This window comes from Oncorhynchus keta, chromosome 24 (assembly GCF_023373465.1).
Source record: "Oncorhynchus keta strain PuntledgeMale-10-30-2019 chromosome 24, Oket_V2, whole genome shotgun sequence".
NCBI lineage: Eukaryota > Metazoa > Chordata > Actinopteri > Salmoniformes > Salmonidae > Oncorhynchus > Oncorhynchus keta.
Genome location: NC_068444.1, coordinates 38,978,118 through 39,122,296, shown reverse-complemented (window position 1 = coordinate 39,122,296; position 144,179 = coordinate 38,978,118). Strand labels below are relative to the sequence as shown.

The 144,179-nt window shown below is 44.0% G+C and overlaps 4 protein-coding genes across 10 annotated transcripts; 3 read left to right on the top strand and 1 right to left on the bottom strand.

Moving 5' to 3' along the window:
- Positions 1 to 1,715: 1,715 nt before the first annotated feature.
- Positions 1,716 to 3,591, top strand: LOC118402661 (leucine-rich repeat-containing protein 18-like). Its single transcript, XM_035800832.2, has 2 exons — positions 1,716 to 2,010; positions 2,553 to 3,591. The coding sequence occupies exons 1-2, from the start codon at positions 1,901 to 1,903 to the stop codon at positions 3,286 to 3,288; spliced, it is 846 nt and encodes a 281-aa protein (XP_035656725.1). The 5' UTR covers positions 1,716 to 1,900; the 3' UTR covers positions 3,289 to 3,591.
- A 33,868-nt stretch (positions 3,592 to 37,459) lies between these two features.
- On the top strand, positions 37,460 to 71,986 carry LOC118357529 (rho GTPase-activating protein 22-like). Of its 3 annotated transcripts, XM_035734714.2 has the most exons (10): positions 37,475 to 37,634; positions 47,526 to 47,725; positions 49,297 to 49,384; positions 63,801 to 63,932; positions 68,087 to 68,294; positions 68,563 to 68,695; positions 68,880 to 68,953; positions 69,071 to 69,192; positions 69,480 to 70,452; positions 70,565 to 71,986. In XM_035734714.2, exons 1-10 carry the CDS (start codon positions 37,592 to 37,594, stop codon positions 70,785 to 70,787), a joined length of 2,196 nt encoding a protein of 731 aa, XP_035590607.1. In that variant the 5' UTR covers positions 37,475 to 37,591; the 3' UTR covers positions 70,788 to 71,986. The 3 variants fall into 3 exon arrangements, 2 of the variants coding, with proteins under 2 accessions (XP_035590607.1, XP_035590609.1); XM_035734716.1 differs by lacking the exons at positions 37,475 to 37,634; positions 47,526 to 47,725; positions 49,297 to 49,384 and adding an exon at positions 57,779 to 57,897; XR_008078626.1 differs by lacking the exons at positions 69,071 to 69,192; positions 69,480 to 70,452; positions 70,565 to 71,986 and having other exon boundaries at positions 37,460 to 37,634; positions 68,087 to 68,241; positions 68,880 to 68,896.
- Positions 71,987 to 72,104: 118 nt separating this feature from the next.
- LOC118357754 (mitogen-activated protein kinase 8-like) lies at positions 72,105 to 87,641 on the bottom strand. Of its 5 annotated transcripts, none has more exons than XM_052478313.1 (12): positions 87,423 to 87,641; positions 82,122 to 82,302; positions 81,581 to 81,710; positions 81,164 to 81,222; positions 80,451 to 80,589; positions 80,182 to 80,347; positions 79,540 to 79,611; positions 77,600 to 77,782; positions 77,025 to 77,149; positions 76,385 to 76,448; positions 75,688 to 75,769; positions 72,105 to 75,368 (listed from the first exon to the last, which is right to left on the bottom strand). In XM_052478313.1, the coding sequence occupies exons 2-12, from the start codon at positions 82,241 to 82,243 to the stop codon at positions 75,215 to 75,217; spliced, it is 1,296 nt and encodes a 431-aa protein (XP_052334273.1). In that variant the 5' UTR covers positions 82,244 to 82,302; positions 87,423 to 87,641; the 3' UTR covers positions 72,105 to 75,214. The 5 variants fall into 5 exon arrangements, with proteins under 5 accessions (XP_052334273.1, XP_052334275.1, XP_052334272.1 ...); XM_052478315.1 differs by having other exon boundaries at positions 72,105 to 75,363; positions 75,692 to 75,769; XM_052478312.1 differs by lacking the exon at positions 79,540 to 79,611 and adding an exon at positions 78,686 to 78,757 and having other exon boundaries at positions 87,423 to 87,639.
- A 1,672-nt stretch (positions 87,642 to 89,313) lies between these two features.
- Positions 89,314 to 138,234, top strand: frmpd2 (FERM and PDZ domain containing 2). Its single transcript, XM_052478449.1, has 28 exons — positions 89,314 to 89,685; positions 97,733 to 97,854; positions 98,136 to 98,299; positions 98,849 to 99,094; positions 99,389 to 99,552; positions 99,739 to 99,898; positions 99,980 to 100,051; positions 100,376 to 100,550; positions 100,675 to 100,810; positions 100,954 to 101,092; positions 104,122 to 104,274; positions 107,981 to 108,166; positions 117,579 to 117,738; positions 118,712 to 118,925; positions 120,684 to 120,781; positions 121,047 to 121,124; positions 121,246 to 121,353; positions 121,741 to 121,857; positions 122,281 to 122,459; positions 122,727 to 122,828; positions 124,783 to 124,876; positions 125,834 to 125,919; positions 130,116 to 130,317; positions 130,554 to 130,771; positions 131,263 to 131,326; positions 134,722 to 134,892; positions 135,004 to 135,143; positions 137,867 to 138,234. Exons 2-26 carry the CDS (start codon positions 97,734 to 97,736, stop codon positions 134,757 to 134,759), a joined length of 3,474 nt encoding a protein of 1,157 aa, XP_052334409.1. The 5' UTR covers positions 89,314 to 89,685; position 97,733; the 3' UTR covers positions 134,760 to 134,892; positions 135,004 to 135,143; positions 137,867 to 138,234.
- Positions 138,235 to 144,179: the final 5,945 nt, after the last annotated feature.

The following is a 144,179-nucleotide window of genomic DNA, read 5'->3' as shown; positions in this document are numbered from 1 at the left end:
TTTAACATTGGCACATCCTTTGGCTCATCTTACCCTAAGGCACACATTTTGACTGTATTAGCCCACACAGCTACAAGGATGCGCCTTCATGCAAGGATTAGGACCTCATCAGGTTTTAAATACCTCAATATAGAACCATCTTAAAATGATAGAATAGAATAAGGTTTTATGATAGAGGCATCATAAAACCTTTAACATGATAAATTAATTTGACTTTGTGAAAAAGTCTAACTTGCTTACCACTTTTTCTTCCTTCAGAGACTGCATGAAATGGTGACCTCTTCCTAAATACACTACATAACCAGACGTATGTGGACACCTGCTCGTCGAACATCTCATTCCAAAATCATGGGCATTAATATGGTGTTGGCCCCCCCTTAGCTGTTATAACAGCCTCCACTCTTCTGGGAAGGCGTTCTACTAGATGTTGGAAGATTGCTGCGGGGACATGCTTCCATTCAGCCACAAGAGCAATCGTGAGGTCGGGCACTGATGTTGGGCGATTAGGCCTGGCTCGCAGTCGGCGTTCCAATTCTTCCCAAAGACATTCGATGGGGTTGAGGTCAGGGCTGTGTGTAGGTCAGTCAAGTTCTTCAACACCGATCTCGACAAACCATTTCTGTATGGACCTCGTTTTGTGCACGGGGGCATTGTCATGCTGAAACAGGAAATCCCCACAGTGTTGCCACAAAGTTGGAAGTACAGAATTGTCTAGAATGTCATTGTATGCTATAGCGTTAAGATTTCCCTTCACTTGAACAAAGGGGCCTTAGCCCGAACCGTGATAAACAGCCCTAGACCATTATTCCTCCTCCACCAAACTTTACAGTGGGCACAATGCGTTCGGGCAGGTAGTGTTCCCCTGGCATCCGCCAAACACAGAATCGTCCGTCGGTCTGCCAGATGGTGAAGCGTGTCCAACGGCGGCGAGCTTTACACCACTGGATCTGTCATTTAAAGACCCTCGCTCCCGTCGGTCTCAATGTAGACTTTGATCTGAAGCCTTTCTTGTGATTATTGTGATTTTGCTATTCATTGTAAATGTTTGATGGCCTACGTAGCCAATTTGTGGCTTTGATCGTATGCTATCCATTCATGTTTCTTGTATGTTCTTTTTATATCTGAGAATTAACCAATGATATCAGGCCACACCCAGCCATGAGTACAGACACCTGTGTGTGTCCTTTGACACTATATAAACTAGTGACCCGCACTGTTTGTCATTCCACCCTGATGAAGACAGCTTGTCTGTCAAAATGCTGGTTATTAGGTTATTCAATTACTGCATCTAGGAGCTCCTGGAGTGTTTTTTCCCCCAACTGTTCTAGTTTTTACTTGGACTATCTCTTTATGTTGAATGCCAATACTCTTGTACGGCTTCCAATAGCCAAAGATCTCTCTTTCTCTATCCAAGCATCCATTTTTATTCCTGTAGGATGAGGGCCCACTTCAGTAAACAAGGAGGTAAATGTTGCAGTAAATGACTGTAAATGTGATAATCATACATGAAAACAGTCAAAGATTTTCCACCATTTGTGTCTCAACATGACAGGTTTATTTGGTGTTTTGTTTATTTGTTCTGAGCTTCAACTGTATGCTAAATGTATACAGAATGTATACAGTAAGCAAGCAACAGCACAAACAGTGCAATAGCTTTTCCCCTGAAAAGCCTCAGACCTAGCCATAAACTACAAGGAACACATCATTCAGTTGCTTAGTAACAAGTAAAAACAAGAGAAGGCTAGCAGTACTCAGTTTATGCAGGCCAGGCTGACAGAAAAATGTAATAACACAGGTCCTTAGCTGTATCCACTTAAAAACGACAGAGCAGTGCCCTTCCTGGTTTTTATTTATTTACATGGCTCTTGGTGGCTCTTATGTATAATTCACAGCCAGGGAGATGGAAGGATCCTCGACAAACCTTGGGAGAGAGTTCCTGTGTCTTAGGTCGGGAGATTGCACCCTCTCCGTCTCTGCACTGATCTGGGTGGTGGACGAACTTCAATACTGGTAAGAAAACAAAACAGTTTTCTATAACCAAGTTCAGAATAAATGAAACTTGAATATTGCTAAGAAGTCATATAGTAGATTGAAGTTGTGATGTTAAAGTGTTTTAAAAGGTTAGGTTGAATAGGGTGAATGTGTTAATAGGTCCAACTGTTTTACGATTGGTATTTTAAAGACAAGTTATACAGTAAAACAATGACTATTCACTCTTTTCTTCATCTAAAGGTGGGATTGAGAGTTGTTATGGTCAAGGTACATGTTCATTCTCTGCTACAATGGCAAACAGTTGGCTGTCTCATGTCCTTTGTTGTAATATAATGAGTTATACAGTGAGACAAGTATTGTCATTTACACTAGGGACTATGACATGTAACACTATCTATTACATCATGTTCTAGTTCTACTGCCTACTTCATGTATAATGGAGAAACGAACTAATGAATCATTTATTGACGGAACAGGTTAAATCTTAACCAAGGAAACAACATTTAATCAAACTCATAACATGTTGAACAATAAACTCATAAACCTTTTATTTTTTAAAGCATGATGGCCAAGGGCAAGAAGCAGTCAAGCGAGCCCAAGGGCCGGAAGATCACCCTAAAGATGGCGAAGCTGGCCCTGAAGCTGACCGTGGATGGCAAGCGTCGGCTGGACCTCAGCAACATGGAGCTCACCACCTTTCCCAAGTGCATCCTGAAGCTTTGCGATGTGGACGAGCTGGACCTGAGCCGCAACCTGCTCAAGAAGATCCCAGACTCTATCGCCAAGTTTGTCAACCTCTGCTTTTTGGACCTCCACAGCAACCAGCTGGACCAGGTTCCGGAAGCTATCGGGCGCCTCCGTAACCTATACAGCCTCAACCTGTGTAACAACTGTCTGAGCACTGTAGGACTCCCCAACGAGATCGGTCTCCTGCGAAAGCTGAGGAGCCTCAACCTGGGCATGAACGTCCTGGAGAGCATCCCATCCTCTATTGCAGCCCTCAAGGAGCTGCGTCACCTTGGCCTGTTCAACAACCAACTGACCCGGGTACCTGAGTGCCTCCGCAACCTGCCCTACCTGGAGACCGTCAACCTGAAGTGCAATCCTATCCCCTTGGAGGATGACAAAGGAATTGACCCCATCCAGAGGGTGGAGTGCCTGTACCTGGTGAGGGAGAGCTCCCTGTGTGCCTGCTGCCTCCAGAAAGTCAAAGACAACAGGCAGAGGGTGAACAGCAGGCTGAGCAGAGGCCCCACCCACAGGAAGTCAATAGGTCATCAAGGACATATTATTTAGGATAAGAACAGTCCAGGTGCTCTATTGCAATAGCTACTTATTACTTGACAATGTATATTAGGCATATCAGGAATTCTGGAAGAAGAAACATTACAGGGGTTGCAGTCACACATAACCAGCCTTCTATAAGCTGCTCGGTCTGTGGTTTGTTGTACTCTATCGCCCTCTAGAGCTGGGAGTCCTGTAATGTTCTCCAACAGACACTGCACTGGAAATCTATCTTAGCTTTACTAATACTACTTTCATTTGCATATGTGTTTGCATATCAAATGTTTCTGATGATAAAATAAGCTTTCATTCTCATTGTTATGATTATTTGTCTCCTCTATTCCAGTGTCAGCAATCACACTAGGACAAAGGGACCAGGTTAGACGATTTAGCGAGGTTACTTTGGTAAACTGAGTTCAACTCAGGGTAACCGGTCACCTTTTAGCCAGGTTAAATTTCTATGGCAACAAATCCTCCAGAACTGACCTAGAAAACAAGACCTTGAGAACTAGAGAAACGGAAAACACACCGGTAAGACCTGACAAAACAAGATGAACTGGCAACATAAAAACACAAAGCATGGGTATAAATACACATGGGGATAATGGGGGAAAATAGGAGACAGGAGACAAAGGGCTGTAAAGACAAATGTTTGATCCTAGACAGATGGAAAGTGGGATGTATACGGAGGGTGCGGGGCAACAGAAGATGAACTGCAGCGGGGCTAAGGATTTTAGAGATGGGGAAAGGGACGATAAAGGGGGGGTAAAATTCTGAGACTCAAATCGGAGGGACAGATCCTGAGTGGAGAGCCATACCCTCTGCCCGAGACGATAGTGGTGAGCCGGGGGCTGGTGGCAGACTGCCTGTCGCCGATTCCTGGAAGTGGTCTTAAGAGTGGACCGAGCTCTCTTCCGGGTAAGCCGACAGTGATGGACAAACATCTAGGCCAAGGGTATGCTGACTTCTTCCTCTTGCTCAGGGAAGAGCGGAGGCTGGTAACCCAAGGACAGGAACCATGGTCAGGAACCATGGTGGGACACCAAAGTCATTGTCGGAGGAAAGCCAGTGTCCAGAGGGAGCCAGGATGGCAGGTGAGGTTAGAGGAATGAGCCCATTCTAAGAGCGGGGACCAGACAAACAAATGGTTAGCCAGCTGGGAATGCTGTGTCTTGAAGACAAGGCTCTCGATACTCCAGACGGGTGTGGTGGTTTGTTGCCTAGGAGATAGTCCGCAGAATTGTTCCGACAATGCATTGAAGGCATGGTCATGGTATTCTCCAAGGTATGGAGTCCCTCCACAAGGTTCTGCAGTAAGTCCTCATGGCTTCCAATGGTGTCTCCTTGGAGGGACACTGTGTTGCAGAGCTGGTCTGAGTCTGCTTCGTCAGTCATGGACAGTTGGTACTATCACGACTCGGGATATGACCCAAATACAGACACAGGACATCTGGTGGGGGGTGGAGACAAGCACAAGAAAGATGATTCAGATCATGATTCAGACGTTTCAGCATTGTCTCAAGGAAGAGTTGGCGTTCGACTACTCATTTGCACCATTTACGCGTAGTTACAAGCCTGATAGAGTTAGCGGGCAGGCAGACGAGCAATATCCACCTTTGCAATAAGGATGAAGCCTGAGCTGGAATGTGAGCTAACTGAAACTGGTTAGCTTTAGAAAACCCTGAATGATCTAGCGTATATACACCGTTGTAATACGGATGAAGCCTGAGCTGGAAAGGGAAGCTAACTGAAGATGGTTAGCTTTAAAAACGTTTTGGGAGACTAGTCAAGATTGAGGAAAAGATGAACGGAGCAACGTACAGTTAGATCCTTGAAGAAAACCTGCTCCAGAGTATTCAGGACCTCAGACTGGGGCGAAGCTTCACCTTCCAACAGGACAGCGACCCTAAGCACACAGCCAAGACAACACAGTAGTGGCTTTGGGACAAGTCTCTGAATGGCCCTGAATGGCCCAGCCAGAACCCCAATTTGACAGAGCTTGAGACGATCTGCAGAGAAGAATGGGAGAAATTCCCAAAATAAAGGTGTGCCATGCTTGTAGCGTCATACCCAAGAAGACACAAAGGCTATAATCGCTGCCAAAGGTGCTTCAACAAAGTACTGAGAAAAAGGTCTGAATACTTATGTTAATGTGATTTTAGTTTTAAATTATAATACATTTGCACAAAAAAAATTGTAATAGTTTTTGCTGTCATTATGTGGTATTGTGGGTAGATTCAATAAATTTTTATAAGGTTGTAACATAACAAAAATGTAGAAATAGGGAAGGGGTCTGAATACTTTCCAAATGCACTGTATATAACATGATTGGCACAACCATAATAATAATGAAACAGCCTTGGAGGTGTAATGAACACGAGGGGATACAAGAGAGCTGGTTTCAAGCGCAGGGCGCAGCCGGTGTTTAGTGCATTGGACCACAGGAGGAGGCAGGTAGATGGGTCCAGGGGCAGGCAGAAGGTCATACACAGGGGGTCCAAAAGGGCAACAGTACAGACAAGGAAAAGGCTGGTAACATAGTCCGGGAGAGCAGGCAATATGTAGTGAACAGGAAATCCTATTCCGGCAGGGAATAGGCAAAAGGCGTCGTTAGTGAGGCAGGCAGAAACTATCATACACAGCTCTCTGTGTCACGTGTGTCACAAAACAAACAATACCTCACAGGGATGCGGTGCAAAGAACTGAACTAAATAGTGTGTGATAATGACATACAAGTGTGTGAACAAGTGAATAGAATTCAGGTGATTGGGATCTGGAGAGTGTGCTGCGTTCAGGGGATCTAGGTGTTTGAGAGTGTGAGCTCTAAAGTGGGCTGGAAAGTGAGCTGCGTTCAGGAGATCTACGTGTTTGAGGGTGTGAGTTGGAAGCAGACGTTACAGGAAGTGCCATAATCATTTCACATGAACCTGTTTAATTTAGTCGATATGGCATAATTGATCATAGTCCAGACGTGTTACAGTTGCAAATACCATGCAGTTGCACCCGGGGAATTTAAACAAAACAGATGTTTTGGGGCAGGTGTTCTGTTTCCCCACATTTATTGAGTAATTCATTTCCCATCATGAAAATGTGTCACTATACCCCAATCAAATACATTCATCGACACCACAAAACAACTGACAAATATAACTTTTTACTCCCATCTGGCAACCCTCATAAAATCTGAAATAGCACCAGTATCCTAAAGCATTAAGCGGAAACAAGCATAGAAATCACAATTTTTAATACAAATATAAGGCTCGTATTATATTATAAGTAGTTTGGTGATAACCAGCCATCTGTAAATAGCCCACCCAACTTCCTCATCCCCATATTGTTGTTTATTTTTTGCTCCTTTGCACCCCAGTATCTCTACTTGCACATTCATCTTCTGCACATCTATCACTCCAGTGTTTAATTGCTAAAATGTAATTATTTCTCCACTATGGCCTATTTATTGCCTTACCTCCCTAATCTTACTACATTTGCACACTCTGTATGTAGATTTATCTATTGTGTTATTGACTGTACATTTGTTTATCCCATGTGTAACTCTGTGTTGCTTGTGTCACACTGCTTTGCTTTATCTTGGCCAGGTCACAGTTGTAAACTGGCCTACCTGGTTAAAGAAAGGTTAAATATTTTTATTTTAAATAACCTGGTTGATTCACAATATTGGGTTGTTAACATGTTTTATTCTTTCTAAATAGATGTGGGAATCAATAAAAGGCATTGTAGAACACCATTGCCCAAAATGCATTGCGCCAATAACTTTCAAAAGATTGTGCTGAAGTTTACCCCCCAAAAATGTATTTTCCTATGAATGAAGTCGCACAAAAATGGATGTATTTTCACACGGATTAAGCCACACAAAAACGCACAAAATCTGCTGAAATACTTTTTGTACATATTTGCACGATTTCAGAGTGAGATTGTGTTGCCAACAATACACAGTATTTTTTTCCCCAAACCACTACCTGGGGCTGATACTGACCAGAGAAGTGCTGAATCAACAAGAAGATGAAGACGCTAAATCAATAGATTCATTAGTAAGCTAACAGAGACAACACTGTATTGACCTGACCATTATTAGATCCGGTCACTATCCATGATGTTATGAGAAGGAATCTTGCTAGAATTCTGAGTCTCTTAATTAAAGCTTGCGGCTCCACTGATCAATTCCTTATCAATCCTCCTATCCGTGTTATGTCTAAAATAGCTTCCCCGTGCAGCATCGTCACAGGTGACCAGTCTAACACGCTCTATTTTACACACTACTCACCGCTGTGTCAGTGCTATAGGAAATCAATGCACCAGTGCACACACACACACTCCTCAGGCAGGCAGGCAGAATGCGGCGGAGCAGAAGCTGTAGTAGCCCTAAAAGCACTCTCTAGAGCAGGGATGGATCAATGAAAAAAAAATGGGTTTTTTTGGAACTCAGTCGGGGTCTCAAGATTATAATTAGTTGATTCGTTTTAACGAATTGTGTTGAGGCTTGACTGGAGGAAAATGGGTATACTGTTGGCTCTTTAGGAACGGTTGGCCAAAGATTTCAAGTTAGATTTAGTAGGTCCCAGTTTATGCTAGCTACATTGTTTGTTTATATAGCATTTATACAGGGCAGAAACATTGTTTCCTTGTTGAAAAATATACAGAATGCCAGTTTCAGAGAGATGCATAGCAACATCAGGGCAACTTTGTAACAGCCGACCACATTTTTCTAAGGCCAAACCCACCCATTAACCACTGTCTACCTGTTATTAAGATGCCAAAATATGAAACATTTTCAGTACTTGTTTTCAGTATCCTTATGTTGTTTTTGTTTTGTGTTTGGATTGTTTCAGTGCATGCATTTAACACATTTTGGACGGGCTTCAACAGGGCCACCATCTCCAAAGTTCTGAACTGGGTTTCATTGAGTTGTTGTTGTTTCAATTGTTTCAATTGTACATTAAATGCATATGGTGTATTTTTTTTGCTGGATCTTTGTAGACTTTTTACACACTTTGAATCAAACAAAACCGTGTGTTCTCTTCTCTGACAATTAATCCACAGATCAAAGGTGAAACCTAGTTCGTTTTTAGTTCATTGTTGATGAATCCCAGAAATGTTCCACATACACAATTTATTTATTTATTTCTCTCTAATTTGGTGCACAAATGTGTTAACATCCCCGTTAGTGAGCACTCCTTTGCCAAGATAATCCATCCACCTGACATGTGTGGCATATCAGGATCTGATTAAACGGCATGATCATTACACAGGTGCACCTTGTGCTGGGAACAACAAAAGGCCACTCTAAAATGGGCAGTTTTGTCACACAATGTCACAGATATCGCAAGTTTTAAGGGAGCATGCAATTGGCATTTTGACTGCAGGAATGTCCACCAGAGCTGTTGCCAGATAATGTCATATTCATTTCTCTATCATAAGCATCCGCCAAAGTCGTTTAGAGAATTTGGCAGTATGTCCAACCGACCTCACAACCGCAGACCATGTGTAAGCACACCAGCCTAGGACCTCCACATCTTGCTTCTTCACCTGTGCGATCGTCTGAGACCAGACAACCGAACAGCTGATGAAACTGAGGAGATTTCTGTCTGTAATAAAGCCCTTTTGTGTGGAAAAACACATTCTGATTGGCTGGGCCTGGCTCCCCAGTGAGTGGGCCTGGCTCCCAAGTGGATGGGCCTATGCCCACCCATGGCTGCACCCCTACCCAGTCATGCGAAATCCATAGATTAGGCCCTAATGAATTCATTTAAATTGACTGATTTCCTTATATGAACTCAGTATAATTGTTGGCATGTTGCGTTTATATTTTTGTTCAGTACAGATACAACATTTCAATGTGGTTAATACACAATGTAACCAGGATGGCAGGTAGCAAAGTGGTTAAGAGTGCTGGGCAAGTAACCGAAAGGTTGCTGGTTCTAATCCCTGAGTGAAAAATCTTTTGATGTGCCCCCTGAGCGAGGACCTTTACAGTGCCTTCATAAAGTATTCATACCCCTTGACTTATTCCACATTCTGTTGTGTTACAGCCTGAACTCTACATTTATTAAAACCCCCTAAGGTCGATGTCTGCGCCCCTGCGTCAATCGAAGTAGCGTCATTTTAAAAATCACCACCACAATCCATACATTTCAGCTAGAAATATCTGTTTTCTTGCATGGTTTGCATCTCAATCCACTGCATCCTCCTACGTCAGCCTTCCGCATCTGGAAGGTGGCCGTGCTACAGCAGTCTGTATCAGACCATGAGACATCCTGAAAATCTGTCTGTAGCGTCCAAACCATTTGACCTAAGAAATTTGACCCCACTATGGAAAGGGCAGACTTTCACGAATATGACGGGGTTCTTCCGGACTCGTCTGAATGTACGCCTTACAAATGAATTGAAGTATGGAGGACGTTTTGTGCCTACAAAAATAAGGGGTCGATGATGTGTCCCAAAAAATATATATTTCCTGAGCTTTCTTATATCTCCTAGATATAGGACAGACACTTCAACACGTTTATCCTTTTTTTGCCATTTCTGAATGTTTTATTCAATGTGTTATTGATGGGCTATAGTAGTAAAGGCAAAATTCTATATTTTAGCAAATCATTTTCAAATATATATATTTTTTGTACCAAAAAAAATCCAAATCAATCAGCTAAATGATCCATGATATGACCATCTTAAAACAATTCCATATGTTAGCTTAGTACCCCACCAACCCCCCAACAGATTAGACTTTTAGAGATGAAGTCAAAACTGTAAATCCAGAACATTCTTCTTGGAAAGCAACTAGATTTGGCCTTGTGTTCTAGGTCCTGCAGAAAGGTGAATACATCTCCCAGTGTCTGGTGGAAATCAGACTGAACCAGGTTTTCCTTGGGGATTATGCCTCAAGTTAATTTTAGTAAATGTTTTATCCTGAAAATTGTTAACGATTACAAGCATAGCCATAACATGATGCAGTCACAACTATGCTTGGAAATATGGAGAGTTGTACTCTGCAATGTATTGTATTGTATTTGCACTGAACAACACTTTTGTATTCAGGACATGAAGTTAATTTCTTTGCCACATTTTTTGCAGTTCTACTTTATTACCTTATTGCAAACAGGATGCATGTTTTCGATTTGTTACATTTGATTTCACTCTGTCAATTAGGTTAGTATTGTGAAGTAGCTACAATGTTGTTGATCCATCTTCAGTTTTCTCCTATCACAGCTATTAAACTCTGTAACTGTTTTAAAGTCAGCTTCCTCTTCCTCTCCGGCAACTGAGTTAGGAAAGACATCTGTATCTTTGTAGTGACTGGGTGTATTGAAAGCCCATCCAAAGTGCAATTATTAACTTCACCATGCTCAAAGGGCTATTCGATGTCTGGTCTTTGTGGTTGAATCTGTGTTTGAAATTCACTGCTCGACTGTGGGAACTTACAGATAATTGTATTAGTGGGGTACAGAGATAAGGTAGTCATTCAAAAATCATGTTAAACACTGTTATTGCACAGATAGTGAGTCCATGGCACTTATTATGTGATTTGCTATGCAAATTTTTACTCCTGAACTTATTTGGGCTTGCCATAACAAAGGGGTTGAATACTTACTGAGTCAAAGCATTTCAGCTTTTAGTTTTTTATTCATTTGTAAAAATGTCATAAAACATAATAACACTTTGATGTTATGGGTTATTGTGTCTAGGCCAGTGACACAACAATCAATACAATCTTTACTGTAGAAACAAATTATGTAGATTTGCAACAACTACCACACCTATCAACAGCTACCACACCTATCCATTCTAAAAATGTACTTGAGTTACTATTAATATTTAACAAGAGAGCAAAGCTCTGGATTCCCAATTCTAGACAGTCAGCAGTAGCACTTGTCACATATTCCAATTCAGTATAATGACATGCATTGACTGAAGAAAAGAGGCCACAAGCGCTGTTTTGAAGCAATGCCTGCAGGTTTTTCCACACAGATGGTGGTTAACCATGATTTTCCCAATTTGAAACAATCCATCCTAAAACACGAAACAACAACACAACGTATAACACACCTCAGAAATGTACATAGGAGCCCATATTTCATAGTGTATGTGTGTTAGCATTGCAAAGGGAGGGTATATTACTGCAAGCTTTGAAGTTTACCAGTGAACTACCAGAATTTTGGTATCTTTCAGTTATTGGGGGGAATTTATGAAATGTCATCTAGTGGCCTTTTTGGGTACTTCAGATTATCACAGCTGTCTGTAATTATCTCTGGCCTTCTGTGGGGATTTACTACATATAAAACAGATACAGTTATGAAATAACTTGATTTAAAAATGTGACAAAGCTGTAAAACATTGTTCTAAATATAAACCATGAAGTTAGTGAATACCATTGGTGTTTAATGTGAGGGTTTCAGCGTGAAATACCATTTACATTTGACTGTTTATTTATTTTACTATGTCAATATGTATTTGTTGTAAATGTAAATGTAAATTTGTTGTAATTGTACATTTTGTTGCCAAACTGGTGGCAGTTGTGAAAAAAGTAAATATTTGGAAGAGTTACTGTCACGACTTCCACCTAAGTCGGTCCCTCTCCTTGTTCGGGCGGTGTTCAGCGGTCGACATCACCGACCTTCTAACCATCAGTGATCCATTTTTCATTTTCCATTGGTTTTGTCTTGTCTTCCTTCACACCTAAATACACGTTGTGTATTTATCCCTCTGTTTCCCCTCATGTCCTTGTCGGAGAATGTTTTATTGTATGTTATGTGCAAGTCTTGTGTCAGTGTGCGACAGGTTTTGTACCCACTTACATTACTTTTTGTATATTTTAGTTTTTGGAGTTTTATGAGCACTTATTAAACGACTCCGTCTATACCAAGTTCGTTTTCCTGCGCCTAACTTCACGACCACCGACACGCACCCATTACAGAATCTCCGACCATAATTATGGAGTCAGCAGGAGAAGGTACCCCGGCCATTGAGGTGGAGGAGCGCATCCAGGAGCATGCAGTTATGCTCTACCATCTTGGCACCTCCATGGATCACGTTGTCCAGAAAATGGACCGCTGGGAGAGACAAGGAGTTCTTCCAGAGCCTCCACCAGCACAACCGGGGTCTCCCCTGAGCGCCCCTTTCCCGCCTGCACCCAGTGGGATCCGTCTCTCCTTGCCACGAGAGTACGATGGGAGGGCTGCGAACTGCCAGGGCTTCTTGTTACAATTAGACCTCTATCTGGCCACTGTCCACCCGGTTCCATCGGACCGTGAGAGGGTGTCCGCCCTCGTCTCATGCCTCACCGGGAGAGCCCTGGAGTGGGCCAACGCCGTGTGGAGAGAGGGAGATGTGGCGTTGAACCAGTTTGAGGAGTTCACCCGCCGTTTCCGGGCAGTCTTCGACCACCTGCCTGAGGGTTCCACCTCTACAATCTGAGGCAGGAGACGAGTAGCGCCCAGGAGTTCGCCCTGGAGTTTAGGACCCTGGCTGCCGGCGCGGGATGGAACAACAAGGCCCTGATCGCACATCCTCTGCGCGAGGATGTCCGTCGGGAGCTGGCCTGCAGAGACACCACCCTCACGTTTGACCAGCTGGTGGACCTGTCCATCCGGCTGGACAACCTGTGGCTACTCGCGGACGTCCAGATCGGGGTCTGGTGGTTCCATCCTCCCGCACTCCCTCTCCGATACCCATGGAGCTGGGAGGGGCGGTGCAAGGGAGACTGGAGGGGGTTCACGCTCGTGTACCATCTGTGGCCGCAGAGGTCACACTGCCGGTTGGTGCCGGGTTGGTTCCTCTGGAAAGCGAGGCAGCAGGCAGGGCCCTCTGGCGTCACCCCAGGTGAGCCGGCACCACTTTCACCCAGAGCCCTCTGTTGTTCATATGTTTGTGTCTGTCACATTCCCTGAATTTTCCCCGCATTCCCAGCATAAGGTGCTTGTTTTATTGATAGAGCCTTAGCCTATAATTTAGGGATCCCCATCCTTCCCATAGATGTGCCCTTCCCTGTTCATGCCTTAGATAGTCAACCATTAGGGTCAGGGTTGATTAGGGAGGTCACCGCGCCTTCGGGCATGGTGACACAGGGGGGGTCATACGGAGAGAATTAGTCTCTTCCTCATTGACTCTCCTGCGTTTCCTGTGGTGCTGGGCCTACTCTGGTTAGCTTGTCATAACCCCACTGTTTCTTGGCCACAGAGGTCTCTCACGGGGTGGTCGCGAGATTGCTCCGTTGATGCTACAATGGTGGAGAGTCCAGACCAGGTCTACACCGTGCGCATCCCCCCTGAATATGCCGATTTGGCTCTCGCCTTCTCCAAAAAGAAGGCAACCTTAATTACCACCTCATCCACGGGGTGATTGTGCGATAGACCTGCTGATAGACGCTGCACTTCCCAGGAGTCACGTGTAACCCCTCTTACAGGTGGAGACGGAGGCTATGGAAACATATGCCTCCGAATCCCTGCGTCAGGGGTACTCCACTTCACCCGCCTCCTAGAGTTTATTTTTTGTGAAGAAGATGGAGGGGGGTCTGCGTCCGTGTATTGACTATCGGGGTCTAAATCAGATCACTGAGGTACAGTAACCCACTACCGCTCATAGCCACAGCGATAGAGTCAATGCACGGGGCACGCTTCTTCACCAAACTAGATCTCAGGAGCGCTTACAACCTGGTGGTTATCCGAGAGGGAGACGAGTGGGAGACGGCTGTCAGTACCACCTCTGGGCACTATGAGTACCTCGTCATGCCGTACGGGTTGATGAATGCGCCATCATTCTTCCAAGCCTTTGTAGACGTGATTTTCAGGGACCTGCACAGGCAGGGTGTAGTGGTGTATATTGATGACATTTTGATGGTGCGCAGAGTGCTTGGTTGCCTGTTGGATAATGACCTGTACGTCAAGGCTGAGAAATGCCTGTTCTTCCAACAGTCCGTCTCCTTCCTAGGGTATCGCATTTCCACTTCAGGGGTGCGTAATTGGCTGACTCCCACCACGGTAAAGGAGGTGCAGCGGTTCTTAGGGTTTGCCAATTACTACCGGAGGTTTATCCGGCATTTTGGTCAGGTGGTGGCTCCCATTACCTCACTGCTAAAGGGTGCCTGGTGCGCTTGCAGTGATCAGCTGAGGCGGACAGGGATTTTAGTCACCTGAGTGCTCTGTTTACATCGTCTCCCGTGTTGGCCCATCCAGATCCCTCTTTGGCGTTCATAGTGGAGGTAGACGCATCCGAGGCTGGGATAGGAGTGATGCTCTCTCAGCGCTCGGGTATGCCACCGAAACTATGATGTGGGGGACCGGGAGCTGTTGGCTGTCGTCAAGGCCTGGAGACATTGGCTTGAGGGGCCTAAACACCCTTTTCTCATCTGGACTGACCACCGCAACCTGGAGTACATCTGGGCGGCGAGGAGACTGAACCCTCGTCAGGCAAGGTGGGCCATGTTTTTCACCCATTTTGTATTTACCCTTTCCTACAGACCAGGCTCTCAGAACGTTAAGACAGACGCATTGTCCCAGCTGTATGACACAGAGGAGCGGCCCATGGATCCCACTCCCATACTCCCGGCCTCTTGCTTGGTGGCACCGGTAGTGTGGGAGCTGGACATGGACATTAAGCAGGCATTGCGTACAGAACCCGCTCCCCTTCAGACGTCTGTACATTCCGTCTGCTATCCGCGCCCGGCTAATCTATTGGGCCCATATGTCACCCTTCTCTGGTCATCCTGGTATCGGTCAGACGGTGCGCTATCTTAGTGGGAAGTACTGGTGGCCCACTTTAGCTAAGAACGTGAGGGTTTATGTTAACTCCTGTCCGGTGTGCGCCCAGTGCAAGGCTCCTAGACACCTGCCCAGAGGTTAGTTACAACCCTTACCCGTTCCACAACGGCCATGGTTGCACCTGTCGGTGGATTTCCTGACTGATCTTCCTCCTTCACAGGATAACACCACGATCCTGGTCGTTGTAGATCGTTTTTCTAAGTCCTGTAATTGCCTCCCTTTGCCCGGTCTCCCTACCGCCCTACTGACTGCGTAGGCTCCATTTACACACGTCTTCCGGCACTACAGTGTGCCTGAGGATATAGTGTCTGATCGGGGTCCCCATTTCACGTCGAGGGTCTGGAGGGCGTTCATGGAACGTATGGGGGTCACGGTCAACCTTACCTCAGGTTTTCACCCCAAGAGTAACGGGCAGGTGGAGAGAGTTAACCAGGATGTGGGTAGGTTTCGGAGGTCTTATTGCCAGGACCGGCCGGGGGAGTGGGCAGCGTTCGTGCCCTGGGCAGAGATGGCCCAGAACTCTCTCTACCACTCCTCCACTAACCTTTCTCTCATCCAGTGTGTATTGGGGTATCAGCCGGTTCTGGCTCCTTGGCATCAGAGTCAGACCGAGGCTCCTGCGGAGGACGACTGTTTCCGGCTCGCGGAGGAAACATGGGGCGCCGCCCATGTCCATCTTCAGCACGCCGCTGGCGCAGACCGTCACTGCAGTGAGGCCCCGGTGTTCACACCAGCGGACCGGGTCTGGCCCTCAACCCGAAACCTGCCCAAATGCCTGCCCTGTCAGAAGCTGGGTCCGCAGTTTGTGGACCATTTAAAGTCCTGAGGAGAGTGAACGAGGTAATTTACAAGTTACAGCTTCCCCCCGATAACAGGATTAACCCCTCGTTCCATGTGTCTCTCCTCAGGCCGGTGGTGGCTGGCCCGCTCCAGGAGTCTGAGGTGCGGTAGGTTCCTCCGCCCCCTCTGGACATCGAGGGGGCCCCGGCATACTCTGTTCGTTTCGGGATTTACTGGATTTGAGATGTCGGGCGAGGGGCCTTCAGTACCTTGTGGACTGGGAGGGGTATGGTCGGGAGGAGAGATGCTGGGTTCCGGTGGAGGACGTGTTGGATCCTTCTATGCGGTGAGATTTCCACTGTCTCCATTCGGATCGCCCTGCGCCTCGCCCTCCGAGTTGTCCCCGAGGTCGGTGCCGATGCGCTGCTGGAGCCGCACGTCAGGGGGGGGGGGGGTACTGTTACAACTTCCCTCTTCTTTTTCGGCCGGTGTCCGGTGGTTGATGTCACCGACCTTCTAGCCATCGCTGATCCATTTTCCATTTTTCATTGGTTTTGTCTTCCTTCACACCTGCTTCCAATTCCATCAATTACATGTTGTGTATTTAACCCTCTGTTTCCCCTCATGTCCTTGTCGGAGATTGTATTATTGTATGTTATGTGCAAGTCTTGTGTCGGTGTGCGATGGGTGTTGTACCCGCTTATATTATTTTTTGTATATTTTGGTTTTTGTAGTTTTATGAGCACTTATTAAACGACTCCGTTTATACCAAGTTTGTTTTCCTGCGCCTGCCTTCCCTGCCACCGACACGCACCCAGTACAGTTACAGAGTTCATTGAAAATAATTCAATTTATTGATAATTAATTAGGCTATTTTCTCTTGAACCCTATGGTTCCATATTCAATAAAAGATTGGTGAGCAGCCTTTTCAAGAGTCCAAAAGCAAGCCGAGATCTACCATTCTGATTTTACTTTAAAAACATACCTATGCAACATTAAACAAGAACATACTTATGAAAGCAGCAGCTCTTTGCTGTATTCGTTGAGTCTCTCTTTAGTCATTGTTTTAAAAGTTTTGAAATCACAGCATCAAGACACTCAATGTGTCTTTTTACAGCCTATGGCTTGAGGAAACTGTGCAGACACAGTGATCTAAACGATCTGATTGGCCAGCGGTAGGCCTATAGGTGCACTTGATTGGCTCTCTGGGCCTGCTGGGGATGCAGGTGTTACTGTGGATGTATTTCAAGGCCTACCTTCAAAGTCAGTGCCTCTTTGCTTGACATCATGGGAAAACCAAAAGAAATCAGCCAAGACCTCAGAAAACAATTGTAGACCTCCACAAGTCTGATTCATCCTTGGGAGCAATTTCCAAATGCCTGAAGGTACTACGTTCATCTGTATAAACAATAGTATGCAAGTATAAATACCATGGGACCATGCAGCCATCATACTGTTCAGGAAGTAGACGCGTTCTGTTTCCTAGAGATTAACGTATTTTGGTGCACAAAGTGCAAATCAATCCCAGAACAACAGCAAAGGACCTTGTGAAGATGCTGAAGGAAACAAATTCAAAAGTATCTATGTCCACAGTAAAACGAGTCCTATATCAACATAACATGAAAGGCCTCTCAGCAAGGAAGAAGCCATTGCTCCAAAACCACAATAAAAAAGCCAGACTATGGTTTGCAACTGCACATGGGGACAAAGATCGTACTTTTTGGAGAAATGTCCTCTGTTGTGATGAAACAAAAATAGCATTGTTTGGCCATAATGACCATCATTATGTTTGGAGGAAACAGGGGGAGGCTTGCAAGCCGAAGAACACCATCCCATCCGTGAAGAACGGGGGTGGCAGCATCATGTTGTGGGGTACTTTGCTTGACCCCAAGCATACTTTTGAAGTTCTGGCAAAATGGGCTAAGGACAACAAAGTCAAAGTATTGGAGTGGCCATCAAAAAGCCCTGACCTCAATCCTATAGAAAATGTGTGGGCAGAACTGAAAAAGCGTATGCGAGCAAGGAGGCCTACAAACTTGATTTTGGGAAATTGTACTAGGATTAAATGTCAGGAATTGTCAAAAAACTGAGTTTAAATATATTTGGCTAAGGTGTATGTAAACCTCTGACTTCAACTGTAAATAAAGGTTACATTTAAAATGTGAACAAATAAATGACTAAAGTTACCATAGATTGCCATAGCTGACCTGTTAATACCCAAATTACCAAAGATTCTGGTAACCGTAGTGACAATGAGCAGCCCAGTTGTTATGACTGAACAAAAACAGCAGTGCCCAGCCAAACCCTACCCCTATCCACTACCCACGGCCATAAGGTTTTTATTGCTGTCTCATTTTGGCTTGTGCTGAGGTTTCTGTGGCCCTTCCCCCTCTGGTCTCTGTAGTAAGAGCAGCTGTGGTCTTCAGGGCAGCGCTGATTCAATTGCAGTGGGTGACTTAAAGCTTTTATACTCCATACGGGAGGAAGAGGAGGAAAGGAGGAGGATGCCTGGGATGCTGCTCCCACACTGATGCAATATCATTAGAGAAATGTAGGGAACGAGGAGGGAGGAGAGAGAGAGAGAGAGAGAGAGAGAGAGAGAGAGAGAGAGAGAGAGAGAGAGAGAGAGAGAGAGAGAGAGATGTAGAAGGGAGATCAAGTACAGGCTTAACTGAATTAACAACAGAGACAGAATGAAATATGGAATTGTACTAAATAGTTTGGGGTATGGCCTCGTTATTGAGGAATGCTCTTCAGAGCCAGATGCTGATGACAGGTAACATTTTGCTGGGAAGCTAGCATTGAACCCCCCCCGACCCCCCACAAAAGGAGAAGAATGAGACCCTATGCTGATGATGATAAGTTTGTATTCATTCCCACTATGCCTGTATAATAGGAAACAGAGTAGATTATGTTATGATGCTTGGTGAAGTTCACTGGGCATTCAGAGCAGCCTCCTGATTGAACTTTCAGAAACTACATTTCAATCGAGTACAGGCTTAACTGAATGAACAACATAGACTGAATGCAATAAGGAATTTTATGAAATAGTTTGGGGTATGGCTTCGTCTCCGAGGAACGCTCCTCGTAAGCCAGACGCTGATGACCAGTAGCCCTTTGCTGGGCAGCTGGCATCAAAACCACCCAAAATAAATAAGTTAGACAATAGTGATTAGAGTGAAAAGACTGGATCAGAAAAACCTAAATCACGTGAAGGAATAAAAAATGATAGGAGTTGTGAACTTGCAATTAGAAGGAAACAATGGAAAACCGGTAAGAAGACAGCCTCGCGAAAACGTCACTGCGGAGGGAAACCGCCTTGCCTGAGGGCTGCAAGCATATGCTGTAGAATAGGAAGTAGCAGGTAGCTTAGTATGGAGATCAAAACCGTTGTGTTTTGCGATGAAGAGAGTCGTGCTGATTGAAAAGATTGTACGAGACAAAGAAACAAGCCGTAACGGTTGCCTGAAATAATGTAACTCACCTAGTGTGTGATATGCTGTCGCTATGCTTACGAGTTGAGGCGCACTATAGAATGACCAATATTATACGTTATGTAGACCAATGAACTTCAGACCACTGAACATGAAAATCCCCCAGAAGTACACAGATGGGAGGCATCGGCAGTAAAAACCTGTCCTCGAGGGCTAACTGTCTAAAGCATGATGAGATCTTGAGATCGGACACTGTTGCAACAACCATAGTAAAAGTGTTATGAAAACGCAACCTTGCACAATTGCAATAAGGGAACCCACGTGGTGAAAACCATTGCTGGGTAGCCTTCATTTGCTAACAGAAGGTGGTTACTGTGGGACCAACCATTGTTAATTGGGTGGGATGTTAGAAGCTTGCATAGAGAAGCATTTCCTTGAATCACTTCAATGTGTTCAATGATTACATTTCTGCATTACAAATTGAAAAATATTCAATTCAATATGCTAACACAAATTCAAAATGATGGAATTCCAATACAATTTCTGTTGGCACTGAAATCACTCCATACATTGCATTGCTTGCCGAATCTAAGAATGAATTGGCAATGAGTAACGATGAATATCGTCAGATAAATTATAGGCTAATCATGAATTTGACTTGTGAGCTTCTAACAGCAGCATACTGTATATAGATATTTCTATGAACTAGGGTACCGTTGAGCATTTCTTGTCGTGGACAACTGCGTGGAGCTGTTACAAAGTCATTAATATTACGTTGCCTTTTTTTAATGTGAATACGTTAAGATATGTATTAAGAAGTTTCTCCTTCTTGGAGTCTTCGCAGATTTGGTAAACACTTTGTGACATAAAACACTACCTTTCTTTCCTTGCATTTCTGATACTGCTCATTATCATTATATCATATACTAAGAATTGAACAATTGATCCTGTAAAATTCATGGATATTGCTCAGACTCTTTTTTTAATGTATTGGAGATCTCGGAAGTACACCGTAACTTTGTAACATTTCGTATCTCCATATATTACAGTGGGCACACATATCCAAAACAATGTATGGGATTGACAAATTCAATGCTTCTAACAGAAAGAGTCAATTGAACAAGATGAATCAAACAAAAATCGATTGTCATTAACAGGGTTCTTCAATAATTTTGCATGATAGTTGTTTGCTACGCATGTGATGTCTACAGTAGCTGTTTAGTTACATGGGGAAATTGTTGCGGCTGGAAAGGATTTTCCGAATGACAGTCGAGTTATAAAGAGCTTTGTGTGATACTGCACGCGTTTGAACAACAGCGAAAGTGGGGGAATTAATGTTGATCTGGAGAATTGACGGAACATTTAGGTGTCTGTGTTGTTAGGGCCGTCAAGATAATTAGCCTACAGTATGTCATGGACAACATTATGTAAAGATTCCTGAGGTAAAATGATGGTCCATGTATGTTTATATCGTTTGTTTTCCAAGTTAAAATGGAGCAATCAGGAATGTGAAAACGACTTGATTATTTGTTTTTGTATAGAAATAGAAAAAACAAGAAATTACTTGTTCTTCGATTTTGCATATAAAACCCCCAAAAATTATTTCAGATTTTGATTTTCACATGTGGGTGGGGTTAAATGTGGAATGCCTGTCATTGGTTAAGTTCTAACCAACACTTCCTGTCCTTTCAAAGTAGGCGTTCACCCTTTTAACTCCATTCTATGAATCTATTATCTATTAGTTCATTGATTAGTAGCTGCCAATACCATGCCACAGGAGCCTAGTGGTTAGAGTGTTGGGCCAGTAACTGAAAGGTTGCTTTATCGAATCCCAGAGCTGACACGGTAAAACTCTGTCATTCTGCTCCTGAACAAGGCAATTAACCCACTGTTCCCCAGTAGGCCGTCATTGTAAATAAGAATTTGTTCTTTAACTGACTTTCCTAGTTAAATTTCCCAATTTCTGCATAATATTTAATGTGTATTGACTTATTAATGAACTACTGTTACTGTAAATGGTTAACTGACTGATATATCCAGCTACCTAACTAACCTTTTCAATGATGCCATACAGCCAAAAAAAAACAGAGTCTATTGCTAGACTAGAGATATTCCCCTTGCTATACTTAGTCAGTTGTTGCATATGTAACTAGTTGGGATGAAGCAAGGGAGTGAATAGTAGGTCTGCAAATATATCCTTTCACTGTTTACAGCATGACCTCAGCTACACAGAACTGTCTGATCAGCCTGATAAGGTGCCGTGGGTGTGTTCCGCTTACAACTGTGCAAATCCATGTGTGTATAGCAATGGAATGAAACATCCAACCAATGCCTTGAGTCATGCTGTAGGTCCACAACAAACCCAGAGGGTTGTGGAGTCCTGTCCAAAGGAAAGCCCTATCCCCTGCCCCTAGACACTTGTGGAGAACTGAGAGGATTGGACAAGTGTAAGCAATACCACCAAAATTGTGGAAGTCTCACCATGTCACCATTCATCAACCCCTCTCAGATCTCCACGTGTCTTGACTCTGGGCAGTATTGGGAATGTAAAAGCATGGCTATAAAATATAGCGAAGTTGACTAAAGCACAAAAAGACCTGGCAACTAGGCATGACAAAGAAATATGCTAGATGACATTAATATGTTTTTATTGTTGCTAGGTGAAGTTATGGTCTCATTGTGCTTACCTAGACTTTTCTTCTTGTAACTACACATGAAGCTGCAAGAAAATCATATTTAAATGTACAGTGGGGCAAAAAAAGTATTTAGTCAGCCACCAATTGTGCAAGTTCTCACACTTAAAAAGATGAGAGAGGCCTGTAATTTTCATCATAGGTACAATTCAACTATGACAGACAAAACGAGAAAAAAAATCCAGAAAATCACATTGTAGGATTTTTAATGAATTACTTATTTTCCACCATAATTTGCAAATAAATTCGCCATTTTGTTTAGCAAAGAGTCATAGTAAAATATTCATGATAGTGAATACGAATCTTTACATGGGATGTAAAGAAAGCCCATAGCTTGAATGTTCCCAATGAATACCTTCGAGAGACTATGAGTAAAAAAAGAGCTTTAACAATAAATCCAACCGGATCTGATAGCTGAAGTGAATGATATTGAATATCAACGTGGAATGGCGCTAAAACACACCTGCAAATCTTTGAGATATGATAATCAAGCTCTCTTCTCCTGGGGTTAAACATGGAGCAAAACATCATGGGGAGAGGCTAAATGCTACCACAAACTGCAATGAAAAGGAGCACAGGAAGAAGGCCCGGCCTAGTTGGAGAAGCCTATTGCCTCACGTCTTGGTGAAAACAATTTATTGAGCCTTTTCTTCCCTCTGGGAGAAACTACCTCTTCTCCCGAGAAAGGACTACTGTCATCTAGGAGTGCAGAGATAAGTCGAATACATTCGTAGCCAGGATAGCCAGAAGTTGAGAGTCGGAAAATGCCAACTTGCCTAATGGCGATTCTCTACAAGACTCGTTCACATTGCCAGTTTGAAGTGACTCAAATCCGTTATTGGTAACACTTTACTTGACACCTAGCATTATAACACGGTCATAAACAAGTCATCAAATGTCTTAACAGCTGACATGTATCGTCATAACCTGTCATCATATGGTCATAACTCTGTCATGACCCATACATTTACACCTGTTGCGATGTATATTGCGTTCTTTTATGGCTGGTTATGACACCTACATAAGAGTGTCAAAACCCACATTTTATTCAAATGTGTCTTTTTCCCTCTTGTTTGAAATCCTTTTGTTGTTGTGTGTCATTATTCATAGTCATGTTTGTACACTTTATGACACTGTCTAGAAGATTTATGACCGTCCTTTGTCACTTTACTTGGACTAAGAAAATAGACTTTATGAGACTGTCAAGAAGCATTATGACCATCTGTTACGGATACAGTTATCCTGTGTCTATCCTGTGTGTGTGTTTCTTTTCTCTCCTTCTCCCCTCACGGGTGAAAATCATCACTCCCCAATCAGTCAACAATCAATCATCAATCAGAAGACACACCTCCTCTTATTTCCTGACCTATCACAGTTCCTTCCCCATGGTTTAAAAACCCCATCATTTGTTTGTTCTGGAGCTCAGCTCAGCTCAATCTCTCTGTAATGCCATGTCTGTAGGTCTCTGTGTTTTACTCTCGCTTTGTGTCTTAACCTCTCTTTTGTTTAAAGCACTTCATAGCACTTTGTCATCACCTGTGAGTATTATTTTTGGTTATGGTATTTGTTTGTTGCTGGTGGGAAAAGCGGGAAACCAAGACAAATCGCCCATGGGCATACACTACCCATAGGTGAACTTTGTTAAATACACTAGTTAGAACTGGGCGGACCACCCACTGTATTTTTGGTTAGTTAGTTAGCTGTTGTTAAAGTAGGCTAGTCTAGCTTAGGGGTGTTTTTGAATACTTATTGTTTCTTTCCTTGGGTCCAGCTCAGCCCCTTTTCCTGCTCACCCCCAATACCGTGTGTTTATAAATAAACCTAGAGTTTGACGGTAGATTTCTGTTGTCGTGGTTATTTCGTTCTCACTTTTACTTTGTCACAATAATAATTTGCATGAGTTATGTTACGGGTCTCATTACCATCCCCCCTAGACTGTCGGGCCAAAAGGGATTCGTAACATAAGTGGGGGCTCATCCAGGATCTGTCATAACTGACACCCATGCCGCTCATGTAGATTGTTGTAGTGGTATAGTTCAGTGTTGAGCGTCATAGCTGAAGTAGCATTAGTGTTTGCTATTTTCTTTGGCACTTGTGAAGTAGTGTAAAATGACTACTTTTGATTTGAAATCCTTTTTGGATAACCTTTCGTGGGAGGTTTTTGACAAATGTCGTAGAGTTGATTTAATGACCTTGGCTGACCATTATTCAGTATCGATTCCGCAGAGTTTAGTTAAGGCGGAGGTTAAACGGCTAGTATTAAATGTATTTTTGGAAGAGCAGGTGCTTGTGTTACCGCTGCCTGAGCCTACTACCCCTGTAGCGGATGTTGCTGCTCCTGTAAGCCCATTGGTGTCTGATAATGAGGGAGAGGCTAAAACCCCAGCCACATTGTCCCGTTTTGATCCACTCTCCCCACTGTCAAATGGTGATGCCAGGAGGGATGTCCGTTTAGCACAGTTCCAACTGGAGGTGGAAGAGAGAGCCCAAATTAGGCGAGAGACTCTCCAGTTGGAGATGTGTAAAATAGAGGCAGAAAAAGAACGAGAACAACGGCATTTGGAGATGTGTAAAATTGAGGCAGACAGAGAACAAAGGCAGTTGGAGTTCAAAATGCGCCAGATGGAACTGGAGGCAGAGACAGCAAGGCTAGCCTCCGGTCCTGCTGTGCCTGTTTGTGAGCCGTCCTCACCTGCTGTGTCCTCAAACACGTTTGACATTAGTAGGCAGATTGCCTTAGTACCTTTGTTCAGAGAGTCAGAGGTTGACTCCTATTTTTGTGTATTTGAGCGTATAGCCGTAGCATTGAAATGGCCTGAAGAGGTATGGTGCCTATTACTTCAGTGTAAATTAACTGGTAAAGCCCAAGAGGTTTTGTCAGCGTTACCTCTGGAGGACAGTTTGAATTACAAAGTGGTCAAAGCTACTGTTCTTCGTGCCTATGAGCTTGTGCCTGAGGCATACCGACAGAGATTTAGGTCTCATAGAAAGTCTTCTAGTAAGACTTATGTGGAATTTGCTAGAGACAAGGGAAATCTGTTTGATAAATGGCATGCTGCTAGTAAGGTAACTGATTTCAACTCTCTCCGGGAGTTAATCTTGTTGGAAGAGTTTAAAAATTGCTTACCCGAACGCATTGTAGTTTACCTAAACGAACAGAAAGTATCCTGTCTGGCAGAAGCGTCTGTGTTGGCAGATGAGTTTGTGTTGACGCACAAGAGTGTGTTTTCGGCTCATACTGAGAGTAGAGCCACTGAGTTTCCTATCTTTAGCCCTAGTCGGCCAGCAGTAGTATATCAAGCACGCCAGAAGAATGAGCGTCCCTGTTTCTATTGTCATAAAGTAGGACATATGATTAATGATTGCTTCCTGCTTAAACGCAAACAAGGGATGCCTCTTCGTGCCAAGCCACCAACAGGTGTTGCTCTAATTCGTACGGTTAAGAGGTCGGCAACAAAACAGGTGCCTCAGGGTAACTGTAGTTTGAAAGTCTCAGTCCCCGACCGCCGTTATGAACCATTCATTTTCGAGGGGTTTGTGTCCCTAACGAATGACGAAGCGTCTCAGCGACCGATTAAAATCCTTAGATACTGGTGCGGCGCAGTCGTTTATATTGTCTGATGTTTTGCCCTTATCTGACGATACATACTGTGGTTCCAGTGTGTTAGTGCAGGGTATTGAAATGGGTTTTGTCCCAGTGCCATTGCACTTTGTGAAAGTACATTTACATTTACATTTAAGTCATTTAGCAGACGCTCTTATCCAGAGCGACTTACAAATTGGTGCATTCACCTTATGACATCCAGTGGAACAGCCACTTTACAATAGTGCATCTAAATCTTTTAAGGGGGGTGAGAAGGATTACTTTATCCTATCCTAGGTATTCCTTAAAGAGGTGGGGTTTCAGGTGTCTCCGGAAGGTGGTGATTGACTCCGCTGTCCTGGTGTCGTGAGGGAGTGTGTTCCACCATTGGGGAGCCAGAGCAACGAACAGTTTTGACTGGGCTGAGCGGGAACTGTACTTCCTCAGTGGTAGGGAGGCGAGCAGGCCAGAGGTGGATGAACGCAGTGCCCTTGTTTGGGTGTAGGGCCTGAATAGAGCCTGGAGGTACTGAGGTGCCGTTCCCCTCACAGCTCCGTAGGCAAGCACCATGGTCTTGTAGCGGATGCGAGCTTCAACTGGAAGCCAGTGGAGAGAGCGGAGGAGCGGGGTGACGTGAGAGAACTTGGGAAGGTTGAACACCAGACGGGCTGCGGCGTTCTGGATGAGTTGTAGGGGATTAATGGCACAGGCAGGGAGCCCAGCCAACAGCGAGTTGCAGTAATCCAGACGGGAGATGACAAGTGCCTGGATTAGGACCTGCGCCGCTTCCTGTGTGAGGCAGGGTCGTACTCTGCGGATGTTGTAGAGCATGAACCTACAGGAACGGGCCACCGCCTTAATGTTAGTTGAGAACGACAGGGTGTTGTCCAGGATCACGCCAAGGTTCTTAGCGCTCTGGGAGGAGGACACAATGGAGTTGTCAACCGTGATGGCGAGATCATGGAACGGGCAGTCCTTCCCGGGAGGAAGAGCAGCTCCGTCTTGCCGAGGTTCAGCTTGAGGTGGTGATCCGTCATCCACACTGATATGTCTGCCAGACATGCAGAGATGCGATTCACCACCTGGTCATCAGAAGGAGGAAAGGAGAAGATTAATTGTGTGTCGTCTGCATAGCAATGATAGGAGAGACCATGTGAGGTTATGACAGAGCCAAGTGACTTGGTGTATAGCGAGAATAGGAGAGGGCCTAGAACAGAGCCCTGGGGGACACCAGTGGTGAGAGCGCGTGGTGAGGAGACAGATTCTCGCCACGCCACCTGGTAGGAGCGACCTGTCAGGTAGGACGCAATCCAAGCATGGGCCGCGCCGGAGATGCCCAACTCGGAGAGGGTGGAGAGGAGGATCTGATGGTTCACAGTATCGAAGGCAGCCGATAGGTCTAGAAGGATGAGAGCAGAGGAGAGAGAGTTAGCTTTAGCGGTGCGGAGCGCCTCCGTGATACAGAGAAGAGCAGTCTCAGTTGAATGACTAGTCTTGAAACCTGACTGATTTGGATCAAGAAGGTCATTCTGAGAGATAGCGGGAGAGCTGGCCAAGGACGGCACGTTCAAGAGTTTTGGAGAGAAAAGAAAGAAGGGATACTGGTCTGTAGTTGTTGACATCGGAGGGATCGAGTGTAGGTTTTTTCAGAAGGGGTGCAACTCTCGCTCTCTTGAAGACGGAAGTGACGTAGCCAGCGGTCAGGGATGAGTTGATGAGCGAGGTGAGGTAAGGGAGAAGGTCTCCGGAAATGGTCTGGAGAAGAGAGGAGGGGATAGGGTCGAGCGTGCAGGTTGTTGGGCGGCCGGCCGTCACAAGACGCGAGATTTCATCTGGAGAGAGAGGGGAGAAAGAGGTCAGAGCACCGGGTAGGGCAGTGTGAGCAGAACCAGCGGTGTCGTTTGACTTAGCAAACGAGGATCGGATGTCGTCGACCTTCTTTTCAAAATGGTTGACGAAGTCATCTGCAGAGAGGGAGGAGGGGGAGGGGGAGGAGGATTCAGGAGGGAGGAGAAGGTGGCAAAGAGCTTCCTAGGGTTAGAGGCAGATGCTTGGAATTTAGAGTGGTAGAAAGTGGCTTTAGCAGCAGAGACAGAGGAGGAAAATGTAGAGAGGAGGGAGCGAAAGGATGCCAGGTCCGCAGGGAGGCGAGTTTTCCTCCATTTCCGCTCGGCTGCCCGGAGCCCTGTTCTGTGAGCTCGCAATGAGTCGTCGAGCCACGGAGCGGGAGGGGAGGACCGAGCCGGAAAGTACACTCTGAGTTAATCAGTGGAATATTCAGAGTGGGGGTACGCCCTATGTTGCCAGTGAAAGATGTGACCTTTATAATGGGTAACGATATTGCCGGAGGAAATACTTCCCTTATTCCCTTATTGGAAGTATTGGATAAAAGTGACCACTCTCTCTCGAATGAGCTGGCACAGAGTTATCCACATGTGTTCCCCGCTTGTGCTGTCACTCGTGCTCAGGCACGACAAGAGGGTGATGAGAGAGATTTGTCGAACACTGTTCTGTTCAAAGAGGTTGATCAAGAAGATGGATTGTGTGATACCTCTGAGAAGCTGATCACCTCTGACAAACAGCCCAGGAAAGAATCAAAGAACGTTGAACTTATTGCTGATGCAATACAGTTACCAGTCACTCGTGAGCAGCTGATTGCTAACCAAAAGGTTGACAACAAGCTTGCTAAATGTTTTTCTAGTGTTGTCTCATTGGAAGATGTGAAGAAGAAGAACGTGGCTTACTTCATTGATGGTAATCTCCTCTTGCGTAAATGGAAATCCCATGTTGACGCGGATGGAGATTGGAATGCTGTTTACCAAATAGTGATTCCTACAGCCTTTCGACAAAATGTGTTATCCCTTGCTCATGATCACCAGTGGTCTGGTCATTTAGGAATCACAAAAACTTATGATCGGATCCTTCGACATTTCTTTTGGCCTGGTTTAAAACAAGATGTGGCTCAGTTCTGTCGGACATGCCACACATGTCAGATAACAGGAAAACCAAATCAGGTTATTCCTTCCGCTCCTCTTTGTCCCATACCTGTCATAGGTGAACCATTCGAGCATGTGGTGGTTGATTGTGTCGGACCGTTACCGAAGACAAAATCGGGTAACCAGTTTTTGTTAACGATAATGTGTATGGCTACAAGATACCCCGAGGCCATTCCTCTGAGAAAGATTACAGCCCCGGTAGTGAGTAAAGCCTTAATAAAATTCTTCACGACATTCGGGTTACCTAGGGTGGTACAAAGCGATCAAGGTACCAATTTCCTATCCAAGCTCTTCAGGCAGGTGTTAAAATCCTTGTCAATTATGCACCGTGTGTCAAGCGCCTATCACCCAGAGTCTCAGGGTGCACTTGAAAGATGGCATCAGACACTGAAGTCTATGCTACGTAAATATTGTTTGGAATCTGAGAAAGATTGGGATGAGGGAGTTCCTCTAGTTTTGTTTGCTGCTCGTGAAACTGTGCAGGAGTCCCTAGGTTTCAGCCCGGCTGAACTGGTGTTTGGTCACACAGTGAGAGGACCAATGAAAGTCCTTAAAGAACAGTTCTTCTCCCAAGAGTTGTGTACCAGAGATGAGAATGTGTTGGACTACGTTAGTCGCTTTCGTGAGCGCCTACACCAAGCTTGTGCTCTCGCAAAGGAAGCTCTGTCTTCCTCACAGAGGAGCATGAAAAGACACTATGATAAAGAGGCTGTTTCTCGTCCACTACAGCCAGGTGACCAAGTACTGGTGTTATTACCTGTTCCAGGATCTTCACTGTCAGCTCGTTTCTTGGGTCCTTATTTAATTGAAAAGAAAATAAGTGAAACTGACTATGTGCTTCAAACTCCTGATAGAAAACGCCAATCTCGTGTGTGTCACATTAACATGTTGAAAGCTTACCACACCCGACCCAGCACACAGTTAGAGAGTTCAAAAACAGAGGAAGGTACTGCTGTCTCCTCTGCTACTACTGCTATGATAGTGGACTGTCATATTGATGATGTTGATGGCTTGGAGTTGCGCAATACTCAGCAGCAGTGTGTTAGATTGCCCAACTCAGAAATGCTGCTGTCTATCCAATCCGGTCTGGTTCATTTAACGGATGGACAGGCCAATGATATTGTGAGGCTACTACACAGTTTTCCAAGTCTCTTTAATGACGTTCCTACTCGCACAAATGTGTTGGAACATGACATTAATGTTGGAAATGCTACACCTATCAAGCAACACCCATATCGTATCAACACTTCCAAGAGGAAGATACTGAGGGATGAGGTGAGATATTTGTTGGAGAATGACCTGGCTAAGCCAAGTTCAAGCCCTTGGAGTTCTCCTTGCATTTTGGTTCCTAAACCTGATGGTACGTCCAGGTTATGTACGGATTATCAAAAGGTAAATTCTGTCACAATGCCAGATTCGTTCCCGTTACCCCGACTGGACGACTGTATCGACACTATTGGTGCTGCTAAGTATGTAACTAAGTTAGACCTCTTAAAAGGTTACTGGCAGGTTCCGTTAACTTCACGTGCTTCTGAGATTTCTGCCTTTGTGACCCCAGACAACTTCCTACAGTACTCAGTTATGGCTTTTGGGATGTGAAATGCACCAGCCACCTTCCAACGACTGGTTAACTCCGTATTAGCTGGCGTTCCTAATTGTAGTGCATACCTTGATGACCTAGTGATTTATTCGTCTGAGTGGTCAGATCATGTTGACTCGCTAAGGGTAGTATGTGAACAGTTGGCAGCTGCTTCTCTAACCCTGAACTTGACAAAGTGCGAGTTTGGGAAGGCTACTGTTACCTATCTCGGTAAAGAGGTTGGCCATGGACAGGTGCGCCCTGTTGGTGCCAAGGTCTTGGCTATAACTGCATTCCCTGCACCTACCACCAGACGAGAGCTACGCCGCTTTTTAGGGATGGTTGGCTACTACCGTAGCTTCTGTAAAAATGTCTCTGCGGTAGTTGCTCCATTGACCGATTTGCTTAGTCCGGCTAGATCATTTGTGGTCCCCTGATTGTAAGAGAGCTTTTGAATCAGCGAAAGCACTCTTATGTAGTACACCTGTACTTGCTGCTCCAGATTTTGAACAACCGTTCAAACTTGAGGTAGATGCTAGTGCCAGAGGTGCTGGTGCTGTTCTACTGCAGCAGGACAAGAGTGGAGTGGATCATCCCGTTTGTTATTTTTCACGTAAATTTACTAAATGTCAAACAAACTATGCGACAATAGAACAAGAAGCTCTTGCTTTGTTGTTGGCTCTGCAATACTTTGAAGTATATATTGGTTCCAGTGCCCTACCCGTAATTGTATATACTGACCATAACCCCTTAGTTTTTCTCCACCGAATGTACAACCAGAACCAGCGCCTTATGCGTTGGGCGCTGATTGTACAAAATTATAATTTGGAGATCCGCCACAAAAAGGGTTCTGATAATGTGTTGGCAGATGCATTGTCTCGTGTGTGAAAATGATTTCTGAATGTTTTGCAAGGTTGTTGCTTTGTTGTAAGTATTCATTGAAATACTGTAGTCGCAACCCCTAGGGTTGCTCTTTTAAGGGTGGGAGTGTTACGGATACAGTTATCCTGTGTCTGTGTGTATCCTGTGTGTGTGTTTCTTTTCTCTCCTTCTCCCCTCACAGGTGAAAATCATCACTCCCCAATCAATCATCAATCAGAAGACACACCTCCTATTTCCTGACCTATCACAGTTCCTTCCCCATGGTTTAAAAACCCCATCATTTGTTTGTTCTAGAGCTCAGCTCAGCTCAATCTCTCTGTAATGCCATGTCTGTAGGTCTCTGTGTTTCACTCTCGCTTTGTGTCTTAACCTCTCTTTTGTTTAAAGCACTTCATAGCACTTTGTCATCACCTGTGAGTATTATTTTTGGTTATGGTATTTGTTTGTTGCTGGTGGGAAAAGGGGGAAACCAAGACAAGTCGCCCATGGGCATACACTACCCGTAGGTGAACTTTGTTAAATACACTAGTTAGAACTGGGCGGACCACCCACTGTATTTTTGGTTAGTTAGTTAGCTGTTGTTAAAGTAGGCTAGTCTAGCTTAGGAGTGTTTTTGTATACTTATTGTTTCTTTCCTTGGGTCCAGCTCAGCCCCTTTTCCTGCTCCCCCATTACCGTGTGTTTATAAATAAACCCAGAGTTTGACGGTAGATTTCTGTTGTCGTGGTTATTTCGTTCACACTTTTACTTTGTCACAATAATAATTTGCATGAGTTATGTTACGGGTCTCATTACCATCCCCCTAGACTGGCGGGCCAAAAGGGATTCGTAACACCATCAGAACCATATGAGCCAGACAGGCCTATCACGTGCATGCCCTTATGTCAGTCATAGGTTTGAAAAGAGGATGTCTGCTCTTGCATTCATCCCAGTCATCAGCAACAGAGTATTGGGGGTAGGTACATTTCTGACATCAATGTGTGCACAATTACAATGATAATTCAATATGGAATATTTCAGAAGATTGCATATAGCTTAAAAATACTGTTGACATGTAAGTTATATTGTGTGGTAAGTTTTGTGGGTTTTGACACTCTTATATAGGTGTCATAACCAGCCATAAAATAATGCAATATATGTCACAACAGGTCGAAAGATATGTGCCATGATAGTGTTATGACCATATTATGACAGGTTATGTCAGCGCGTGTGACCATGTCATAACGTGTTATGATGCCAGGTGTCAAGTAAAATGCTACCACTTTTTTCCCCCTTTATCTGATTAAAATCTGTTACTTCTCCTGCAGTCTAAGCAAACGGAATCAGACACTTCAAGCCACACTTCCAACTACCTCCATAGGTGGTTTGAAATCAGGTACAAATCTGATTCCTGGCTATACAACCTTCGACTGTTATTTGGCGTGTAATTTTGCTATCTACAGTATCTACTCTGGTGATCGTTTTGACAAGAACATGTGGTAGTTAACTAGCTTGATAATATAGCTACAACTAGCTAGTTGACTGCTGTGGCTAGCCAAAAAAAGGTATTGTTTTGAAAGTTGGATCATCTTATCCTGTGTGACTTTAAAAGTGTTCTGAACATTCAAAGCAACTGGGGAAAAGTCCATGTCAGATGTTGTTGTCAGCTTGCTACATAACTGCTGATTAATAGGAAGCATGAGCACCTCCACCAATCAGCCTCCACCACTAAGCACACACCCGTCATCACTATGACAACTAGCGTAGCCATGTCAGCAAATGACTGCTGTCTGAACACACACATCCGATTTGGTCACTTGTAACTTGCAGTTTGGACAGTCGGTATTCCAAAACAGATTTGAAAAACAAAACTGATTTGAGCGTTAAGGCCTGCAGTGTGAACAAGGCTTAACATATTATCTGGAAAATAGTCATGGAGGAGTCACCTGTATCGCCTGGGAGTGGGTGGAGCTCTATCACTGGAACAAGGCATGTATCTTCTTCCTCAGGGGAAATTGTGGGGTCTGACTGCCATTTGAAAACAAGTGAGAGAACATGGGAACATGGGTAAGTTGACATAAATACATCCCAAGAACTTGTCTGTCGGCCCTGCATTATTAAAGAAAAAAAAATGTGATAAAGAAAAAAGTATACCAGTTTCATTTAAGGACCAAAAAATTGACAGCTGTGCCATATAGATTGAAAAATAGTTGAGAAGAGATTTTCAGTGTACCGATTCCATGGCACATGGTTTATGAACTGGTCTTCAAAACCATGTTTGTATAACCACAGCTGGGTGATAATAAAAAAAAGTAATCGTAAATCGATTAATAATATCATAATTCTCATAGCAAAAATGTTTATTTTTAATTGACGATATGTACTGTAGAATCTATGAGAATAGAAAGGATCAGAACTTCTGTGAAACATCACAATACAGTTGAAAAATATATGGGAAATAGAAATATAAACTGGATGGTGTTCCAAGATAGATGGGAGGGGTTGAGTGGAGCTGAAGGATGGGATAAAAAAAACTAATAAAATATAACTATAGTAAACTATACTGTGTCCTTAAACTGTATATAGTATGTATACACGGGAAGTAGAAGCCTAAGTGTTGTTGTTCATGAGTTTACTCCAATTAGGGGAGGGATGGTAGGGTTATATCAAAATATATACAGTTCCAGTCAAAAGTTTGGACACACCTACTCATTCAAGGTCTTTCTTTATTTTTACTATTATTCTACATTGTAGACCTACAAAACCACTGATAATCTCTCTCGATCTGGGGCTCCACGCAAGATCTCACCCCGTGGGGTCAAAATGATCACAAGAACGGTGAGCAAAAATCCCAGAACCACACAGGGGGACCTAGTGAATGACCTACAGAGAGCTGGGACCAAAGTAACAAAGCTTACCATCAGTAACACACTACGCCGCCAGGGACTCAAATCCCGCAGTGCCAGACGTGTCCCCCTGCTTAAGCCAGTACATGTCCAGGCTCGTCTGAAGTTTGCTAGAGAGCATTTGGATGATCCAGAAGAAGATTGGGAGAATGTCATATGGTCAGATGAAACCAAAATATAACTTTTTGGTAAAAACTCAACTCGTCGTGTTTGGAGGATAAAGAATCCTGAGGTGCATCCAAAGAACACCATACCTACTGTGAAGCATGGGGGTGGAAACAACATGCTTTGGGGCTGTTTTTCTGCAAAGGGACCAGGACGACTGATCCGTGTAAAGGAAAAAATGAATGGGGCCATGTATCGTGAGATTTTGAGTGAAAACCTCCTTCCATCAGCAAGGGCATTGAAGATGAAACATGGCTGGGTCTTTCAGCATGACAATGATCCCAAACACATCACCCGGGCAACGAAGGTGTGGCTTCGTAAGAAGCATTTCAAGGTCCTGGAGTGGCCTAGCCAGTCTCCAGATCTCAACCCCATAGAAAATCTTTGGAGGGAGTTGAAAGTCCGTGTTGCCCAGCAACAACCCCAAAACATCACTGCTCTAGAGGAGATCTGCATGGAGGAATGGGCCAAAATACCAGCAACAGTGTGTGAAAAACTTGTGAAGACTTACAGAAAACGTTTGACCTCTGTCATTGCCAACAAAGGGTATATAACAAAGTATTGAGATAAACTTTTGTTATTGACCAAATACTTATTTGATTTTCAGGATTTTCAGGATTTCTTTTCTAATTTTGTCTGTCATAGTTGAAGTGTACCTATGATGAAAATTACAGGCCTCTCTCATCTTTTTAAGTGGGAGAACTTGCACAATTGGTGGCTGACTAAATACTTTTGGCCCACTGTATTATATATATACACACACAAAAAAATGTATAAGGGATTATATTGATGGAAGCAACAATCTGTCTGCAATATTAAATCACCAATTTAAAAAAATCTAAATAATACATCCCATTGGTTAAGACAGAGGAAAGTGATAATTGCAAAGTGAGCCCATAGGTTAAACAGCAAGCGTGCGGAATGTGCGTTATTGTGCCGTGCTTATAGGCTAAATGTAATTTGGTGAACGGCATTCTACACATGGCTACTAGGAAAGAGGAGAAGAACGAAACGCTGTGATGTTGATTATACATTTGTATTCATTCCCACTTTGCCTGTACAATACAGGATTCAGATTGAATCCTATTACACCGGCTCTGATGCTCATAGGGTGTAGGCTTTAAAGCTATTACGGACTACAAAGGGAAATCCAGACACGAGCTGCCCAGTGACACTAGCCTACCAGGCAAGCAATACTGAAGCATGCACAAGAGCACCAGCTGTTCTGGATGCCTGTGTGATAACGCTCTCGGTAGCCGATGTGAGCAAGACCTTGAAACAGGTCAACATTCACAAAGCCGCGGGGCCAGATGGAATACCAGAAAGTGTACTCAAAGCATGCGCGGACCAACTTGCAAGTTTCTTCACTGACATTTTCAACCTCTCCCTGTCTGAGTCTGCAATACCTACAAGGAAGCGAAGGTAACCTACCTAAATGATTATTGGCCCGTAGCACTCACGTCGGTAACCATGAAGTGCTTTGAAAGGCTGGTCATGGCTCACATCAACAGCATCCTCCCGGATACCCTAGACTCACTCCAATTCGCATACCGCCCCAACAGATCCACAGATGATGCAATCTCTATCGCACACCACACTGCCCTTTCCCACCTGGACAAAAGGAACACCTATGTGAGAATGCTGTTCATTGACTACAGCTCAGCGTTCAACACCATAGTGCCCACAAAACTCATCATTAAGCTAAGGACCCTGGGTCTAAACACCTTCTTCAACTGGAACCTGGACTTCCGGACTGGCCGCCCCCAGGTGGTATGGGTAGGCAACAACACGTCTGCCACGCTGACCCTCAACACTGGGGCCCCTCAGGGGTGTGTACTTAGTCTCCTCCTGTACTCCCTGTTTACCCACGACTGCATGGCCAAACATGACTCCAACACCATCCTTAAGTTTGCTAATGACACAACAGTGGTAGGCCTGATCTCCGGCAACGAGAGACAGCCTATAGGGAGGAGGTCAGAGAACTGGCAGTGTGGTGCCAGGACAACAACCTCTCCCTCAATGTGAGCAAGACAAAGGAGCTGATCGTGGACTACAGGAAAAGGCAGGCCGAACAAGCCCCCATTAACATCAACGGGGCTGTAGTGGAGCGTATCGAGAGTATCAAGTTCCTTGGTGTCCACATCACCCACAAACTAACATGGTCCAAACACACCAGTCGTGAAGAGGGCACGACAAACCTTTCCCCCTCAGGAGACTGAAAATATTTGGCATGTGTCCCCAGATCCTCAAAAAGTTCTACAGCTGCACCATCGAGAGCATCCTGACCGGTTGCATCACCGCCTGGTATGGCAACTGCTCGGCATCTGACCGTAAGGTACTACAGAGGGTAGTGCGAATGGCCCAGTACATCACTAGGGCCTACCTTCCTGCAATCCTGGACCTATATAATAGGCGGTGTCCGAGGAAAGCCCATAAAATTGTCAGAGACTCCAGTCACCCAAGTCATAGACTGTTTTCTCTGCTACCGCACGGCAAGCGTTACCAGAGCGCCAAGTCTAGGACCAATAGGCTCCTTAACTGCTGAACAATTAATCAAATGGCCATCTGACTATAACATTGACCCTCCCACATTTTTTTTTTGTGCACTGCTGCTACTCGCTGTTTATTATCTATATATAGTCACTTCACCCGTACCTACATGTACAAATTTCCCCAACTAACGTGTACCCCTGCACAGTGACTCGGTAGTTTTTTATTTTTTACTTTAGTTTATTTGGTAAATCATTTCTTAAATATTCTTGAACTGCGCTGTTGGTTAAGGGCTTGGCTTGTAAGTAAGCATTTCACGGTGAGGTCTACACTTGTTGTATTCAGCGCATTTGACAAATAAAGTTTGATTTGATTTGTATAACAGGAAACCGAGTGAATTATGCTATGCTACTTGATGAAGTTAAACAAGCATTCAGACTAGCCTTCCTGGTTGAACTTTCGTAAATGACGTAGTGAGAAAGAGGTAGACAACAGTGAGAGAAACAGAAGGAAAAGGAAGAACACAGACAGAGGAAGAAAAAGCTAGAAAGAGAGAATATGATAGAACATTAGTGAAAAAGAGAGAAACACACGGCTTTAACCAATTAAGCGGGTAGCTCCCAGCCATAGAGAGAGGAAGTGACAGGGATATAGCAGCTCTCCTTCTTGTGTGTTTCAGCCCCATTGAACCTGCGATGGGAAGGACTGGCGTTTACCGGTCGGTGTGGTATAGTAGTAGTGGGATGAGATCCACCCTCCCTCCCCCCTACCCACCAGCGTGGTCTCCCCGGCGATGAATAATGTAGAAGGGAGGGGTGGAGGCCACTGAGCGTGTGCAAGGAGAAGGGATCCCTCCCCCTTCAGCCCCAGCCCCCTAGCCTGCAGCTGCTGCTTGTGCTGCCTATTACAGAAGGTCAGTGGGAGAGAGAAGAGAATAGAGGGTAGACAGGAGAGGATGGTGTGTTGAGAACGAGGGATAGAGAGAGAAAAACGAGAGGGGTGGGGTGCCGGACGGACGAATGAACATGCTGAGAGGGGAAAGTGTCGTCCTCCAGCGATGACAGCCATGCTGAGTCCCAAGATCAGACAGACCAAGAGAGGTGAGCGAGCCGAGAGCGATGTATTTTTCTCTACCACTACTATCGACCCACACTACTGCTATATAGTGTATGTGAATGGAGCACATGGGCGGTACACATAGATCGTTCTACTATGATGCTGTCAATGACATCATCATCTCCTGCTTCATCTTGATGATGCTGACCAGATGCTTGTCTGTCAGTTGCTGCTTTTGATGTTCGCGACATTGGCACTAGAATGTGAATGACAAAATGATGCAGGTGTGAGAAGATTTCATGAGAGTTAATATGAAAGGATGAACAGTACTGATATAGAGAGGTCACTTTGCAATCCGTATTCTCTTATTCTCTCTAAAATGAGATCAAATTGAGTGTATAAGAAACTAGATGTATGAATTAATTCATTAAAAGATATAAAAAATGAAATGGATTCAATTAGGTTTGTGGTTCTAAGATAGGCACATTGTCTGCATAGCTTTTGTAATTGGTACGTAAAATTGCTTATTTTTATTCATTCAACAAAGCACATGAATAAATACAATTTTTGAAGTCCTGGTCCATTTAAATATATTTCCTGGTCCATGGTAATCTCTTTAAATAGCCCACATCTCAGCTGGTTCACTCTCCCCATCATCATGCCTTTGAAGTCCATTACCATGGTTTTGGGATGAGCTAGCCCACTACTGTAGTATACTACACACCATTGACAGTAGTATTACTGACAGATGAGCTACAGGCACAGTAGTAGACACACATACACACACATACTATGCAACAGAATATACAGCATAGATACAGTACACACTAGGGCTAGGAATTGCCAGGGACTTCGCAACTCAATATTATCATGGTACTTAGGTGCCGATATGATATGTGCTGCGATTCTCACGATTGCGATTCAATACTGCAATTTTACTGAAATTTGATGTTCCAAACATATTGCTCACTGTACAAGAGAGAGCATGAAAAAACGAGTTTTGTTCAGTCATGGAAATAAAAGTGCTGAAAACATTTTGGCTCACTATTTAAAAAGAAGATAGAGAACAAGGTATAGGATGAAAAAGAGTTCTGGCACAGGGACAGCCGGCTAGCACTAGCTAGCACTACCTCGGAGTAGTATTGATATAAAATCGTCCAAGATGATATTGCGATATGTAACTTGAATCCCTTTTTCCCCCCACATCACTAGAACACAGAGTACACACACACACACCAGCACAGCAGTGTTACACCTCACTGCAGCTGAACATCGCGGCACAGTACTCACACCCCCACTCCGCCTAATCCGAGTGACGCCCACTACAGTTTCTTAGGCAAACTCTCCACTGATTCTCAATGGGTTAATACATTCATCAGCAGCAGATAGAGTCCGTGGAAATGATCCAGTGATGCACCTGTAGCTCCACCTCCTCCTTCCCATGCATCATAAATCACACAGCAACCATACTAATTAAATGGAATTTCTCAAATGGATTCCGTGCTTGGAGAAAAGAGTCAGGTCATTTATCCTGTGGCTGATAAGTCTACGCAATGTGACAGGTTAATGGATAGCTACTCTCTGATTTTCGAGGACTATAGAATCCACATCTCAAAGGATCATGAAGAACAGTGACTGGATATAGGCTTTAGCAGGGGTTTAGGCAACCCTGTCCCTGGAGTGCCGCAGGTACTGCAGGATTTTGTTCCATCTTGGCACCTCACTTGACCAACTGAGCTGATTGATCAACACACCTGGTCTTCTAAGGTCGGTTAAATTAGAACACGAAGGGCCTGCAGCACACCAGGTCCAGGGTTGCCTACCTCCAGGCTATAGTATGTGTGTGTGCAATGAAATCATGCAGTAGTTGTTTCTCTATGGTCATAATGACTACCTCTGGATGAGGTTTCACCCACTTTGAAACAAGACCATATCCTATGGATTAGAGACATATGCGCCATATTCTAGTAGCAGCACATTGGACAAGCTATATAGAGCACATCTCCTTAGGTGGCGTGATCATTCTTTCAGACATGAGCTCATTGATTGATGGTATTAGTAAATCTGGTACGCAATATACATTACTCGTGATGAACATCCTTGGCAGACTATTCTCTAGGGTCAGGGAGTACATGACATATACAATGAGGAGGAGGACCACCAATCTACTACATCTTTCATTGAAGATCACTATAAGTCATATGGAGGAGAATAGTATGTTTGGGTTAGAATCTCAGAGCGACTGTGAGGGCGAACCATCCATTTACTTAACTATAAACATACAAAGAAATACTCTGAATGCGCACTTCGTAGCGAAATTAATTGCTAGTGTTTTGTGTAAACGCAACAGTCCCAATGTTGTTTCTGAGACTACTTACAGACTGGAAGAGACCACATTTTAGCTACACCCATGACAACACAGGGAATCAAATCAAATGTTATTTGTCACATGCCCCGAATTCAACTTGTGCAGACTTTAACGTGAAATTAGTCACTGATAGGAGAAATGGCTCAGTGTACACCCTTGGCCTACAAACACACACACACACACACACACACACACACACACACACACACACACACACACACACACACACACACACACACACACACACACACACACACACACACACACACACACACACACACACACACACACACACACACACACACACACACACACACACACACACACCGACTCAGATAATTGGGCAGTGTATTCCAATGCAACCATGGATTGCAACATCTGATGCAAACTACATTACACTTATAGAAAAACAATTTGTGCTATGTAGATGCTCCCCACAGGAGAACCCTTTGAAGAACCCTTCTTGGTTCCAGGTATAACTTTTTGGGGTTCCATGTAAGGACCCATTCTACAGAGGGTTCTACCTAGAACCAAAAAGGGTTCTCCTATGGCAGTGGTTCCCAAACTTGTATAGTCCCGTACCCCTTCAAACATTCAACCTCCAGCTGTGTACCCCCTCTAGCATCCATTGTCAGCGCACTCTCAAAAAAATGTTTTTCCCATCATTGTAACCCTGCACACTATACGATACATTTATTAAACATAAAAATGAGTGTGAGTTTTTGTCACAACCCGACTCGTGGGAGGTGACAAAGAGCTCTTATAGGACCAGTTCACAAATAATAATGAATATTTTTGCTCTTTATTTAACCATCTTACGTATTAAACCATATTTGTTCATTGAAAATTATGATTTTTTTATTTACTTAACTAGGCAAGTCAGTTAAGAACAAATTGTTATTTACAATGACAGCCTAGGAACAGTGGGTTAACTGCCTTGTTCAGGGGTAGAGCAACAGATTTTTACCTTACCAGCTTACCAACCTTTCGGTTTCTGGTCCAATGCTCTAACCACTAGGCTACCTGTCACCCCAATGAATAACTCACCACAGGTTAATGAGAAGGGTGTGCTTGAAAGGATGCACATAACTCTTAATAGCGCGATTTACCAAGGCCGGATACTCTGAGCGCAGCTCAATTAAGAAATCTGGCACTGGCTTCTGATTAAATTCAATTCCCACAGAACCGCTTGTTGCAATTTCGACGAGGCTCTCTTGTTCAGATATTGGTAAGTGGACTGGAGGCAAGGCATGAAAGGGATAACGAATCCAGTTGTTTGTGTCATCCGTATCGGGAAAGTACCTTCGTAATTGAGCACCCAACTCACTCAAGTGCTTCGCTATATCACATTTGACATTGTCCGTCAGCTTGAGTTCATTTACACACAAAAATCCTATAATGATGGAAAGACCTGTGTGTTGTTCTTGTTAATGCAGACAGAGAAGAGCTCCAACTTCTTAATCATAGCCTCAATTTTGTCCCACACAATGAATATAGTTGCGGAGAGTCCGTGTAATCCTACATTCAGATCATTCAGGCGAGAAAAAACATCCCCCAGAGAGGCCAGTTGTGTGAGAAACTCGTCATCATGCCAGCGGTCAGACAAGTGAAATTTATGGTCAGTAAAGAAAACTTTAAGCTCGTCTCTCAATTTAAAAAAAACATGTCAATACTTTGCCCCTTGATAACCAGCGCACTTCTGTATGTTGTAAAAGCATTACATGGTCGCTGCCCATATCATTGCATAGTGCAGAAAATACACAAGAGTTCAGGTGCCTTGCTTAAACAAAGTTAACCATTTTCACTGTAGTGTCCACAATGTCTTTCAAGGTGTCAGGCAGTCCCTTGGCAGCAAGAGACTCTTGGTGGATGCTGCAGTGTACTCAAGTGGCATTGGGAGCAACTGCTTGCACTGAGCGTTACCACTCCACTATGTCTCCCTGTCATGTCTTTTGCGCCATCAGTACAGATACTAACATGAGCAGCAGCTACACTTGGCTACATACGGACCATTAGTGGAATTCCCACGAGAGAGTAACGGTTAATGTGTTTGGATGTAAATTATTTGACGAGGCTACCTGTATTTGACATTGTGTTGGTATTTCACTGAACACTAGATGGTTTAATGTTATTTTTGGCAGTGAAACGAGGCTACTCAGGCGAGAAAAAAAAGTAATCCAAATGTATAGCCCCGTTGGAAAATATAAATGGACTGTTTGAAAATGTGAAGGAAAAACAATGTTTAAAAAAATAAAAACAATTCATATTATTATTGTTTAAAAAAAATGTGAATCACATTTTTATTTGGCGTACTCCCGATGGCATTGCGCGGTACCCCCAGTTTGGGAATACTTGTCCTATGGGAACAGCTGAAGAACCCTTGTGGAACCCCTTTTTCTAAGAGTGTGCACGACTACGGCAACATTTGCAAATCATTCCTTCATTCCTCTTGGACCTATTTGGTTTCTTCCAGTAGAGTCGAATTTGAAAGGTCAGTGTGGAAAGTGGAAAACAAGACTCATGACGCTTCCCCCAAATGTCTGTTTAGAGACCCCACAACACCACGCTGTGTTATGTCTGAGGAAATACATCTGGCTGGAAGGACAGAATAATGGATAGAGTACTGAAAGGCTTTGTCATTCTCGTTTCATTTAAGACGATATTTGAGACAATGTTTGAGATCTCACAATATACCAATTGCGACATTAAATCAAAAGAGCTCAAACGAGTCTCTGCCCACCATGCTTATGGCCAAACCAAATCAAGTCAAATCAAATTGTATTGGTCACATACACATGGTAAGCAGATGTTAACGCGAGTGTAGCGAAATGCTTGTGCTTCTAGTTCCGACAGTGCAGTAATATCTGACAAGTAATCTAACAAATGCAAATGACTACCTTACACACACAAATGTAAAGGGATGAAAAAGAATATGTACACATAAATATATGGATGAGCGATGGCTGTGGTGGTAGATGGTGGTAGATGGAATACAGTATATGCATATGGGATGAGTAATGTAGCATATGTAGACATTATTAAAGTGCTGTTATTTAAAGTGACGAGCGATACCTTTATTAAATCCATTTATTAAACATATTAAAGTGGCCAGAGATTTTAGAACTTAAAACTTTCCACCTTCTCCACTATTGTCCCGTCGATGTGGATGGGGGGGTGCTCCCTCCATAGTTCCCTGAAGTCCACAATCATCTCCGTTGTTTTGTTGATGTTGAGTGAGATGTTGTTTTCCTGACACCACACTCTGAGTGCCCTTACCTCCTCCCTGTAGGCCGTCTCGTCATTGTTGGTAATCAAGCCTACCACTGTAGTGTCGCCTGCAAACTTGTTGATTGACTTGAAGGCGTGCATGGCCACGCAGTCATGGGTGAACAGGGAGTACAGGACAAGGCTGAGAACGCACTCTTGTGGGGCCCCAGTGTTGAGGATCAGCGGGGTGGAGATGTTGTTTCCTACTCTCACCACCTGGGAGCGGCCCGTCAGAAAGTTCAGGACTAAGTTGCACAGGGTGGGGTCGAGACCCAGGGTCTCGAGGTTAATGACGAGTTTGAAGGGTACTATGGTGTTAAATGCTGAGCTGTAGTCAATGAACAGCATTCTTACACAGGTATTCCTCTTGTCCAGATGGGATAGGGCAGTGTACAGTGTGCAGTGTGATGGCGATTGCGTCCTCTGTGGACCTACTGGGGCGGTAAGCAAATTGGATCTAGGGTCTAGGGTGTCAGGTAGTATGGAGGTGATATGGTCCTTGACTAGTCTCTCAAAGCACTTCATGATGACAGAAGTGCTATGGAGCGATAGTCATTTAGTTCAGTTACCTTAGCTTTCTTGGGAACAGGAACAACGGTGGACATCTTGAAGCATGTGGGAACAACAGACTGGGATAGGGATTGATTGAATATGTCCGTAAACACATCAGCCAGCTGGTCTGCACATGCTCTGAGGACACAGCTAAGGATGCCAGCCCAGGCCAGGGTTAACACGTTTACATTTTTCACTCATGTTGGCTGCGGTGATGGAGAGCCCACAGGCTTTGGTAGTGAGCCGTGTCAGTGGCACTGTATTATCCTCAAAGGGAGCAAAGTAGTTGTTTAATTTGTCTGGGAGCAAGACGTCGATGTCTGCGACAGGGCTGGTTTTCTTATTGTAATCCGCGATTGAGTGGAGACACTGCCACATACGTCTCATGTTTGACCCGTTGAATTGTAACTCTACTTTGGCTCTATACTGACGGCTTTGCTTGTTTGATTGTCTTCCGGAGGGAATATCTACACTGTTTGTATTCGGTCATGTTTCCAGTCACCTTGCCATAATTAAAAGTGGTGGTTTGCACTTTCACCGAGTCAGCATATACGTCAATGTTGTTGTCTGATGTTACCTGGAACATATCCTAGTCCACGTGATTGCTTCAATCTTGAAGCGTGGAAACCGATTGGTCACACACCTCCAGGACGGATGTGTGTTAGGGATGAATGGCGTGAACCCGGTTACCGCCCAAAACCACTCCCTTTTCCCGGGATAAATAACTGTGAGAAGCCAGTGAATTATAATAAACTATTTATATGAACAGCATGGTGTAAAATGAAACTGTTAAATTGTATTCAATGTTTAAACTGTCTTCTCTACGGCGTCTGTATGATGAGTGTGGGGACAAACAGAAATCTCAGTATGGAGCGCAGTTCAAGATGCATGTAGACCTATCATCTCATTATGGCATAATTATTTCTTTTTAGGCCTACATCTGCTGCAGCATAGTCTATTCTACAGTAATGTAAAGACTGAATGCTCCTCTAATTTACCCATCTCCATCTGGCTTTCGGGGGTCACTCCGTTCAAATTGCATCCAAAATTGATAGACCTGTTCTAGATTGATATATAGCCCAATATATGGATGTCCTAGCCTACCTCTTTCAGGTGATACATTCAATTTAGTATTAGCTTTATATTTAGCTAATTAATGATGGGTCAAGCATAATAAGCTTCTAACTTAGAGCCTCTGTCTCTTGCGCAATACGCACCTGTGCTCCATTGGCTTTTTTTCCATCAATAAAATGATCCTTAGCTCTTGGAGTCCCATGAAGGAGAAGCTAGACTAGAATAGCTTGCTGGACATAATGGTTTTTTTTGTGCATTTTTTTTAATACCAATATGCTATTTGAAAAGGGATGCAAGCGCTTGTTTGCTGACTGTTAAATACAGCAGCCTATAGAACTCGGGTAGTTTGAAAGAAGAGCAAGCGTGAGACCCTATATTATTCAAGGATGTCCTTAGAATGATGCCGTTAAGGACGACAAAACTTATTTCATTTAACTGTTGAACGCAAGGAAGGAATGAACGACAAAGAGAGAAAGAGGAGGTATGCTAATAACATTAGGGGAAATACAATATTATGAAAGTTATTTATGCGTCAGCCAACTAATTATATTTCAAAATTAAAGTCAAATTCGCTAGCCAATACTTGAAACTTTGTAGGTCTCATGTGCTGCACCAGAATGGCATGTTCACTCCCTGCTTTATCATGGTTTGAACGATGTGTATCATTCCAGTCAATATAATACAGTGTAATACAGTGCAGTACAGTAATACAGCTCACACTCCAGAAGATCAGCCTACTGAGGCTAGTTTCGTTTATTTACCCAGGAGAGCATAGAGCTAGCTACATCTATGGGCTTTGACATGTTTCTGTCATGCAAAATGTGCAGTAGCCTATAGGCCTATCATATAATGGATAATGGCACAATCTAGGCTCACAAAATGTATTTCATGTAAGGCTCATCGAGCTCAGGTAGCATCAGGCTTGAATTTATCGATCAAAGCTTTATGCGCTTTTATAATGCTTTCGAATGACACTTTTGGGTTTTGGCGGGAAGAACTGGGTTAGCCGCTGAGAAAAGGGATTTATTCTCGGGATGGAACATTTGTAAAATAGCCGGGGAAATATTCAACACTAGTGTGTGTACAGTATGTAATTACTCTAATGAGGCTTCCAGGCAAGCACACGGGGCTGTGATTGAGTGGGGCCAGCAGAGCACCCAGAAACAGGGATGGAGGTAGAGAGAGATGGACGGACAGTTGTCGACGGAGACAGAGCGAGAGAGAGAGAAATGGTTCATGTGATATATGGCGGCCCCTGCTCCTCTGATGAGTGCAACCCATTAGGAAGGGAGCCAGGCAGGCAGCCATGGCAGTAGGAACGGAGGGGGACAATGACGGCTAGGCTACGGTGGCCATGCTATGTTGTGTCTGATGCTGGGGACAAGGAGCCGCAGCCCAACCCATAACCACAGAGTATAATAAACAATGACTGTAAATGTAGGTTTGATTTGAAATTTGATTTGATTCAAAATGAAGGGACAGTTAGAACTATGAATTAATGCCAATAAAACATGGTGAGTGATGCCAGGGAGGTGTTGGGAACTGTCTTTCCAGGGTGTCTGCATCATAGCCATACTACAGCGTTTCCCCATCCTTCGGGTCGGGATTTCTCCCTGACCACGTGAGAAACTCCTGGCCTCCCATACCCACCCCATATCGCGAGAAGGAGAAGAAAGGGAGAATAAGAGAGAAAAAAGGGGAAGAATAAACATTGATTTTCATCCTCCCTCCCCCCTCTAAGCTGAGCAATGATCCTGAGTGTGTCACACAGGAGGTCCAGCAGAGAGGATGTCTGCAGGATTGATTCCTATAAATTATACATGATCATCAAATTGCTTGTCTTGTTTGCCTTTGCCGCTGTTTGGCTCTGTGGGAGGTGTTGCTGAGTGGCTATTCTCTCAGGACGGTCAGGTCTCTAGAAGCTGAAATCAGTTTTTTTGGTTTATTTTGTCAAATGTCAAGATTAATGCATGGACTAGTAAAGACCAGATTTGACTTTCTGCACAGGCTGTACTGTATTAAGTAATCTTGCGTGTGTCCTGTATCAAGCTAATTTCATGAATTGTGTTTTGCGTAAAGGACAGACTGAAACTGATACGGAGACCCTGTGTGAGTTCAGAGCCTCCAGACATAGGAAGCCTATAAACTGCATCTGAAACAGTCCTTGACTGAGCTCACGTTACACTAAAACCCAGAGTCAATCCCAGGAGGTCTTATTATCACAGTTCAAACTGGTTCCTGGTTCTGTTGGTCTGCCAGAACAGACAATAACTCTCTTCCAGTGGCTTTAAATTAATCGCTTAGATCACCTGAGGCCTTTCCTCTCTTCCCTGTGCCGGGTGGGTCTCCAGCCACCTCTACCCAGGGGAGGAAGGGGGGCCTCAGCCTCAGCTCCAGGGCAGGACGTGGTGTGTGTGGTGTCTGCCTCACCATGGCAACCCTGGAGCTGACACACTATGTGTATGTGCCTGTCTCACTGTCTGTCTCCCCCTCTGCCTGTCTCCCTGCCTGCTTGCCTGTCTCCCTGCCTGCCTGTCTCCCGCTCTGCCAGTCTCCCTCTCTGCCAGACTCCCCTCCCTGCCTGTCTCCCTCCCTGCCTGTCTCCCTCTCTGCCAGTCTCCCTCCCTGCTTATGTGTGTATTTGTATTCATGTGTGTATGTCTCGACTCTCCAGCCCGGTCCAAGAGCATGGTGATGGGGGATGTGTCCCGGGGCCCATGCCGGCCATCCTCCCCCAGTCTCCAGGAGGGGGCTCTGAAGGCTGGCTGGCTGAAGAAACAGAGGAGCATCATGAAGAACTGGCAGCTAAAATGGTTTGTCCTGCGCTCCGACCAGCTCTACTTCTACAAAGATGAGGAGGAGACCAAGCCACAGGTACTGAACATTCACACCTAAGCTCTTCTTCAGTTCATTGCAGAGGTTCGCTGAAGTCCTTTATTCGGTTTAATGTGGGACTTTCGCTATAGTAGCTACTGTGGCTAGTTCAGATCCTCTCCAATAATACTTTGCTGTGGTTTTTTTCATCCGTTGCTTAGAAAAAATAGGTCAAATGAATTGTCTATATCACCACCTAGCATGGATAGATAGCATTACCACCGTGCCCTGCCGAGAAGGAAAATCAGGATGAAACATCGTTTTGATACCGTTGCTCCATTTTGGTCATGACATTTTGGCACGGCCATGAAAGAGCTATGCGGTAATCAGGCAGACAGTTGTTTCAGGACCACCACACAGCATCAAGCCAGGAAAGGGTGATGAAGTGATTCAACAAAAGACAGCAGGCGGTAGTCGGTGGCCCAATGCTTCCAGTGTTCAGTGATCATCTTCTTACATTCCCGGGCCTGATATCCGAGCACCTCCATTGATTTCCACAGGCGTTCCCACTTGACTGCTGCCCTTTTAAATGCATACCTGTCTCCCCAACACACACACACACACACCATTGAGTTCTTTCAGGCTGGAGAAGCTCTGCATTAAGGCCTGGCTGAATGACTGAAGGGTTTGATAGGCACCTTTTAATCACAGGCCGTCAATAGTCATCCAGCCAGTATTGATTTCTCCACACACACACACACACACACACACACACACACACACACACACACACACACACACACACACACACACACACACACACACACACACACACACACACACACACACACACACACACACACACACACACACACACACACACACGCGCGCGCGCACCCGCCCCTCCCTGGGCGGTAACCAGGATGTGTGTGAAAGTGTCAATCTGTCCGCTTTTTCCCCAATCTAATCAATAGAAATTGGAGCAGGGGGCTGTGTAAGCAATTCACACAGCAAGGTCTCGCACTGAGATGATAGGAAATGATAACTGAAGGAAGGCAATCTACAGCCATTTGTTATCATGTAGAGCAGGCCATTAAGGAATGGCTTGGTGTTTAGAGCCACAAAGGTTGCTACAAGACATCTCCAGAAGGGAGAATAATCTCAGATTTTGAGTTCCGTCTTAATTCTCCTCAGTCATTTGTCCCCATCCATATTCAAGGCACGTTGTACCCTTTTGGGAGCTCTGCTGGGCTGCTAGCCCTGCCCTGACATGCTACCAATTTGTTGCCATGGCGACTACTGTGGACAGCTTGATCTCTGGTTTGGCAGATCCCATCCTGTTTGATGAGGGAGGATGAGGGATGCTGCCAGACTGGTAGAATGAGACCGGTTTTCCTTCTGAGTAGTCTCTAAATGAACAGGCCTCGATGACGTTGTTTAATTACTATTGATCTCCATTCAGTAATCTGTACTCCTTCATCCTGAAAGAGATTAAAGAGATATATATAGAGAGAGAGAGATCTTCTGTCTATTTTTTATCAATGTTTGTGATTTAAACGATTAGAGTTTAATCTCACTGAGGTATTGTTAATATTTGGTTTTTGAATGGATTCTGTGTTTGTTTATTCGAGGGCTGCATACCTCTGCAGGGCTGTCAGGTGAACGAGCTCACCGCCAACCCAGAAGAACCAGGGAGACATCTTTTTGAAATCGTTCCAGGTGAGATAATCCATCAACACCACAGCCTCTCTCTCCTCCTTTAGCAGAAAATACATGTCTGCAGTTTCCTCAATACCACACTGAGCCAGCAGGGGGCAATGCTGATGTTTCACAATGGAGACTGGAGATGCAGTTTGACAGACGCCATACTGACTGGTAGATAAGCTTGCACTGATAATACACTGCAATTACACTGTGTACAAAACATTAGGAACACCTTCCTAATATTACGTTGCACCCCCTTTTTCCCTCAGAACAATTCGTCGGGACATGGACTCTACATGGTATCGGAAGCGTTCCACAGGGATGCTGGCCCATGTTGACTTCTATGCTTCCCGCAGTTGTGTAAAATTGGCGCTATGTCCTTAGGGTGGTGGATCATAATTCATACACACGGGAAACTGTTGAGTGTGAAAAACCTAGCAGTGTTGCAATTCTTGACTCACTCAAACCGGTGCGCCTGGTACCTACTACCACACCTCGTTCAAAGGCACTTCAATATTTTTTTTTCTTGCCCATTCACCCCCTGAATGGCACACACACACAATCCATGTCTCAATTGTCTCAAGGCTTAAAATCCTTCTTTAATCTGTCTCCTCCCCTTCATCTACACTGACTGGAGTGAATTTAGCAGGTGGCATCAATAGGGGATCATTACGTTCTCCTTGATTAACCTGGTCAGTCGATGTCATGGAAACAGCAGTATATCACCCCCTAAGAATTGCATCCCTGTGGATGTTAATCTCTTTCGTGAGAAAATCTCCAAACCAGGACTTCAGAATCAGAACTAATCACTGAGAACACATTGATGCATCAGTATGGATTCCAGCTCCTTGGCAAATGACATTTTAATACAGGGAAGAGCCCATTTTTAATCCCAGGCATACTGACCCCAATAGCTGGTTCTCTCTTTTAAGGTTGACATCTATGTAAACGTAAACGGTGTGAAAGGGTTAGCTTGTTAGCGGTGAGCACGGGTAGCATTTAAATAGGTGACCTCACTCACTTCCGAGACCTTGAATTAGTTGCTTCCCTTGCTCTGCAAGGACTGCATATTTTGCAGGAGCGATAGGTAATGATGCTTTGCGTGTGACTGTCGTCGAAGTGTTCAGAGGTTCCCTGGTTTGAGCCCAGGTTGGAGGGCGAAGGAGAGGGACGGAAGCAACACTGTTTACATGTACACGGACAATACGCAGCTTTGCCTGGGGGCGAGTGTGCTGGAAAGACCCTACGCAGTCAACTCTTCACGTAGATATTGCAGCAGAGTGTGACCCCAATCAGCCTTTACTGGCTACGTGTGGATGAGCTCGGCAGGCAGCACACAGGGCTGTCAAGGCCATTTCTGAAGACCATTTAAACAGTGGGACAGCAAGAACACAATGGAAAGGGGACTGCATTTCAATCGGAGCTGTGCACTTTAGAAGTCTCTCACTCTCAAACCCAACTCAGCCCCTACATGCTCATGAGAAGATATTAAATTCTCAAGCCCTTGAGAGAAACTAGGTGGTGTTTTTTTTTTCTCCCTCTTGCTTTCTCTCTTACTCTGCTTAAATGAATGCTTTTCGCTTCTCAGCCTTGAAATGAACAACCACTGAGTGCTCAGATTGACTATGGCGTTACGATAAAGATCCACTCTGGCAATGGGGTTGGGAAACGACTATTACTGTAAGGCTTCAACAGAGGTGCGGGGAAGCTTCTTGTGTACTTCTTGCAATAGGTCAAGAGGGGTCACTGCATTCACCCACATCACCCAAAATGTCTCCATATGGAGTCAGATCCACTCTGGACCGATGGTCCGGTCCTCATTCATACTATCCATTTCAGAATCGGTTTCGGGCAAAGAGCAGTGCCTGCAATTCATTGGCCCATTTCGGCTTTTGACTGTGCCATCTAGGGTGTTAGAGAGCCCATGACCTCTGAGGTTACTGCCTGCATAATTCTCCTAGCACTTTTGAGAAATGACTTGAAATGAGCATCTTTTGCCTTCTGTTTACCACATCACGTCATCCTTTCAGAGTTGGGCTGCGCAATTATTCTAATTCACATCGAAATTGCAACGTTGACACATTGACATCCACGTTTATAGCTTACTCAGTTGTTTTCCCCCTCTTATAGCTGTTTCCTACACACACCAAACCCCGCCACCTGTCACTCAAGTGGTGCAGTTCATCGTCCTAGCTGTTAGATCCACTATAGGTTTGCATGCGGTTCTGTTAAGTCAAATGCAGTCAAGAGATTGTAACAAACAAGAACAATGCTCAAATCAAATCAAATTGTATTTGTCACATATACATGGTTAGCAGATGTTAATGCGAGTGTAGCGAAATGCTTGTGCTTCTAGTTCCGACAATGCAGTGATAACCAACAAGTAATCTAACTAACAATTCCAAAACTACTGTCTTATACACAGTGTAAGGGGATAAGGAATATGTACATAAGGATATATGAATGAGTGATGGTACAGAGCAGCATACAGTAGATGGTATTGAGTACAGTATATACATATGAGATGAGTATGTAGACAAAGTAAACAGAGTGGCATAGTTAAAGTGGCTAGTGATACATGTATTACATAAGGATGCAGTCGATGATGTAGAGTACAGTATATACGTATGCATATGAGATGAATAATGTAGGGTAAGTAACATTATATAAGGTAGCATTGTTAAAAGTGGCTAGTGATATATTTACATAATTTCCCATCAATTCCCATTATTAAAGTGGCTGGAGTTGGGTCAGTGTCAATGACAGTGTGTTGGCAGCAGCCACTCAATGTTAGTGGTGGCTGTTTAACAGTCTGATGGCCTTGAGATAGAAGCTGTTTTTCAGTCTCTCGGTCCCAGTCCTTGATGATCTTTATGGCCTTCCTGTAACATCGGGTGGTGTAGGTGTCCTGGAGGGCACTTAGTTTTCCACTTAGTTTTTTTATTTAATCATTCTATTTCTATAATTCCAACAGTTTGCCTAAGTGTTTAGATCTGTATCGCAGGTGAAATCGCAATCACAATATTTGGTTAAAAAAAAAATCTTTGATTTTTTTTGGCCCGTATCGTGCAGCCCTATTTCAGAGCAAGGCTAGGCACTAGGGTGTTCCTGGGTCTCAGTTCACGGACTCTCTCTATGCATGACCTCTGCCAATAAACGTCCTTGCGGGTTGTGTTTGATGTGGACACTTTAAGGTCCTTGCCCTGTCCAAATGAAAGAGCGAAGGCCCCTGCAAATTGACATTAACTCATCAAGGGTACAAATATCCCTAGCTTGATTTTTTCCCCTCCAAAAGTTGGCAAGAGATGATGCATTGATACATGATACATCTACACTCATTTCCTCAGGAACATCTACGGTGATAGATCCTGTATGACCAAATTAACCTATCAGATAGCACCTTTTATATCCTCATATCCAAAGCTACAATTAAACTGTTTAGGGAGCCCTCACACATTTTAAAGGTAAATATCCTGCTTCCTTTGCCTCTAATATCCTTGGGACCAAGAAAGCAATTTTTTAAAATCTTTATTTTACTAGGCAAGTCAGTTAAGAACAAATTCTTATTTTCAATGACGGCCTAGGAACAGTGGGTTAACTGCCTGTTCAGGGGCAGAACAGCAGATTTGTACCTTGTACCTTGTCAGCTCAGGGATTTGAACTTGCAACCTTTCGGTTACTAGTCCAACGCTCTAACCACTAGGCTACCCTGCCGCCCCAAAGAACCAAAACGTAGCCAAATCCAACAACCCTTTTCAATATCCTTTAAACTGAAGTAGCTATGTGGCTATTACTGAAAGCCTATCAGAGTAAGGAAACAGTTATAATAATCTGTGCTTTTTAAATGCACTCTGTGCTTTAAGGGGCTACTCAAGGCTAAGCTTCCTTTTGTGTTGGTCTAGAGCCATACAACCAGCTGAGAAACAACAGCCTGTAAAGGATGGTGCACACACACACACACACACACACACACACACACACACACACACACACACACACACACACACACACACACACACACACACACACACACACACACACACACACACACACACACACACACACACACACACACACACACACACACACACACACACCTGGGTAAACAAGACAATTTCAGCTAATTAATTATTGTAGGCCACTTGTTTAGCCAGTGCAAACACACACACACACACACACACACACACACACACACACACACACACACACACACACACACACACACACACACACACACACACACACACACACACACACACACACACACACACACACACACACACACACACACACACACACACACACACACACACACACACACACACTTGGAGCCTGTCCCCTACCCCCAGCACCAGTCCAAGCCTTGCAGAAAAGCTCAGCCTTATAAAGAAGAGCTGTTTGCTAGAAGGGAATACAGCTCTAGACAAAGAACAGTCTTTCTAGTCTTGCACGACTTTTGATTAGCTAGTTGTCAGTTCATTGCCTATAAAGCACCCCACTGGCTCAGAACAATGAATGAGGGTACTAACAAGATCTTAGTATACCGCATGAAACTACTTTCTTAGTGCCCTCTGACATTTGCATATTACCCTGTGGCACTAGCAGTAGAAAAGCATGTGATCTTGTTTACCTGAGTAATGTGACCCAGGTTGAAAAAGTCAACAATATTCATGCATGCCTCCCTTTCATCTGAGCTTCATTGTGGGCTCTCCTTACCTGATATGCATAAACTGTCAGTAACTACAACAATGGCTCACTTCATGACCCCAGACAGTGTTTCAAAAGAAAGTAATGGAAAGTAGCTAAGTGCTGTTTTGTTGGTTTAAGTCTATGGACAGCATGCTGGAATTTGTGATGGAGGATCTCCATGGATCTATAGATGGGTCTTGCGGTGCCCTTTAGGCTAGCAACAAACCTACACACATCACTCTTTCTGGTCACTTAAAGCGAAGGGAAAACACTGAGGCCTACTGTAAAAATGGGTGAGTAGGACAAGCTAGCCAACAGCAGAGTGTGATCCAACAACATGATTACAATGATCAAATTGTATTGGTCACATACACATGGTTAGCAGATGTTAACGCGAGTGTAGCGAAATGCTTGATGCTTCTAGTTCCGACAGTGCAGTAATATCTAACAAGTAATCTAACAATTCCACAACAACTACCTAATACACACAAATCCAAAGCGATGGAATAAGAATACGTACATATAAATATATGGATGAGCGATGGTCGAGCGGCATAGGAAAGATGCAGTAGATGGTATATAAGGTACAGTATATACATATGAGATGAGTCATGTAAGATATCTAAACATTATTGAAGTGGCATTATTCGAAGTGACTAGTTGTAAGGACCGATGCCGGAGATGAGAAGCAGGTACGGGGAGTCAAACATTTAATCGGGATCAGACATGAAACAAGACAGGAACAGTGTCAGCACACGGGTATACAAGGATGTATGGACATTCATGTAGAAGCAGGGAACAGAGTGGGGAACCAGACAGGTATAGGGAAGGTAATGACAGAGGTGATTGAGTCCAGGACAGTCCAATAACCACTGATGCACGTGACGGGGGAAAGGCAGGTGTGTGTAATGATAATGGCAGGAGTGCGCAATGCTGGGGAGCCTGGCGCCCTCGAGCGCCAGGGGAGAAGAGCGGGAGCAGGCGTGACACTAGTGATCTATATATTAAAGCGGCCAATGATTTGAGTCTCTATGTAGGCAGAAGCCTCTCTGTGTTAGTGATGGCTGTTTAACAGTCTTATGACCTTAAGATATGTAACGGCTCTCTTCTATCTCCTCCTCTGACGAAGAGGTGGAACAAGGATCGGACCAAAATGCAGCGTGATGATGATTCATGATATATTTTAATGAAGGAAAAACTATACATGCAGAAACTACAAAAATAATGAAATGATAACAATGAAAACCGAAACAGCCCTATCTGGTGCAAACACAAAGACAGGAACAATCACCCACGAAACACTCAAAGAATATGGCTGCCTAAATATGGTTCCCAATCAGAGACAACGAAAATCACCTGCCTCTGATTAAGAACCGCCTCAAGGCAACCATAGACTTTCCTAGACAACCCTACTCAGCCACAATCCCAATACCTACTAAAACCCCAATACAAAAACACACCACAAAATAAACCCATGTCACACCCTGGCCTGACCAAATAAATGAAGACAAACATACATACTTCGACCAGGGCGTGACAAGATAGAAGCTGTTTTTCAGTCTCTCGATCCCAGCTTTGATGCACCTGTACTGACCTCGCCTTCTGGATGGTAGCGGGGTGAACAGGCAGTGGCTAGGGTAGTTGTTGTCCTTGATGATCTTTTTGGCCTTCTTGTGACATTGGGTCCTGTAGGTGTCGTGGAAGGCAGGTAGTTTGCCCCCGGTGATGAGTTGTGCAGACCGCATCACCCTCTGGAGAGCCTTGCCGTTGTGGATGGTGGAGTTGCCGTACCAGGTGGTGATCCAGCCCGACAGGATGCTCTCAATTGTGCATCTGTAAAAGTTTGTGAGGGTTTTAGGTGACAAGCCAAATTTCTTCAGCCTTCTTAGTTTGAAGAGGCACTGTTGCGCCTTCTTCACCACACTGTCTGTGTGGGTGGACCATTTCAGTTTGTCCATGATGTGTATGCCGAGGAACTTAAAACTTTCCACCTTCTCCACTACTGTCCCTTCGATGTGGATAGGGCTGCTCCCTCTTCTGTTTCCTGAAGTCCACAATCATCTCCTTTGTTTTGTTGATGTTGAGTGAGAGGTTGTTTTCCTGACACCACACTCTGAGTGCCCTCACCTCCTCCCTGTAGGCTGTCTCGTCATTGTTGGTAATCAAGCCCACTACTGTTGTGTCATCTGCAAACTTGATGATTAAGTTTGAGGCGTGCATGGCCACGCAGTCATGGGTGAACAGGGAGTACAGGAGGGGACTGAAACACACACCCTTGTGGGGCCCCAGTGTTGAGTGGAGATGTTGTTTCCTACCTTCACCACCTGGGGGGCGGCTCGTCAGAAAGTCCAGGACCCAATTGCACAGGGCGGGGTTGAGACCCAGGGCCTCAAGCTTAATGATGAGCTTGGAGGGCACTATGGTGTTGAATGCTGAGCTGTAGTCAATGAACAGCATTCTTACATAGGTATTCCTTGTCCAGATGGGATAGGGCAGTGTGATGGCGATTGCATCGTCTGTGGACCTATTGGGGTGGTATGCAAACCGAAGTGGGTCTAGGGTGGCAGGTGAGGTGGAGGTGATACGATCCTTGACTAGTCCCTCAAGGCACTTCACAATGACAGAAGTGAGTGCTACGGGGCGATAGTCATTTAGTTCAGTTATCTTAGCCTTCTTGGGTACAGGATCAATGGTGGCCATCTTGAAGCATGTGGGGACAGCAGACAGGGATAGGGAGTGATTGAATATGTCCATAAACACACCAGCCAGCTGTTCTGCGCATGCTCTGAAGATGCCGTTGTGAGGGTTAACACATTTAATTGACTTTCTCACGTTGGCCACGGAGAAGGGCCCGCAGTCCTTGGTAGCGGGCCGCGTCAGTGCCACTGTATTGTCCTGAACGCAGGCAAAGAAGGTGTTTAGTTTGTCTGAAAGCAAGATGTCAGTGTACGTGACGTGGCTAGTTTTCTTTTTGTAGTCCGCAATTGCTTGTAGACCCTGCCACATACGTCTGTCTCGTGTCTGAGCCGTTGAATTGCGACTCGACTTTGTCCCTATACCGGTCATTGCCGTTTAGACTCATACACTATTAGAAAGAAAGGTGCTATCTAGAACCTAAAAGTGTTCTTTGGCTGCCCCCATAGGATACCCCCTTGAAGAACCCTTTTTGGTTCCAGGTAGAACCATAATGGGTTCCATGTAGAACCCAGAAGAGCTCTGCCTGGAACCCAAAAGGGTTATCCTATGGGGACAGCCGAATAACCCTTTTGGAACCCTTCTTTTCTACGAGTGAACTATAGATCACCATCACAAATCTGGCCAATCAGAGGCTTCCCAATTGATTCGCAAAGTCTGTTCGTTTTCCAGAGAGTGTGTGTGTGGACTGGGGAGGTTTGTTTGGGAAGGAAGGGTAGAGGAGCCCATCTAATCACTCCACACACAGCAAACTGCCAGGGAGGGAGAGGGAGAGCAAGGCCAGGGCACACAAGGAGAGATTAGCGTACACTCCTCCTCTGGTATCTATCTGCCTCTCCCTAGGGAAACCAGGGGATAGAGATAACTACTGCTAGTGAATGTTAGTGAATGAGAGAATCTATAAATGAAGAACAGGAAGAAGTGGGACTTGTTTTCGGGGCTTGTTTTTCCTGGCATTGAGCATGCCTCACTGGCACCGCCTGCCCAGTAGTACCTGCGTGTGGATAAGGATACACAACCTCCAGGAGGGCAGCACGTACCCTATTCATGCCCCAGCTGTAGCACTGCCAGCTCCCCTCAGTGAATCATGGGAATGAGGCTGGCCTGCTGTAAGCCCACCAGGCTCAAACAGGAACACCTGCAAGGTAAAGCTAGCTACCTTTTTAGAGTTATATTGTAAATGATTGTCATTTGAGTACATGTAATTATATTGAACAGCTATGGGCTAAATGATGTTCATCTGTCTGTTGTCGATTTCACTTGTTTTGTCCATAATCCAGTATGCCATACCACAACAAAAGGTTTACTTTGTAGGGGAGCTAGAGTGGCTAAAAAAAAAATGTTTTTATTTTGTTGGTAGTGGCATTCAGGTTTTGTGAAGAGTCCTTCCTTTCTTTTGAAGGGCAAGCTTTTCTGATTATCCAACAAAGGTTGCTAGAAAACAATATCATGTTCTACAACCAATCATAGCTGCTCCAGAGGACTTGTTTTATTACAAAATGTACATACTATAATCCATTTAAAAAGAAACGTAGTATATGCCGGAATTATCGTGATGTTCCCTCTCCATGGTGACCCCCCTACACACAGTTATTTGAGAAACAATATACACAACAGGTGTGCTGCACTTCATAACCACCCCTGCACAAAGGTCAAAGGTCAGCAGGAGTGAATCAATTCCCAATCCTCAGAACAATCATCTGGACCATTATTCACACTGTCAGTGGCCACACACACAAAGACACACAACACCGCTGCTTATCACTAAACTGCAGGTGTCTGCACCTCCCAGTCACTTAACTATGTTCACACAGTCAGTGGCGGAGCAAGAACTCAATTGTCATACTTGAGTAAAATAGATACCTTAATAGGTTAATTATGGTCCTTCTGTAGCTCAGTTGGTAGAGCATGGCGCTTGTAACGCCAGGGTAGTGGGTTCGATTCCCGGGACCACCCATACGTAGAATGTATGCACACATGACTGTAAGTCGCTTTGTATAAAAGCGTCTGCTAAATGGCATATATTATTATTATTTATTATATTAAGAAAATGACTCAAGTAAAAGGGAAAGTCACCCAGTAAAATACTACTTGAGCAAAAGTCTTAAATGATCTGTTTGGAAATGTACAGTGATGTAAAATCACTCAATTGTCATACTGCAGGGGCTCATTCCAACTCAGACATCATTTACAAATTCAGTATTTGTGTTTAGTGTGTCCGCCAGTTCAGACACAGTAGGGATGACAACCAGCGAAGGTTGCTGAGGAGAGGACGGCTCATGATAATGGCTGGAATGGAGTCAATTGTGTGGTATCAACCACATGGAAACAGTCCGCAGTAGCCTACACTGATGACAACGAGTTATATCGATATGTGTGTGAATTTTGACCATATTGCTGTCCTGCCTGAGCATTCTAAATGTAACTGGTACTTTGGGTGTCAGGGAAAATGTAATGGAGTACAAAGTACATATTTTCTTTAGGAATGTAGTGGAGTAAAACTAAAACATACATATTAAAGTAAACTACAGATACCCCCCCAAAAATACTTAAGTAGTACTTCAAAGTATTTATTACTTTTGTACTTTACACAACTGCACCCAGATAAGAAGAAACATCTTTTTCATCCCTTATCGCCCCTCTCTTCAACTAAGGATCCATCCATCCACAAGCACAGTGGGCAGTCTGACATTTACCGACCAGAGGGAATCATTATCATCAAAAATGACCTTCACTGCAGTTTTCTGTGGAACGTGAAGAGTCCTAATCAAAATATCAGCCCTTTAATGTGCTCAGTAGGAGTGAGACTTGCATTAAATCCCAGAGCTCTGGATTATCTTAATTGCTTCCAAATCATATTGACTCAGGACCGGTACCCCCTGTGTGTGTGTATATATATATAGTAGGGAGAACAAGTATTTGATACACTGCTGATTTTGCAGTTTTTCCTACTTACAAAGCATGTCTGTAATTTGTATCATAGGTACACTTCAACTGTGAGAGACGGAATCTAAAACAAAAATCCAGAAAATCACATTGTATGAATTTTTTTGTCTTTTGTTTTGAAGTTTCACCCCTTTTTCTCCCCAATGGTTTAGTAGCACGCACTACGCCCGGCCCGCCACAGGAGTCACTGGTGCACGATGAGACAAGGATATCCCTACCGGCCAACCCCTCCCTAACCCAGACGATGCTAGGCCAATTGTGCGTCGCCCCACAAACCTCTCGGTCACGGCCGGTTACGACAGAACCTGGGCGCGAACCCAGAGTCTCTGGTGGCACAGCTGGCACTACAGTACAGCGCCCTTAACCACTGCGCCACCCGGGAGGCTTCATTGTATGATTTTTAAGTAATTAATTTGCATTTTATTGCATGACATAAGTATTTGATCGCCAACCAACCAGTAAGAATTCCAGCTCTCAGAGACCTGTTAGTTTTTCATTAAGAAGCCCTCCTGTTCTCCACTCATTACCTGTATTAACTGCACCTGTTTGAACTCGTTACCTGTATAAAAGACACCGGTCCACACACTCAATCAAACAGACTCCAACCTCTCCACAATGGCCAAGATCAGAGAGCTGTGTAAGGACATCAAGGATACAATTGTAGACCTGCACAAGGCTGGGATGGGCTACTGGACAATAGGCAAGCAGCTTGGTGAGAAGGCAACAACTGTTGGTGCAATTATTAGAAAATGGAAGAAGTTCAAGATGACGGTCAATCACCCTCGGTCTTGGGCTCAATGCTAGATCTCACCTCGTGGGGCATCAATGATCATGAGGAAGGTGAGGGATCAGCCCAGAACTACACGGCAGGACCTGGTCAATGACCTGAAGAGAGCTGGGACCAAAGTCTCAAAGAAAACCATTAGTGACACACTACGCCGTCATGGATTAAAATCCTGCAGCGCACGCAAGGTCCCCCTGCTCAAACCAGCGCATGTCCAGGCCCGTCTGAAGTTTGCCAATGATCATCTGGATGATCCAGAGCAGGAATGGGACAAGGTCATGTGGTCTGATGAGACAAAAATAGAGCTTTTTGGTCTAAACTCCACTCGCCGAGTTTGGAGGAAGAAGAAGGATGAGTACAACCCCAAGAACACCATCCCAACCGTGAAGCATGGAGGTGGGAACATCATTCTTTGGGGATGCTTTTCTGCAAAGGGGACAGGAAGACTGCACCGTATTGAGGGGAGGATGGATGGGGCCATGTATCGCGAGATGTTGGCCAACAACCTCCTTCCCTCAGTAAGAGCATTGAAGATGGGTCGGGGCTGGGTCTTCCAGCATGACAACAACCCGAAACACACAGCCAGGGCAACTAACGAGGGCTCCGTAAGAAGCATATCAAGGTCCTGGAGTGGCCAAGCCAGTCTCCAGACCTGAACCCAATAGAACATCTTTGGAGGGAGCTGAAAGTCCGTATTGCCCAGCGACAGCCCCGAAACCTGAAGGATCTGGAGAAGGTCTGTATGGAGGAGTGGGCCAAAATCCCTGCTGCAGTGTGTGTAAACCTGGTCAAGAACTACAGGAAATGTATGATCTCTGTAATTGCAAACAAAGGTTTCTGTACCAAATATTACGTTCTGCTTTTCTGATGTATCAAATACTTATGTCATGCAATAAAATGAAAATGAATTACTTAAAAATCATACAATGTGATTTTCTGGATTTTTGTTTTAGATTCCGTCTCTCACAGTTGAAGTGTACCTATGATAAAAATTACAGACCGCTACATGCTTTGTAAGTGGGAAAACCTGCAAAATCAGCAGTGTATCAAATACTTGTTCTCCCCACTGTATATGTACATAAATTAATATACAGTTTTTTTTTAAACTTTTGTGTATTTAGTAAATATTTTTTGAAACTCTTATTTCTTAAAACTGCGTTGTTTGCTAAGGGCTTGTAAGTAAGCATTTCATGTGACACATAACATTTGATTTGAAATCTTTGCACTTTCTTTCCTCAGACAGGTTTTTCATATTTTCCTCTCTTTTTGACAGTCTGCTGGCGGTGGGCTGGAAGACGAAGCATTGACTGTGTTCAGGCTCCTTTATGTCTGCGTCAGCAGGGCATCTCTTTATCACTCGCTTGATTTCTCTCTTTTCCGGTGGCCTGACGGGAAGGGATCCACCTGGTTTACACTGTTATTGATGACAGGAACAAGGACCGAAGAGCTTTATCTTTCCTATCAGATCACATAAAGGAACAGCTTCTTGAAGAAGTGCTTTTGAACCTGTAACACTTTCAACCTTTCAAGTTAATGGAAGGTGCTATGTTTGGAACCGAAAGTAGCCAATACAGATGTTTGCTACAAGATAGTAGAAGGTGTTGTTTTCTTTGTGAATGTGATTCTCTCCTACAATTGGAGTCCCTTTAATCTTTTTTTGTTTGTTTTGAAGTTCATACCAGATGGCAGCAGCCAAGCGCTATTGCTTTCTGCGTGTCTGGTGTATGAGTAAGATGTTTTGAAGCAGAAGACAAGTGGGAAATACAGTATATCTTGACAGAGGCAACATTCCACCAGTCAAATGATAAAATCATCATTTAATATTTTATGAAGGCAATATATAGCATTATTTTGTACTCGCATAGGGAGGTTTCAACTGATTCCGAGAATATACAGTAGTAATATGCAATGGATGCATAGACAGGAATGATATCTACTCCATTAACATACTATTAGGTATACGAAGTACTGACTGAATACGATGACTGCATATGGTAATAAGGATAAAAGTAATGATGACTAAAGCATTTCAGCCTGGACTATAGACTGCAAACCTGTATCTAAGGGTCACATGAGTACACAGAGCCCAAAGCAGTCAATGTGACTGGGCTGCTAAGTGATAATCACAGTGGTGTGAGTTTGCTGAGCTGGGTGACAAAGGCACTTAGCTTTATGGCACCACTGTTTACATTTGGTTTACCTTCCCCAAAGCTAAATGGCATGTCCTAACATGGCGAGAGATATTACTACATGGATTACTGGACCCCAGTAAAATCACACCTAAAGAAGGACATCTGATGAATCACTTCAATGTGACCTGTTCTCTCCATGTGTACTACTATATTTTACATTTACATTTAAGTCATTTAGCAGACGCTCTTATCCAGAGCGACTTATCTGATAAATGGTAGACATTCATTTTGTTGCCAGATCCTACAGGGTCAATCAATTGAGACATGTAGTCTACATTTGGTTGTTCGGTCAGTCTTATGTATCCACAGAGTTTCCAAACCCAGAGGTGCAATATCGCTAGGCTTTCTGGGAATGCTTGTGAAGCAGACCAAACAGACCAGGCCAGGGTTTTGAGTTGGAGAAGTCAATGAGAGAAGTGACATTCTTCCCTCGTTGTTCATTTTCCCCAAATCTAAAGGCACAACCTAGATTTGAGCCAGTGTCTTTAGTAGTTTAACATGTTATTACTCCGACCTCGTGCTAGTGACAAACGGACACTTTTTCATTTTTGTCAAAAACAACTTTATGTCGAAGGAGTGCCTTTGATTTGACGGCCCCGCACATGTGCAGTTTGACTTCGGGGCGACCGTTATACTCAATGGCATGTTTCTACCGTTTTAGCCGATCTTCCTATCTTCATGTACTGCCTTTGATGTAGCTGTAACTGTATCCTAAACATAACAACTACACCATCTAGTGGTAATAGTGCCGGTTACAACTTTATTCACCAAGAGGTCAGATATGAGGGTAGTTGATGGCTAACGTGTTGGCTGAAAATCCCATTTTTTATTTGGACAAATCTTGATCTTTGAGGAGTCGGGCCTACCTGATTGGGTGTTCTTGTCCATGCACAACATATTATATTGTAGCCGTGTACAGGGATGGGGCTCTTAAAGGACATCATCTCCCGATGTGGAGCTGTGGTATGAAAAAAAACCATGAAAGGATATTGAAGTAGCTGGACTCATCAACCTTTCATTAACCTCAGACCACTTTTCCCCCTGATTAGTCTGCCAACCTATTAACTTTCAAAGATGCATTCGACTCATCTCTCTCTCTCTCTCTCTCTTACTCGTTCTCTCTCAGGTGGTCCAGGAGGAGAAAAGGACCGAGCTGCTATCAGTCATGAGGCCATTCTGCTCTTGGCCAACTCCCAGAGTGACATGGATGACTGGGTCAAGGTCATACGACGGGTCATCTGGGCACCCTTTGGAGGAGGTAAGCTAGGCTGGCACTCAAAGTGATTTTGCTATGTTTCACCGTTGTTTCGCAGTGTTCAGTCTGGTTTTACCAGGCTAGAAGGAAAACCGCTGCACCCAGACTTATATTACTAGATGCAATTATTTACAAACTGATCTAATGCTCAGTGAAAGCATATTCTTTCCAAGGGTCACATTATGCTCTTTATGTCACTCAAACGTTTTTTTGACATGTGCTGTAGGGGTCAGAAGGTTTGACAGACGGAAAATCGTTGCATGGCGTACAGTATGTTCAAAACAGACTGAACGGGTCCTTTCAGAGTCTTCATTTCCTGACTAGTGTGTCATTACACTCTGTTCAGCTCCGAACATTGCACTGAAACGCTAGTCTACTGTAGGCTACTGTACTTGACGTGTATGCAGAAGTTTCAAGTTTTAATATCACGTGCGCAGGTAGAGTGAAATGTCTTCCTGGAAAGCTCTAAACCCAATAATGCAGTAATCAATAACAATGTAATACTAAGAATAACAAGGTAGAACAAAAACACGAGAAAGTAAGAAAGCGTACTATATACAGGGTCGGATTCAGTACCATATTTACAATGTGCAGGGATATTGGAGTGATAGAGGTAGACATGTAAAGGGGTAAGGTGACCAGGCACCAGGATATATGATAAGCAACGTAGCAGCAGCGTGAGTGGGTATATGTAGAGTCAGTAAAAATGCATGTGCATATTATGTGTGTGTGTTATCAAATGATGGGAGTGAGTGTTTGTGTGTGTGTGTGTTGGAGTGTCCATGTCCAGTATGTGAGTGTGCATAGAGACAGTGCAACATTTTTAATCAAGTAAAAATACAACGGTCTACTCAGATAGTCTGTGTAGCCGTTTATTTAGCTATTTAGTGAGCTATTTCGTTAGCTATTTAGCAGTCTTATGGCTTGGGGATAGAAGCTGTTCAGGTTCCTGTTGGTGCCTGACTTGGTCCAGCGGTATCGCTTGTCACGCAGAAGCAGAGAGAACAGTCTTTGCGTGGCTGGAGTCTTAAATTATTTACTGGCCTTCCTTTCATATCGCCTGATATAGAGGTCCTGGATGGCAAGGAGCTCAGCCCCAGTGATATGCTGTGCTGTCCCCACCCTCTCTGTAGCGCCATGCGATCAAGGGTGGTGCTATTGCCATACCAAGCCGTGATGCAGCCAGTCAAGATACTCTCAATGGTACAGCTGTAGAACTTTTTGAGGATTTGAGGGGCCATGCCAAATCTTTTTCGAACCTCCTGAGGGGAAGAGGCGTTGTTGCGCCTTCTCCACAAATGTGCGTGTGTGTGTGTAACATTTTAAGTCCTTAGTGATTTGGACACCGAGGAACTTGAAGCTTCAACCCGATCCACTGCAGCCCCATCGATGTGGATGGGGGTGTGCTCCCCCCTGTTTTCTGTAGTCCACGATCAGCTCCTTGGTCTTACCTACATTGAGGGAGAGGTTGTTGTTCTGGCAACACAGTGCCAGGTCACTAACCTCCTCCCTGTAGGTTGTCTCATCGTCGCCGGTGATCAGGCCTACCGCCATCGTGTCATCAGCAAACTTGATGATGGTGTTGGAGTCATGGATACACAGGGAGTACAGGAGGGGACTAAGCACACACTCCTGTGTTGAGAGTCAGTGTGACCGAGGTGATGTTCCCTTCAGGAAGTCCAGGGTACCAGTTGCAAAAGAAGATGTTCAGTCCCAGGGTCCTAAGCTTGGTGACGAGCTTGGAGGGGACAATGGTGTTGAACGTTGAGCTTCAGTCAATGAACAGCATTCTCACGTAGTTGTTGCTCTTATCTAGTTGTGTGAGGGCAGTGTGGAGTGCAATTCAGATTGGGTCGTCTATGGATCTGTTGGGGCGGTATGAAAATAGGAGTGGGTCTAGGGTGTCTGGGATGATGGAGTTGATGTGTGCCATAACCGGCCTCTCAAAGCACTTTATGAAATATAGGCTAGGGTGTGTGGAGGCAGCTGGATATCCAGATATTACATCACACAGAGGATGTTCAAAATAGAAGGATCACAGCATGTCTAACTGACATCCATGCTTTCATATCATACATTCTAAAAATGAGGGTTGTTCTAAGATCCTCAATGGTTTTTTTGAAGAACCTTAGGGTTCTTGGCATTGAAAATGGCCCGCAAAATTATTCTGGCTGTGGATACGCAGAACATCAACACGCCAGAGGATATACCCATTGGACTTGCGGTTCTGCTGGGAGTTTACCTCATATTTGGATTTTTTAAATTCTGCTTTGCCACTAAAATCTTAAACACTGAGAACTAACATATTGTGTTATTGATGTAATTGTTATGCGTATTGCTATTATTCATAATAAAAATTACATGGGAGGGGGGGTAGCGCAAAAATGAACCCCAAAGGTTCTTTGAGGATCCATTAAAAGGGGGTTCTTTGAAGAACTTATAGGGGTTCATCCACAGTTTCAATTTGAAGAACATCTAAAGGAATCTCCAGGAACCTTTTGTTTTTAGTGTAGCCATAACTTTAAACCTATCCGACACTGGAACTGGATGGGAGGCACGCTATTGTAGTCAGTCAGTGGAGGCTGCTTAGGGAAGGACAGCTCATAATAATGTCTGGAATGGCTGAGCGAATGGAATGGCATCCAACCATGTGTTTGATGCATTTATTCCTTTCCACGGATTCCGCTCCAGCCTTTACCACGAGCCCGTCCTCCCCAAGGTGCCACCAACCTCCTGTGTAGTCAGTAGGCTACTTGTGGCTTCATACATTACATTTTGGAAGGAGCATGCAATGACGAAGAGAACTTCTTTAGCCCATATCTAATTAATGTCAAGAGGACCAACATTGGGAGGATATACAACAAATTGCTGATAACAGCAAGATTATATACAGTAGGTGAGACCTATGGTTATTTTCTGTATTGGCCCATTCCAAGTACCTCAATTCCTCCACAAAGTGGAGAGCAGACTAGAGTTTTTGAAATGAACCTCCAACTCCTTCGATTCGCTATGCGTCGATACTCAACTTCTTCGGGATTGGTGTCCTTTCCACAGGACTGTCGAGCTAACGTAAGCTAATACGATTAGCATGAGGTTGTAAGTAACAAGAAAATTTCCCAGGACATAGACATATCTGATATTGAAATTCTTGTTAATCTAACTGCACTGTCCAATTTACAGTAGCTATTACAGTGAACAAATATAATACTATTGTTTGAGAAGAGTACAGTTTTGAACATGAAAAGTTATTAATAAACAATATTTGGGCCAGTCTTGATACAACATTTTGAACGTTGAAAGTTGAAAACATTTCCCAAATCTTAGCAAACCATTAGTCAAATTAATCCCAGAATTGGTTTATAAACTCAATAAATTAAGTAATGACTTTAAGAAGGATTACCTGCTGAATTCAAAGATACAACACTAGACTAAACTTCACTTGCGTCATCTTTGTGGTTTTGAGAGATAAACATGGTAATGCTTTCACTTATTGCACATAAAGGAGCAAAGTTCCCACATGACAGAGTGCTTACTTTGTTATCCAACTGAACTCCTTTCTGTCATCCTGTGAACCCCATTCATTGCTGCTCGCAGCTATATTTTGATTTGCATTTTGTGTTGACTTGTTCATCCAACTACTGAATGTTGAGATGCTCCATTTTGGTATTCCTGAACATAACTTTCCATTGGTTTAATGCTCCGGGTGTCGTGAGTGTGGAGTCAAATGCAGGAGACAGAGTTCAATGCTGTGCGTCTTTTAATAGCACAGGGTGCTCACAAAAGTTGCGTTCCCAAACACAGGGAATCAAAAAAATACAATGGGAAAAAAATCACGACCATGCACAAACACGTACCTTTACAACAGAGCCGAAGGTTACAATGAAATAATCCCGCACAACAACCAGGCGGCTGTCTAATAAAGACAAACTAATTAACATGAACAGGTGCTACCACTAAACATACAAGGAGGGGGAGGAAAAACAATCAGTGGCAGCTAATAGGCCGGTGACGACGACCGCCGATCTCCACCCGCCCGGGAAGGGGAAACACCCTCGGTCGGACTCGTGACAATTGGTTTGGCATTTTATTATGGTAATGAATGACAACCATTATTTAATACTGAAATAGAGTATGTAATACGTTTTTCTTGCCTGCAGGGATATTTGGCCAGAGTTTAGAGGACACGGTCCAGTATGAAAAGAAATTTGGCCATCGCCTGGCACCTCTTCTGGTGGAGCAGTGTGTGGACTTCATAAAGGAACGAGGTCTGGATGAGGAGGGTCTCTTTCGGATGTCAGGGCAGACTAACCTGGTAAAGGATCTACAGGAAGCCTTTGACTGTGGGGATAAGCCTCTATTTGACAGGTAGATGAAAGGTCATCTACATTTCCTGTTATTGAATACAAAATAAATGCTGATTCGTTCAGCCGAAAGTAGAAGTGGTGGTAGAGGTAGGGGTGGTCAATTATTGACGATAGCTGTGATAGTGTATACACAGGACGCCTACATACTGTATATCCTACGCCAAATCCTTCCACTACAATACTGTAGGCCACTAGGCCTTTAGCATTTGGATATTGTGATTCATAGTTAGTAAGGCAACTTTCGATAACTATTTCGTGCCCCGTTGCAGTAACACTGACGTCCACACGGTGGCGTCCCTGCTGAAGCTCTACCTCCGTGAACTGCCTGAACCTGTCGTCCCTTTCTCCAAGTATGAGGACTTCCTCGCCTGTGCTCAGCTGCTGGCCAAAGACGCGGAGGTGGTAAGAAACACTTCTCTACACTAGTTCTTGTCACGTTAGTACTCACACTATGACTGAAGCAAAATAGCCAAACTGCTCTGTCATTGGATAAAAAACAGTGTTCAAGTACATTATGTCTGTGTGAAGAAACAAGAGCTGTTGAGATCCTGTATGTCATTCTCAGGTTCTCGTCTTATCTTCTTAGGGTGTACAAGAGCTGGGAAAGCAAGTGAGCAATCTTCCTCCAGCCAACTACAATCTCCTGAAGTACATATGCAAGTATGTCGACAAACATCCAACTCCCGTCCTTAGAAGATCACAGTTATCTTGTTTTATCACAGTCACATTTTCATATCTTTCTAATTCTGTTCCGCTGTGCCGTGCCTTTCTTTAAAGGTTTCTTGATGAGGTCCAGTCTCACGCAATCAAAAACAAGATGAGTGTACAGAACCTGGCCACTGTATTTGGACCAAACATCCTCCGGCCTAAAATGGAGGACCCAGTGGTAATTATGGAAGGTACGAACACTCATTCATTTTATATCCTACTGATGTTAACAGGCACTGTATTAATCATCTGAGACTTTCCTGATATTGTTTTCATTCAAATGGTTGGGAAGTAGGATGCAGAGTAGATGCGGTACATCAGTTTATGGAAAGTAGAGTACCGAAACACTTTACTATTGCATGCTATCTATTCATGACTCATCTACTCTATGTCCGGTTCACAAAAACGTATACTAATCCAAAGTAGAACAGTATTGTACAGTATGGTTCCTTATACCTTTTTATTGTTTCCTGTAAAGGGACCTCCCTAGTCCAGAGCCTCATGACCGTACTGATCAGTGAGCATAAACGTCTGTATTCTGGGAGGGGGGAGCTGGAGGTCCCTGTTCCCCAGTCAGAGGTGACCCTCCAAGGCCAACAGCTCCAGCAGCACAGTATCGGTGGCTGGATTTCTGAGGAGGACCTCCAGAGCTGTCCCACCAACCCCAACGAGGACCTCGCCTGCAGCAGCGCCTCTTCTCTGGATGCTAAACTCTGCGCCGCCACCACCCCTCCACTCAGACTCGCTCCTTCAGGGAAGGGGGAGACGGTGGTCAGCCCCAGCAAGCAGACCAAGAATGTTCCCTCCTGGAAGTACTCCTTCAAGGGCTCCTCCACGCCGCGGCCTCCTCCTCAGGCCAAGCCGGCTGTTTGCGCGGCTGACGTGGGCGCGTCCTATAGTGGAAACTGGCTGATGAACGGGCTGTCCTCTCTGAGGAGCCACAGGCGCACCGCCTCGGGGGAGCGTGTCAGGGACTCCACCAGCTCTTCCCAGAGACTGTCCACCTATGACAACGTCACCTCTTCCTCCAGCATGGGCAGTGTCCCTAGCGTAGCCAGCACGCCTTGGTCCACCTCCTCCTGTGAAATCGCCACACCTGACTCAGGCAGCGAGCCCTCGGGGCCTAACTGTGGTAACGGGAAGGGTCCAGGGGAGTGCCAGTGGCAGGAGCTAGCCTTACCCCAGCACCAGGGCCAGATGGGAGGCCGGGAGGAGGAGAGAGTTGGAGATAGGGTCTCAGAGCAAGAACATGACAGTAGTGAAGCCATGGAGCTGTGTGTTAGCAGTGCAGGCTGCAGTGACAATGGGAACACCATAGCCAATATATTGGTGCCGTCCATCTTGACGCCGGAAGACCTTGACGGAGGCTCCAAAGTACTTACCAGCCTGGTGGAGGGTCTGAAGGACGAGCTGAGGAAACAGAAGGTGGCCTATGAGACCATCATCAAAAAGTAAGTCTGCAGGCTACAAATCAGTCAACAATCTTACTCGGGTTACTTGCAGGTATTGAGGAGAGCCGGCTCTACAGTTGTGTAAATCAACCTACGTATGTACCCCCTGCAGGCTGGAGGAGTCGAGTGCTGCTCTGTGCTCTCAGATGGAGCGCCTGGAGCAGGAGATGGAGCAGGAGAGGAAGAAGCAGCGCATGCTGGAGATCAAGCTCCGCAACTCAGACCGAGGCCGTCACGATGCAGAGAACAGGAACAGGCTCCTGGAGAGGGAAATGGAGGACTTCTTCTCCACTCTGGGAGACCTGACTCTGGGAGCAAGGACCAGCAACATTTAATAGCCCTGGTCATAGACTTCTATAGTCTCTTCCCGCAGCCGAGTGCCATGAGTCTGGCTAGGGAGACTAAGAGGTCCATAGACTCAATGAATAATAATGCATGTTGTCCAACGCAGGCAGCTGCATCTCTATCTTTCCTCAGGCCTCTAAGTGTGCCTATGACTACCATGAGTATCTATCTGGTGACAAAGCCTCGGTCCTTGGTTTTACTCTGGTCAACTCTGTCCGTATACCTTTAATGTAAAACAAAAGGGGTCAACTACTATCATTATGATTGTACAATAATCACGGCTTTGTTAATCATATGCTGCCTACTACAGTACACAATGTGCAAATACAACAATACCAAATACTCTGCTTATAAGGTCCCGTGTTGAATCCGCCATGACGGTTTGGGGCACATGAAGCTGACCACTGCCCTCAAAGAAACAATTCAAAGGTATACCGGCTGTGCCTTCAGGGACTTTTAGAATTTAAGAAAGAAAACGGTGTGTGCTTGTCCAAATGGTTCATGTATTGCTCAACCTTAATGTATCACTACTATCCCCAGAGTTACTTGCAGTAAGGTGCCAATAGTTAATTGAATGAAAATGTTGAAACAGAATGTACTGTATGCTTCAGTGAATGTAATGTGTTGTTGATCAAGCCAGCCCTGTAAATTGAGTGTGAATTCATTATCAAAACATTGATATAGATTTGAACGCGTAACAATTATATACATTTCCCCCAGATAATTCTTATGCGAGCGTTGCATGTGGTGAAACTGTTGCTAGAAACTGTTGCTACTGTTTAGACATGTCTGGAGGCCTGAACACGAAACATGATCTGGTTCCTGAAGTCCCCTATAATCGTGTTTTAATATTGTGACAATGTGTATTAGTTTCAAGGCAATGTGACTGTATTTTTTTCCGTGTTCTTTTTGCATTTCATACAAGAATCACATGACTAATGTTGTCTGATGACCCCTTTCGTGTGCTGTTCCTATGCTTACGTTTACAAGGTGGTGTTCTGAAAGACTTGGACTGATTTAGACAAGAGTCTATTGTTTATATTCTCCTCAAACTTAAACCGGTGAAATATTTATAGTCTTTGATTAAGATTTGAAGGTGCTTATTTATTATGAATCTACACACTTGTAATGAATGGCATTATGGCAATATGAGCAAATAAAGATGACCGGTGTCATTTTGTGAGTGATGCTGTATGGGTCAGCATGCTTGTGTTTAGTTCATCTTACACTTAGCACTTGGTGTGTACTCATTGTACCACCAAATTATACAAAATCTCAAGATCATGTACAAAAACAACCTGCAAATGCATGACTCAAATTGTGTTTATTTTACTTGCAGTACATATTTTTTATTTTTTTATTTTAGGGGGGGGTGTATCATCAGATCACAATGCATTTATTCGAGTAGTGCACTGTTCATTGGCTGTGGTCCAAGACACACAGAGCCAAGAATTCTTAACTACTTGCATGGCTGGCTTCACGAGCAAACATAACAAACCAGCACCATACATATGACTTTGTTTTTAGGTATTACTTTTTTAAACTTTTATTTACCATTATTTGGCCTTACCGATCAAAATCTATTGGCCACGCATGATGTACTCCCCTCTCTCTGCTCCCTCTGGCCACAGATTGGACTGGTATAGGACCGATTACGTAACATGACTAGATTAAAGTCATAGAGAATCATCCTAATTCATAAAAAAAAAAGGAAAACATGGATTGACAGTACCAAACATTTCTCTACCTTCAGAAACATACAAACTAACATGGGCTAGACCCATCACTTAGTTTACTCCTAGCACATTTTGCGGAAGGTATTGCACATGAACTGTAAAAAAAAAAAAGTTTTTTAGAGGAAATGTACATAAACAATTATCTTTACTTCTAGGTGAAGTATTCATAATGTACAAAACTAGAAGTTTCCTAACATTGACAATAGTACACTTTCAAATAAATAAATAACGGAATCTGTATTCACATGTCTTCAATAGCTAATCATGTGGGCAACTAAGTATCCAAGAACTTATTGAAATTTAGTGAGGTAGTTCATCAAAGCCTACTTTAAAATCATGATGATACTTTTTTTTCTCCCCCAAGAGATGTGATACAAAATCAAAAGAAAGTCTACAAATTCCAAATGTATCCCCAATAATGCTGGGTTAACAAAATTAAGACCACTTCAAAGTAACAAAATAAAAAAATATCTCGTCTTGATGAATTATGTTATTGTGTTATGACACAGCTTCTATAATAGTGGATAGATCTCATTGGCTGTTATTCTGTTTCCCCTTCCACAACACGGCCATGTTGCCAAATAATCCATGAGGTTACATTTTACATTCTGAAATGACTCTATTTAGGACAGGAATTATTCAACACCACCACATAACATCTACACTGCCACAGCCATAGTTACCATTCAGCGCAAATACATTTGGTTTAATATAAAACCGAGGAAATTAGGCAAAATAAATCTTCCCTTCTAAAATCATCAAGCACATTCTCATTATGCAAAGTAAAGCCGCAAACCGCACATGCCTACCAGTGATTGTTATATATTTTTTTTATTAAAAAAAAAAATACTTTGATGAAAGACCTACCTAAAATTGCCCCTTTCTGAAACTATTTCAAATGTATATTATGTGCTAAAATATTCTAAAGCATACATCATCCGCTTGACAGAATGTAGTCTCCAACTTCAGGGTCATACCGATGCCGTAGAAAAATATACAGTGCATTTTTTGACAACGGCCTCAAAATGTGATTGACTTATTTGTGGAAACTACTATAGTCCTTATCAGAAACCATTAATGACCTACAGTATACACACCATGACGACTACTCCTCTTCCTAGATACTCAGGAATGAACGATTGACAAACTACAGGCACTTTTCCCTTTTAAAAGCAAAATCATTTAAAAAAAAAAATACACTGGAGGGACACTATTATTGCATACAGTTCAGAATCATTGACTACCTTGGGTTTCGTGGTGGTTCAGTAATTATTTTGTGAAGTACTGTACTAAGCTTAGTGTGAAATAGATTTAGTGCACACATGCATACACCTTCTGCAAAGGGCTTAGCCAATACCTTCTCTGAGACTCATCTTATTACACTCATCATTATTCCCAATCTGAAATGTTCAATATGCAGCACGTTGGCAACCGTAAAGACAAAATCATTCAGGTACATTGATATTACATGAATAAAATGAGATCCAATTTTTTTGGGGGGGTATATCGTTTGTTTCTGCGCTTGCAGCCTGCAAAATCTCCATCCCTCCGAAGACAATCAGCATCACCACATACACAAGCCCTCTCTACGTCCACGTTTGGACTGAACCGAAGCGCAGTCTTCATAGGACTCCTCACAAATCGTGTGTTCTAACTAGTCACATCTCATTTCTCACAACGCTTCTCAGCATACACCTGTACAGTAGTGCCACTGCCATCTTGCCCTGTCCTAGTGTTTAACATAACCCCACTGTCAAAGCAAAAGCCACCTGGAGAAAAGAACCACGGGTGAATAACTGACCAGAGCAGAGGAAGAAGTGCCTTCAGCTCTCGTGACAAAAATTCAACTGATCTTCTGAGCTGTTTCCTGTCTGGACCTATCGGCATCCTTTTGATCATATACTGGAATACCCATCAAATGTGAAAAGAAAATTCAGGCAAACTTTTTTACTGAAAAAAAGAAACACAACATTTCTTCTCTTACCAAAAGGAAAAATGGTTCAGGAATCAAACAGCATTTTGAGATATTTTAAGACTAAACTAACAAAGAACAAAGAGAAAAAAAAGAAAGCCGTTTCATCAACTTGGATTTTTTTTACAAGGAAGTAGAGACTCACAAGAGGAAAACAGTTCTAAAGTTTCTCGAAATTCAATCCAATGGATATACGCAATAAAACACAAAATCCCATATGAAATAGGCAAAGTAATATTACTATTCTGAAGGGGAGTACTAAAATTAGACATCAATTAAATGATAGTTGAAATGGCTTACTGCAAACTAAAATTGAAAAAAATATATTTACCATAAAATCTGTACAAACTCATTCAACATCAATATGGCCAGTTGAAATAGCAGTATCTTGAAATAAAAGTTGATGAAACTAAAAACAAACAAAAAAAGCTTTGATAAAGCTTTTACAGATGTTCTCAAATTCTCACCAGCGGTCAAAACCACAGCATAGTGAAGTCATTCTCAGGTTAAAAAAATATTGATATGCCACAATAAATTACAGGCTGGACTCAAAAAGAAAATAACTCAAATAACTCTGTAGCAGTAGTTTTCGGGGAAAATTATAAAGGATTAAAAAAATCATTTGAAAAAAAGTGAAACTGGCCTAAACTCTACACCATTGAAGACAAGCGGAGGGACCGGTGGGACAGGGCCCAGGGCAGGGTGATAGTCATCTGCAGCAGCCCAGTGGGTCCGTGTTAGAGGCTGTCTCCAGGCTGCTGTCCGTGTCGGAAGCCAGGGTGGGGTCGGTGGACACATCGTTGACGGACGAGGACGATACAGAAGGGTACTGCTGGGAGCCGCTGCTCACTGCTGCACCTGTGCTACATGTATGGAGAAACATAGAAGGGGCATCAAGTCAGACTTGAACCACAAATGACTTCTGGTTAGGCTATGACATTTCAGCAGAGAAGAAAAAGAGGAACGTTTCTTGAAGAAATGAACATGGTCCTTCAAGTCGGATCTGGAGCAGAAGCCGATTATGGGCAGAGAGACAGTGTCCGTCTCAATTTGTTCCTACCACAGGGCACTAGGACCCGATTTTCCTGACCACGGGACCTGACCAGGAAAAACGCTGGGCCAGAGTTATAAGCTATAATCAGGGCGGGAGTGCTCATTCCCCATAGAGACAACGCTCTAAACTAACCTAAAGACGCTGGCTGTCCCCGGATCACTCCATTCTTCGTTCTCTCCTCCCAGTCCTGGACCTCCATGTATATCAAATCTGTGATGGAACACAACATTTGGTAAAGAGAGCAAGTACAGTAGCGACTTCCGATAGCTTCACCAAAAGGCTCAGGTTTTCCAGAATTCCGGATTCAGGAGGGAATAAGGAGGAAATCGGGGAATCTGGGATTTTGGAAAATCTGGGAATTTTGGGAAAGTTGGGGAATTTTCCAATCTTAGACAAGAGACATAAACCTAAGAAGAGCATGACAGACCGCAACACAGCAAGCATGGTGTGACACGGAGTCGACACTTGAGAATAGTCAATAAACAGGGCTCTGTTAAAACAGGGCTCTGTCAAAAATCATCAGACCAGGTTTAGATTAGACAGGGAGGAAGTCAAAGGACACACCACACACTTTAGACAGGGATTTGTTAGGACAAACAGACACACACACAAAGGAGAAAAACCTGCATAACACTCAAATATTCATATTAAATGTCCCACAAGTATATCGTGAGATGTAGATTCTTAGTAGAGTAATGTGCACCTGTAATGTAACATAGTGCAAACATTTAAAAGTGCAAACATTTAAAAGTGCAAACATTTAAAAGTGCTCGGTGTATGCGTCAAAGCATGGGTAAGCAAATGGCTTCGCTCTCTCTACTGTACCTTTCCACTCCTCCACTGTGTGTTCCCTCTCATCCAGCTGCTTGTCAGTGATCAACGGTGGGGGCTGCAACAGGAACAGGACAGAGCATACTGTAAGTGGGGTGACACGGCGACTGATGACCTTCTCTTCACTTGGCTGAGTCACATTCAAAGGCTGCCGCACCGCTGCCAAATCTACACGTCTCAAGGCCAATTTTTTTTCTCCCGTTTTGAGGAACTGGTGAATGACTGAGGGGAGTGCAACGTCTCATTCTTCACCCACACACTGCACGTTAGCCGAGGTGGAGATTTCGAGACTGAGGGAAAAACAGGCTGACACATCCAAGTGCAATCTCTGTGATGACAACCTGCCTGTCAATGGAAGTCAAATCCAGAGCACCTGCTTTCAGCGACGGCATGATAAACAGTCAGAGACGTTTATCATCTGATGTGGCCTAAGCCTTTGGCAGGCAGGCAAACTCACAGGGCTTTCATGGTTACTCTTACTGTGAACCACAACTAAATGTGTTTTTTAGAAGCATGCACACACATTAAGACACACACAGAGTAGACCTGAAGAGTCATGTTATTATCTAACATAAGAGTAGACAACACAAGCACCACCCCTACAAGCCCACATAATGAGCAAGTAAGTGCTTACCGCCTCCACTTCAGTTGGATCATACCACACGTTGATGTAGGGGTGCTGGAGAGCCTCGCTCACAGAGATCCGTTTGGATGCATCTATTACCAACATCTTTGATAATAGGTCTCTGGCTTGACTTGCTGCGAGGCAATTAAGAAAAATAGAGAAATTAATGGCATGGACAAAGTCGACTCGGCTGACATTCACTGTGCTGATAAATTAGTGTAGTGTGCCAGAATAGAGTCCCTTAGTCAAACATGACCAGAATCAAAGCAGAGAGTAAGGCCTCAAACCACAACATAAAAGACTGCATTAATCATCATCATCATCTAACTTGACTACTTTCTGTGGAATTAACAATTGATCACATAAGTAAGTCGGACTCTATTAGTTAGCACATATCAGAGAAAGTGTTAGGCACGTAATGTACTTATACTCAGCAAATAACTGTCTATAGATTCAGAATATTTTAGTCATACAAACATGTAGGAGACATTTTGCATCTCACAACAGGCACCTCACAATGACACACGATACTGCAGTTTTCATGCTTTGGGTGTCCCACAGTGGGGTGTGCTCTCCCCGCTTACCTTTCAGTTTGTTGTGCTCCGAGTCGGCTGGGAAGAGGACGTCGGGGAAGAGCTTCTCAAAGGTGAACCCGGCGTAGCGGGGTCTGTTCTCCACGTAGGTCCTTACCGACTGGTTGAGCTTCATCAGGAACTCCTGACTGGGAGTCCCCAACTGCTCGATCACCTTGTTCCACTGATCAATATCTGACGTTCCAACATGTAAGAAAAACGCTGCACAGGGCTTTTCAGAGGCTTTTCACAAGGGGGACAAATGACAAAGTTTTGGGTTTGTAGTTGTGGAGAGTTATGGACACTGGACACATGGAGGAGGCTAATTTCTTTCACTGTTGCCTTTGTTGAGCAACTGTGATTGAGTAATCAAGGGAAAGCCGTTTGGTCTTCTCCCATGAGACAGACACACAAAACACTGAAAACAGAAGCGAAAGCCTCGTTGTGGGACTGTATAATGAGGTGAAGTGATCAGAACAGTTTTCCCTTCAGTTGAAACGGCCTCCGACAGGTACAAACCATAGACATCGCATCATGGTATCGGTCCCATTATGGAGTCTGTGAGAGTACGGGGCAGCACCATTGAGGCCATCTCAATTTTGAAATAGTGAATGTTCTTCTTCTACTAGTTGTATGAGTTGGCAAACAAACTGAAAGGGTGCATACTGCCACCTAGAGTGTTATTTGAACCGGTATAAGCCAAGGTTGGTGATTTACTTCCATCTGAAGTAAGAGAATGTTTCCTCACAAGTGTAATTCATTGGCTGATCCCTCCTGGTGACCTGGATGGAATTATGTGATCCTTCCTTAACCCATAGAAAGTCCCACCTAGTTGACTACTTCAAAATGGTGGAAGTCCTCAACGGCACTGCCGATACTGAAACGGGCTTTTGGGCACTAGAGTCTTCGATCTATCTATATGGTACAAACCCATTCACATGTACCCAACGGAAATGAATTTGTATGCAGTAGTAGGACGGTCTCAGCACCACAACACACACACTCTTTCACACACATAACAAACAAATTTGCACGCACATGCATACAAACTCACACACACACACAATGGAGGGACGATGAGGGTCCAGGGAAGGATACGATCTGTGCCTGGGAACAACACACTACCTCGGACCATTTCTGCCATGATGCAGCCAATAGACCAGACATCAACTGAAAAATGAAATGACAATAAAATTAGCATGCAGAACAGAAGAAAAAAAATGAAAAATAACAAAACAAGGGAACGACTTAACGACGCAGACAAGGGTGATGTGTGTGAATGCAAACAATGGACATGAGCGCATGCAAACTCTCACGTCAAACCGCGGTCAGTGTCCGACTAAGCAGTCCTTCGTGAGACGGCGTGGGCTCTCTGGTTCACTCTCTGGCCTATTATTAACCAAAGTGGAAGAGGGCCAGAGAACTGCCTTTACACACCACCCTCAAGACTCTCAGTGGGGTAAATGAATACCATCAATTTAATAGACAAAAGCCAATTTTAGATCATTGACAAAAGCTCTACCAGGCCACCATGTAAGATATTCTGTGTTAAGAGAGTGTCCATTTCATATTTTCGGACCAAACGGGCTGTTTATCTTGGAAGAAGACCGTCAAACAATAATATGAGGTAAGAGGGAATCTTTTGCAATTGCATTTCTTGGTACAAATTAAAAGAGCAAACCATTCTATTTCAGGTGCTTGATGTGTGAGTCAGAGGTGCTTCAAGCTACAGTGATGGGTGCTTGGGGGATAGAGTGTGGGGGGGGGGGGGTAGAAGTGGGTGAGGAGGTGTCAGGCATTTCAGAGGAGAGATGGAATTTCGACAGTTGCTCTTTGACATGAATCTCTGCGATCCATTGTAAATGAGCAGGGCTTCGAAAAGAAACTCGGCGGCGCTTTTTTCTCTCTCGTTCAAATGCTGAACTGAACTGCTGCATGCAGCACAAGGATACAATCCCTTCCTGGAAAAAGGATTTTGTGGCGAACCATTTCTGCCATAATGCAGCCCACAGCCCATATATCCACTAGATGTGTGTCGCATAGAAAGAAGGAGAAGAAAATAAGCAAAGCAACAAGTCAGCAGGAACGTTTGGGAAATGTTTTGGTCAAGAGTACAGGGATGCCCATATTTCCAGGCAGTAGAAGTCGACGTTAAATCCCCCCCGTATTTGAGCACTGAATTTCAACACTAAAACAAACCGAGTCCAATGATTCGGAGATATCAGACATTGTTGCGGGAAATGTTCATTGTTAAAGGCATGCGCACTAAAGTGAACGTTGTGCATCCAAACGTGACTGGATTCCCACTGACATCTAGTCCAGCTGGACCGTCTCTGCACCGTTTCTGCACCGTCTCTGCACCGCCTCTTAGAAAACACAAGCGCTACATCTGCTGTGCACTGGCCCTCTACACAGGAGGAAAAGGAACCCACCATGCATAGCCAGGCATGCCACCGTCACCTCGAGACTGTGAGACTGACACGGGAGGGTGGTGGGGCTGTGAGGGTGGGTGGGTGTTAGGACATTGTGGGCCAAGCATGCGACAGGCAGCGTTCCGCAGCACGCACAGCTCTGATGATTGGTCCCTCACTCACCGTTGGCCTGGTAACCCATGCCCAAGATGACTTCAGGGGCGCGGTAGTAGCGGGTCACCACATACGGGGTCATCAGGAGGCCTGTGGCCGCTGTCCTGGCCAATCCGAAGTCCAGGATCTTCAGTGTGCAGTCCGACTTAACCACAATGTTGCTGGGTTTCAGATCCTGGGGGTGGGGTCAGGAGAGGATATGGTTTAGAGAGATGGGATGGGTGGACAACTCTCTAGAAGTGTCAGGCGAGGCAAGGCGTGCATGTTTGTGCGTCTACCCTGTGTATGATGCCCGCGGCGTGAAGGTGCTTGATGCCACACAGCATCTGGTAGAGCAGATAGGACAGCCGCTCGTGGTCCAGCTCCATCTGGATCACCTGGCACAGGTTGGCATCCATCAGCTCCATCACAATATAGCTGAGGATGGATACAGAGGAGAGGGAAGGAAGGGTGGGTGAGATTTCACGTACACTCTCACAAACATATGCATACACAGGCAAACACACACAGATACACCCAAGGACATGCAAGAATAAACACCGATTACGTCTCTCTCACACACACACACACACACACACACACACACACACACACACACACACACACACACACACACACACACACACACACACACACACACACACACACACACACACACACACACACACACACACAGGCTGCCTCCTCCGTCATAGCAAAACGGTCCGTATACCCTCAGGCTATGATTTGTTCATTTGTATTTTTAGCTCCAATCAGGCAGACAGAGATCCTCACAGTTCCTCCCTCCGCTCTGAGAATGAAATCACATTTCGTCCCATGCACTGCAACATACTAACCCATCCGTTATCCCACAATGGACCCCGACCCCCAACTACCATACACTTCGCAAAACAATTGTTGTGTCTACTTCCTGCCATTTCAGCACTACAGCCTACCAGGGAACACTGAGCATATACGATATAAAACCAAGGACGACGACGATGTTACTTACACATCTTGGAACTCCTCCAGTGTCTTCTGTGGCGTGAATACATTTAGCAAGCCAATAATCTGTGGAGTTACAAAACGCATCAGTGCATCATGGTTCTATGAGCAGCATATGGAGGGACACCGCATTCAGTGCTGACAAACACACCGCATAACGGTGCACTGAAACAGCAGGGTAAAAAATGGATAACGCTACAGAGAATAGACAATTGAACATTTGGAAAAAAACGTCAACGTCAAAAGCTGGCGTAAAAGCTTCAAGAGGATAGCAGCATTCTGGAACGATCTCCGTCATGAAAATGAGAGGCATTTTTACAACTTCCCTTTCTCACTTTGCGCTACCCCCTTTTTGCTATGGCAGGTTCAGAGAGAGAGAGAGAGAGAGAGAGAGAGAGAGAGAGAGAGAGAGAAAATAGCTTACGTTCTTATGGTTGACACATTTCATGAGCACCAGTTCTCTGTAAGCTCTTTTGGCATGGGTCTGGTTCTGGAAAGGCCGGCTGAGTTTTTTAATTGCAACATTGCGTTCGAGGTTGTGGTCATACGCTGAGCTGGGAAACACAAAAGAGAACAGGTTTGTCCATACTGCATGATACAATCTGAAGAAGGCAAGCATGGCCAAACATCAATGTCTTTCATCCTTTTTTTAATCAAATATGATTTTTTTTTTTTTTTTAACTAGGATGCATGTGAGTTGTTCATACTATCCCACATCCTAGATCAATATCAATAACGGGGTTCAAGTGATTGAAGCCTAATACTGGACCAATGACATACAAACAACCTGCAACAGCTAATAACATATCACATTGACTTCCAATGACATTTTTTGTTTTTTAAAGCTATCAAATGGTTATGTTAGATGATGTTCATTTCCAACGTAACAACGTAGCCACTTGATAATGAGTACTGGGCTAAAGCGCATCTCTTTCCCTGTCTAATTCACAGCTCCGTCTACTCACCAGACAATTCCCTGTGCTCCGGAGCCGATGGGTCTTAAATTCTGGTAGCGCTTCAAAACCGTAAACGTGGAATCACCGACATCTAAACTGTAAAACTCCTTTTCGCGCTTATTCCGATTCATGATGAAATCTGGACAAAGTGTGTATTTTGGGCATCCAAGTGGAACTTCTGTCTCAAGACCTAAGAAAGATGGAGAAGACAACAGGAAGATAAATCAAATAAAAGTACTAGCATGGGATTGATTGACAAAGGCAGCATTGAGAATTTCATTGACATAGGCTGCATTGAGTGTAAAAAGCAATGACATTTGGATCATTTACAGTGCATTCTGGAAGTATTTAGATCTTATCCCCTTTTCCACATGTTGTTATGTTACATCCTTATTCTAAAATGTTTTTTTTTCAAATGTAAAACTCAATCACAGCCACGCTCAAGGTCCTAAACGATATCAGAACTATAAAAGACAATAAAAGACAATACTGTGCAGCCGTCTTCATCGACCTGGTCAAGGCTTTCGACTCTGTCAATCACCTCATTCTTATCGGCAGACTCAATAGCCTTGGCTTCTCAAATGACTGCCTCGCCGGGTTCACGAACTACTTCTCAGATAGAGTTCAGCGTGTCAAATCGGAGGGTCTGTTGTCCGGACCTCTGGCAGTCTCTATGGGGGTGCCACAGGGTTCAATTCTCGGGCCAACTCTTTTCTCTGTATATATCAATGATGCCGCTCTAGCTGCTGGTGATTCTCTGATCCACCTCTATGCAGACGATACCATTTTGTATTCATCTGGCACTTCTATGGACACTGTGCTAACAAATCTCCAAACGAGCTTCAGTGCCATACAACACTCCTTCGGTGGCCTCCAACTGCTTTTAAATGCTAGTAAAACTAAGTGCATGCTCTTCAACCGATTGCTGCCCGCACCCTCCCACATGACTAGCATCACTACTCTGGACGGTTCTGACAGACTATGTGGACAACTACAAATACCTAGGTGTCTGGTTGGACTGTAAACTCTCCTTCCAGAATCACATTAAGCATCTCCAATCCAAAATTAAATCTAGAATCGGTTTCCTATTTCGCAACAAAGCCTCCTTCACTCATGCCGCCAAACATACCCTCATAAAACTGACTATCCTACCGATCCTTGACTTCGGCAATGTCATTTACAAAATAGCCCCCAACACTCTACTCAGCAAACTGGATGTAGTCTATCACAGTGCCATGCATTTTATCACCAAAGCCCCATATACTACCCACCACTGCGACCTGTATGCTCTCGATGGCTGGCCATCACTACATATCCACTGGATGTCATAAGGTGTATGCACCAATTTGTAAGTCGCTCTGGATAAGAGCGTCTGCTAAATGACTTAAATGTAAATGTAAATATCCGTCGCCAAACCTACTGGCTCCAGGTCATCTACAAGTCTTTGACAGGTAAAGCCCCCCCTTATCTCAGCTCACTGGTCGCCATAGTAACACCCATTCGTAGCTGCCAATGACTGGAACGAATTGCAAAAATCACTGAAGCTGGAGTCTTATATCTCCCTCTCTAACTTTAAGCATCAGCGGTCTGAGAAGCTTACTGATCACTGTACCTGTACACAGCCACACCTCATCCTCATATTATTACTTACCCTCTTGCACCCCAGTATCCCTACTTGCACATCTATCACTCCAGTATTAATGCTAAATTTGAATTATTTTCACCTCTAGGACCTATTTATTGCCTACCTCCCTACTCTTCTACATTTGAACATACTGTACATAGATTTTTCTATTTTTCTTTCCTTTTGTGTTATTGACTGTACGTTTGTTTATGTGTAACCCTGTGTTGTTGTTTTAATCACTCTGCTTTGCTTTATCTTGGCCAGGTCACAGTTGTAAATGAGAACTTGTTCTGAACTGGCCTACCTGATTAAATGTCCCACAGTTGACAGTGCATGTCAGAGCAAAAACTAAGCCACGAGGTCGAAGGAATTGTCCGTAGAGCTCCCAGACAGGATTGTGTTGAGGCACAGATCTGGGGAAGGGTATCAAAACATTTTTGCAGCATTGAAGGTCCCCAAGAACACAATGGCCTCCATCAATCTTAAATGGAAGAAGTTTGGAACCACCAAGACTCTTCCTAGAGCAGGCCGCCTGGCCAAACTGAGCAATCGGGGGAGAAGGGCCTTTGTCAGGGAGGTGACCAAGAACCCAATGGTCACTCTGACAGAGCTCCAGAGTTCCTCTGTGAAGATGGGAGAACCCTCCAGAAGGACAACTCAGCAGCAATTCACCAATCAGGCCTTTATGGTAGAGTGGCCAGACCTCAGTAAAGGGCACATGACAGCCCGTTTGGAGGTTGCCAAAAGTCACCTAAAGACTCTCAGACCATGAGAATCAATATTCTCTGGTCTGATTTAAACCAAGATTGAACTCTTTGGCCTGAATGCCAAGTGTCACGTCTGGAGGAAATCTGGCACCATCCCTATGGTGAAGATTGGTGGTGGCAGCATCATCCTGTGGGGATGTTTTTCAGCGGCAGGGACTTGGAGACTAGTCAGGTTCGAGGCAAAGATGAACGGAGCAAAGTACATGATGAAAACCTACCTCCAGAGCGCTCAGGTCCTCAGACTGGGGTGAAGGTTCACCATCCATCAGGATAATGACACTAAGCACACAGCAAATACAACACAGGAGTGGCTTTGGGAAAAGTCTCTGAATGTCCTTGACTGTCCCAGACAGAGCGGACTTGAACCCGATTGAACATCTCTGGAGATGATCCAACCCGACAGAGCTTGAGAGGATCTGTAGAGTAGAATGGGAGAAACTCCCCAAATACAGGTGTGGCAAGCTTGTAGTGTCATTCCCAAGAAGAATCACTGCTGTAATCGCTGCTAAAGGTGCTTCAACAAATACTGAGTAAAGGGTCTGAATACTTATTTAAATGTAATATTATTTATTTATTTTTTCTTTTAATATTTTTAAAAAACAGTTTTTGCTTTATCATTATGGCTTAATGTGTGTAAATTGATGAGGGAAAAAAAACATTTCATCCATTTTAGAATAAGGCTGTAACCAAATTTGGAAAGAGTCAAGGAGTCTGAATACTTGTTCGAAGGCAAGTACATCGTTTCTCTTCGGCTTAAAAAAAGGCCTTTCCTGAGGTTTGTGGAAGTTCTTTGCTAGCATTTAAATAGAGCAGCTTAAAAAACAAACACTTTAGTTTCATGCTTGGCTGAGATATGGGGCAGAGCTAGGAAAGTTTCTCACAAGCCAATAGAGAAATCTCACAGCTATCACATCGAGAGTGACGAGAACCACCTTCTGATGCCCATTTGAGCCTGCAGAAATGGTCATTTAAGACTCATTGCTCAGGCAAATAAGTAGGTAGGAGTGAAGCAGAGAGAGAGAGAGGGGAAAAAAGAGAGAGGGAGGGAGCGCTGGATTTGATATGGAGTTACAAGACAAAATCATTACTCAAATGTAGGCCCATTTCCACTGGTTGACGGCCGCACAGTCGACAGACCATTACTTGACCTCCATAGGCCTACACAGCCACATTCCCCCTCCTCTTCACACGAAGGGGCATTCACGGGGGGGGTTCATCCCGGATGAAAGGCATGTCAACGGCCTGAAACCGTGCTATGAGATGGAGGGACTAAAAAAAAAAGGTTTCGAGGAGCTTGAACACAATGATCTACCGACACAAAAGGGAAGTGAAATCGCTCCGTGCAATCGTGCACTCTGGAGCAGAATGAACCGCGGCGCAAACAACTGAATGACGATACCTACAGAGGGACTGTATTGAATGGTATGCGTGTCATTGTATTAAAACAACATAAATTGACACTAGTTTGATTCACATTATAAATGGAAATGTGAGCATTTGCGTCATAATTCGTTTGTGAAAAGCTAACAGGCAGGATATGCAACAAGGTTTACTAAAAGAAGGAGCCACGGAGCAGTAGAATGTGTATCTATGACATTTCGTATTTAGATGTGGCACTCCGATAGATGAGTGGTAGAGAGAGAGCGCATCTCCCACAGAGACTCCGAGAGAAGCTGAGAGAATATGCGATAAGAGGGAGGCACTGAATTGTAGCCATGAAGCATGTCGTCGCGGACAACATCACCCACCCACAGGTGAAGGCTACATCGTCTGTTGCCGTATCATGGTCTCGCTCTAAATCACAAGTTCGTGGTCTGGGGAATTTCAGTAAAAATGGGGGCCATTTCATTCACAGCAATAACTGAAGTGCATAACAATTCATGTCTCTGCATCGTGCCATAATGCCCAGCTGGTGTCTACATCTAACCTAAATTAACATGACTTCTCACATTATCGGTGGTTTTCACCAGCCTACTTTTCCAGCTAATGAAGACACCGAAGCCCATCACCACTGACCGCAAGAACGAGCAACGTCAGAATTAGAAGCAATTTGTCAAATACCCCCTGACTGCATTCCTCTGTGACACACCTTAGGCTGGAATGGCCAATGAAGGTGTCCAACATCTTTCAAAACAAAATGCGACAAAGTGTTGTTAACCGAATGGATAGACAGTCAAAGGAAGATGTGATTTAACCATATTTACCATCATTATAATTATATCAATTGTATTAATAGCGATCTTATTATCGATAGACGGGTGTGTCGATGTGACAGCTGCCTGACCATAACACCGTCGATTAATTATTCTGCAGTGTTTTGGGTATATTGGATGAAACGTATTCGATCCAGATAAACTGACGACATTATCCATCAAAAGTGTTACAATTTTACACAAGCTGCTGCTATATCTCTCACTTGTTTAATAGACGTCGACTTGACGCACTAGCAGAATAGGTAAACCTGCGAACACAAGTTTATACTCCTCAATCCGGTAAGCAAATTGTCAATAGCTCATTTCTTTACCGAATGGTGGGCATGTGTTTCATATTTGTGAAATGTAGCATGTCAAATGTAACCAAGGCATTTATGTTGTCAGTATCGGCTGAGGAGATAGGTAGTTGTTACTACGTAACGCGGCAGGTAGTTACAGTCTTGTTACAATGTAGCGTGTTTTATAGCGTCCCGTGTGCGTTTAAATTCATCGCACATTAATAAGTATCCAATAGCCAGATGTGTATAAGGCGGTGCACGTCTTTAAAATTGCAATAGGCCTATAGGCCGAAACTCGACAATATGTTCCAGCAAGCTGGTTGCAGCTATTTATTGTAATTTCTGTGTTCCTTGCGACCCATCAGTGACAATACCCTCCCCCACTGCTAACAATAACATGTCTTATAAAGGTTTCATATGGAACTCACCTCACTCCAAAAGAACGCGTTCGTAATTCCAAAACCGTCAAACCGCGGTTTCTGGTCTTCAGTTTAAATATGCAGCAGAATGTTTGAATATCTTATAATATTTCCTCGTTAGTAAGACAACCTCTGAGTCCGCTGCGTTTCCTTCCACTGGCAGGCCTGGATCTGCAGAATACATGTGTACTACGTAACCTAATCTTTGCGCTTCCGTGACACAAACAGTTTCTGCTATTTCATACCGATGTCGTCGAAACCTTGCGATGTTTTCCGGTTGAGGATGAGAACTGGGTGACATTCAAGAGCGCAACGCCCTGCAGTGTTGTATAGCCTACCTCCCGCGGGTATTCTCTGATTGTAGTGTATGCAACATTATGCATGACAAATTAGAGGCATTTAGGCATTCTACTTCTCATCTCGCCATAATAAACACACGCACTGAGAGCGAGAGAGAGAAAGAGCGAGAGATAATATAGAGGGATATGTTTTCCATGCCAATAAAGCCCTTGAATTGAGAGAGAGGGAGAAACCTTCCACAACAAAGCCATCACCTACAGAGTATTAACCTGGAGAAGAGCTCCCAAAGCAAGCTGCTCCTGGGGGTTCTGTTCAGAAACACAAACAGACCCCGCAGAGCTCCAGGACAGCAACACAATAAGACCCAACCAAATCATGAGAAAACAAAAAGATAATTGCTTTATACATTGGAAATAATTTACAAAAAAACAGTGCAAACTAGAATGCTATTTGGCCATAAACAGAGAGTACACAGTGGCAGAATACCTGACTACGTGACTGACACAAAATTAAGGAAATATTTGTCTATGTACAGACTCGGTGAGTATAGCCTTGCTATTGAGAAAGGCTGCCGAAGGCAGACCTGGCTCTCAAGAGAAGACAGGCGATGTGCACACTGCCCACAAAATGAGGTGGAAAATTAGCTGCACTTCCTAACATCCTGCAAAATGTATGACCATATTATAGACACATATTTACCTCAGATTACACAGACAAACAAAGAATTTGAGAACAAATCCAATTTTGATAAACTCCCATATCTACTGGGTAAAATAATCACAGCAGCAAGATGTGTGACCTGTTGCCACAAGAAAAGGGTGACCAGTGAAGAACAAACACCATTGTAAATTCAACCTATATTTATGTTTATTTATTTGAACTATTTGCACATCATATAGACATAATATGACATTTGAAATGTCTTTATTATTTTGGAACTTTTGCAAGTGTAATGTGTATTGTACATTTTGTATTGTTGTATTGTGTGTGTGTGTGTGTGTGTGTGTGTGTGTGTGTGTGTGTGTGTGTGTGTGTGTGTGTGTGTGTGTGTGTGTGTGTGTGTGTGTGTGTGTGTGTGTGTATGTGTATGTATGTATGTATGTATGTATGTATGTATGTATGTATGTATGTATGTACCCTCTGTACCCTCTGTACCCTCTTTCTTTCTACATGTCCTTGTTTTGTATTATTTGTTTTGCACCCAGAATTCTAGGTATTCTAGGTATTGTTGAGAGAAAGAGAGAGAGACAGAGAGACAGAAGAGAGAGAAAGAAATAGAGAGAGGGGGAGTTCGCCCTTTAGTCAAACAACAATCACACGTGATTTTTGAAGCCTATTTTTTAACATACTTTGTGTTAGTAGAACTGAGCAGAACATACTTGTCTCACCTTTCACCTCACTGTTCAACTGACAGCTGGGGCGCGTTCCTCTGCCCAGGCGTTGCTGACTCCTGCCAGATTTTACAACGCCTATAAAGGTATTTATCAGGAAAGGTATCGCAATCTGTCACTCGATTACACAGTTGATGACGTCGCACGCAACCATTGGTTGACGCATGTAAATTCTGAGCAAGGGAGCGCGACCATTAGCTACAGTTTATCTTGCACAGAGTACTTGGCCACACAAATTGGTTGCTCACTGCCTTGCCACTTGTCACACTGCTGCTGCGTAATCCAATTGAGTTCTTATAGCTGGAGTCTAAAAATAGTCCAAATTAACAGAAACACAGTATGGACATGTAATTAGGTGTGAGTACAGAACGTTATATGCGATGGAGAAATGTGTTATTTCCGCTCTGTCGTGTGGTGGAATTATAGATGGATAGATGAAAAGTCGCCTGATAGGCTAGAAAAATTTGCCGATGGAGAGCACAGCCACAGGTAGAATGCCATGTGATGCTTGAGGGGATTACATTCGAGCTGCAGGTATTCTGAAGAAATTAAGAGGGACTTCAGATATCGAATGAATTAAGGTAAAGTTGTGGTTTAATTGGATATAATTCCACAAAAATATAGACCTACATCTATTCTACACAAATGTGGTATTCTATGAATGCGTAAAAGTTCCGTACCACAGCCAATGAGTGAATGCCGATATGTTATTAGGAGTTAATTGTAGGTTTAGCTTTCCATTAGGTAGTTAACAGTTGAATGCCAACAGTTTCTTGACAATAGCCTGGTAGGCATGATCTCAACCTAAAGATATGTTATCTTTAGTGAAGCAGATATGTTACGGTGTCATTTTAGCCCATGAATTAAATTATTGGGCAATAGATTTTTATATTTTGTGTTTTAAATGAAATGACAGCATACATATAGCCAGTTATCATGCCTTTATGTCCAAATTTATGTCCAAATTGAAGAAAAATAATAAATTCCAGTTTGTCTACAAATTAATAATTTATATGTTGGATTCACGTTTCCACCTCAACCAAAATCTCAGTTAAATCAAATTAAACTTAAATTAAACTTAAGTTTGATTTAGGCCTAATCCTATTCTTTAATTTAGATTTTTGGTTGAGTTGGAGATGTGAATCCAACATGACTGATTCATTTGAAAAACAAACTTGAATTAAAGACAGACTAAGTCAGTGGCACAGATGGAACTATCCAAGCGGAAGATAAATCTCCTTCTAATGTTGATATTTGGTTCCATTGATAACCAAGTAGTAATTCTGCTTTGAAAGTTGAGAAACTTGTAACCTCACTTTACAGAAAATGGCCCTTGAATGTTTTGGTACACCTACTGGAGAGCACTTTTTTGTCTACACCCATTCAGCATTGTTCACACCCGCTTAAGCTTTATCCCCACCCAGCTCTTTATTAAGGATTCAGATGTGAGGCCATGTACTAAACAACCAAAGATTAAGACTAAAGGCTGGTTTATACTAAGGGTGTGTTCGTAAATTCAATCTGGAGTGTGCTCAGAGTGCGCTCGTAAACTCATAGCGTTGTCAAATTGTCCATTCGTAAATCCAGTGTGCGTTCAGACGCTCTGGCGGAGGAGTAGGGTTGATCCGAATGTTCTGATCTAACAGCAGTCAAGCACCCAAGCTAGGGGAAAGGAGGATACCTAGTCAGTTGTCCAACTGAATGTATCTTCCGCATTTAACCAAACCCCTTTGAACCAGAGAGGTGCGGGGTGCTGCGTCTTCGGTGTCCGGGGAACAGTGGGTTAACTGACTTAGCTAACTAGCTAATGTTGCCTAGCTTGCTAGCAGTGGTGATTTTAGCATGTAAATCTTGGTGGGGCAAATAAAATAAATGTGTGATGCATGCCAGCAAAGCCCCTACAAAACAACAAACAATACATTTAATTGCACTATAACGGTGACAAACGGTGCACAGAAACTCATTCACCATTCATTAAGCCTCATTTACTGCCTTTTAAAGAACATAGCTGATGTGGCTGACTTGCTTAAACAACTGTGGTTTCTACTAACAATTTAAATGTACAAACTATGGCATAAGGGGGCAACAAGCGGATAAGAGGCAATCCGTGATTTCGATGAAGACATGAGTGAGCAATGACGGACATAGGCAATAAAAATATTTGTTCAGCACTTTTGAAATGTACAGTGACAGAATTCAGAACGTGGGCCGTTCTTACAGTGTACTCCCTGTACAACAAGTCAGAACCATAGGATGAATAAAGAGGGCATATAAACAGACAATGAAAGCTCTTACAATATTCAATGATTACATTTCTCTAAAACAGGTTATGGGCAAACAAGCACACACCGGACACGAATGATGTGTTTACAATTCCGCATGGGTGAAAATAGACCAAATTATTAGGAAGTAGATTTAATCTTTATCAAAATCACAACAATAGACAAACACAGTCTGCTTAAACAAATAACACACAAACCATTGTACGTTTTCATGTCTTTATTGAACACACCGTGTAAACACTCACAGTTGGGGGAATGTTTAATAAATGTTTAATAAACTTGAGAATTCATTTTTCCGTCGATGATAGCAAGCTGTCAAGGCCCTGAGGCAGCAAAACAGCCCCAAACTATGATGCTCCCTCCACCATACTTTACAGTTGGGATGAGGTTTTGATGTCGGTGTGCTGTGACATTTTTTCTCCACATATAGAGTTGTGTGTTCCTTCCAAACAACTCAACTGTAGTTTCATCTGTCCATAGAATGTTTTGCCAGTAGCGCTGTGGAACATCCAGGTGCACTTTTGCGAACTTCGGATGTGCAGCAATATTTTTTTTTTGGACGGCAGTGGCTTCTTCTGTGGTGTCCTCTCATGAAAACTATTCTTGTTTAGTGTTTTACATATCATTGATTTGTCAACAGAGATGTTAGCATGTTCCAGAGAGTTTTGTAAGTCTTTAGCTGACACTCTAGGAGTCTTCTTACTGTGCTCTTGAAGTCATCTTTGCAGGACGGCCTCTCCTAGGGAGAGTAGCATCAGTGCTGAACTTTCTCAATTTGTCTTCCCGTGGACTGATGAACATCAAGACTTTTAGAGATACCTTTGTAACCCCTTCCAGCTTTATGCAAGTCAACAATTCTTAATCTTAGGTCTTCTGAGATCTCTTTTGTTCGTGGTATTGTTCAATGCTTCTTGTGAATAGCAAACTCAAATTTTATGATAGGGCAGGGCAGCTCTAACCAACATCTCCAATCTCATCTCATTGATTGGACTCCAGGTTAGCTGACTCCTGACTCCAATTAGCTTTTGGAAAAGTCATTAATCTAGGGGTTCACATATTTTCCAACCTACACTGTGAATGTGTAAATTATGCATTCAATATAGACAAGAAAAATACAATAATTTGTGTGTGTTATTAGTTTAAGCACACTGTCTATTGTCGTGACTTAGATGAAGATCAGATCAAATTATATGACTAATTTATGCAGAAATCCAAATGATTCCAAAGGGTTCACATACTTTTTCTTTCCACTGTATGTGCTCTTCAGATATGAGATTGCTTTGTTCTAAATCCTTATTTGGCATCCAATTAAATGTTCTCTAAACCTTCTGTTCCATGTTTTTGTACTGCTTCTCTATTTTTTAGCATATGTGGGGGGTTTTGTATGCATAAACACTTCTCTGAACTTCATACTTCACATAGAGATGGAATTCATGATTCATTCAAGTCTCATTTTGTTGTGTAACACAATCTGTGGTAAACATACAATATTTTCTTCACACCTTCCGCAGCGTGACGTTTCCTGTGAATACTCTAACGACGTGCATCCAACAGTGGTACTCTGCCTTCAGAAAGTATTCACATCCTTTGACTTTTTCCACATTTTGTTGCGTTAAAGTATGACTTTGTTGCGTTAAAGTATGACTTTAAAATTGATTCAATTTAGATTCTTTTTTTGTCACTTGCCTGCACACAATATCCCATAATGTCAAAGTGGAATTATTTTTTTTCAAATAAATAAGAAATGAAAAGCGGGAATGTTTTGAGTCAATAAGTATTCAATTCCTTTGTTATGGCAGGCCTAAATAAGTTCAGGAGTAAAAATGAGCTTAACAAGTCACATAATAATTTGCATGAACTCACTCTGTGCGCAATAATCGTGTTGAACATGATTTGTTACTGACTACCTCGTCTCTGTACCCCACACATAAAATTATCTGTAAGGTCCATCAATCTAGAAGCTAATTTCAAACACAAATTCAACCACAAAGACTAGAGAGGTTTTCCAATACCTCTCGAAGAAGTGCACCGATTGGTTGATATATATATATATATATATATATACATTTTTTTTTCTCTCCATGCATTGAATATCCCTTTGAGCATGGTGAAGTTATTAATTACACTTTGGATGGTGTATAAAATACACCCAGTCACTACAAAAATACAGGCATATTTTAACTCCGTTGCCGGAGAGGAAGGGAACCACAGGGATTTCACCACGAGGCCAACTTTAAAACAGTTAAGAGTTCAAATCAAAATCAAATGTATTGGTCACATACGTGATTATCAGATATTATTGCGGGTGTAGCGAAATGCTTGTTCTTCTAGCTCCGACAGTGCAGTAATATGTATCAGTTACCCAAAATACACAGAAATCTAAGTAAGGAATGGATTAAGAATATATACACATATGTCAGAGTGGCATTGGACTAAGATACAGTGGCATATTATAGAATTCAGTATGTACATATGAGATGGGTGATGCAATATTTACACACAATTCAAGTGACCAAGATAGTACAGAGTGCAATTTATACATATGAGATGAGTAATGCAAGATATGGAGACATTATTAAAGTGGCTAGTGATCCATTTCCTTAAAGTGGCCAGTGATTCCTAATCTATGTCTATAGGTAGCCACCTCTGATGTGCTAGTGATGGCTGTTTAGGAATCTGATGGCCTTGAGATGGAAGCTGTTTTTCAGTCTCTCTGTCCCAGAGTTAATGCACCTGTACTGACTTCGCCTTCTGGATGATAGTGGAGTGAACAGGCAGTGGCTGGGATGGTTGATGTCTTTGATGATCATTTTGGCCTTCCTATGGCATCGGGTGCTGTAGGTGTCCAGGAGGACAGGAAGTTTGCCCCCAGTAATGTGTTGGGCAGACCGCACCTCCCGCTGGAGAGCATTGCGGTTGTGGGTGGTGCAGTTGCCGTACCAGGCGGTGATGCAGTCCGGCAGGATGCTCTCAATTTCCACCTTCTCCACTGCGGTCCCGTCAATGTGGATAGGGGGGTGGTCCCTCTTATGTTTCCTGAAGTCCACAATCATCTCCTTAGTTTTGTTGACATTGCGTGAGAGGTTATTTTCTTGGCAACATACTCGCAGAGCCTCTTCACCTCTTCCCTGTAGGCTGTCTCATCGTTGTTGGTAATCAAACCTACTACTGTTGTGTCATCTGCAAACTTGATTGAGTTCTAGGCGGGCTTGGCCACGCAGTCATGGGTGAACAGGGAGTACAGGAGGGGACTGAGCACGCACAATTGTATCAGCGAAGAGGTGTTGTTTCCTGCCAACACCTTTGGGCGATCCATCAGGAAGTCCAGGGCCCAGTTGCACAGGGCGCGGTTCAGAACCAAGTAATCAAGCTTGATGATGAGCTTGGAGGGTACTATGGTGTTGAATGCTGATCTATAGTCAATGAACAGCATTCTTACATAGGTATGCCTCTTGTCCAGATGGGACAGGGCAGTGTGGTGGCAATTGCTTCGTCTGTAGATCTATTGGGCCGGTAAGCAAATTGAAGTGGGTCTAGGATGGCAGGTAAGGTGGAGGTGATATGATCCTTGACTAGTCTCTCAAAGCACTTCATGATGACAGTTGAGTGCTATGGTGCGATAGTCAATTAATGGCTTTGATAGGAGGAAACTGTAAGTTGCTCTGGATAAGAGCGTCTGCTAAATGACTTAAATGTAAATAAACAGCACTGTTACTCCACAACACTAACCTAACTGACAGAGGTAAAAATAGGAAGTCTGTACAGAATAAAAATATTCCAAAACATGCATCCTGTTTGCAACAAGGCACTAAAGTAGGACTGCAAAAAATATAGCAAAGCAATTCACTTTTGTCCTGACTACAAAGTGTTATGTTTGGGACAAATCCAATACAACACATTACTGAGTACCACTCTCCATATTTTCAAGCATAGTGGTGGCTGTATTATGTTATGGGTATGTTTCTAATCTTTAAGGACTGGAGTGTTTTTTTAGGGTAAAAAATGTCTAAGCATAGGCAAAATCCTAGAGGAAAACCTGGTTCAGTCTGCTTTCCACCAGACACTGGGAGGTGATTTCACCTTTCAGCAGGACAATAACCTAGAACATAAGGCCAAATCTACACTGGAGTTGCTTACCAAGAGACAATGAATGTTCCTGACTGACCGAGTTACAGTTCTGACTTAAATGTAATTTAAAATCTATGGCAAGACCTGAAAATTGGTTGTCTAGCAATAATCAACACCAGTTGGACAGAGCTTGAAGAATTATTTTTAAACAAAGTCGGCAAATGTTGCACCATCCAGGTGTGGAAAGCCCTTAGACTTACCCAGAAAGACTCACAGCTGTCATCACTGCCAAAGGTGCTTATACAAAGTATTGACTCAGGGGGTGTGAAGGGTAATGTCAATTAGTTGTTGTTTTTTCCCCAATTTTATTTTCAATACATTTGCAAACATCCCTGAAAACATGTTTTCACTTTGTCATGATGGGTTATTGTGTGTCGTGTTTTGTATTCAATGCATTTTGAAGTTAGGCTGTACAACAAGATGTGGAACAAGTCAAGGGGTGTGAATACTTTCTGAAGGCTTCAGCTCAGTCTTTTAGTATGAATACCTATTTTGTTATCCCTGACTCACAACACCAACAAGGCCGTACACATTTATGGTATAACTGTGATGATGACGTCACCACAAATCACTTCCTGTATATTTTGTAGACATGTCTCTACCTGCAGGAACCAGAGTTGCTAGACTACCAATTAAAGCATTGACGTTTATTGGATCATAGTACCGTATATCCTTTGATTTTCAGGGATGACATATAGCTACATTCATGTAGCTACACTCATCACACAGTCAGTGTATAACTTCACAACTTGGAGAAAAGTGAACCAGTATCCCTCTAACATTAGGTTTTATACTGAACAAAGATCTGAACTCAACATGTAAAGTGTAAAGTGTTGGTCCCATGTTTCATGAGCTGAAATAAAAGTTTCCAGAAATGTTCTATACGCGCCAAAAGCCTATTTCTCTCCAATTCTGTGCGCATATTAGTTTACATCCGTTAGTGGGCATTTCTCCTTTGCTAAAATAATCCATCCACCTGACAGGTGTGGCATATCAAGAGGCTGATTAAACAGCATGATCATTACACAGGTGCACCTTGTGATGGGGACAATAAAAGGCCACTCTTTAATGTGCGGTTTTGTAACACAACACAATGCCACAGATGTCTCAAATTTTGAGGGAGCGTGCAATTGGCATGCAGACTGCAGGAATGTCCACCAGAGCTGTTGCCAGATAATTTAATGTTCATTTCTTTACCATAGGCCGCTTCAAACGTCCTTTTTCGAGAATTTGGCAGTACGTCCAACCAGCCTCACGACCGCAGACCACGTGTCTGGCGTCATGTGGGCGAGCGGTTTGCTGATGTCAACCTTGGGAACAGAGAGCCCCATGGTGGCGGTGCGGTTATGGTATGGGCAGGCATAAGCTACGGACAACGAACACAATTTCAATTTTATCGATGGCCATTTGAATGCACAGAGATACCGTGACAAGATCCTGAGGCCCGTTGTCGTGTCGTTCATCCGCCGCCATCTTTTTGCGCCAGCATGATAAATCCCGGCCCCATGTCGAAAGAGTCGTTGAAATGGTTTGCATGTTGCATGTTCTATTTTTGTTCAGTGTCATTTGATGAGTCACAGAACCTCAGCCGGATGCTACCACAGTCCCGTCTCATTGTAACGCTTCACAGTCACCTTGGTGACGAGAGGGAGACAAATGAAAGGCACAGAGAGTAGCCATATCAGAGCAAATCCTCCAGGCTCTGCGGAAGCCTATTACATGGCAAACTGAAAGCTCACTGTATGAAAGCACTGGTGTGCACGTGTGAGAGAGGGAGAGGGGGGTGGGGATGAACAGGTGGCTAGAGAAGGGGAGGGGGCGTCTGTATTGCTTTGCATGAGCCCTTTAGTCCGATCGATCACCTCACTCATTGTAGATAATCATCCATAGCTACTTGTCTAAATGGACCAAATTTACTGTTCTCCTAGTATCTCTCTGTCTTGTCAAAAAAAAAGATAACTTTGAGCTAATGGTTTAAGCAATTAGATAATAGGGTTGTGTGGACACTCTTCAATGATTTATGGAAACAATCAAGTTTCGTGCGCTCAACAGTTTTCATTGTACTCCAAACAACGGCCTCGCACATTCTGTCACAGAGTCTATGATGAAACAACATGTATTGCTCATATTAAGCTATTACAGCGTTTTGAGGCAGAAATTGCGAAAAATGATTTAGATAATATATGACTGTATCTACCCATGGCTTTGTCCCCCCCAGGATGGGCACTTTCGTGACCCTGACGGAGGTGCTGGAGGCCCGGGGGTCACCTCTGGAGGAGGATGAGGTATGGTGTCTGCTACTGGGCACCGCCGAGGCCTTAATGGAAATCTCTCACAAAGGTACCTAGAAATATTTATATTATTTTCCGGACCCATGATAATACACACCGGCAGGATCTTTTGACCTTAAAGGGATTGTTCACGCCCACGTGTGTCAGATGTTTGCAGTCCTCCATAAGTGGTATTATGCTGAGCTGACTTTCATATCCCATGACTTGTTTTTGCATATGCATCTTTATGCATGAGAAGAAATAGGCCTCAAACCCGAGATGATTGGGAAGGGTAGGCAACACAACGTCATGCTCTACTTCTAATAGTTTTGTCTTTTGTCCTCTCGGCAGGTCCTGGTAACATGTGCAGTGTACTGAGCCCTGGCTCAGTGCTTCTGTCAGCCACTGGGAACCTTGCTTTCAAGAGCTGTCCCCGGTCAGAGAACCTTGGTTCCTTCACTGCTCCAGAGGTACAGGAGGGGCACGCTGCCTCCAACAGGACGGCCTCGGAGAAGGTGCTCAATGAACCCCTGATCGCAACGTCATCGCATCTCACTGCATAATCCCATTTCATATCCGTCTGTACTATATAGCCAACTCCGATGGTCTCCGTTGGCTTGACATCTCGCCACTGTTTTGGTTCTCGACCTTTGGCTTTGCATGAATTCCTCAGGAACGATTTTACTCAGGAACAGTGCTTTGGATCTGTCTCTGTCAGTTAGCTTGTACGTTCGTCACACGCAGTGTCTCAGACAGCGCAAGCCCGATTTTGACGAAGCTTGGGTGAATGATGCGTCTTACGGTTTACAAAATTACACTGACCAGATAACATGTGATTGAAAATGCAAACTTTGTAAGGTCACGCCCACACCCCGTTTGACCTAAAGTCATGAAATGTGGTACATAGGTCCCTCTCTTTACAAGGAACAAATTTGCCTCAGGGACCCAAGAGGTCCGCCATGATGGATTTAGAATTTTGTGAAAAACACTTAAAACGCTACTCCTCTAGCACCGAATAACCGACATGTTTACTGTTGCCTTGTTTTTCTCTCTGTTTTCTTCAGATGATTGTATATTCCCTTGGAATGACCCTCTTCTGGTCCGTTGATTATCAACTACCTCAAAACCAGCCCATTCAGCTGAGTGACAACCTGAACAACCTCTTGCTGAGTATGTGTGAGGACACGGTCCACAGACGAGCAGATCTTGTGACCGTGCTGGAGACCTGTGAACAGCACATCAAGGCTGCTCAACTGCCCCTACCAGAGAAGCTCATCAGACAGCTAGTACAAGATGTCTTCAGGGACTCTGTGAGTCACCCACATTCCCTTTTTGGTTTAGGCAATGCACCTGTAGTCAGTATAGCTGTCACTCTACACTCCATGTGCTGACCAGCACACTGATATTATAGGGTCACATTTTCTATAAATAAATTGGCCTCTATTCCATATTGTGACAATACTGGCTGCTTGCAACTCTATCTTGGCTACAATCTACAGCTGGGTTTCAATTGAGATCATATTGATTTGAGACATGGTTATTTTTAAGGATAGGTCAGTGCAACTTATCTAATTCATCAGCTGTCATTCTATTGTGTTTTCTAGGTTGATCATGTGTCCATGGCTGAGATTGGTCCTCAACTTACTGACCGGAGTCATATGGTCAGAGAGAGGCTTCACAGTCTCTCAGGAAGTGCCTCGTACCATAACTCCACCTGGGCACTGAGAAACAGAAGCACCCCAACATTCCAAGCTGAGCTCAGCAGAGGGTAAGAACCTAGCAGTCGCCTTTCAAACAACAAAAGGCACATTTTGACCGGAATACACATATTATCAGCTTTACACGTATATATATATATATATATATTTTTTTTTAAGGGATAATTCACGCAACTGTCTATGGACAATAAGATAAAGATTTTCATCCCTGTAATCTGTATTTTTTTTTCTCCCAGAATTCCCCAAGGGTCACGTCACAGAGAGAGTTACTGCAGCTATCAGTCACGTAGCCCCTCTAGCCCATACCTGGATGGCTTTCGCCGTGGCAGCGTCAGATCTGTACCATACACATATCTAAACGAGTCCACGTTCAGCCTTAATGAAAAGAAAGCCAAGGTATGATATCATAGTGAGTCGTGTGAAACATCGGGTTGACATTTTAGTAGCTCTTAATGTTTCGATTCATTATTTCTGCAGGATATGGGTCCTGAGTTCATTCGAAAGTTAGACGAGCCTCTGGTTGTCTTGGAGCTACCCGGATCCATTGTGGTAATTATGGCTTTATCATCGGCTAGTGGTCTGGCCTGCTCAGGTCAGGCCTCACCACCTCTTCTTATCCAGGTTGCATCACATCCGGCTGTGATTGGGAGTCCCATAGGGGCGGCACACAATTGGCCCAGCGCCGTCCGGGTTTGGCCCGTGGTGGGCCGTCATTATAAATAAGAATTTGTACTTAACTGACTTGCCTAGTTAAATAAAAGGTGAAACTATTTTTTTTTAAATCAAGAGCTACATCAAATGCCTTTTATCATCAGCCCAACTGTCATCCGTCGGTCTTCACATGAATCACTCTCTTTCTGTCTCTTAATCCAGTCAAAGAAAGGGAAGTCTCCCTCCTCTATGAGGGAGCTGAGTGTGGTCATGCCAAACGGACAGAGCATCCTGGTCAAGTGCGACGTCAAGTCAGGAGGAGGGGATGTCTTTGATATGATTGTTGCCCACTCCAACCTGGTGGAGCACTTCTACTTTGGCCTTGCTTACATTGATGGTAATGCACAAATATTGCATGTCGTTTACTGGGAAACAGTTCATTGAGGTGTTTTGTTGTAAGTTGTCTTTACATGGTTCGCGTGTTAAAAATGTCACTCTTCCTTTTTACCTCTCGGTTTTAGACCATGAGTTTTTCTTCCTGGAAAATGACACAAAGATTTCCAAGGTCGCCCCCGACAGTTGGAAGAAAGTACCTACCTCCACGTTTGTCCTTTTCTTCAGGGTGAAATTCTTTGTCCACGACATCTCTCTCCTTTTGTAAGTACCTCGCATCCGCTCGTGCTTACAGTGTATTGTATTCAAAGTCGGCCGATGGAATTCATAGAGGTCAGGCAATGTTGCAGATTGTCCACTGCTTTCTCCATGGAAGCAAATTGTGTGTGACTGGGGGTTTTTGGCAGGCACAAACTGACTCGTCACCAGTACTACCTACAGCTGAGGAAGGATATACTGGAGGACAGGTTGGCCTGCCATGAAGAGACAGGCCTATATCTGGGTGCCTTGGCTCTCCAAGCAGAGTATGGAGACTGTATGCCTGAGGTATTTTATACATTTTATTTGAGTTATATGGTTATACAGTATCTCTGGTTATACACCTACTCATTCAAGGGTTTTTCTTTATTTTTACTATTGTCTACATTGTAGAAGACATCGACTATGAAATTACAAATATGGAATCATGCAGTAAGCAAAGTGTTAAACAAATCAAAATATATTTTATATTTGAGATTCTTCAAAGTAGCCACCCTTTGCCTTGATGACAGCTTTGCACATTCTTGGCATTCTCTCAATCAGATTCATGAGGTCGTCACCTGGAATGAATTTCAATTAACAGGTGTGTCTGGTTAAAAGTTAATTTGTGGAATTTCTATAGTTAATGCGTTTGAGCCAATCAGTTGTGTTGTGACATGGTAGGGGGTATACAGAAGATAGCCCTATTTGGTAAAAAAAAACAAGTCCATATTATGTCAAGAACTTTGAAAGTTTCTTGAAGTGCTGTCGCAAAAACAATCAAGCACTATGATGGAACTGGCTCTCATGAGGACCGCCACACGAAAGGAAGACACAGAGTTACCTCTGCTGCAGAGGCTAAGTTCAGTAGAGTTAACTGCACCTCAGATTGCAGCCCAAATAAATGCTTCACAGTGTTCACGTAACAGATACACCTCAACATCAACCGTTCAGAGGAGACGGCGTGAATCAGGCCTTCATGGTCGACTTGCTGCAAAGAAACCTCTACTAAAGGACACCAATAAGAAGAAGACTTGCTTGGGCCAAGAAACATGAGCAATGGACATTAGACTGGCGGATATCTGTCCTTTGGTCTGATGAGTCCAAATTTAAGATTTTTGGTTCCAACCGCCGTGTCTTTGTGAGACGCGGAGTAGGTGAACAGATCATTCTTGCATGTATGGTTGCCACCGTGAAGCATGGAGGAGGAGGTGTGATGGTGTGGGGGTGCTTTGCTTGTGACACTGTCAGTGATTTATTCAGAATTCAAGGTACACTTAACCAGCATGGCTACGGCAGCATTCTGGAGAGATACGCCATCCCATCTGGTTTGCTCTTGGTGGGACTGTCATTTGTTTTTCAACAGGACAATGACCCAAAACACACCTCCAGGCTGTGTAAGGGCTATTTGACCAAGGACAGTGTTAAAGTGCTGCATCAGTTGACCTGGCCTCCACAATCAACCAACCTCAACCCAATTGAGATGGTTTGAGATGAGTTGGACCGCAGAGTGAAGGAAATGCAGCCAACAAGTGCTCAGTATATGTGAGAACTCCTTCAAGACTGTTGGAAAAGCTTTCCTCATGAAGCTGGTTGAGAGAATGTCAACAGTGTGCAAAGCTGTCGTCAAGACAAAGGGTGGATACTTTGAAGAATCTCAAATGTAAAATATATTTTGATTTGTTTAACACTTTTTTTTGGTTACTACATGATTCCATATGTGTTATTTCATAGTTGTGATGTCTGCACTATTATTCTACAATGTAGAAAATAGCAAAAATAAAGAAAAACCCTTGAATGAGTAGGTGTCCAAACTTTTGACTGGTACTGTAAATAGATATTACCTTGTAAATACTATGGCTGGGCAGAATTGGGCACAGTTAATTGAATATCCGGATATCTAAATGGATTTTAGTATTAAATTACTTTAAATAATTTTCATTTTTTGCATTTTTTTTGCCCTATTTTAATCCTTAAGAGTTTATTGGCTCACCCGGGTGTCAAATTAATGAGCATAATAAAAGAAATCCTTCAGTTTAAGCTAGCGATAGCTGCAGAATGGGCCGCATCTCAATTCACCGCATCCGCCCATTTCGGGTTTCCGCATCCTGGGTGGAAAGTGACAGGCTACAATGCTGTTTGTCAGCCCAGGGCACATCCAGACAATCTTCTCAGGAAAACGTCTGTAGCATCAGAATGTGCCTAATAACCACTACATGGAAAGAGTCGACTTTCACAAACACAATGGTGTTCTCCGTTTTGCTCTACGACACGCACAAGTGTCATGGGACTCTTCTGTATTCGGTATCGCCGATGTGCCAATTTTTGTCTGTGCCGTCCAAACCGTGGGCTACAAACTAATATGACCCCATTGTGGAAAGGGGAGACTCACAGGGAGGGCGGTGTTCTCTGTTCTGCTCTACGTCCCCCACAAGTATCATGGGACTCGTCTGTTATTAACCCATACAAATGAATGGAGGTAGTTTTGTGCCAATTTTAAAAAAGAGGTTAAATGTGTCCCCACAATTTTTTTCCCTGAGCTTTCTAATATTTCCTAGATAAAAAAATGCCACTTCAAAACTCTTATGATGTATTATTTTTTACTGACTTCCTTTTTGCCATTTATGAATGTGGTATTCAATGTGTTTCTATGGGCTATAATATTAAAGGCCAAATTCAATATTTTATCAAACAATTAAAAAATAAACATACAGGGGGTCCTAAAATTCTAAATCAAATAACTTAATGATACATGGTGTGACCAAGCTAAAATAGTTCCATGTGTTAGCTTAGTAGACCCCCCCCTAAAGGCTTAGACTTTTAGAGGTTAGCAATGAAAAAGCTGTCTAAATTAAATAAACATATCTTTGTGCCATTTTTACCTGAAAGGATATTCCATGACTTTTAAAATTCTGAATTGAATAAAACAAACTTTTGAATGTTTTTTTAAGGGTGTGTTGAGCTACTCTTGTGTCTGCACATCTAGACCTCCAGGCTGCCCTGACATGATCGGCTCCAGAAAACCTTTTTGTAAGAGAATCATGGAAAATCGGACTTCTCTTCTCACTGTTGCTTTTAGCCAAACTACCGGAGAAAAGCAGAATGTTCGCTGTTTTTCCTCTGCCTTGTGCATTTGCGTCATTCTCATTGGTCGAGAGTCAAGAGCAAAAAAAAAAAGCGTATTATTATTACAAATTTGGACTGTCATAAAAATGTCATTATATTATTTGAATAGTAAAATAATTTCAAATGCCCATCCATGGTAAATATTTTGTAATATTAGCTCTAGAAATGTTATAGTTGAGTGATGACTAAATTTGATCTGATATTTTCCAAAGGTTTATGGGAGGAACTACTATCGACCAGACCAGTACGTTGCCAAGAGCGTCATGGAGAAAAGAGCCTTGCCTTACCTAAAGGAGGAATTGCTACGGTTACATGTCAATAACTCCACTATGAGTACTGACGAGTCCGAACTTGAGTTCCTAAAGGTAACATGAGCCAATGAAAACACTCCATAGAGTTATCGTGTTATATAGCGTACAGTGCATTCAACAAATATTCAGAACCTTTGACTTTTTCCACATTTTGTTATGTTACAACCAAGATTGAACTCTTTGGCCTGAATGCCAAATGTCTCGCCTGGAGGAAACCTGGCACCATCCCTATGGTGAAGCATAGGGTGGCAGCATTATGCTGTGGAGATGTTTTTCTGTGGCAAGGACTGGGAGACTAGTCAGGATCAAGGGAAAGATGAACGTAGCAAAGTACAGAGAGTTCGTTGATGAAAACTTGCTCCAGAGCACTCAGGACCTCAAACTGGTTCACCTTCCAAAAGAACAACGACCCTAAGCACTCAGCCACGATAATGCAGGAGTGGCTTCGGGACAAGTCTCTGAATGTTCTTAACGTGCCAGAGCCCGGACTTGAATCCGATCTAACATATCTGGAGAGACCTGAAAATAGCTGTGCAGTGACGCTCCCCATCCAACCTGACAGAGCTTGAGGGAGAAGAGAGGAATGGGAGAAACTCAAATACAGGTGTGTCAATCTTCTAGCCTCATGTGGAAAAGGTCAAGGGGTCTGAATACTCTGAATGCACTGTATACATACACTATATATACAAAAGAACGTTGACACACCTTCAAATGAGTGGATTCTGCTATTTCAGCCACACCTGTTGCTGACAGTTGTATACAATCAAGCACACAGCCATGCAATCTCCATAGACAAACACAGGCAGGAGAATGGCCTTACTTAATAGCGCAGTGACTTTCAACGTGGCACCGTCATAGGATGCCACCTTTCCAACATGTCAGTTCGTCAAATATATACCCTGCTAGAGTAGCTCCAGTAAATTGTAAGCGTTGTTTTGTGAAGTGGAAACATCTCGGAGCAACAATGGCTCAGCAACAAAGTGGTAGGCCACACAAGCTCTCAGAACCAGACCGCTGATGTGTGTTGCGCATAAATATCGCCTGTCCTCAGTTGCAACACTCACTACCTTCCTGCCTCTGGAAGCAATGTCAGCACAATAACTGTTCGTGAGGAGCTTCATGAAATGGGTTTCCATGGCTGAGCAGTTGCGCACAAGCCTAAGATCACCATGCACAATGTCAAGCGTAGACTGGAGTGGTGTAAAGCTCACCGCCATTGGACTCTGGAGCAGTGGAAATGCTTCATTAAATAGTACCCGCAAAACACCAGTCTCAAAGTCAACAGTCAAGAGGCGACTCCGGTATGCTGGCCTTCTAGGCAGAGTTCCTCTGTCCAATGTCTGTGCTCTTTTGCCCATCTTAAACTTTTCTTTTTATTGGCCAGTGTGAGATATGGCTTTTTCTTTGCAACTCTGCCTAGAAGGACAGCATCCCAGAGTCGCCTCTTCACTGTCGACGTTGAGACTGGTGTTTTGCGGGTACTATTTAATGAAGCTGCCAGTTGAGGACTTGTGAGCCGTCTGTTTCTCAAACTAGACACTCTATTGTACTTGTCCTCTTGCTCTGTTGTGCACCGGGGCCTCCCACTCCTCTTTCAATTCTGGTTAGAGCTAGTTTGCACTGTTCTGTTAAGGGAGTAGTACACAGTGTTGTACGAGATCTTCAGTTTCCTGGCAATTTCTCACATGGAATAGCCGTCATTTCTCAGAACAAAAATAAACTGACGAGTTCCAGAAGAAAGTACTTTGTTTCTGGTCATTTTCATTAATGTAATCGAACCCACAAATGCTGGTGCTCCAGATACTCAACTATTCTAAAAAAAGGCCAGCTTTATTGCTTCTTTAATCAGAACAACAATTTTCAGCTGTGCTAACATACTTGCAAAAGGGTTTTCTAATGATCAATTAGCCTTTTAAAATGATAAACTTGGATTAGCTAAAACAACATGCCATTGGAACACAGGAGTGATGGTTGCTGATAATGTCTCTCTGTACGCCTATGTAGATATTCCATAAAAGAATCAGCCATTTCCAGCTCCAATAGTCATTTACCACATTAACAATGTCTACACTGTATTTCTGGTCAATTTGATGTTATATTAATGGACAAAATATGTGTCATTCAAAAAGAAGGACATTTCTAGGTGACCACAAACTATTTGAACGGTCGTGTCTCTATATACACTGCTCAAAAAAATAAAGGGAACACTAAAAGAACACATCCTAGATCTGAATTAATAAAATATTCTTATTAAATACTTTTTTCTTTACATAGTTGAATGTGCTGACAACAAAATCACACAAAAATTATCAATGGAAATCAAATTTATCAACCCATGGAGGTCTGGATTTGGAGTCACACTCAAAATTAAAGTGGAAAACCACACTACAGGCTGATCCAACTTTGATGTAATGTCCTGAAAACAAGTTAAAATTAGGCTCAGTAGTGTGTGTGGCCTCCACGTGCCTGTATGACCTCCCTACAACGCATGGGCATGCTCCTGATGAGGTGGTGGATGGTCTCCTGAGGGATCTCCTCCCAGACCTGGACTAAAGCATCCGCCAACTTCTGGACAGTCTGTGGTGCAACGTGGTGTTGGTGGATGGAGCGAGACATGATGTCCCAGATGTGCTCAATTGGATTCATCTCATCTCGGTACCCAATGGCAGTCAGGCTACCTCTGGCGAGCACATGGAGGGCTGTGCGGCCCCCCAAAGAAATGCCACCCCACACCATGACTGACTCACCGCCAAACCGGTCATGCTGGAGGATGTTGCAGGCAGCAGAACGTTCTCCACGGCGTCTCCAGACTCTGTCACGTCTGTCACGTGCTCAGTGTGAACCTGCTTTCATCTGTGAAGAGCACAGGGCGCCAGTGGCGAATTTGCCAATCTTGGTGTTCTCTGGCAAATGCCAAACGTCCTGCACGGTGTTGTAAGTACTACCCCCACCTGTGGACGTCGGGCCCTCATACCACCCACATGGAGTCTGTTTCTGACCATTTGAGCAGACACATGCATGTGGACTGCTGAAGGTCATTTTGCAGGGCTCTGGCAGTGCTCCTCCTTGCACAAAGGCAGAGGTAGCGGTCCTGCTGCTGGGTTGTTGCCCTCCTACGGCCTCCCCCATGTCTCCTGATGTACTGGCCTGTCTCCTGGTAGCGCCTCCATGCTCTGGACACTACGCTGACAGACACAGCAAACCTTCTTGCCACAGCTCGCATTGATGTGCCATCCTGGATGAGCTGCACTACCAGAGCCACTTCTGTGGGTTTTGGACTCCGTCTCATGCTACCACTAGAGTGAAAGCACCGCCAGCATTCAAAAGTGACCAAAACATCAGGAAGCATAGGAACTGAGAAGTGGTCTGTGGTCTTCACCTGCAGAACCACTCCTTTATTGGGGGTGTCTTGCTAATTGCCTATAATTTCCACCTGTTGTCTATTCCATTTGCACAACAGCATGTGAAATGTATTGTCAATCAGTGTTGCTTCCTAAGTGGACAGTTTGATTTCACAGAAGTGTGATTGACTTGGAGTTACATTGTGTTGTTTAAGTGTTCCCTTTATTTTTTTGAGCAGTGTATAACATGGTTATGTCAGTCTCATTAATTCCATACTACTAATATGTGGACTAATATTTCAATCATTATACTAAAAGACTGTGGCACCTGCACGGTGCACCAAAGGCAAACATTCTTAGCCCGTGCGGGAAGCTTGCACGTCGGCCGTTCTAACGTCTAACATCTTACTTCCTCCCAGGCCACCCAGCAGCTTCCTGAGTATGGCGTTCTGTTCTACCGCGTGGGTCGCGAGAAGAAGCCAGTCATCGGAGAGCTGATCTTAGGAGTGTGTGCCAAAGGAGTCATAGTGTATGAGGTTAAAGATAGCTCCCGCTCCACAAGTCAGACATTCCACTGGCGGGAAACGGCCAGTATTTCCTCCTCTGTGAGTATCATGCCTTTTTATGATAATGCAAACACTGTTTTTCTTTTCATTGGAGTTACACTTGAAGGGAACTGAGGAATGTTGAAAGTGAAAGTTTACTGAATATACTGAACAAAAATATAAACGCAGCAATTTCAAACATTTTACTGAGTTGAAGTTCACATAAGGAAATCTAGGCCCAAATCTATAGATTTCACATGACTGCGAATAAAGATATGCATCTGTTGATCACATATACTTTAAAAAAGGTAGGGGCGTGGATCAGAAAACACATCTCCTTTGCATAGGTTGATAGGGCCTATGGAATTTTGTCCTACTCCTCTTCAGTGGCTGTGCGAAGTTGCTGTATATTAGCGGGAACGGTACACAATTTCATACATGTCGATCCAGAGCATCCCACACATGCTCAATGGTTGATATATCTGGTGAGTATACAGGACATGGAAGAACTGGGACATTTTCAACTTCCAGGAGTTGTGTATAGATCCTTGCGACACAGGGCTGTGCATTATCATGCTGAAACATTAGGTGATGGCGGTGGATGAATGGCACGACAATGGACCTCACGGTATCTCTGTGCATTCAAATTCCTGTCAATACAATGCAATTGTGTTCGTTATCCATAGCTTATGCCTGCCCATACCATGATCGTAAGGTCTGAGATCCCTAAAGATTGGAAAGTTTCCGCGGTCATCCCACTGTTCAAAGGAGGAGACACTCTAGACAAAAACTGTTACAGACCTATATCTATCCTACCCTGCATTTCTAAAGTTTTTGAAAGCCAAGTTAACAAACAGATCACAGACCATTTCGAATCCCAACGTTCCTTCTCCGCTATGCAATCTGGTTTCTGAGCTGGTCAAGGGTGCACCTCAACCACGCTCAAGGTCCTAAACGATATCATAACCGCCATTGATAAAAGACAATACTGTGCAGCCATTTTCATGGACCTGGCCAAGGCTTTCGACTCTGTCTATCACCGCACTCTTATCTGCAGACTCAACAGCCTTGGTTTCTCAAATGACTGCCTCGCCTGGTTCACTAACTACTTCTCAGATAGAGTTCAGTGTGTCAAATCGGAGGGCCTGTTGTCCGGACCTCTGGCAGTCTCTATGGGGGTGCCACAGGGTTAAATTCTAGGGCCGACTCTTTTCTCTGTATATATCAATGATGTCGCTCTTGCTGCTGGTGACTCTCTGATCCAGCTCTATGCAGATGATACCATTTTGTATACGTCTAGCCCTTCTTTGGACACTATTAACAAACCTCCACATGAGCTTCAATTCCATACAACACTCCTACAGTGGCTTCCAACTGCTCTTAAATGCTATTAAAACGAAATGCATGCTCTTCAACCAATCGCTGCCCCCAAAAGGCCCACCCATCTAGCATCACTATTCTGGACGGTTCTGACTTAGAATATGTGGACAACTACAAATACCTAGGTGTCTGGTTAGACTGTAAACTCTCCTTCCAGACTTACATTAAGCATCTCCAGTCCAAAATTAAATCTAGACTTGGCTTCCTATTTTGCAACAAATCATCCTTCACTCATGCTGCCAAACATACCCTCATAAAACTAATGTCATTTACAAAATAGCCTCCAACACTCTACTCAGTAAATTGGATGTAGTCTATCACGGTGCCATCAGTTTTGTCATCAAAGCCCCATATAATACCCACCAGTGTGATCTGTATGCTCTCGTTGGCTGGCCCTCGCATCATATTCGTTGCCAAACCCACTGGCTCCAGGTCATCTATAAGTCTTTGCTAGGTAAAGCCCCGCCTTATCTCAGCTCACTGGTCACCATAGCAGCACCCACCCATAGCACGCGCTCCAGCAGGTATATTTCACTGGTCATCCCCAAAGCCAACTCCCCCTTTTGCCGCCTTTCTTTCCAGTTCTCTGCTGCCAATGACTGTAACGAATTGCATAAACACTGAAGCTATATCGCCCTCAATAACTTTAAGCATCAGCTGTAAGAGCAGCTTACCCGTCATTGCACCTGTACACAGCCCCTCTGTAAATAGCCCACCCAACTACCTCATCCCCATATTGTTATTTATTTTTTGCTGCTTTGCACCCCAGTATCTCTACTTGCACATTCATCTTCTGCACATCTATCAATCGTGTTTCATTGCGAAATTGTAATTATGGCTTGGCTTATTTATTGCCTTACCTCCCTAATCTTACTGTTACGGTTTTCTTCCGTCGAAAGAGAGTCGGACCAACATGCAGCGTGGTTAGTTCGATACATCTTTAAATAGACAAAAAAACACGAACCATACAAAACAACAAACGGAACGTGAAAACCTATACAGCCTATCTGGTGACTACAAACACAGAGACAGAAACAATCACCCACGAAACACTCAAAGAATATGGCTGCCTAAATACGGTTCCCAATCAGAGACAACGATAATCACCTGACTCTGATTGAGAACCGCCTCAGGCAGCCATAGACTATGCTAGACACCCCACAAAACCCCAAGACAAAAACGCACCACAATAACCCATGTCACACCCTGGCCTGACCAAATAAATGAGGACAAACATACTATACTTCGACCAGGGTGTGACAGAACCCCCCCCCCCTAAGGTGCGGACTCCCGGACGCACATCAAAACAATAGGGAGGGTCCGGGTGGGCGTCTGTCCATGGTGGCGGCTCCGGCTCGGGACGTGGACCCCACTCCACCAATGTCTTAGTTCCTCCCCCTTGCGTCCTAGGATAGTCCACCCTCGCCGCCGACCATGGCCTAGTAGTCCTCACCCAGAACCCCACTGGACTGAGGGGCAGCTCGGGATTGAGGGGCAGCTCGGGATTGAGGGGCAGCTCGGGACTGAGGAAGCTCAGCACTGAGGGGAAGCTCAGCACTGAGGGGAAGCTCAGCAGCGCTGAACAGGCAGGAGACTCCGGCAGCACAGGAGAGGAGGAGGGCTCTGGCTGCGCTAAACAGGCGGGAGACTCCAGCAGCGCTGTAGAGGAGGAAGGCTCTGGCTGCGCTGAACAGGCGGGAGGCTCCGGCAGCGCTGTAGAGGAGGAAGGCTCGGGCAGCGCTGAACAGGCGGGAGACTCCGGCAGCGCAGGAGAGGAGAAAGGCTCCGGCAGCGCTGGAGAGGTGAGGCGTACTGTAGACCTGATGCGTGGTGCTGGCACTGGTAGTACTGGGCTGAGGACACGCACAGGAAGCCTGGTGCAGGGAGATGCCACCGGAGGACTGGTGTGTGGAGGTGGCACTGGATAGACCGGACCGTGCAGGCGCACTGGAGCTCTTGAGCACCGAGCCTGCCCAACCTTACCTGGCTCGATGCCCACTCTAGCTCGGCCAATACGAAAAGCTGGTATGTACCGCACCGGGCTATGCACCCGCACTGGAGACACTGTGCGCTCCATAGCATAACACGGTGCCTGCCCGGTCTCTTTAGCCCCCCGGTAAGCACAGGAAGTTAGCGCAGGTCTCCTACCTGGCGTAGCCATACTCCCTGTGAGCCCCCAATACATTTTTGGGGATGACTCTCGGGCTTCCATCCGCGTCGCCGTGCTGCTTCTTCATACCAGCGCCTCCGCTTTTCCGCCTCCAGTTCTTCTTTGGGGCGGCGATATTCTCCAGGGTGTGCCCAAGGTCCTTTTCCATCCAATATCTCCTCCCAAGTCCAGAAGTCCTGTGATCGCTGCTCCTCACGATAAACAGGGGGAGTTGGCTCAGGTCTGCACCCTGACTCTGCCACACTCTCCCTGAGCCCCCCAATACATTTTTGGGGCTGACTCTCGGGCTTCCTTGCCAACCGTGTTCCCTCGTATCGCAGGCTCCTATCTCCAGCTGCCTCTGCTCTCCTAAGTGCCTCCACCTGTTCCCATGGGAGACGATCTCTTCCAGCCAATATCTCCTCCCAAGTGTAACAACCCTTGCCGTCCAAAACGTCTTCCCATGTCCATTCCTCCTTTCGCTGCTTCTGCTGCCGCTGCCTGTCACCACGCCGCTTGGTCCTGTTGTGGTGGGTGATTCTGTTACGGTTTTAACTCTCTCCCTCTGCTCTCATCCTTCTAGACCTATCGGCTGCCTTCGATACTGTGAACCATCAGATCCTCCTCTCCACCCTCTCCGAGTTGGGCATCTCCGGCGCGGCCCACGCTTGGATTGCGTCCTACCTGACAGGTCGCTCCTACCAGGTGGCGTGGCGAGAATCTGTCTCCTCACCACGCGCTCTCACCACTGGTGTCCCCCAGGGCTCTGTTCTAGGCCCTCTCCTATTCTCGCTATACACCAAGTCACTTGGCTCTGTCATAACCTCACATGGTCTCTCCTATCATTGCTATGCAGACGACACACAATTAATCTTCTCCTTTCCCCCTTCTGATGACCAGGTGGCGAATCGCATCTCTGCATGTCTGGCAGACTTATCAGTGTGGATGACGGATCACCACCTCAAGCTGAACCTCGGCAAGACGGAGCTGCTCTTCCTCCCGGGGAAGGACTGCCCGTTCCATGATCTCGCCATCACGGCTGACAACTCCATTGTGTCCTCCTCCCAGAGTGCTAAGAACCTTGGCGTGATCCTGAACAACACCCTGTCGTTCTCAACTAACATCAAGGCGGTGGCCCGTTCCTGTAGGTTCATGCTCTACAACATCCGCAGAGTACGACCCTGCCTCACACAGGAAGCGGCGCAGGTCCTAATCCAGGCACTTGTCATCTCCCGTCTGGATTACTGCAACTCGCTGTTGGCTGGGCTCCTGCCTGTGCCATTAAACCCCTACAACTCATCCAGAACGCCGCAGCCCGTCTGGTGTTCAACCTTCCCAAGTTCTCTCACGTCACCCCGCTCCTCCGCTCTCCCACTGGCTTCCAGTTGAAGCTCGCATCCGCTACAAGACCATGGTGCTTGCCTACGGAGCTGTGAGGGGAACGGCACCTCAGTACCTCCAGGCTCTGATCAGGCCCTACACCCAAACAAGGGCACTGCGTTCATCCACCTCTGGCCTGCTCGCCTCCCTACCACTGAGGAAGTACAGTTCCCGCTCAGCCCAGTCAAAACTGTTCGCTGCTCTGGCCCCCAATGGTGGAATAAACTCCCTCACGACGCCAGGATAGCGGAGTCAATCACCACCTTCCGGAGACACCTGAAACCCCACCTCTTTAAGGAATACCTAGGATAGGATAAAGTAATCCTTCTCACCCCCCCTTAAAAGATTTAGATGCACTATTGTAAAGTGGCTGTTCCACTGGATGTCATAAGGTGAATGCACCAATTTGTAAGTCGCTCTGGATAAGAGCGTCTGCTAAATGACTTAAATGTAAATGTAAATGTAATGTTTTCTTCCGTCGAAAGAGAGTCGGACCAAAATGCAGCGTGGTTAGTTCGATACATCTTTAATAGACGAAAAAACACGAACAATACAAAACAACAAACGGAACGTGAAAACCTATACAGCCTATCTGGTGACTACAAACACAGAGACAGGAACAATCACCCACGAAACACTCAAAGAATATGGCTGCCTAAATATGGTTCCCAATCAGAGACAACGATAATCAATTGACTCTGATTGAGAACCGCCTCAGGCAGCCATAGACTATGCTAGACACCCCACAAAACCCCAAGACAAAAACGCACCACAATAACCCATGTCACACCCTGGCCTGACCAAATAAATGAAGACAAACATACTATACTTCGACCAGGGCGTGACACTTTTGTACACACTGTATATAGACTTTTCTATAGTGTTATTGACTGTGTTTGTTTATCCCATGTGTAACACGGTGTTGTTTGTGTTGCACTACTTTGCTTTATCTTGGCCAGGCTGTAAATGAGAACTTGTTCTCAACTGACCTATCTGGTTAAATAAAGGTGAAATAAAATAAAACATTTAATTAAAAATCTGTGGCATTGTGTTGTGTGACAAATCAGCACATTTTAGTTGCCTTTTATTGTCCCCAGCACAAGGTGCACCTGTGTAATGATCATGCTGTTTAGCTTCTTGATATGCCACACCTGTCAGGTGGATAGATTATCTTGGACATACATTTTGTTCCGGACTGAGCATATTTAAGGTCTGCTGAAATTGTAACATTGTAAAAATTCTGTGCAACTTCCAGAGAAAGTTTACTGTGAACGCTGAGGCTGTACCCGCTTTAAGTTACACTTTTAACAGTGGCCAAGTAGTCTACTGTGGCTATTTGATCATAATGTAGGTCTACCAGAGTGGCCTACCATCAAAAGCAATGGAGAAAATGGATCTTATAACATTTTAACATAAAAATAGCTGTTCTGTCATTCAGTCAACAGTAGCAGCCAATGTGTGATGTTCAATGTAGGCCAACATTCCATGAGACATGCAGGGCTTGACATTAACCTGTTTATCTACTTGTCCTTCAGACAAGGAGGTTACTGAAAATGTTTTTGTGTTGTTTGATACAAGAAACCACTTTACAAAATGAAATGCACTATTATTCCCATTACCATTATTACAGTGAATCAGACAAATGATGCTACCCTCTGCCTATTGGCTACTTAGCTAATTCAAGCCTGTCTCAAAATACAACAATGCCCCTTTAAGAACAATTACCTCTTTACCTGACTCACTTTTCAACTCCAAGCAGGCTGTCGTGTGCCTTTTACTGAGTGGCTTTCGTCTGGCCACTCTACCATAAAGGCCTGATTGGTGGAGTGCTGCAGAGATGGTTGTCCTTCTATAAGTTTCTCCCACCTCCAGAGGAACTCTGGAGCTCTGTCAGAGTGGTCAGGGAGCTCTGTCAGCTCCCTGACCAAGGCCCTTCTCCCTCAATTGCTCAGTTTGGCAAGGCGGCCAGCTCTAGATAGAGTCTTGGTTGTTCCAAAGTTCTTCCATTTAAGATTGATGGAGGCCATTGTGTTCTTGTGGACTTTCAATGCTGCAGAAATGTTTTGGTACCCTTCCCCAAATCTGTGCCTCAACACTACTGTCTCTGAGCTCTATGGACAATTCCTTCGACCTCATGGCTTGGTTTTGGCTCTGACATGCACTGTCAAGTGTGGCACCTTATATAGACAGGTGTGTGCCTTTCCAAATCATGCCCAATTAATTGAATTTACTACAAGTGGACTCCAATCAAGTTGTGTAAACATCTCAAGGATGATCAATGGAAACAGGATGTACCTGAGCTCAATTTCGAGTATCATAGCAAAGGGTCTGAATACAGTTGAAGTGAGAAGTTTACATACACCTTGTGCAAATACATTTAAACTCAGTTTTTCACAATTCCTGACATTTAATCCTGGTAAAAAAGTCCCTGTCTTAGGTCAGTTAGGATCACCACTTTATTTTAAGAATGTGAAATGTCAGAATAATAGGAGAGAATTATTTATTTCCCAGTGGGTCAGAAGTTTACATACATTCAATTAGTAGTTGGTAGCATTGCTTTTAAATTGTTTAACTTGTGTCAAACATTTCAGGTAGCCTTCCACAAGCTTTCCACAATAAGTTGGGTGAATTTTGGCCGATTCCTCCTGACAGAGCTGGTGTAACTGCGTCAGGTTTGTAGGCCTCCTTGCTTGCACACGCCTTTTCAGGTCTGCCCACACATTTTCTGTAGGATTGAGGTCAGGGCTTTGTGATGGCCACTCCAGTACCTTGACTTTGTTGTCCTTAAGCCATTTTGACACAACTTCAGGAGTATGCTTGGGGTCATTGTCCATTTGGAAGACCCATTTGCGACAAAGCTTCCTGACTGATGTCTTGAGATGTTGCTTCAATATATCCACATAATTTTCTTCCCTCATGATGCCATCTATTTTGTGAAGTGCACTAATCCCTCCTGCAGCAAAGCACCTCCACAACATGATGCTGCCACCCCCGTGCTTCACTGTTGGGATGGTATTCTTTTGGCTTGCAGGCCTCCCCCTTTTTCCTCCAAACATAATGATGGTCATTATGGCCATACAGTCTATTTTGGTTTCATCAGACCAGAGGACATTTCTATGATCTTTGTCCCCATGTGCAGTTACAAACTGTAGTTCTTTTTAATGGTGGTTTTGGAGCAGTGGCTTCTTCCTTGCTGAACAACCTTTCAGGCTATGTCGATATAGGACTCGTTTTACTGTGGATATAGATACTTTTGAATCTGTTTCCTCCAGCATCTTCACACGTTTTTTTGCTGTTGTTCTACGATTGATTTGCACTTTTCACACCAAAGTACGTTCATCTCTAGGAGACCGAACTCGTCTCCTTCCTGGGCGATATGACGGCTGCGTGGTCCCATGGTGTTTATACTTGCATACTATTGTTTGTACAGATGGTACCTTCAGGCGTTTGGAAATTGCTCCCAAGGATGAACCAGACTTGTGGATGTGTACAATTCTTTTCTGAGGTCTTGGCTGATTTTTTTTTTTTTTTTCCCATGATGTCAAGCAAAGAGTCACTGAGTTTGAAGGTCTTGAAATACATCCACAGGTACACCTCCAATTGACTCAAATTATGTCAATTAGCCTATCAGAAGCTTCTAATGCCATGACTTAATTTTCTGGAATTTTCCAATCTGTTTAAAGGCACAGTCAACTTAGTGTATGTAAACTTCTGACCCACTGGAATTGTGATCCAGTGAATTATAAGTGAAATAATCTGTCTGTAAACAATTGTTGGACAAAATAGATGTCCTGACCAACTTGCCAAAACTATAGTTTGTTAACAAGAAATTTGTGGAGTGGTTGAAAAACGAGTTTTAATAACTCCAAACTAAGTGTATGTAAACTTCCGACTTCAGCTGTACTTATGTAAATTGTCAATGTGGGGTATTGTGTTTAGATTGATGAGTAATTGTTTTATTTAATCCATTTGAGAATAAGGCTGTAATGTAACAAAATGTGTAAAAAGGGAAGAGGTCCGAATACTTTCCGGATGCATCTACTCACGAGCACAGCTCTTAACACAGTCCAGTTCAATGTAAATGGCACAGATTCATATATGATAACGGTCTATTTACATACAGGCCTACTGCAACTCTGATTGGTCATGCTGCCAGTATTTGTAGAGTAAGGGTTGAGTTGTTCTCAATAGAATCCTACTCCAATGCGTTCTGCCAACAACAAAATCTCTTGCATAGTTGGTTTTGTTTCAGTATGTTGCATTGAACGTTGTTAATATTGCGTTCATTCGATAGCAATTGCCACAGTAAAGGAAAACGTTGATAGTGTTAACAGGGAAAACTCTTGAAAGTTGAGTTCCATCTCATGCTTCTCTTCCTGGGCTGATAGTTCTTCCGGGAGGCAGTATAGGGGCTACTGCACGCCGGTGCGCAGCTTAGAGGAAACATGTTGCGTTTTTATTTTTGTTCAGTGTAGTTGAATTTAAATATTTATTTTAGCGGTTGTTTTTGTTGGCTTGTTATGTCTGTAAATGCCTTAACCGGTCCTCTCTGTCCTACCACAGCGCCGTAAATTTGTCATCGAGTGCAGAGGGAGCAAGAAAAAGCACACCATAGTCACAGAGAGATCCAAGACGGCCACGTACCTGTGCAACCTTTGTTCTGCCCAACACAAGTTTCACAATGAGATGAACTCTCGCCAGCTCAGTCACAGTCTGGCCTCAGGTCAGAACCTTTCATGTCATCCTAACTGGCTTGGGGCCAAAGGTTTTTCCTGGTTTGGTAACAGTCAAGAAGAACTCCTGGCCCCATCCATAACTACTACTACTACTACTACTACTACATTCCTGTTAATACTATGCCAGAGACAGCTTGTTCTGATTTGATACAGTTTGTGTCCTGTTCTTGGTGAATCTTAGCCTGACTTTTTGCCAGACTCTTCAGCCATACAGCTAGCAAGCTATACACTGAGTGTAAAAAACATTAGGGACATCTACTCTTTCCATGACATAGTTTTTACCTGGATTCACCTGGTCAGTCTGTGATCCATTATTGATTCACTTGTTAAATCCACTTCAAATCAGTGTAGATGAATGGGAGGAGGCAGGTTAAAGAAGGATTTTTTAAGCCTTGAGACAATTGAGAGATGGATTGTGTAAGTGTGCCATTCAGAGGGTGAATTGGCAAGACAAAACATGTATGTGCCTTTGAACTGAGTATGTATGGTAGTTGGCGCTATGCGCAACAGTTTGAGTCGTCGAGAACTTGCGGTGCTGCTGGGTTTTTCACGCTCAACCGTTTCCCGTGTGTATCAAGAATGGTCCACCACCCCAAAGACATCCAGCCAACGTGACACAACTGTGGGAAGCATTGGAGTCAACATGGGCCAGCATCCCTGTGGAACGCTTTCGACACCTCGTAGAGTGCATGCCCCGACGAATTGCGGCTGTTCTGAGGACAAGAGGGGTGCAACTCAATATTAGTAAGGTGTTCCCAATGTTTTGTCCACTCAGTGTATATCCTGCTATTGTTCCACGTGGGCTCATTGACAGGCAAAACAGGGACATGTTGTGATTATAGTACAGTTATTAGAGCCACTTGCACACTTATTAGATCTACATTTACACCCATTTTGATTTCACTTTAGCCACTTTTGACCACCCATGGTTTGAATGTAAGAGCCCCTTCTCTTTTCCAGAAGAGAGCATAGTGCAGTATGCGGCAGAGTGTCGGGCTCAGAACAGCCGTAGCCAGATGAACAGCCAGGTGAGCCGGTGCTCTGTCTCTGAGTCCATACGGACAGACAGCGGTCTGACCACACCGCAGGACGACTCCATGACCAAACTGTGTGATGACATCGCCGCCAAGATCGAGGCGCGGATCAAACAGCAGCGTGTCCTCCACGAGCAGGGGTAGGAGTGATGGAGAGCATGAAGTTCCCTTCCCTGTATTATATATATATATACTGTACATACCTTTTCTTTACGTTCTTGCATCTTTTAAGTACCTTTTATACAGTGGCAAGAAAAAGTATGTGAACGACCTGGAATTACCTGAATTTATGCATAAATTGGTCATAAAATGTTATCTGCTCTTCGTTTAAATCATAACAATAGACAATCACTGTCTGCTTAAACTAATGACACACAAGCAATTATACATTTTCATGTCTTTTTTTAACACACCGTGTAAACATTCACAGTGCAGGGTGGAAAAAGGGAACCCTTGGATTTAATAACTGGTTGACACTCCTTTAGCAGCAATAACCTCAACCTAATGTTTTCTGTAGTTGCGGATCAGACCTGCACAATGGTCAGGAGGACTTTTGGACCATTCCTCTTTAGAAAACTGTTTCAATTCAGCAATATTCTTGAGATGTCTGGTGTGAACTGTTCTCTTGAGGTCATGCAACAGCATCTCAATCGGGTTGAGGTCAGGACTCTGACTGGGCCACTCCAGAAGGTGTATTTTCTTCTGTTGAAGCCATTCTGCTGTTGATTTACTTCTGTGTTTTGGGTCATTGCCATGTTGCATCACCCTACTTCTGGGTGATGTCCTGTTGAGCTTCAATTGGCGGACAGATAGCCTTACAATCTCCAACAAAATGTCTAGATAAACTTGGGAAATCTGTCTGATAGCAAGCTGTCCAGGCCTTGAGGCAGCAGAGCAGCCCCAAGCCATGATGCTCCCTCCGCCATACTTTACAGTTGGGATGAGGTTTTGATGTTGGTGTGCTCTGCCTTTTTTTCTCCACATATAGAGTTGTGTGTTCCTTCCAAACAACTCACCTGTAGTTTCATCTGTCCACATAGTTTTTTGCCAGTAGCGCTGTGGAACATCCAGGTGCACTTTTGCGATCTTCGGACGTGCAGCAATGGGTTTTTTTGGACAGCAGTGGCTTCTTCTGTGGTGTCCTCTCATGAAAACTATTCTTGTTTGGTGTTTTACATATCATGGATTTGTCAACAGAGATGTTAGCATGTTCCAGAGATTTCTGTAAGTCGTTTTAGCTGACACTCTAGGATTCTTCTTAACCTCATTGAACATTCTGAGCTGTGCTCTTGCAGTCATCTTTGCAGGACGGCCACTCCTAGGGAGAGTAGCAACAGTGCTGAACTTTCACCATTTATAAACTATTTGTCTTACCGTGGACTGATGAACATCAAGGCTTAAAGAGATACTTTTGTAACCCCTTCCAGCTTTATGCAAATCAACAATTCTTAATCTTAGGTCTTCTGAGATCTCTTTTGTTCGAGGTATTGTTCAATGCTTCTTGTGAATAGCAAACTCAAATTTTATGATAGGGCAGGGCAGCTCTAACCAACATCTCCAATCTCGTCTCATTGATTGGACTCCAGGTTAGCTGACTCCTGACTCCAATTAGCTTTTGGAAAAGTCATTAGCCTAGGGGTGCACATATTTTCCAACCTACACTGTGAATATTTAAATCATGTATTCAATATAGAGAGGAAAATACAATAATTTGTGTGTTATTAGTTTAAGCACACTGTGTTTGTCTATTGTTGTGACTTAGATGGAGATCACATAACATTTTATGACCAAGTTATGCAGAAATCCAGGTCATTCCAAAGGGTTCACCTACTTTTCCTTGCCACTGAATGTCTTTCATCGAATGTTTGTCATTTCATTTCTCCCTGTATCATTTCCAGCATAGGGAGACCATTATCTGGGAACCTGTCACCAGCCCTGTCTCGTGGGTCTGGGAAGTGTGGATCTGATGCACCCTCCATGTCTTCAGCAGCCAGAGGTATGGCTCGATTATCAGCTCCCAAGGCAATTAAAACCTCATAACACTGTTGAATCAGGGACAGGATCAAGAGTCGGTGTTCCCCGGAAGCCTTCCAAAGCCAGGGCACCGCGAGGAGGACACCCTAGCAACCGTCATAGTAGCCTATCATTATCAGGAAGAGATGGCATACAGGCTTCTAACGAGGCAGCTGTGGTCGATGTATTTCGATACCAGGTAGCTGTGGTACTTCAGTCAATAGATGTTCTTTTGTTGTGTTCAATAGATACCCCAACAAAGACTGTCATACCAGAGAGAGAAGTTATTTGTGTGTCCTTAAAGAAAGACCCGAAGTACGGCGTTGGTGAGTATACCGTTAACAGCATTGAGTCGTGTGTGTGTATATATATACATTAAAGGACATGTTTTAGATTAGCACTACAATGAAAAGTCATTGTTCAAAGGAAATCCTTTTATTTGTTCAGGTATTGTGATAGTTGGAGAAGACACGGTGGGGAAGTACGACCTGGGTATCTTCATAGCATCCATCGTGCCGGGGGGACCAGCGGATAAAGATGGCCGCATCAGACCAGGTCGGTGATCAGGCTTTTTTTCCCCCCAGGCTTCGCCTCACAAAACTCACACCGGATTATGACGTCTGGTCTGGCTACACAAAACGTGTGGATAATAGCCTTGCATGCCGGGTTTATAGGCTTTCTAAGCTCTTATGTGAGCTTTGTCTATTGACACTCTGCTGGTTAATTAACAAAGACTAGGGGCCTTGTCTAGATACAACCCCCAGTCCCTTTTCTTATCCCCTGCTTTTATGACGTTTACAAATCTGAATGAATTGGATAGGGGCTAACGGTTGATTCCGGGCCAGGACTAAGTGGACACCAACAACAAGATTAGTCATATTTCAGTCAAATATAAAATTGAAACCTGATATAATGAAATGCTACGGTGATGTTCTCCCTCAGGTGGGCGTCTGATCTCTCTGAACCACACCAGTCTGGAGGGCATGACCTTCAGTGAGGCTGCAGAGGTCATGCAGAACAGCCCACGGGAGGTCACACTCATTGTGTCCCAGCCCAAAGGTACTGGATGTGTGTGTCTCTGCTCTGTTCACAGCTGGTTTAGTAATAAACTGTGTGTTTGAAGTAGACGTGAAACCTGCTGGCTTTTCAGCTAGACACTAGTAAGAGCTCCAAATGCTTAATTAAGCTACTGGAATTTGAATTGTTTGTCCTCTGTAGAACTTGACTACAGTACATACCACCAGAGGATGCTGGTGAAAGGAGCTATAGGAGGACGGGCTGGAATGAAGTAAATGAAACGGTATCAAACACGTCACATGTTTGACGCCGTTCCATTCCAGCCATTAAAATGAGCTCATCCTCCTATAGCTCCTCCCACCAGCTTCCTCTGATACATACTGTACGTGGCCAGAGGTTTCCATGACTTTCGTTATTAGCTGATAATTCATCTGTTTTTTTTATTTTTTTATATTTTTTTTACAGTTTCCTTGACACCCAACAGCGTGAGATCTCCGCTATTGAAGAACTACGAGTCCCAGACCACTTTGATGACTGATGTACACTCTGGGGAGGACGACCTGGATGAGATCGTGTCTGTCATGTTGACTCCAAAGACTGGCAGTAGACTGCAACTCCCTGACGTACGCATCCTCAATGCTCAGGTAACCAATGGCTACTGGACCATCTCCTCCGTGTTACAGACAATACTGCACATACCGCACGTGCTTAGATTCAGGGACAGTGAAGCCTTTTGTGTGATCGACGAGCGTTTTAGATTTTGTACACAAACAAGACAACGAACATTAGCAATCAACTCTACAGAATGTCTGTTAAATCTGATGAAAGAATACACAAATACAATACAATACAGCCGTTCTCGTGAATTGCACCATTAATCATTAGCTCTTATCCCCTATACATTTTTTCAGGATGGCTGCTCCAGGGCTCCTTCCATGAACTGCTTCAGGGGTGATGAGATATCTGTGGAGCTAAAGAAGAATGCTGGAGGAGGGTTAGGGATCAGTATCGCTGTGAGTTAACTCACCAACCCTGCTGTTTCACACCTAACTCCCTAGGACAACACCAGTTATAGGCAAAGGGTGTATTTCCTGGTAGGCGGGAGAGGGATGGACCAACTGTAATTAAGTCTATGGGGTGTACAGATGAGTTGACCACACCTCTCTAGACAGGAAGTTAGCTGTCTTCTATGTCTCTGGGTAATCTTTCAGTCCCCTGGGGCTAATCACCTTGGAGAGGGAGGGCCTGCAGCTTGGAACCTGTCTACCTACTGGACATTACAGTAGCCTACGGTAAAGCCCAGGTGTGTGTGTGTGTGTGTGTGTGTGTGTGTGTGTGTGTGTGTGTGTGTGTGTGTGTGTGTGTGTGTGTGTGTGTGTGTGTGTGTGTGTGTGTGTGTGTGTGTGTGTGTGTGTGTGTGTGTGTGTGTGTGTGTGTGTGTGTGTGTGTGAGAAAGTGAGACCCTGACCCGTTACCTAACAGCCTGTGACAGGTCACCCTCAACAGGCTATGTGAGTTACTCACCACTCACAAGGCAGGTAGGTGCAAGCTGTTGAGAGAGAGACTTAGGAGGTCGTTCCTTCTCTTGCTAGAACAAAATATGTACATGTACCTACTGCCTACCGACCTGGTACCGACAGGAATCGCCATGTTCGTCAGTGGCAGACACTTGACTTTGAGCCAATCAGAGAGCCCGAACCTCCACGTGGGGGAGCGATAAGAAAAGGTTAAAAGAGGGCACTTTTCCTGGTGTAATCCACCCCCTTCATCAGAATTGTTCTAACTAAAACAGTAAAGCTGCATAATGCATTGTGATGTAATCATAATGTTGCTAGTTATCTAGTTGTGGCCATCTGGCTACTGGGCTTACTACAAATTATGGCTAGTTAGCAACAACATTAGTGCATCTTGCTAGTTAGCTAACATTAGCTATCTACAGCAGGCACAAGCCAAACGTAGCTTAAGAAATCTACTGCCATTTTGTGGTCTGGAGTAATTTTAATGATGCTGATTGGCGGTTGATCTGTGCTATGTGAACAAGGATACTGACTTTTTGTTGGTGTCTTCTCATTATGCCTGGCCGGAATTCAGATGATGTGAAGGGGGACCAGGGATGAGAGCACACCCCACCACACGCCTGTGTGTCTGTTGTTGGCCTTCTGTTTTTTTTACCTCCTTCATGTGATAAACAGAGTGTAAGAAGATCTTGTAACCTGATAAACATACATTATTCCTTTTAATCATCCCTCTCATTTACAGTAGCAGCCTGAGTGTGGGGACTATTAATCTGAAAAAAATATGAGGTGTTAACTCTTTATGGTACATTGTCATTAATGTCAATTACATTTTAGTCATTTAGCAGACACTCTTATCCAGAGTGACTTACAGTTAGTGTATTTATCTTAAGTGTAAACGGCTCTCGTCGGAAGGAGTGGACCAAAGCGCAGCGTGGAAAGTGTTCATGATATTTTATTTTTTTAAACACTCAAACGTGACCGCGAACCGTTCTGTCAGGCACAGCCACAACACTAAACAGAAAACAAGATCCCACAAAACCCAAACGGAAAATGACAACTTATATATGATCCCCCAATCAGAGACAACGATAAACAGCTGCCTCTGATTGGGAACCACACATGGCAAAAAACAAAGAAATAGAAAACATAGACGTTCCCACCCGAGTCACACCCTGACCTAACCAAACATAGAGAATAATAAGGATCTCTAAGGTCAGGGCGTGACATTATGATAGCTAGGTGGGACAACCACATATCATAGGCATAGTAAGTACATTTTCCTCAATGAAGTAGTTAACACCAAAGTAGGAAAATAAAATACAAAATTACATTACTGCTTTAGCAATTAGTCAGACATACAAATGTTATTGATGGCGTATATTGATAAACTTACATTTCCACCGAGACTGTTATATTGTTGGATAATAACCTTGTGTTTCTGGTTTGTCAGTGTGGTGTGACCACAGGCCTGCGTCATGGCGGTGTCTTCATCAAAAGCCTAGTCTGTGGAGGGGCTGCTGAGCAAGATGGCCGCATCCAGTCAGGTGCAGTATAATCCTGAACAAGCTATATTATGTTACAGTGAAGCACCTGGAACAATAATGACACTAGAAGAGCATTACACTGGATTATTGCTGCACAAATTGAATTTACACTGAACAAAAATATAAACACAACATGTAAAGTGTTGGTCCTCTGTTTCATGAGCTGATATAAAAGATCCCAGAAATTTTACATACGCACAAAAAGTGTATTTCTCTCCAATTTTGTGCACAAATTTGTTTACATCCCTGTTAGTCAAGCATTTCTCCTTTGCCAAAATAATCCATCCACCTGACAGGTGTGGCATATCAAGAAGTTTATTAAACATCATGATCATTACACAGGTGCACCTTGTACTGGGGACAATAAAAAGCGACTCTAAAATGTGCAAGTTTTTCTCACAACACAATGCCACAGATATCTCAAGTATTGAGGGAGAGTGCAATTCGTATGCTGACTGCAGGAATGTCCACCAGAGCTGTTGCCAGAGAATTTAATGTTAATTTCTCTACCATAAGCCACCTAAAACATTGTTTTAGAGAATTTGTCAGTGCGTCCAACCAGCCTCACAACCGCAGACCACATGTATGGCATCGAGGGGGCGAGCGGTTTGCTGATGTCAATGTTGTGAACCCCATGGTGGCGGTGGGGTTATGGTATGGGCAGGCATAAGCTAAGGACAAAGAACACAATTACATTTTATCGATGGCAATTTGAATGCACAGAAATACCGTGATGAGATCCAGAGGCCTATTTTCTGCAAGGTATCATTGACCAACAGATCTGTCTTCCCAGTCAAGTGAAATACATAGATTAGGGCCTTGACTGATTACCTTAAATTAACTAGAACTAAAATCTTTGAAATTGTTGCATGTTGCGTTTATATTTTTGTTCAGTATAGATTAGAGTGAGATGATGAATCGCAATGGTGTGTGCATATGTTTGTGCACGTCTAACAGGTGACAGACTGCTGGAAGTGGATGGCATCAGGTTTCAAGGGTTCACACATCAGCAGGCTGTGGAATGTCTGGCGAAAACAGGAGAGGTAAAGGAACATCAATAACTCAGCTGCAACCAGGACAGGGCAACACCATCAAAGCTTTGCTTCTGCATTGGCCTTCAACTGAACTGTGTATAAAAAAATATAAGTGTAAACACTAACATTTTAACATGTGTTCTGATTATGAGCCATTTTGTCTTATGCAATGTGTATGTATATTGTAACAAAATGGTGACTGTCCAGTTGGTCCAGGCATGCACATACTGTTTCGCGTCTTGACGGCAGCCAGCTCAGTAGAGTTTCCCTCTGAGGTCTTTGTAAGCCTGAAGTGGCCTTCCCCCACCAACCCATGGACAGCTCTGAGAGCATGGGCACGCATATTACAAGGCACCAGCCGCTGCCATACCACAGAGTTGTGTGTTGGTTCACACCATATTCGAAACAGCAACCCATATGAATGGCAAGGTTGTCTCACTGCAAATAGTAGGCCTTGGCTTTGGAGCACAGCGGAGAGACTCTGTTCCAGGCAGGCCGCAGGTTGGTCTCCAACCAGCCCCGAACAGTTGCCAATATTGGGTCACCTTCCTGCTCCCTCTTCAGGTCTTGGTCATTCCAGGTCTCCAAGGGAGCTGAGCTCCTGTCTGCCGCCTGAATTTCCACCACTGTGGGCAGGAGACCATCTTTCTGTTCCAAGTGTGGGCAGTGTTTACAGTCTTCCTCTTCACACGGCCGGCGAGACAACGCATCAGCATTTGTGTGGAAACGACCAGCCCGGTGCTGTATCTGGTAGTCTCACTCCTGTAGCTCTTCTATCCAACGAGTCACCTGGACCTGTGGTTATTGGAAGCTGAGGAGCCAGGTGAGTGAGGCATGGTCAGTAAGAAGGAGGAACTGGCTCCCGTAGAGGTAGAGTTGACGACAACAACTCTCACCGGGTGACACAGTAGTTAACCTTGGCACGGTTGAGGTTCCGACTGTAGAAGGCCACAACTTGTTACCCTTCCAGCCCCTCCTACAAAAGAACAGCCTCAATGCCTACATACCTTGCATCTTTGTCCATGATGAATGGGTGCTGGATGTTGGGGTATCAGGACTGGAGCCTTGGTAAGGTCCTCCCGCGGGTCAGCGAATGCAGCAGTGCAGTTCTCATCCCAATTGAACCGCTGGTCCTTGTTTGTAAGGCGGTGTAGAGGCCTGGCTAATGTTGCAAAGTTATTGATGATCCTTTGGTAGTAATAAGCTAGGCCAGCAAAGCTTCTCAACTCCAGTGCTGAACCGACACCACCTTGGCTGGGACAGTTGCGACTCAGTCTGCAATGACTTGGCTTAGGAACTTGACCTACCGCTGAAGTAGGGGTGGAGCTCGAGTCGTGCCTGTCGGATGGCAAGTGGAACCTCACGCAGATTCGCCAGAGATCCCTGGAAGTGTTCTGCATGAACATGGAGGTAATCCAGGTAGACCACACACTTGTTGCGGGGGATTGTGGCCAGCATTTGCTCCATAAGACGCTTGAAGGTTGGCGGAGCATTGCAGAGCCCAAAGGGTATCACGGTAAACTGCCACGGTCCTTGTCCAATCGAGAAGGAGGTCTTTGGCCTGGCTTCAAGGGCTCCACTTGCCAATAACCACTGTGGAGATCAAGAGAACTGAACCACAGTGACCCTGTGATTGGGAGGGGATAGGAATCCTTCCTGGTCGCATAGTTCAGCTGCCTGTAGTCTGCACCAAATTGCTATGAGCCATTGTAGCTCCCTTCAGTAACCACAAGCACAACCGTTCCTTGATTTTAACTGGCGGCTTTATTCTGTAGTTTTTGTCAGAATTATCACCTTCCGTGAGAACTGCAACCTTTAAAGGTTGAATTGCAACCTTTATGAACTACACCCGATGACATGAAAACTTAGCTAACACAGAGTAGGATTGCCTTCCCTCCAAATGTGTGTTGCTACAATAAGGATCCCCGTTACAACAGTATTAGCTACGTAGTTCTGCTTGTCTTATTATTTCCCCCGCACAGCAGACACGTAAACAACTCAAACAAAAGACAACAACATAACCTCTAAGTCTAACTGTCAGCTACACTCCCGCCAATCATCGGTGATTTCTGTGAAAGGGGTATGCAGGTTTCTTGATCGGCTTCCAGGAGGAAGCCATCTTATGGATGGGCCTCTCCAGATAGGTGGGTTTGGTGATGCGTTTACCTCTCATCTTCGGTTGAGTCGCTGATCAGTAACTTGAATCTTCTCACCCGGCCATCCTCTCCCGGGTACACTTCTGTAACCTTTGCCAATTTCCACTGGTTGCGTGGCGCAGTATCATCTTGCAAGATGACAATGTCATTAATCCTTGCGTTTCTTCTGTCTTTATTCCATTTCTGTCAGTGTTGATTGTTTTGAGGTATGAGCACTCTCCGTAACATGAGGTACTAGCGTCGGAGAAGTGATGGAGCTCATAACTCTGCACCTCCTTGAAACTTGATGACAAGTAGCCTCGTTGGATCCTTACCTCAGACAAGTTTTGTAGACCTTGGAGCCAGAATTCCCACTGGGAACGTAGGTCATCTGGAAGGGGGTCATCACAGTCGATTTTGTCACGACACATCCGCTGCAAGATCTGCTTCCCAGCCAGGACAAAGGTAGCAAAAAACACAAGCAGATCATATACAGAGGCCACTGTAGACAACACTCCTCTTCGTGTGAGTGGGCGTTCCTTGACAACTACTCTAAACTGGAACTCGTCTGATGCGACACACCACAGTACACCAAGCGCTCTCTCCATGTGTGGTTCACCCAGAGCCATATCCAGGTCTTTGGCACCCTCGGCACGTTCTTCCTTGGGAATTGTGGCTATAATTTCCTTGCTGTTAGAGATCAACTTGTGCAACCGAAGATTGCAGATGCTGCAAAGCTCTCTTGCTTCTTTCACCAGCTGGGCCGCTTCAGCTTCAGACGATACGCTCGTCAACCCATCATCAACATAAAAGTGCCTTTCTATGAACTGGATAGAATTCGCGCTGAAGCTTCCTTGTCCTTCGGCAACAAGATGTTTGAGACCATAGTTGGCGCAACCAGGAGATGAAGCTGCGCCGAACAAGTGGACCTTCATACGATACACTGAGGGTTGAGACTCTAGATCTCCGTTCTCCCACCAAAGGAACCGTAGATAATCTTGGTCTTCTGCTTTCCCATGAAACTGGTGGAACATGCGCTCTACATCACACATGATTGCAGCTGGATCCTTACGAAAACGACAAAGGACGCCCAGCAATGTGTTTGTCAACTCTGGACCAGTAAGGAGATGGTCATTCAAGGACGTCTCTCGAAACTTAGCTAAGCAGTCAAAGACGACTCGTATCTTCCCAGGCTTTTGTGGGTGATAAACCCCATGGTGCGGGGATGTACCATGCTGGATGCTTGTTCATTTCCTCTTTGGAGACCTTCTCAGCATCTCCACAAGCTATGGTCTCTTCCATGAATGCTGTGTAGTCCTAGTAGTATTGCTTGTCTCTCCTTAGCCTCCTTTCCAGGCACTTTAGACGGTGAACTGCACATGTTTTATTGTTCAGCAGGTTGGGTCTTTCTTCCTTAAACGGCAGCGGCATGTCATAATGTCCGTTGTCCTCCTCATGAGGTCGCTAGGTGTTGGGTTAAGGTCTCTACAAGGTCAAGCATTAAGCATTTGTGACAGCCCGTCCCAACGGGGGCTTATGTCGAAAAAATCAGAAATGTTTTGTGTTTTTACAGATTACAAAAAAATCAGGCTCCAAAATGGTGTATCATACACTGTGATTGGAAGAAGCATGTGAAAATGATGCTGCTTTAAACATTTATAAACTTGTTTTCCCACTTAGGAGGCAAGTAGGAGAGAATGACATTGAAAGATTTTGTTGAGTGCATGAGAGCTCTTCTTTGTTTACACCCTTTCAGCATCGTTCACACCCTCTTAAGCCATAGACCCACCCATCTATTTAAGAATTCACATTTAAATGCATAGCAAGCAGTCAGCATGGTCAACCGCTCCATTATCTCAGCCAATCATGCTTAGCCAGGAAGGATCCTGTCTTTATCTATGTATAGCTCAGTGCTTTCTCCTTGGCTAAACTAGGCTCATAATTTAACATTTGTATTCATATTTATGGACCACATACAAGTTTTGAAATGAAGGCACATGAAAGTTCATCAGCCCCCGTTAGGCTGGCGTATCACATTGTTTGTCTTCATTTAACCCTTTCCTGTCCTAGGTGGTGACCATGGTCTTGGAGAGGGAGAACCTGACCCTGCCCAGGGCGTCTCCGAGCCCAGACACAGGGCGCAGTCTCCTGGGGCGCAGCCTGTCGCCCCGGAGTGCCCACCTGGACATCACCCAGATGAGGAACAACAGCTGCCCCGCCATCATCACCCCCTTCTTCGTCAGGCCCAAGGACTACAGTTTTGTGTCTGACAGTAAGGGAAATATCATTGACAAGGAAGCTTAAGTGTAAGGGGAACACTGGCGCTTCGAGGGATTGACCTCCGAAGCAAGGTTATCATTGTCCATGAGTTTACACTGGGTGATGTTGCATGATTTCTAATCCGTCCCTTAGAGCAGGTTTTTCCCAAACTCAGTCCTGGATCCACCGTCCAAGCCTCCAAGGTGAACTCAAGACACACTTCAATCCCCTAACCCCTCCACCCTACAGATAACACTCTGGAGGTGACCTTGAAGAAGAGCCAGAATGGCTTGGGCTTCAGCTTCCTGGTCCCTGAGCTCAACCCCTCAAAAGGAGACTCAGGCAGTAGTCTTGTCCGGATCAAGAAGCTTTTCCCTGGCCAGCCAGCGGAGGAGAGTGGGCGGATCCAGGAGGGTGACGTCATCCTGGCAGTCAATGGAGAACCGCTGAAGGGATTGTCCTACCAGGTAAATATTGACGTAGACCGATGTGACGTAATACGACTGTACAATTGTAGCTACAACTGTGAGTTAGAATACTGTATATGGGGGGTGGGTGGGTTTGTGTTAATCTGAGCATAGGAAGACCGATAATTGTGACAATTTAGTGTGAGAGAGAGGGGTTTTGTTTCACTCAATGTGATTGGTTTGTTCAATAGCTCTTTATCAACATTATCTCTGATAATTTTCTTGCATTATGGGTTACATCAAGCCAATTGGGAGACAATAACTTGGTTATTAACAGTCAATCTTATTGTGGTGAATCCAAGAGTACTTAGATTCAGTGTACCTCATTAACACACGGATGGGATTAATAAGTGAAGATCTAAGAACGTGCAGTGTACAAAGCCCTTCTCAGTGGCCAGCTCCTTAGTCCATCTCTGGTCTATCTTTCCCATAATGACTTAATTGCCTGGCTGTAGATGACAGTGAGTGACTGTTCTCTCTATGACCTGTAGAGGGTGGTAATGCTGCTGAGAGGCTCTCCTGAAGTCCGGTTGTCTCTGTGCCGTCCTGCTCCAGGTAAATACACATCTGGACAGGGCAGATAACGTAATCCAATTAAAATGTTTACGCAATTTTTTTGCATTTATGAGAACATTTTATCTTTCACACTAAAAAGTCCAACACAGTTTTTACCACAATATCAAATCATTTCTGGGTAACAATTTAGTACCTTACTGTGACTGTTTTTAATTAAAATGGTCAAAAACAAACAAAAATAGATTTTTTTTTTTTTTTGCAAAAAGCTCATTCTCAAGCAAGAATTCTTTGTGATTGGTCCTAACGTTTACAAAACCCCACCCATGCAAAACAAGCTGAAATGTCAGGCTGTCTTTGCAAACCGCTCTTACCTTAAATGGGCATTGTCATCATTTTCACAATTTCACAGTATTATTCCAATATGGGAATATACAGGTAACTGACAAAATAAAGGAGACACCAACATGAAATGTCTTAATAGGACATTGGGCCACCATGAGCCAACACAGCATCCATGCACCTTGGCATCGAATCTAAAAGAGTCTGGAACTCTACTGGAAGGACGTGACAACATTCCATCATTTGGTGTTTTGTTGATGGTGTTGGAAAACGCTGTCTCAGGCAACGCTCCAGAATCTCCCATAAGTGTTCACTTGGGTTTAGATCTGGTGATTAAGACGGCCATGGCGTATGGTTTACATCGTTTTCATGCTCATCATACTATTCGGTGACTACTTGTGCCGTGTGGATAGCATTGTCATCCTATGGGGGGTTTAGCCAGGGTAGCCAAAATAATGGCAAAAATAATGGTCTGCTCAGCATTTTTATATACTGAACAAATATATAAACGCAACATGCAAGATTTTCAAGGATTTTACTGAGTTACAGTTCATAGAAGGAAATCAGTCAGTTGAAATAAATTCATTAGGCCTTAATCTATGGATTTCACATGACTGGGCATCGGCACAGCCATGGGTGGGCCTTGGAGGGCATAGGCCAACCCACTTGGGAGCCAGGGCCACCCACAGCCAATCAGAATATGTTTTTTTCCCACAAAAGGGCTTTATTACAGACAGAAATACTCCACAGCCCTCCACTCTCCTCATACGATCCTGCAAGTGAAAAATAAAAATGGAGGTCCTGGACTGGCGTGGTAACACGTGGTCTGTGGTTGTGAGGCTGGTTGGATGTACTGCCAAATTCTCTATAAACGACGTTGGAGGCGGCTTGGGCATTCCTGCAGTCAGCATGCCAATTGCACGCTCCCTCTAAACTTGATACATCTGTGGCATTGTGTTGTGTGACAAAACTGGACATTTTAGAGTGGCCTTTTGTTGTCCCCAGCACAAGGTGCACCTGTGTAATGATCATGCTGTTTAATCAACTTCTTGATATGCCACACCTGTCAGGTGAATAGAGGATCTTGACTAAGGACAAATGTTCACTAACAGGGATATGCATACATTTGTGCATACAATTTGAGAGAAATAAGCTTTTTGTGTTTCTGGAACATTTCTGGGATCTTTTATTTCAGCTCATGAAAAATGGGACTAACGCTTTACATGTTGTGTTTATATTTATATTCAGTATACACGATCCTAAGCGTGATGGGATGTTAATTGCTTAATTAACTCAGGAACCACACCTGTCTGGAACCACCTGCTTTCAATAAACTTTGTATTCCAAAAAGTAATTGTTTCCATTATGTTGTCAGGAACCTGTATACAGTGCCTTCAGAAAGTATTCAGACCCCTCGACTTTTTACACGTTTAATTACGTTACAGCCTTATTCTAAAATGTATTCAACAAAAATTAATTCTCTGCAATCTACCCACAATACCCCATAACAACAAAGCGAAAACAGGTTTTTAGAAATGTTTGCAAATGTTTTAAATGTAAAAAAACAGATACCCTTTTCAAATAAGTATTCAAAACATTTTCTATGAGACTCGAAATTGAGCTCATGTGTTTATTATGCTTTAAGACATTTCTACAACTTGATTGGAGTCCACCTGTGGTAAATTCAATATATTGGATATTATTCTGAAAGGCACACACATGTCTATATAAGGTCCCACAGTTGACAGTGCATGTCAGAGCCAAGACCAAGCAATGAGGTTGAAAGGATTTTCCGTAGATCTCCGAGACAGGATGGTGTCGAGGCAAAGATCTGGGGATGGGTACCAAAACATTTTTGCAGCATTGAATATCCCCAAGAACACAGTGGCCTCCATCATTATAAAATGGAGAAGTTTGAAACCACCAAGACTCTTCCTAGAGCTGGCCACCCAGCCAAACTGAGCAAACGGGGAGAAGGGCCCTGGTCAGGGAGATGACCAAGAACCCGATGGTCACTCTGACAGAGCTGAGTTCCTCTGTGGAAATGGGAGAACCTTCCAGAAGGACAACCATCTCTGCAGGAATCCACCAATCATGCATTTATGGTAGAGTGGCCAGACGGAAGCCACTCCTCAATAAAAGGCACATGACAGCCCGCTTGGAGTTTGCAAAAAGGCACCTAAAGGACTCTCAGACCATGAGAAACAAGATTCTCTGGTCTGATGAAACTTAGATTGAACTCTTTGGCCTGAATGTCAAGCGTCATGTCTGGAGGAAACCTGGCACCACCACTACGGTGAAGAAGGGTGGTTGCAGCATCATGCTGTGGGAATGTTTTTCAGCGGCAGGGACCGGGAGACCAGTCAGGATCGAGACAAAGATGAACGGCACAAAGTACAGAGATATCCTTGATGAAAACCTGCTCCAGAGCGCTCTGGACCTCAGACTGGGGTGAAGGTTCACCTTCCAACAGGACAACGACCCTAAGCATACAGCCAAGAAAACGCAGGAGTGGCTTCTGGACACATCTCTGAATGTACTTGAGGTGCCGACCCAGAGCCCGGACTTGAACCTGATCGAACATCTCTGGAGAAACTTGAAAATAGCTGTGCAACAACGCTCCCAATCCAACCTGACAGAGCTTGAGAGGACTTGCAGAGAAGAATGGGAGAAACTCCTCAAATACAGGTCTGCCAAGCTTGTAGCATCATACCCAAGAAGACTCGATGCTGTAATCGCTGCCAAAGGTGCTTCAACAAAGTACTGAGTAAAGGGTCTGAATACTTATGTAAATGTGATATTTATATGTTTTTTATAAATGAGCAAAAAAGTCTAAACCTGTTTTTGCTTTTTCATTATGGGGTTTTGGGTGAAGATTGGGGGGGGGGGACAATTTAATCAAATTTGGAATAAGGCTGTAACGTAACAAAATGTGGAAAAAGTCAAGGGGTCTGAATACTTTCCGAAGGCATTGTATACTGTAAAACACTGTAAAACCCTGTTTATGACCGCGCTGCCTCTTTAATAAAGTTGCCTTTTTATTCCTTGGCCATAATTGTGTTTGTATTTTTCCTTCCATTTTGATCTCTTCCAAGGAATTCTGCCTCCCATTGAAACATTGCTTAGCACCTGAGTGATGTAACATCACAGTACGTGAGCACCAACGGATGTTCAGGAATATACTTCTTGAGAGACAGACAGGAGATGTTCAAGGAGCAGGACAAGTGGAGATCTGTCCAGAGAAAAGGGCAGGACAGGTGGAGACGGTCAGTACCAACACTGCAAGATGTATCTCAAGATACCTCATAATAATGTCAGATTCTGTTTTAAAGACTGCAAAAAATTGACCTGAATAATTGTGAAATTTGTATTTTCAGCATCACTGCATTCAATGAGTCAGAGGTGTTGCGTGAGTCCCCCGGCAGACAAGAACCAACTGTGTTAAGCAGGAGGCGCTGCTTAGGGCAACTCGTGAAGTGATGAATATGCTAAATGATGGAAATCTCTTTTTATTTAGGTAAGTAGGAGTTAGCTCATATCAAATGTCTTATTTTTACATGCGCCGAATACAACAGTGAAATGCTTACTTACAAGCCCTTAACCAATAATGCAGTTTTAAGAAAAAATAAGAAAATAGAAAAATCACAAATAGTTAAAGAGCAACAGTAAAATAACAGTAGTGAGGCATTATACAGGGGGTACCTGTGTATATATACAGTACCAGTCAAAAGTTTGGACACCTACTAATTCAAGGGTTTTTCTTTATTTTTACTATGTTCTACATTGTATAAAAATAGTGAAGACATCACAACTATGAAATAACACATGGAATTATGTAGTAACCAAAAAAGTGTTTTAAAAAATCAAATTAGATTACAGTTTTTTGATTCTTTGAAGTAACCACCCGTTGATGACAAGCTTTGCATACTCTTGACATTCTCTCAACCAGTTTTACCTGGAATGCATTTTCCTACAGTCTTGAAGGAGTTCCCACATATGCTGAGCACTTGTTGGCTGCTTTTCCTTCACTCTGCGGTCCAACTCCTCCCAAACCATCTCAATGATTGTGGAAGCCAGGTCCTCTGATGCTGCACTCCATCACTCTCCTTCTTGATCAAATAGGCCTTACACAGTCTGGAGGTGTGTTGGGTCATTGTCCTGTTTAAAAAAAAATGATAGTCCCACAAAGCGCAAACCAGATGGGATGGCGTATTGCTGCAGAATGCTGTAGTAACCATGCTGGTTAAGTGTGCCTTGAACTCAAAATAAATCACTGACAGTGTCACCAGCAAAACACCATCACACCATCACACCTCCTCCTCCATGTGGGAACTACACATGCAGAGATAATCTTTTCACTTACTTGTCTCACAAAGACATGGCGGTTGGAACCAAACATTTCCAATTTGGACTCATCAGACCAAAGGACAGATTTCCATCGGTCTAATGTCCATTGCTTGTGTTTCTTGGCCCAAGCAAGTTTCTTCTTATTATTGGTGTCCTTCAGTAGTTGTTTCTTTGCAGCAATTCAACCATGAAGGCCTGATTCACGCAGTCTCCTCTGGACAGTTGAAGTTGAGATGTGTCTGTTACTTGAACTCTGTGAAGCATTTATTTTGGCTGCAATTTCTGAGGTGCAGTTAACTCTAATGAACTTCCGGGTGACTACCTCATGAAGCTGGTTGAGAGAATGCCAGGAGTGTGCAAAGCTTGTCATCAAGGCAAAAAGGTGGCTACTTTGAAGAATCTCAAATATAAAATATACTTTTATTTGTTTGGCACTTTTCTTTTGGTTACAACATGATTCCATATGTCGTATTTCATCGTTTTGATGTCTTCACTATTATTCTACAATATAGAAAATAGTAACATTAAAGAAAAACCCTTGAATGAGTAGGTGTGTCCAAACTTTTGACTGGTACTCTATATTCAGAAGTCAATGGCCTTTTCTCTTTTCCTAGATTATTTTGAGTACCAGGAGAGGCAAACCTTTTCCAGAAAAACCACATGTAGCTTCATGTTATCACATGTTGCTTTACTTGTTATCACATTAACTTCCCATAAGATGAGAATGAGTTTTTGGAACACTTCATGTGTTCCCGTTAAATGAATGTGTTTTTTTCCGTAAGGGAAGATGTGGTTGGACTGGGGCAGTGGTGTTCTACAGTGTTAATCACTGACAACAAGGAGCGCTCTATTACACGCTGTCTAGCCTAGTGGTTAGAGTGTTAGACTAGTAACCGGAAGGTTGCGAGTTCAAACCCCCGAGCTGACAAGCTACAAATCTGTCGTTCTGCCCCTGAACAGGCAGTTAACCCACTGTTCCCAGGCCGTCATTGAAAATAAGAATATGTTCTTAACTGACTTGCCTGGTTAAATAAAGGTAAAATTAAAATTAAAAAACACAAGCTCAAGTGGATTCACCATGGCTTTGTGAACTGTATGGTTTTGCCTGATGCGGATTTGGTTTCAGTTCTGTGGTCAGTGGCACAGAAAGACAGACAGGATGTACCGCGTACAAAGAGAGAAAGGGTACACGGTTGAAGCGCTATGGTCACATAGGGAGGCCTGATAAAGAAAGAGTACGTAACCACAGTCCTGCTTTAAATAACACCTCAATGTTCTGTCCTGTACAGTTCAGTATATCCCCCTAATAGTGTTTGTGAGTGGAGATCAGGTGAAGTCCTGTACTTAGGGCAATACATCACATTCATTTAAGGTCAAACAGAACAGAGCTCTTACAGAGTGATCGGCAGTCTTTCTCTGCCTGGTAAGCACAACTACCAATTCAAATGTCCAGTTAAAGCGTACTAGTTAAATGGATCTGAGATTTGAACATATGCACAGGGCTGCGGGACCTATACTGTTGACCTCTTATTCTGTCGCCCTCTTACAATTTAACATGATATATTAACAGTATAGAATATAGACTGTAGGATGATTTCATACAGAAGGCACCACAAATGCAGTGCATAATCAAAGAACAGGTAATAAATGTACCTCTTATTTAACCCATGAAGCTATTGTCCACTGGGAGGCAGCATAGAGCTAAAAAAAGAATCCCCTTCCACAGTCGCTGTCCCTATATCACCCCTCCTGTGCCCCAAAGCCAGGTTGGTTGGAGAAAGTCTTCTAAATATTTCTCACTAAGAAGTAGTTTTGCCTATACGTGATGGTTATGGGGATACTTGGTATCAAATATAGAGTTTTGGTTTGTGATCTTTGCCTCTCTCTTCACAGACGGAGCTACCGAATATAATCTGGTGCAAAGGGATGACGCCCCCGGAAAGCACATGAAAACATCTGTCATAAACTTTACATCTTTACATACTGATGATACATGAATCGTTTAATGAACTCCTACCTTCTGTTTAGTCATAAACCTACTGTAGGATCACACTGATTCTGACATGGGGCCTTATAGCCACACTACATGATGGGAAGGCTACTCAGTGACATCACCCTAAATTAGTAGCAACTAGCATGTGTAGCATGTGGAGGTTTTGCTGTGACACAAGCAGAATGAACACACCTGTCAAAGAGGCAAGAAATAGTAACATTCGATTCTGTTCTTTTTTTCTGAATTCTACAGTCTTAAACTCTTCTGAATATCATCAGTGGTCTTGCCTTTGTGAGTTTGTGTTTTGTGAGTGTGTGCTTTAACTGGAGAATCCCCAAGTTAACCCACCGGGACGTACAGTGGCTTGCAAAAGTATTTTGGGGCGGGTTAGTATCATTTGATTTACACAACACAACTTTGAAGATGCAAAATATTTTATATTGTGAAAAAACCAAGAAATATGACCAAAAAAACTGAACTTGAGCGTGCATAACTATTCATCCCCCCCCCCAATACTTTGTACAGCCACCTTTTGCTGCAATTACAGCTGCAAGTCTCTTAGGGAATGTCTCTATAAGCTTGGGACATCTAGCACTGGGATTTTTGCCCATTCTTCAAGGCAGCAATCTTTAAGTCATACCACAGATTCTCAATTGGATTGAGGTCTGGGCTTTGACTAGGCCACTCCAATACATTTAAATGTTTCCCCTTAAACCACTTGAGTGTTGCTTTAGCAGTATGCTTAGGGTCATTGTCCTGCTGGAAGGTGAACCTCCGTCCCAGTCTCAAATCTCTGGGAGACTGAAACAGGTTTCCCTCAAGCATTTCCCTGTATTTAGCGCCATCCATCATTCCTTCAATTCTGACCAGTTTTTCAGTCCCTGCTGATGAAAAACATCACCACAGCATGATGCTGCCACCACCATGCTTTACTGTGGGGATTGTGTTCTCGGGGTGATGAGAGGTGTTAGACATAACATTTTCCTTGATGGCCAAAAAGCTCAATTTTAGTCTCATCTGACCAGAGAACCTTTTTCCATATGTTTGGAGAGTCTCCCACTTTTGGCGAACACCAAACGCGTTTGCTTATTTCTTCTTTAGCCATGGCTTTTTTTCTGGCCACTCTTCCGTAAAGCCCAGGTCTGTGGAGTGTACAGCTTAAAGTGGTCCTATGGACAGATACTCCAATCTCCGCTGTGGAGCTTTGCAGCTCCTTCAGGTTTATCTTTGTTCTCTTTGTTGCCTCTCTGATTAATGCCCTCCTTGCCTGGTCCCTGAGTTTTGGTGGGCGGCCCTCTCTTGGCATGTTTGTTGTGGTGCCATATTCTTTCCATTTTTGAATAATGGATTTAATGGTACTCTGTGGGATGTTCAAAGTTTCTGATATTTTTTATAACCCAACCCTGATCTGTACTTCTCCACAACCTGTTTGGAGAGCTCCTTGGTCTTCATGATGCCGCTTGCTTGGTGGTGCACCTTGCTTTGTGGTGTTGCAGACTCTGGGGCCTTTCAAAACAGTGTGTATATATACTGAGATCATGTGACATGTCATGTGACACTTAGATTGCACACAGGTGGACTTTATTTAACTAATTATGTGACTTCTAATTGGTTGCACCAGATCTTATTTAGGGGATTCATAGCAAAGGGATACATATGCATGCATCACTTTACCATTTTAGATTTTTTTGAAACAAGTTATTTTTTAAATTCCTCTTTACCAATTTGGACAATGTTGTGTATGTCCATTACGTGAAATCCAAATGAAAATCAATTTAAATTACAGGTTGTAATGCAACAAAATAGGAAAAACGCCAAGGGGGATGAATACTTTTGCAAGGCACTGTACATGAATGTGTTTAGCATCTACAAAGGTATGTTTGGAAATACAGTGTCTTCAAGATGATGTATGATGTTCTTCACCACCAGTCAGCCTTCAGACTGGCTTTGACCTCCAGAGTAGAATGAACGGTGTGACCCCCCCCTTAGGGCCGAGTCGATACAAGCCAGAGGTTCATCCTCTTTTGGGGGTCTGGATACGGGTGGAGAGGAACTCCTCTCCCCCCAACCAGGAATCCTTCACCTCCCCTCGTAAATAAGGGGTCCTGTATTTCAGGTGAAACCCGCCATCGGTTGATCCATCTGGTTCCCATTTGGACTCGTGTTCCCTTGCAAATGATCCCAAATGTTTCTAATTACAGCGGCCCAATGGCGGCACGCAGGCCCGCTGTTCTCTCTCGTAAACAATATAACTGTCCCGGTGTAGTCGTGTTACACTCCTCGATCAGGTCACTGGTTCTCCGTGATGTCTGACTGTCAGTGGAGTGGACACTCGTTTCTCCCACACACACCCCCCCCCCTTTCTCTACATCTCTTTTTCTCCCTCTCTTTCACACTCTGTTTCTCACTGTCTCTCAAGCAGAGGTAAGCTGGGACACTGATGTTCTCCTCCACTCTTTTGACGGATATTGAGCCAGAGCAGAGGAGAAGGCAATCAGTGAATTTTTGGGGTGGTCTCTGTGGTTAGATGAATCCTCCGCACTGTCCTCCATTCAGGCCTCATCATCATTTAAAGTAACTGTGCATGCAGTAGAAATCTCACTTTTAAAGTTAATATTCTGTTAACTCATACCCAAATAACGTTGACTCATCCTATCCTTGTTTTTGTAGAAAGAAAAAAAAACTTTAAAACTTTTATCTCAAACAGAACGTTTAAAAAAATGCTTGCTATTTCCTCATAGAGGATGATGTCATCCTGAGGAGGATGAGCTGGCCAGTCAGTGGTCTACTCGCATTCATATTTTTTAACGACCGGTATACGCCCACACCATTTTGATGGTAGGATACACTCACACCATTCCAATACAGATAAGTTGTTTTTTTAGCATACTTATACTTTTTTTGGAAGGAAAACAATTTCACTCCTATTGTAATTCACTATAGGTCGTATTTCATAAAAATCTGGAAACACTGGACAGTTACTTTAATACCGTTTATCCGCAACAGGTGTATAAATAGCAGCAGTCATGACAAGAGTGTGCCAACGTTGCTGCTCCTCCAGAAAAGCAGAGACAAAAAACATGGACATGGTGTTGCAGTCTGGCAGCTCTGAAACTTTCTCCCTCTATATTATGAGAGATTGCCAAAGATTCACTTTTTCCATAGCTCTGACGCACAGTCCAGCCATCCCGCCACCCATCCATGATTGCATGTGTTCCGCTTGAGTCTTTTGATGTGCTTCTCACTCCCAATTAAAGTGACTGTGCTAATGTGTTAAGTGGCGTGCCACGATTTAAAGGTAGACTCTATTATTTTTGAGAGGACTTCAAATTCATCACCTTCGGATGCCTGACCGGCATGGAAAAATCCACCCGTCAGAGAATGTGAGTGAGAAATCAATCACAAATGTGGAGTTATTATTCGAGTGGGAAAGGAAATCCTAATTGCGATTATATCCTGACCAGGTACTTGATACTGACAATCAAAACAGTGCTAATTGTACATTATGAGAGTTAGCCCGGCCAACTCATAAAGTTTCTGAAGCCTTCCAGCTTTGAGGGCGTCAGAAAAGTACAAAAAAGAGAAAGATATATCAGAGGGGCTGTCAAAGAATGTTTAAAACGGACCAGTGGAAGTGTGTCAAATTCAATGGCGTTGTGGCTGAATAGGCGGGAGAGGACAAAAGGGCGGGAGAAAGCTATACAAATGGGCGTAGTATACAAAGTTAACATGTTGACATTGTTCTCCGTGTGAGGTCCCTCTAGTGACAGCCCAGTAACACACAGGAGAGCTATTCAATACGGCCTATAACACAAATCCACATCATACGTCTCTCCACTTTAGGAAACGAAAACAAAGTCAAGAAAAGCCTGGGTGTTTTGTGCAGGGCAGACCCTGTTTCGGTATTGTGTAGGTGGTTGGTCGGGGGATGGGGTGTGCTGCGGGGGAGAGAAGGAGGGTGACAGCTTTGAATGATCTTTTTGTGTTGCGCTGACTTTGGTGTTAAAGGCTTTGGCCCACAGAGGGGTTTCTTTTTTTTGTCAACTTGGCGATAAGATTTTCCGACGGGTTTTCAAGCCTATAGTTATATTTTACACAGTCCTTTCCCTTCCCCCACAGAAAAATAATAGTAAAGGTCTTGGAATCTGTGAAGTCTTTTGGATACTGTACACCTTGTTTTTCATTTTCACTCACCTCCTCTTCCTGAGGAGAAACATCTGCAGAATGGATCAAAGGGCCTCAGGGGGTGGAGGTTATTCCCATCACACAGGAGGTGCTGGAGGTGAGGTAAAAACCCTGAAACACGGGTTTCAGTCAGGGTGAAAATGCTGCCGTTACCTCAAACACGGGTCTCAGTCAGGGTGAAAATGCTGCCGTTACCTCAAACACGGGTCTCAGTCAGGGTGAAAATGCTGCCGTTACCTGAAACACAGGCCTCAGTCAGGGTGAAAATGCTGCCGTTACCTGAAACACGGGTCTCAGTCAGGGTGAAAATGCTGCCGTTACCTGAAACACGGGCCTCAGTCAGGGTGAAAATGGTTACTCAGTCAGGGTGAAAATGCTGCCGTTACCTGAAACACGGGCCTCAGTGAAGGCGGGCCTCAGGACCTCAGTCAGGGTGAAAATGCTGCCGTTACCTGAAACACGGGCCTCAGTCAAGGTGAAAATGCTGCCGTTACCTGAAACACGGGCCTCAGTCAGGGTGAAAATGCTGCCGTTACCTGAAACACGGGCCTCAGTCAAGGTGAAAATGCTGCCGTTACCTGAAACACGGACCTCAGTCAGGGTGAAAATGCTGCCGTTACCTGAAACACGGGCCTCAGTCAGGGTGAAAATGCTGCCGTTACCTGAAACATGGGCCTCAGTCAAGGTGAAAATGCTGCCGTTACCTGAAACAGCCATTGTGGATATGGAGAAGTGGCTTGAAGTAGAAATGGACCTTTACCACAGATTCAAACCATTCCGTTATTAGGTCATTATATCTGACCCTGTATCAGTGGTTAGGGGCCAATTCTATCTTCTCCAGTGATGGGCACATCCTGGAAACCATCCTTCTAGTAACTCTAAACTCGACATAAGTGCACAATCAGTGTTTGGTTGGGCCTCTTTCTTTTCCTCTCCTGTGATTTATGCCATGCCTGTTTTCCACAGTCACAAGCATAGAGCTGCAATCAGATGTTAGGGTTGTGTTGACTCTCGCTGCGACGCAGGAAGCCAAGTACAGTAGAGCATTGCATGGGGACCTTAAAACACTGGGTAAATGGGGAGAACTCCCAGTTATATAAAACATGCTCCATTGCTACCATATGGTGTGTATCTTCACAGACCGGTCCAGGTTTATAGGAGAAAATGTGCAAAGGAAAATAATCAAGGTGGCTGTTGTCATTTTACAGTATGTGGAGAGCGGTGGAGGCTGCTAAGGGGAGGATGGCTCATAATAACGGCCGGGATGGAGTGAATGGAATGGTATTAAACACATTCATTATTATGAGCCATCCTCCCCCTCTGCAGCCTCCACTGGGAGAGAGAAGACATAAATCATGTCAACTCAGTAGAGGATGCCATGTCACTATAATCTGGGTGATAAACACATGCACATACACGCACACCCTCCCAGGCAGGCCACAGCTGGTCAATTCCATCCACCATCCGCTGGTTCTGCTCCCTTCCACCTCACCCTCTAGGTTCTATACCATCTCTACAGGGTAGTATCACCCAGGGCCCTGGCAGACAAATGTGGACCTCCACACCCCGAGCCGTTAATATCAGCCTGCATGAAACGCAGCAAGACCACAGTGCTCCAGCACCACTTTTAGAAGAAGTTTCTCGATCTCTCTCTCGCCGTCTGCCACTCTCTCTGCCTCTCTGTCTCTGCCTCCTTTCTGTGTCAAAGAGACCCGGAATGCAAACAAACAAAGTCAAATGAAATACATTGTTTTTCCTCCGATCAGAAACACGAGAGTCTCAGAGAAGCTCGGAGGAGAAAAGAGGCACGCACTGGAGGAATTTAACAACGCCTCAGAGCTTCAGTCCGGGCCTCTTTTATTTGACTGTAAGATAATGACATTGAGCTCAAATAATCCTTTATATCCTTCCTCCAGTGCTCCCTCTCTCCTTCTCAAATGCTTCCCCCAGGACAAAAAGCAGGGCATGCCAGAACTGTAAATTATAGCTGTGTCTGTCCATCTCTCCTCATAAACTTATATTTGTACC

Coding starts and splice junctions, on each gene's coding strand:
- LOC118402661 (XM_035800832.2), top strand. CDS start 1,901: ATGGAAGGATCCTCGACAAACCTTGGGAGAGAGTTCCTGTGTCTTAGG. Junction 2,011..2,552: donor GTGGACGAACTTCAATACTG/GTAAGAAAACAA, acceptor TATTTTTTAAAG/CATGATGGCCAAGGGCAAGA.
- frmpd2 (XM_052478449.1), top strand. CDS start 97,734: ATGGGCACTTTCGTGACCCTGACGGAGGTGCTGGAGGCCCGGGGGTCA. Junction 100,551..100,674: donor TGGCCTTGCTTACATTGATG/GTAATGCACAAA, acceptor TCTCGGTTTTAG/ACCATGAGTTTTTCTTCCTG. Junction 130,772..131,262: donor TGAAGGGATTGTCCTACCAG/GTAAATATTGAC, acceptor TATGACCTGTAG/AGGGTGGTAATGCTGCTGAG.
- LOC118357754 (XM_052478313.1), bottom strand. CDS start 82,243: ATGAATCGGAATAAGCGCGAAAAGGAGTTTTACAGTTTAGATGTCGGT. Junction 79,612..80,181: donor CATGGGTTACCAGGCCAACG/GTGAGTGAGGGA, acceptor ACACACATCTAG/TGGATATATGGGCTGTGGGC. Junction 76,449..77,024: donor ATCCAACTGAAGTGGAGGCG/GTAAGCACTTAC, acceptor TTCCTGTTGCAG/CCCCCACCGTTGATCACTGA.
- LOC118357529 (XM_035734714.2), top strand. CDS start 37,592: ATGACAGCCATGCTGAGTCCCAAGATCAGACAGACCAAGAGAG. Junction 47,726..49,296: donor AGGAGGAGACCAAGCCACAG/GTACTGAACATT, acceptor TGTTTATTCGAG/GGCTGCATACCTCTGCAGGG. Junction 63,933..68,086: donor CTGGGCACCCTTTGGAGGAG/GTAAGCTAGGCT, acceptor TCTTGCCTGCAG/GGATATTTGGCCAGAGTTTA.